At 51.4% G+C, this 118,184-nt stretch overlaps 1 protein-coding gene across 1 annotated transcript; it reads left to right on the top strand.

The window, feature by feature from the left end:
• The first annotated feature begins 9,432 nt into the window (after positions 1-9,432).
• PAPPA2 (pappalysin 2) lies at positions 9,433-103,391 on the top strand. The gene is made up of 22 exons (XM_072867218.1): positions 9,433-9,925; positions 15,028-16,090; positions 38,636-38,781; positions 45,736-46,029; positions 46,761-46,953; positions 48,465-48,586; positions 50,509-51,001; positions 51,548-51,676; positions 53,330-53,421; positions 53,667-53,860; positions 54,948-55,085; positions 58,433-58,568; positions 58,811-59,027; positions 69,388-69,559; positions 71,932-72,109; positions 74,355-74,568; positions 81,462-81,630; positions 82,350-82,482; positions 83,612-83,721; positions 86,457-86,528; positions 100,795-100,893; positions 102,882-103,391. The coding sequence occupies exons 1-22, from the start codon at positions 9,433-9,435 to the stop codon at positions 102,954-102,956; spliced, it is 4,932 nt and encodes a 1,643-aa protein (XP_072723319.1). The 3' UTR covers positions 102,957-103,391.
• The last annotated feature ends 14,793 nt before the right edge of the window (positions 103,392-118,184 follow it).

The raw sequence follows: 118,184 nt of genomic DNA, 5'->3' as shown, positions 1-118,184 counted from the left end.
GAACACCCCATACATCCATGGTCTCCCTACATACGCCCAGGTGAGTATGGCTTCATCAGAAACTCCCTCTGAGCCTCCACCCCCAGATAACTGCACTGGTGGGTCTGGTTCATGGTGCTGGGCTGCCATGGCTGCTCCCCCATGCCAAACCACAAAAGCCGGCAATAAAGCTCTATCTCAATTAGGCTTCGCTCACACCACCAGCTGCCAACTTGTCCTTGGCAGCCCAGCTCCAGAGATGCTTCTCGCCTTCCTCCAAGGGCTTAAGTAAGCAAGCCCTGAGAGACTCCGGGAGCCAACCAATGGTGTCTATCTCTTGATCCATCACTCCCACCAGCCCTTTAATTTCCCCCCAGCAATGGAGCAAGCCAGGACGATGCTTCGGCCATCCGCTCCCAGAGCAGCTGGGGTCCTGGATGCAATTCTGCTCCCCTACCAAAAGCTAATCCAACCCCTTCCCACCAGCTGCCCCCCTCCTTCTTTGTCTGCTCGTTGCCTTAATAACCCTCTGATCAATCTCAGAAGGAACCAGCAACGCGAGAATGGCAGATGGGGAACAGAGCATGAATATTAATTAGCAACAAATTCCAAACAGAGGACTTTAATTACATTAAGAGTGCAGGCTCGGAAGTAGTGACTTACTTCCTGCTGTAAATCTGTTGACAGGTCATTTGCCGCAGCGGTGTTGGTGCTCCTTAATGAATGAATATATACATTTCAAGTGCTGGTGTATGGGGGGGGAAATAGGGTATTGCTTCCAAAAATGCAAAAGCAAGCTGCTGCACCAGTGAGAGGGCTTCACTCTCACTGGTGCATTCGGCGGGGGGGATTCGGGGAAATAATTTTTAGTATACTTACCTGGTAATAATACGCCCGTTCTGGGAGCCCGGAGCTCTGCTCGTGGGGCTGGAAACCTCCCGTGCATGAGCCAGACCTGCCGCTTTGTTATATGTGGTCTGGTCACTGGGGGGAGACCAAGAACCGCAGCGCCTTCGCCGGGGATCGGGTGGGTGCCGGGGTCCCCGCCGTGCTGGCATGCTCGGGTGCGTGCAGTGTGCCTGGACCACTGCCCGCCTCGGGCGTGGGCACCCGAGGATCTCCCTGGCTGCAGCGTTTCACCAGCTCGCACAAGGCTCATGGTGGCCTCATGGTGGGGTGGGGACACGTCTCAGCCTCCAGGTTGCTGGTGGTGCTTTGGCAGCCTGGCAGGAGAAATCAATGCTGCAAGGGCAGAGGGTTAGCCGAAAATCCCATCTAACCAGGGCCCCATCTCAGCCCATGGGCGGCAGCAGGTGGAAAAGCACATTTTCCCGAGCACAGTTTAACCACCTTCCCCAGGAATGAGGCAGCCAACGCAGGGGACCTTCTGTACCAGTAAAAGGGTCTTTTTGTTTTAATCCCTCAAACTGGCATGGGACAGTGATGCTGCCGAATGACCCCTTGTGGGGACAACTCTATACTAGGGGATTTCACTGGATGTGTTTGTCCTGAGGTTTTCTGCACTGCTAACCAGCTTGAACTAAGAGGGGCACATTAGTGCCAGCATGCCGATATCCCAGGAAGATGAAGCTTTAGCTTTATCTTCCTTCATCCCAGCCACTTTAGTCTGTGGAGCTGCACGTTCCTCCGCAGTCCCCTGCAGTGATGCTGGAGAGCCATGCTCTGGGCTAGGGGCAGCACCCAGCCACTGACCCCTCTAGTGAGTCTGCTGGACAATGGGTGATGCTCAAGGGACTGCTGCATCCTCGGAGCTCCTCCAGCTTGGCCCGGTGCCCCTGGCCCTATGGTGGGGAGCAGTGTGGGATATGGCTTGTCTGTTTCCAGACTATCCAGGGCCTAGGTGAAGGCAAGGAGGGAAAAGACCACTCTGGGCAATGCTGGTGGAGCTGCAGCATTGGGCGCAGTGATGTTGGCTGCAGGAAGGAGATGACGCGGTGGTCTCCACTGGGCGGGCACATTGAGCTGCAAGGGACTCTCGAGCAGTGGGTGCAGGAGCTGGAGGCTTGCATGGGTAGGGCATGCCAGCAGACACCCTCTCATCTCCATGCTTAACCGGAATGACCTTGCCTGGTGGATCTGTACCCATACAAAGTGATCTTACTGATTTTGCTGGCTCACCCTGGACCAGGACTCCCACTCTTCTCCTGTGTTTCTTGCCAGCACAGCAAGGCTGGCAGAAGCTGGAAGTGCTGCTGGCCAGCTCTGACGGCAGCACAGGAGTGAGCTCAGAGATGGCTCTGAGTAACTCCTGGCCCACCAGGGATCACTCATGCATCTGCAGCTCTGAAAGAAGCCACAGAAATGGCTGAGGGGAAAACCTGACCTACGGATGAAGCTTAGAAGAGCTAATTAGGTCTGGCTGAGCTGAGATAAAGGCTATAAGAGGGACCTACAAAGATGCAATGGGTTTTAGCACCCAGGAAGGCACTGATTTGGATGGGGTGGTCCTTGTCAGCAAGGACCATGTCCTGACCAAGGCTTTCATGCCCATGCCTTGCCCTCCTCTGTTCAACAGCTGTGGTGAGCGTGAGCACTCTGGATTGAAATGATCTTGAGGTGGCACCAGGGTTGGCATCAGGTGGAAAATGCCACAAACATCTCAGGAGCAAAGGTGCCAAACATCCTCAGAAGAGGTCTCTGTGCTTTGAGGTGGGCCCGAGAGGTGGGCCATGACCATGGCACCATTGCACCACGAAGGCTCAGGAGCATGAAGCCAAAGATTCAAGGGCTTATGTGAGCTTCAGCTAACTGACACAGAAAGCACAATATGGCGGGGTACATCCCAGTGCCAGTCCTCCAGCAAAAGGAGGTACCTGCTCTGGTTGCAAAGGCTGGGGGAACAAATGCTCTTGGTGCCCCCAGCTCCCACTACTTGTGGAGTACTCACAGGTACGAGGATGCCACTGGCATGAGTGTCTGTACACCTGGGGATGCATACCTGGGGCTGCTGTCACCTCCAACAGCACAGGTGCAAAACCAAACTGGTCACAGAGTCAAACGGGCAATGTCCAGCAACCAAACTAAGAAGCAACTGGAAGCTTGCTGGAGAATGTGTGGTGCGAGACAGCACTTCCCAGAGTTCGTCTCTGGGTCTCCTTCCTGGCCCAGGGAAAACCAGGAGGTGTCTTTTGCCCAGCCTGGGATAACCGCTTGTTCCTCTTGCTTGAGAAGAACATGTGTATGCGCTCATGCTTTCTTCCACCTTTTCACCAGGGCTCCTACCTGCCCCGAGGTGGGACACAAACGAACCAGGTGGTGCAGGTCCACAGCACAGATGCGAGCTGGAGGCTGTGAGCTGCCTCAGCAGCTGGCACGTGGCTTCCTCCCCCTCGCTCCCCTGCCTGTGGCTCTCCTGGCAAGTCTATTTTTATTTGTCTCTTCTAAAGATGAGTGGGGAGGGAAGAGGTGTTTCCTTGTGGTGATGAACTTGTCCAAACCCCACATACTTAAAATCCTGCTAGCCAGCTTTTAAGAGCTGAGTCTGACTCTTTCATGCTTCTTTTTATTGCTCGCTGCCAAATTGCGAAGCAGGTTCTCCCCGCTGGCCCGGAAGCAGGATAGAAGATGTCACAATGACAGTGTGTTTTGGACCAGCAACAGGAGGCACCTCCAATTCACAGTGCTGACCAGTGCCAAAAATCCTGCTTTACCTTGAGGAAAGAGGCAGCAAAGTTAACAAATACAGCCCCTTTGCCTCCACCCCAGCCAATGTGCTCATTTGGTCCTGCTCCATTTCTTCTTGCAGGAGCTGTTCCCTGGCTCAGGTCAGAAGGAGAGATGTTAAAACGGGAGTTTGAGGAGCTACTGAGCTTTGCATCTGCAAAGCTGCCGTGCTGGGGTGGCACAAGCCCTTTTCCCCTCCCCTCATCCTTCAGATACCTGTGCCAGATTAAACGTTCGCTCTGTGTCTTATCATCTGGCTCTAGCAAAGGGCTTTTCTGCCTGGGCAACATGTGGAAAGTGTATATAAATGCAAGAGGCAGAGCGAAGGCTATCTGGAGATGGCGAGGCTTGTTTGTACAAGTAATTGCTCTGACACTCCTGCAAGGAAAGTCACGCTCAACCAGGGAAGAGATGCTATTGTGTGAGCGGGACATCCAAAGGGGACTAACAAGCAGATGTTGGCGTGGGCATAGGGATGGTGAAAACACAGCAAGGTCATATAATTATTCCACCTGGATTTACCACCAGAGCTGCCACAAGTATGGTGCTCTCCTGGAGCTCCTGCCAGCAGACCTTGGCTCTGCTGAGGTGGGATTTTGGAAGCCTGAGCTGGTCCCTGCTGTGTTTGTACCAATATGCTCCTCCCGCAGGTGCCTGCAGAGCTCACATCCTCCTCTGGGATCCTGCCTCTGCTGCTGGCACAGGAGCCATGCGGCATCGTGCCTCTCTTCTCTTTGGCAGATGCTCCCCACCCATCTGGGATACGGAAATGCACTTGAACAATCCTGACTTAATGGGGCTGAAGCTCCCCAACAACGGTGGCAGAATGGAAGGGAAAGGCTGATTCCCTCTCTCGCCCTGCTTCTTCATGTATGCTTTTCCTCTGTGGCTGCTGCAAGAGCTACATTATGTAAAGCCAGATAAGTCCCTGCCTTTTGTCAGCAGTTGGAATAATTTTCAATATCTGAGACACCCCATCTGGCAAAGGTCATGCTCTGTTCTCTGGATGGTCTTAATTTAGCACCTGCAAGTTCTTGGTGAAATGCAAAAATCCAGGGTGCAGAAAGACCTCTGGAGGCTACTGTGTAGGGAACGTCCTCCCTATGTAGAGATGTGAGCGTGCTGCTGAGCGTCTGCATCATGCTCACCTCCCAGCTGGAAGTAAATGGATTTACTGGAGGCTTGCAAGAGCCCTTCAGAGCACAGCTCTGCTGCAGCTGGGGGCTCCAGCATGAGGTCCAAGGCTGCTCTGAAATAGCTGCACCTGATGGAGATACACCAAACCAGCTTCTGTGCCTTAGTTAATGCACAGATGTGTGCCTGGCTAGTTGGCTTCCTTCATGGGCTCCTACCATCCCTGCTGCCGTGGGCTGCAGGCTGCATGGTTCAGAGCAAAGGTAGGGAGGCAAATGTGAGCATGATGGAGCAGACATATCCTTGGCTGGTTGTTCTTTGCTGTTATTTAAAGTTCATTCCTTGGCTCTGTTGCCAAAGGAGTCGAGGTTGTGTACATGGCTCATTGAATTCTTGAGGCGGGTATAGCTGAATTCAGCAGGGGGGCTTGGAGAAGCTGTAGTCACCAAACTCATGGGATTGAACAGCGCGGGGAAACCCTACAAGCCATCACGGGGTGGGGGGAGCCCAGCCTTCCTATCAGACCTTGGAGAATCCAGGCAAGAGATCCTGTGGGAGGGCTCCCCAGTTGCTTCTTGTCCCTTATGAGATGTGCCCAACTGCAGGGCACAAACACACAAGAGATGGGGCTCTGGAGGTTTCACTGCTGGATTTTCGATGTGCGACTGTGGACTCCTGCCAGCACTGGCACCAGCAGCGGCCGCACACCAGGGCTTATCTCGAGACCTACCAGAAGCAGGAAACTCGGTGAGTTCCCAAGCAAACCTCTGGTGCGGGAGGCCAGCGTTTCTGACCTCCGGGAGTCCTGTGCGTTTGAACAGGCTCCTAATCTGCTTGGGAAAACCAGGCGAACTCGGGAGGGAGAGGAGGGAGGGCTGGGGCTGTGCCCTGAGCAGGGTCGCTGTCGCTCACGGCTTTGATTGCTGAGGCTTGCTGTCTCAGGCTCACAGGATTTGGCTGCCTGGCCATGAACAAAAAAGCTGGATTCTCCTGGAGCCTTTATTCCCATGTTGAGATCACCAGTGGTTTCCTGAGAAGGAGTAGAGGGAGAGGAAGGCTTTTGTTGATGGCTTTTGACAGGCATGGGGAAAACCACAGCTCGGCCTCTGCTCCAGCTAAAATGCTGCTCTTCACCTTCCCCTGGTGCGGGCTGAGCCTGCACTGGGAACCCCACTCCTGTGTTGGGGTCACCCCACAGCCCCAGCTCAGCATCTTACTTTGATGGGGCTCCCCCCTTTCCCCTGCCTCCTTCCAGAGGCTCCTGGCCGGGGGCTTGATGTGGACCCCCTGCTCCTGCCCAGCGCCAGCAGCCTGCCTGATTCAGTCCCCCCCTGCAAATAACCCTGACTGCAGAGACCTGCAGCCCAGAGGGTCCAAAGAGCGGGGGTGTGCCAGGAAGGACAACGGCATGGGGCAGGGATGAGGAATATCCAGCCAAACTTGCCCTCTGTCACCACTTTGTCCTCTTCCTGCCTCCCATCCAGCATCCTTTCTCTTACTCCTGAGCATCAGCAGATTTGAACTGCAGCTGGACCCTGCCAGGGATGAGCATCTCCATCCAGATGCTGCGTGCAGGGATCCCTGGAAGATGCAGGGCCATTGCATTCCTCAGTCAAGGCAGCCTGGCTCTGAGCTGGGACCTCTAACAGTTGCCCACCCTGCGTCCCTGAGAGACAGAAAATATGCCGAGGGTGCATTTCCACCACTCTGCCATCTTCCAGAGAGATTGCAGACCTGCATTGCCCCACGGCACAGCAGAGCTGGAGGTAGGGCAGCAGCAGGTCCAGAGGGCTGGAGCATCTGCTCACACCTGCAAACTCCAGCAACCATCAATTGAAAGATGGGTGAAAAAAAAGGACAGCTTCGGCTCAAACATTGTCAATAGTTAATTACTGCACGTGGTAAAGACCAACATGCACAGCTCTTCTCCCTACCTCCTGCTCCCCAGACGCTGACCCAGCCCGGTGGGGTGCCCCCATGGTCCTGCCCTCCCCATCCGCCCCAGCTTCCTCCGGGCCCCACCTTGGCAGTGGCTGTGAGGGGAACCTGCCTGTGTGTGCATGGAGAGCGTGCTGGAGACAGCGCAGGGTAATGATTCATGCGCTCGGCTGCCTGCTCTGGTGGTTCCTTAAATCCGGCCAGGCTTGGGCTCGGGCAGGCAGGGCAGGGGGAGCCGGGGGCTTGGTGTGGCAGGGAGCATTCCTCTGGTCTCGCCCATCTCCCCCCCAAAAAGGGGGCTCCTTGGTGGGCTTTCACTCCTCCTTTGCAGCTCCTGCTCCACACCAGCCCAACAGACAGCAAAGCTATTTGCTCGCGGATGTCATTTTGTCAAGTGAGTGGCTTAGCCCAGGCCAGAGCCTATATATAGAGGCCTTGCTTGGGTGCATTTTTGGAGGGTTTTATTGCTCCGATGCTGGATTCATCCCAGCCAGGCTGTCCCCGAGGAGGCAGCGCTGCCGAACCTCTTGGATGTCAGCATACGCTGCTGAGGGTCTTGTGGTCTTGCTTCTTTGGAGTATCCGGTCTGATGACCGGGTAGGGCAGGGTGTTGTGTGGCAAGATGATTAATAACCGCTTAATAAGGTCACCACCATTCAAAATAAGCCGTCCCGTGGGATCCTCTCTTATCAGGCCCTGGTAGACAGGGCTATCAGGAGCTCAGTTCATTCCTGAATGAATACGCACTATAAGCAATGCTTGCTGGCGTTGGCCCCAGGACAACACTCTTGCTGGGCCACCTCACCAGTGCCAAGCACCAAGCTGGGTTATCGGCATTGTTAACGGATGGGCACCGGTGTGTTGGGTGCAGGCAGGAGAGCTGCAAACCTCTTTTCGCCTCCTCTCCATGAGCGATGGGCGCTTGTATTGTGCTTGGATGTTATTTGTGCCCCAAAGATACTTGGGAGCTGCATGAGCTCCTTTGCATGAGCCATCCCTGCTCTGCCTGGCCTTGTTTGCCCTCTGCATGTCCTCCCTTCCTCTCCAGGCACCTCCAGCCCAGCCTTGCCATGCCCTTACCTCTCCGCATGCTTACACCTACCTACCTCCTTCCCGGGGGGTCGGCAAAGCACTGTGCTCACCCCTCCTAACCCTCAAGTTTTTCCAGCACTACTTTTTTCTGTCTCCCCTCACTAAAGCACCAGTGCCCCCACCTCCTCCCATCACCCTCCCACCTTGAGAAGACAAAAACACCCAACCCTTACCCCACACAGCCAGCTCCTGCTGTTCGTTCTTAAATCCCTTTCCTCCTGCCTCGCTGGTTTGAAAGCCTGTACCCTGGAAGGGGCCTCACAGCTTTCGCTGGCAACCCTCCTTCAGACTGACCGCCACAGATAGTGTTTGGGAGTGAAAAAAAAATATACAATATAATAATAATGAAAAGAAAAAAAAAAAATCTCCATGCTGAAGTTTTCCTAGTCTCCCGTGCCGCGTGCTGGTGCGATGGCATTTTCTCACCCGTATGCTTTGAGCATCTCTCCCCTGGCAGCACTGATGCTGTACCCTCTGGCAAGGTGGTGTGTGAGATGTGTCTCCCACCGCTGCCCGCTCCCTTGGTGCACCGATGGGGGTTTTTTTGGCTTTTGGACGTGGCTCTTTCCCTCTCGCCCAGAAAAGGCGCCTCCAGCTCACCTTTCTGCACGTGTCAAACAGATGGGATTGTTGTTCGGGGAAGGAAAAAAAAAAAGGGAGAAAAAGCAGCAAAATCTCTGGCTGAGAGGGGATCCTGGGTCTCTCTGCACACGTTGAGCCTGAGACCACCTCTTCCCTCGCCAGGGGAAGGGCTGAGGGGGGGCGTCCCCTCCTTTCGCCTTCCTTTCCTCCCCCCTAGGTGATGGAGACAGAGGATGGAGGTGAGGTGGGCAGGCACATATTACACCCTGAGCTACAACAAGAAAAAACACGGGCACGTTTCAACTTAGGAAAAAAAACCCAAACCCACAATTAAAAAAAAGAAAGGAAAAGAAACGGAGTGCTGGACTGCCAAGCGGAGGAATAAGACAGGCAGTGAGCGGGGCTGCGGGGAAGGCTGCTGGGCCAAGCCAAGAGCAGCCCAGGACAGGGCAGGTGCGGCCGGTGCTGCCCCAAAGCCCGAGGGTGGGAAAGGGGATGCGGAGGGGGACCAACGCCCGGAGGGCGGTGGGTGCCCTCCGCATCCCCTCCCCGCCAGCATCCTGGGCAGCGCCCGGGAGGGCGGAGGGAAGGGAGGGCGATGCTCCGCTCGGGGTTTATTAGATTGGACCTAATCATCTTTAAATAAGGCAGCCCCCCCCTCCACACCCCTCCGTGAGGGGGGGAGCGGAGCGCCTCGGGGCTTTCTAGATAAGGGCGTCTAACGCATCCCCCGCTCCCGCAGGCAGAGCCGGGCAGCGCAGAGAGCCGCGCCGGGGCCGCCGTGCCCCGGGAACCCCGGCTGCAGGCAGAAGGGGGGTCCCCGCCGCGGTGCTCTCGCCCTCCTTCTCCTCCTCCTCTTCCTCCTCCTCCCGCAGGAGCAGAGGGGAGGAGAGCGGTGCCGGGGAAAAGTTGGGGGCAGCGGCTGCGGCGGGGGCCGGGGGAGGATGCCCCGGCGCTGCCGCCCGCCGCCCCCCTGAGCGCCCCCCTCCCCCGGGGCCGCCCCCCCCTTCGTCCCCAAGGAGGATGCTGCGCGGCGGGGCCCCCCTGGCCGCGCTGCTGCTGGCGGCGCTCAGCCTGGCCCGCGGGGACCCCCGGCCCCCCGACCCCCCGCCGGTCTCCGGTTGCGGGACGGAGGCGCCGAGCCGCCGTGCCGCCCCCCCGCATCACCCCTACGGGCTGTACCCGCAGGGTCCCGGCGCGCACGGGGTGCTCGGCGCTGCAGCCCCTCCGGGCTCCGGGCGGCCGCGGGGCCGGAGACCGCGGGGAGCCGGGGGAGGCGGAGAGGAGCCGGGGGGAGAGGCGGACGGCCAGGTCCGGAGGGAGAGGCTGCGGGGCCGGGAGCCGCAGGTGCCGAGCCCCCCCCGGCAGCGGCCGCTGCCCGCCCTGTACTTCTCCGGCGGCCGGGAGCAGCTGGCGGCGCGGCCGGAGGCGCTGCCCGACATCCCGCGGGAGGAGTTCACCCTGGAGGTGTGGGTGAAGGCGGAGGGCGGACAGAGCAACCCGGCCATCATCGCAGGTAAACCCCGTCCCGCCGGCGGGCAGGCAGGGAGGGGTGGGGACCCGACCCCCAAAATCCCCGTGAGGGGCTCGCCTGTCTTCTCCGCTGCGGCAGGTGACACCCCGCGCCCTCACCCGTGTCCTCAGCACCCCAGGCGTGAAATATTCCCCCTTCCCTTGAGACCAAACCCTAAAACATCCCCTCCCCTCTCTTTGCCCCCCCTCCCCGTTCTTCCAGCCCGGCCCCCCCGGCTCCTATCTAGTTTCTCCCACTCCTCCCGCCGGGAGCTGGAAGGTCCCTTTGCGGGACACGCTCCGCCCGACTCCCCCTAACCCCCCATTCCTCCTTCCCCGGGGCCGCGGTCACGCCGGGGGCTTTCCGGGGCTCCCTGTCTGGCTGAGCGGCCGCAGCTCCCCGCGCTCCCCGCCCGCCCTGGCCGGGCTCCCGGCGGGTCCCCGGGGCGGGCGGCCGCACGGTGGCAGCCGTGCCGCACGCACGGCCCCGGCCCCGGCCCCGGCATTCCCCCTCCGGGCTCCCGGCCCCGAGGGCTCTGCAGAGCGACTGCCGGGGCAGAGGGCAGCCCCAGATGTTTTTTTCTACCGGGAATTACCCCTTCGCCCCACCAAGCCAAAAAACAGGCAGGTGATGGAGAGCCTGGGGAGGCGGAGGGGACTGGCACACGGGCACAGAGCGGGACAGATGTAACCTCCTGCAGCGGTCCTTCATGCGGCCGTGCCAGGACGGGTGTTGTGGCAGGGTACAAGCACGGCACGGCAGCACAGTGATGCCGGGCAGGGCTGGGAACGGGTGGCAGCGCCAAAATGTACCACTCCCATGGGATGTCTGGGGTCCCTCTTGGGAGAGCGTGGGGGCTGCTGTGTTTCTATGCTGCCCCAGCTAAGCTGACTGATTGGGAAACCCTCCCTCTATCCTAACTCTCCCTCCACTTGTGATCGCTCCACTGCTGAACCCCCCTCTGCTTTGCTCACTGCCTGGCCCCTTTCATGAATTTATCTCCTCGGCTCATCAGGGCGATAGTCACATCTTTGCTGCAGAAGAGGTAGGAGGGACGGGCTAGAGACTGCGTGGCAGAGGAGAAAAGCAGCCATGTACAAGGAAACTACCTAACATTCACCTTGCTCTCCACCTTCCCACCAGGGTCCCTGCTGCCTCCCCGCCAGCATGCAGCAGCTTGGGATGCGTGGAGCACATTTCCCAGCCATCGCATCAGCAGTGCAGCTGTTTGCATCTGGAGGTCTGGCCTGCAGGTGTTGGGTTTTACTTTTCCCAGCTAGCCAGTGTTTTGGGTTTTTTGTTTTGTGGGTTCTTTTTTTTTCCTCTTTCCTTGCAGAGGGTGGGACGGTTGTTAGCACTGAAAGCGCCGCCCGTGAGTGCTGGAACTCACTCGGGTAATATCCCCCGGCCTCCGTGCTCCAGGGTTTGAGTCAGCCCCAGGCTGTCTGAGTCACTGTCGGCTTCCCACCCTCTCCCTGCAGCTGGGACCGCCGCGGGGCCCGGGTGCTGGTGGTGAAGGGGGACAGGCCAGCACCACTGGTGTTTCGTGAGAGCAGGTGATGCAGGCAGCTGCCAGTCCTTCGGCAGGTGCTGAGTCTGCTTCTGATGTGCTGCTCCTGCCCTGTCGGTAGAGAGGGGATGGAGCCCTGAGGTGGTCCAAAGCCGTGGAGGAGCTGGAGATGCTCCAGGTGTCCATGAGCGAGGGAAGGCAGGAGGAAAGCAGGGCAGAGCTGAGCATCTCCAAACGTCATTGCCTGGGAAATAAGGCCAGGCTGAGCAGCTCTGGGCAAAGCAAGCTGTCCTGTTGGCTGGTGTGACTGCTGCCTGGATTGAAGGCTCAGGAGTTGGGGCTTTGGTCCCATAGTTGTCACTTTTGCCTTAGAGCCCCCCTGAATGGGGTTGTTTGTCCCTCTTAGCCCCTCTTGCATGGGGGGATTTCTGCTGGGGTATAACCCCAGCACCCTGCCACGGCCACTGCCAGGGAAGGAGACTGGTCCCTCTTCCACGTCCTTCTCATTTTGGGCAGCAGATGAGAGTCCTTTGATGTGATGCCATTTCTTTTTCCACCTTTTTTTGTCTCCCTTCTATCCACGTCTGCTCTGCATCTGGTAAATCCCAAGGGTATTTCCCCTGGTACCAGGCTGACGTTTGTTTATACTCAGATCAGAGGTGATTTTGTTGGGTCAGAAGATCCCTCACCAGAGGCAGTCCCGAACTTCTGCTGTGTCTAAGCCCAGGTCTCCTCCTCGGGTCCCCGAGCTGCTCACTACTGCACGCCCCGAGGGGTGACCACTCTCTCAGGCCGGCTGCTCTCATGGCACAGCTGGATGCTCCTGGCCTGTTTCAGGAGCTTTAGCAGCTAATTTCCCCCTGGTACCTGAATCTCAAAGCATGACTGAACTATTCCTTGTGCTGCAAAGCTCCTGGCCTCAGCGGGAGAAGATGCTGGTTTGAGCGTGCTCCTTATAAAGGGACGCACTTAATCTCTTTTTCTCCATCAGAGACCTTTCCTGGCAGACACCTTTTTCTTCTTTTTTTTTGCACTGTTGCCAACAACTCTTGTTTTAAACCCCAGTTATCACCCTAAACACTGATGAACATCACAAACCAGGTTAGAGCTCCCCTTTCCCACCTGACGGATTAGAGGCAGAGTTGCACTTATGGGTGCCAAGGCGATCAGGTTGTACCTCCTCTGGAAACAGCTCTTTCCCTTTCTGATGGGTCACCCCAGGACAAAATACCAAGTTCTTTGGCAAATCCCAGTGTCTTCCAGGGTCCAGAAACTGGTCCCTGATGATTTCTTCTGGAAGCCCTCTGGAGATGTCAGGAGCTGGTGCTGGACAGCTCTGCTTCACTGTTCTGCAGTGGCTCCTGGCTGCAGGATGTGCTGCTCTGCCTGCATGGTCTGTGGCTGCACCAGAGATGGCATCCCTGGCCATGTCTAGGAAGCACCAGCTGCTGCCTGAGTGGGTTTCCAGCCCCTGTTGTAGACCTGACCTTGGCCTTACTTTCATCCCTTTGATGAAGTCTCCAGACCTGGTTTAGGCTCACTTACGGTTCTTTTGGCCAGTTTTGAACTTGTCAGGCACTTCCAGGCTTGGCTCCAGCGTGAGCTTGCGAGGATACTAGCTCACACTCACCCCAGAAGGCTGTACACCCCTGACGCTCTTTGCCCTGGTTGTGCCTTAGTGTTTAATCAAATTTGGGGTGCTCTAAATCGTTACAAGGTGAAATGCATGAGTTTTCCTAAGAGAGGAGGTACCAAGCCCTGTCTCCTCAACCCCAGTGAGGACCAAATACTAGAAGATGGCTTTGAATTGTGCAGGTCTAAGCACCTTTCAGCCAGCACCCAGCCCAAAAGTACTCTCCAGCTTTGCCTTCTCACACCTGCAAGGCTCCTTTGCCTGCCTCCTGCTTTTTGGCTTCTCCCCGTCTCAGCTTCCCCTGGTCTTGCTGCTTCCCTTTCACAATCCACCAGAAAACAAGAGTTGGCTAAAGCCCATCCGCCCACGGAGGCTTTGTGCGTGGCTGCCTTTGTAGTGAGTGGTGGCAGGGATCCGTGCCCAGAGCGGTTATGACCATGGGATAGCCAAGAGGCCACCACCCATCTCACCCTCGGTGAAACGGATGGATGTAGGGAGGGGTACATCTTCCTGGGGTGCAAGTGGGGCTTGACCGTGACCTTTGCCAGCTGTGCAGACGGTGTGTTTACGAGGGCTGGTGGGGGAGATGCGAGGTCATGGTAACCTGGCTTCAGTCACATCCCCTAGATGAAAGCCAGGAGGTCCCGCTCCTCTGCACCTCTGCCCCTCTCCGCTGGCCTCTTTGCAATCCTGGAGGTAGGTACAGTTTCCCCAGAGTGTCATGCTGAGCATCCCCAGGGACAAGTGAGGCAGCGGGATGGGGCAGGAGTGCCTTATTTTGGCCCATGGTGCCTTTACGCCACGGAGATGGGCAGGGAGTGCATGCGATGAGATTGACATGGTGAGGGGCAGGAGAACCCGTGCAGCAGGAAAAAGTGGGCTGGAGCATAAGAAATCCTGCAGCAGAAATATAAAAAGGGCCTCTGGGCATGGCAGCAGGTTCTGGCAGCATCGGGGCATGATTACCTCTGGAAGCCATTTGTTGGGGCTGTGAACAGGAGAGTGGGGGACTCCCAGAAGATGCCACTGGTAGGGCTCAAAGTGTACCTTCAAGTTTGCTCGCCCCAGCTGATGACCCATGTGAACGTCCCAGCTGTGGTGATTTAGGAGCCCAGAAGCACTTACTTCAAGCAGCGGGTCCATTTCCCCTTGCCAGTATTTAAGTGCCTTATGGCCATTGATTCCCAAGGGCATTCAGTGCCTGCAAGCCTCTGGTTCTTGACCATGGGCACTCAGCAGCCTGAGTTTCAGGGAAAGTCAGCAAAGCTCCAGGTCTTGCCCAGCCTGGTTTGCAACACGCTTGGGTGCACAGAGACAGGCTGAGCCCAAAGCTGTTCCTGCGGATGGATTTATGGTTGGGAGAGCTTTGAGGGCTGAGGTGTGCACCGCCTGGCTGGAGGTAGCGCATCCCTCCATCTCCCCCTCCAACCGACCCTCACCCGCCTGCACTGGATGCATGACTGGCAGGAAAACTGGAGCATAAAGACGAGCAGTAAATCTGCCTGGAAGCTGTTGGGGAAGCAGTCCCCAGAGGAGGCGGTTTTGCTTTGGGTTGCTGTGCTCTAATTCTTAAAAGCTTTGGTCCACAGATAAAAAGCTTAGCCTCTAATCCTGTCCTGCAGGAGTGCTCCTATGGAGAGCAGCTCAGAAACACCTCGCTCTTCAGCCTCTCCTCCTGTCCATGCTCTTCCTCCCCTCTCCATCCCACCTCTCTGGCTCTGCCATCCCTCCTGGCTACTCCACCTGCTCATCCAAATGATTTTGGATGGGACTGGGGTGTCCCCCCTGGTGCAGCACCCACTTCGTTTACCCATGGCAGCAGCAGCAGGAGCCTCCCCACAGCCCTGCCAAGAGCTGTCCTGCTGCCGAGGACCCAGCTCGTGCTTCGGGGAGGAGTGGCGATGCTCTCCAGTCCTCACCAGCTCTCCTCTCTCTCCATCCCCATCCCCATCCCTGCTGCAGGCGTCTTCGACAACTGCTCGCACACGGCCAGCAATAAGGGCTGGGCGCTGGGCATCCATGCCCTGCAGCTTGGCGGCAAGAAGGATGCCCGTTTCTTCTTCTCCCTCCGCACAGACCGGGCAGCCACTGCCACCGAGGTGACCGCCTACCACCGCTACCGCCCTGAGGCATGGACCCACCTGGCTGCCAGCTACGACGGGCAGTGGATGGCCCTCTATGTGGATGGGGCGCGGGTGGGCCGCACTGGTGGGCAGGGCGGGCCCCTACACAGCGCCTTCATGGCCTCCTGCCGCACGCTGCTGCTGGGGGGGGACGCCTGGGGGACCGCGCACTCTTTCCGGGGACACTTGGCCGGGCTGGCCCTGTGGCGGGGCGCCCTGTCCCAACCCCATCTCCAGCGTCCCTTCCTAGAGGGGGTGGCCAGAGGGGTGGCAGGGCTGGCTCTGGCTGCTGACTTCGCCACCCCAGAGGAGCACTGGGCACCTTTTCGGGAGGGCGCCTTCCCCCGGCAGCGGGTGCTGCCATTCCCACTGTCCCCCGTCCTGTGGCCGCTGGGCCCCCCTGCCTGCGGGCAGACTGCCTGTGATAACGTGGAGCTGGTGTCCCACTACAACCGGCACTGGCCGCTGCGGAGTGGGAAGGCGGTGCGGTACCGAGTGGTGAACCTGGCGGAGGATGGTGGCGGTCGGCCGATGGTTAGCCAGGAGCAGATTTGGCGACAACACCAGGCGCTGAGCGAAGCTTTCCGACCCTACAACATCTCCTGGCAGCTCAGCTTGCTGGAGGTACGCAACTCCTCGCTGCGCCGCCGTGCCATCCTCCTGGGCTGTGAGCCCAGCAAGGTGGGCAACGAGCGTTGCGACCCCGAGTGTGAGCATCCCCTGACTGGCTACGATGGTGGGGACTGCCGCCGGCCCGGCCGCTGCTTCTCCTGGAAGCGCCGCGACGGTGTCTGCCACATGGAGTGCAACAACATGTTGGATGACTTCGACGACGGTGACTGCTGTGACCCACGGGCCACCGACGTGGCCAGGACCTGCTTCGACCCCGACTCGCCCCAGCGGTAGGTGCGGGACTTATGGGGAGGATAGCATGTCGAGGGATGGGGTGCACCCTCTCCCTGACACCCGCTCTGTGCCTGGATGTTGCTTCTGACTGGCTGTTTTCCAGCATGGGAAGGTGGAGGGGTGTTTTCCTGTGGGGACGGGTGTGCTGTGCCATCGAGGGCAAGTAAATCCCACGGTGCGGGATGGCACCCACCTGTGATGCCCTGCCATTAAGTGCTTTTCCTCCCAAAATGAGTGGGGGGTGATGGGGAACTCCCCTCCGGGGGGATTCCCAGTGCAGAGCTGCTGGTCTCTGGTGACACACCAGCGGGACCGCAGGCACCCCAGGGTGGGCAGAGCGGTCCCGTGCAAAGGATGCGGCGTCCCCTGACCCCCCTGCACAGGATGCAGTGGGGGGATTGCTGCCCCTTCCCCACCTTCCCTGGAAGTGTCTAAAAGACTGATTTCTTAATTTGTATTCAAAATGCCTTTGCCTGAGTGCTGGGGTGGGAAGAAGGAGGCGATGCTGTTAGGTGTGAGGGGCAGGATTTGAAAAGGTGTGGGTTGGCACGTATAAGCCTCCCGCAATCTTGCCCTGGGGAGTGATGCCTGTGGGGAGATGCCCTTGGCTGGGCACGGGCAGGGGCTGATCAAATCCTGCACCTCAAAGCCAAATGGTGGCTGGGGAGCAAATCCCCCTCGTCAGGCAAAGGCACGGGGTGGCTGCTCAGTGCTGGAGGAGGATGCGTGCCTTTACTGCATGCTGCAGGTGCAAAATGCCTTGCAAACCCCACGTTGCTCTGTGGAGCATCAACGTGCAGCGTTAAGGGACCCCTGCTATCCCCGGGGCGCTTTGGAGGCAGCAGCTGGGATGGGATGGGATGGGATGGAGAGGGGGACCCCCCCCGCATGATGGGGGACCCCAGGGCAGTGGGGACAGTGTCCTCAACATGGTTGGTGGCTTGCGCACGCCTGCCCTCCTCCCTGGAGCCTCTGAAGTGCCGGCAGCCCCGCTGATAGCTTCCAGTGCTCAGGGCTCTGCCAAATGTGCTTTCTGGCTGGAGGCGAGGAAGGGAAAAAAAAAGTCATGGCTTTTCCTTTTTTTTTTTAAGCTGTTTCTTTCTCGGTGTCAGAGAAAATTGCTTATTCCCTGCCGCCAGCTCCTGGCGACAGGCAGAGGTGCCCACCAGAGCAGGAGCAGTGCAGTCCAGATGGCAGCATCTGGGGAGAAAAGCTGCAAGGAAGGGTTTTAGGGATATGTTGCACCTTTGATCTTCTTTCTCCTTCACTTTTTTTCCCTGGGCTGTGGGAGCAGGTAGGCTGTGGCCATAAATCCTTTTTTCCCAACCCTGCTTCTTCTCTCTACTGCTTCTCAGGTGGGACATGGAGGGAGGAGGGAAGCAGGCATCGCTGCTTGGGTTGTGCTGATGGGAGAGGAGCAGCGCTTCCCTTCCTACCTTCCTGAGCCTTTCTCACACTTCCTTCAGTCTTCTGAGAAAAGACAGGAGGAGGATGGGGAGCCTTTCTTCCAGTGCATCCCTCCAGCCGTGGAGCTGCATGCCTTGCCTCTGCCTGAGCACTCCCCAGAAGATGTCCAGACTCCTGGAAGTCTCTTTGGTGACAGTCCCCCTGTGCCTGCCTGTCCCCTTGTTTCCCACCCCTGTGAGCGAGCACGGGCAGTGCTTTCCTAAGCGTGGGGGAGAAAAGTGGCTGTCCTGCATGCACAACAGCTCTCCTGCCTGTGTGATGCCTCTCCTGCCCGCACGACGGCTCTCCGCTCATGGTGGCCATGAGCATCCAACGCCACTCAGCCTTTGCTTCAGCAGGGCAAAGGCTTGGTGCTTGCCCTCTGTGTGCAGTTAGAGAAATGTTTTCATCAAGAAGGGCTCCACCTTAAATTAAAGAAGGCCAAATTTTTGCTGGTATGAATCAGGGCTTCCATTTGTCAGGATTTTCCCCTGAAAGTTGAGAAAGAAACAAAACAAAACAAAACAAAACAAAAACCTTGCTTCTGTGGGAAAGGAATGGGAAAATGGGAACACTAGGGAAATAACAAATCTTTTGCAATTTTCTGTCCGCAGACCTCATTGGCCTGCACAGAAGACAAGATTGGTTATTTGTAGGCTAAGCTCTGAAAAACGAAATCCAGTGGCCCGGCATTTGGGAAATGTGGGGGCATGAGTTGAATCCTGCTGCTGCTGAGCTCTTCCGAGCTGCCTTTCGCCAGCTTCTTCAGAGATGCTGGTGGACACCCACCCTCCCTGGGCTCCTCCCTGCTGAGGGTACCCTGGCTCCTGGGGAAGAGTATGTATGTTTGTGGGAACACCATTGGGAAATTGGTAGCATGGGTTTGGGAAAAAACAAGGTGAGCTTGAGCTTGCTCAAGGGCATGGCCGGGTCAGTGTTTTTCCCCCAAAGTTGGTGAATGAATCCCAAGATACATGAGCAGGCGACCTTAGCCCAAGGGGTTTTGTTCAGGCAGAGCTCCCGCTGAGCGAGTACCTCTGGGTTTGCTTGTAAGGTATTGTACTCAAATGAACATTTATGAGGGGTGGGGCAGCTGAGGAACTTACAGAAGGATTTTTAGGGTGGAAGCCAAAACGGGAGAAATAACGTGAAATAAAATTTAACAAACTGCGGAAAGGTGGCACAATAGGAGCCAGGTGCTTCGATGTGAACAACAGCTCTCAGTCTGTAACTGGAGGAGAGCGAGCGAGTGAGTTGGCTGCTGCTCTGCCGAGACCCTTGTGCTTTTTTATACCTGCTGGAGAACCACCTGCCAGAGCCCAGGAGAGAGCTGTGGCTTTGGGAGAGCTTGGGGAGAGGGAAACCCTGCTGCAAGTGGTGCTCTCTAAATCTCCTTTCAGCTCAAGGTGGCAAGACAAAAATCTTGGGATCTTTTTTCATGGAGTAAACCAGCTCTGCTGTATTTCATTTCAAGGCTCTCACAAAGAGTGGTTTGGATGTGAATATTTCTTAGTATGGCCAAAAATAATCCAAATGAGAAAGTCAGAGTGAGACACTGAGCAATTTCTTACTAGCATTGTAGACAGATTCAGTCTATTTTGGTGGAGGGTCTCAATACCTTGTCTTGACTTGAATGACCTTAAGCACTCATGCAAAACCTTTTACCATCTTAGCACATCCCTCATTTAAAAGCTCCTTTCCTTGGGCTGCAGCTTTGAGAAAGGCAAATCAGAGGGAGAAGCCTTAGGAACAACAGTAGCTCTAGTGCTTCTTAGCTGGTGGACATGTCGGTATACTTCCAGGCCACGCTTGGTGCCAGCATATACCTTTGCCCATGCTTAGCAGGGGAGGGAAATGAGGTTTGGGAAGAAGAATTATAAAGCTCTGGTGGGGATGGACCCTGCTGTAGCTGAGGTAGGAGCTGCCCCCAGCTCTGGGGTAGGGGATGATGCTGAAATGGTGGCAGTGTTGCTGTGCACAACACCAGCCCATCAAGCCATCTTGCCGAGTCCTTCCTGCACCTCCTCTAGTAGTGCATGGCACAAGACAAGTCTCTCTGTGCTCTGAGCCAGCTCAGCCACCATCCTCCTGTAAAACCCAGGGTGGGACTATGTGCTTGTGTCTGGAGGGAGACTTGAGTGAGAGCTCAGATGAACAGCTGAGTGTAGACATCTCTGCAAGGCACCACAAGAGGACCCACAGGAAGCAAATCAGGGACTTCTTATTCACCCTGACCCACCACATGAAGAACAAAGGGACAGGCAATGGCAGGAAAGCTGTCTGCTGTTATCCTTCACCCAGTCTTGTCCTGATTTAAAGCATTTTCCAGGAGCTGCTGGCAGTGCAATGCCAGGGTCTGGAGTAAAATTTGCCTTGATTTGTTGCAGACACGCATCTTCTTGTAGTGCCTGAGTGCTGTTGTAATTGGTGATCTTGGAAGGAAAGCAGTAACAGCTCATTAACAGCAATTAACACTCAGCAAGGGTCCCCCTCGGGCAGTTAGTCAATGAGAGTCTGGTGTGTGACACAGTTAATGTGAAAAGAAAAACTGGAGGGGAATCTGGAGAGCAAAGTGGATAAGGGCAGAGCTGCTGGGCCTTTCATCTCACTACCCAAAGTAGCGGCAGAAGTAACTGAAGTGACAAAAGGAGGTGAAAAATGACAAGGTATTTCCAGCCTCTTGGTGGCCTCCACTGGGATGACCACAGCTGTGATATTAAAGTGTACCTGATTAACAGGGCACTGGATGGACTTTAATGCAAGATTAACTGGCCTCCTGTCCTAAGGGAAGGATGCTTAATTGGGTTAAGGCCACTTGGGAGCCTCCCCTGTTTAAGCAGTGTCTTCAAAAGCTGATCCAGATTAACCTCATTGAATGTCTCTCGTGGACAACGCCCGAGGATGAACGAATCACTCCGAGCTATTCTCTGGCACTTGAACAGCCCAGTGCCAGGAGATGTTCAGCTGAATATTGTTGGACTGATAGCATAAAAGGTGTAAAATTGAGAGCAGGTGAGGCAAGAATGGCATCTTGGGGCAACAGCTGACCTGCCTAGATCTTAATCCCAACCAGATGGTAAAACAACATTCAAATTAGCTGCTCACTTCCCCTCCACCTTCCCTTACTACAGGAAGCCTTAGCAGATCTTTTTCACAGTGAAAGAGGGTGGGTACATGCAATGTTATTTCAAAATTACAAGCCTTGAGAACAACCTGAGGTCACCAACACTGTTGCAGAGCATAGATTCAACTGGAGATGGTAGGTGTCTGCAGACACCTTTATTTGCTGCTTGTGGTGGTCGGTCACTTGAAGGATGATGGAGAGGGTGTGTTATCTGCAAACTATTGAACTCACTGCCTGTGAATTGCACAGTGGAAGAGACTCTGCTTGCCTGATGCTCCCATGAGGAAAGCATGGTTAGGAGGTAGCCCTGCTCAGGACCTGAGCTCTGGCTGCTTTTTAGCTCCCTCTGGCACCTCTTGGACTCCTACTGGCCCGTACCCAAATATTGGCCTGATGTTCCTAAAGGACCAAGACTCAAGTGCTGGACTCTAGGCTTGTAGGAGTGGTGGTGAGGAGATGGGTGCTTTGGGGACACCAAAGGTGGCAGTGATGTGTTCACTGGCTTCTGAGCTTGTTGCTTCTCCTCTCTAGCAGACCTGCTGGGACTAGGAAGGTGCAGTAATAAATAGGGCTTTTTGATGGAGCCTGATGGTTTCTTGGTGGATGCTTTAAAGTTTTGTGACAGTAGTTGGATTTGAGCTCATCAGAAAACTTATTCTTTCCTTGTAGGAAAGCTCACTCTCTCTGAGCTTTCCCATTGATTACTGATTTCAAAACTTGGCAGAGATAGAAGGGATTGTCCTTGGTAGAGCCCGTTATATCAGGTGGGCAGGATGTCTACCAAGCTGCTTACTCATGATGGGACTTAGAGGCTATATCCATGTGAACGTGCCTCTGGGTGACTCAGCTTGCCCAGAGCCCTAGCTTGGGGCTGAGGACCCCAAATTTGCTTTTGATCTTCTCAAAGTACATTGGAGAGTATTTGGCATGTTACTAGCCCTTAGTAAGTGTCTGGTGCGTTGTGCCAAAGGTGAGCCCAACAGTGGGATTTTGCTCCCAAGAGGGAGGACCCAGGGTGGTGAGATAATGCATGCACTGAGAGGTTGGTTGGTGTGACTTAGGCTCTGCAGTGTGTTTACATTTATGTCACTGGGGCACTGCACACCTCGGCCTCTGGCTGCTGCCTTTGCTGTCCCTGCAAGATATATTTTGTTTGCTTAGTCTTCTTATTTCTTCTTTCTGGTTCCTTGTTTGCTGTTAAGGCTGCTCCTTTCCTTCCGTGTGATGCACTTATCTGTCCTGGTGTCTTTTCTACCTCCCAAACTTTATTATAAATGAGGCTATGAGTTGGGCACACCAAAGGCCCGTTTGGCGCTTTTGTTCTCACGAAGATGTGAGAGAGGGAGATTATAACGTCTCCAGCATGGGCTGACAGATAAAAGGAAAGGGTAGCTGTGGGCTGTAACCTCAAATGATGAGAGGTCCACGAGAAGAAGGTTGGCAGTGGCAGAGGAGGTGGTCATGGGGGCTCCAGCATGGAGGCATACTCTCTAAGGCACATGTGGCAAGACCAGGGTCTGACTCAGTCCCTCCAACATGGCATCAGGCCAGTGGGACTGCAGGAGTGACTTCTTTCCAGGGGGGAGGTGGTACCAAGGTGCATCCATCCAGGGGACCATGCAAGGTCTTGGGGACACTGGTCAAGAGCAGAGGGCTCCATATCACAGTGGCTCCTGGTGGGACCAGAGCTCTGTTGTGTTACCTCAGGGAGCAGAGGAGTGGGGCTGGAAGAGGAGTACAAGGGTGTAGAGGTGTCCAGGTGCAAGGGCTGGTTCCCAGCCCCTGGCTTCAGTGCTAGCCAAAGCAGCTTGCTTTGTACAGCAAGATGCAGCATACTGCTGATGTGCCCAAATCTTCTTCCATGCATTTTGGGATGCTAGAAGTAGGAAATAAAATCTGCAGTAATGCACTCCTTTTCTTCCCAAGGTAGAAGGCTCAGGGGTTAATTTCCAATAAGCCTCTGCTGGAGGATGAGTCTCGCTCACTCCCACAAGCCTTCCTGGGAGCATGGGGCTGCCAGACGGCATGTTCCTCGAGGAACCTGCCAGGTCCCCCCAGGGGTGACTGCATCTCTGCAGGAGAGGGAGAACACGATCTGTGTGTGAGTGAGGGGAGAGGACCCCTGCCCAGCGGCTGTAAGGCAGCCTGGGTGCTTTCGGGGAAAACAGCTGTCCCAAATGTGAGCTATTGTTCTAGCAAACACCACTGTCCCAGGGGCTCACTTAAGGGGGGCCGATTGTATTGAGATGGCAATTGTGAAGGAACAGCGTGTGTCCGATGGCTGGGGGGGGTCACTCTTTGTCCCGATATTCAACCCTCCCCAGGACTCCTCCTCATCCGACTGTACCCTTGCCCACGGGCAGAGGACACCAGCCAAGACCCTGGCCAGGCTAGCGAGAGACTCCAGGAACTGAAACGGCAGGGCGGCAAGGAGCTCAGCAGCCATCGGGTGGGACACTGTCAGCTTGGCGTTGATGGGGTCTCTGAGATGATTTAATCCACATTTGCCTTGGCAGGCTGAGCCGCGGCCATTGGAGTTGTTAAGTGAACATACTGCTTTTAGTTTTCCTTGGCCCAGCCACCACTGTTATTTAGGAAATCAAATTGCTCCTTTGCAGAGGGTGATGGGGTGAGAGGGAATGGGTCCGGCAGAGCCCAAACCCACCGAGATGGTGTGAGGCAGAGGGCTTTGCTGGGAGGCTTTGCAGAGGGTGAGGATGCTGAGCCTTTGCGACTGTCTCCTGCCAAGGGCTGTGCTGGGGACCAGAGGCAGCCTCAGATTATTTTTTTGCTTGTGGTTAACATATGATCATTACATTACAAAACTTCCCCAATAAATTATCTCATGTCCTTTTTATATCCACGAAGAAGGCTTTTTAGAATGCTGGCTTGCGTGCGCCACGCTCCGGCTGGGACACCCAATCGCCTAGACCTAAAAATAAGTTGGAGGCTTGGGACTTGGTTTTTCCCTTAAAAAAAAAAATATATATATATAAAGCAGGGAGGAGATGTTTGGCTTGAATAGATTCTTCTTCCTCTTTTTCTCTGTCTCGATCCCTTTCCTGACCAATATCAAGGCTGCAAGTTTTTGCCCTTTGGTGAGAAGTTTAGGGTGAATGTAGCAAAGTTTTGGACCTTTTAGCAAGACTGGACACTACCATCATGGTGAAGAGTGCCTGAGGGGGTGGTTATTGACCACAGGGCTGTGTGGTTCCTCTTGCAGAGGAACTGGGAGCTGTTAGCTTAATGCCCCTGGGAGCATCATCCCTGCTCAGCAAATTTGTCCACTGTTGTCAGCCCTGTTAAAGGGTCCTTCTTCTGCCAGTGCCCGGGCGCTTTCAGTCTGAACAGATAAGGCAGGCCAGAGATTGGAAGGGTGGCACCTGGTTTTCTGCCACCCTTTCATTGACTTCTGCTGCAAGGCCATACTGCCCCACTGATGGATGGGCACGTGCATTGCAGCCTGCTGTGGGCTCATCTGAGCATTATCAAAAATCCGTCCCCAGCCTTGCAGTGTCTGTTTCCTTTTCTGCTGCCCTACTAGTCAGGGAGGCTGGATGAAGAAGAGAGACTGACATTTGCTTGTCACCTGGTGGTCACCAGAACAGTTTTTGGAGATGACCTCAAGCTAGGTCCCTCTGCCTCCCCCATCCATGCAGAAGCCAGTTTGTGGTCTGGCCCCTCTGCAACAGCCATGCCTTCTTTCAGGAGGGGACCGAGCTGCCTCCTGCTATGTGTTAGTCCATGTTTCTCTCCAGCCTTGACTGGTCCTAGCACAGAGCTCCACATGCACTCTGTCTCCTGAGACGTGGCACTGAAGATGGCGCTGGTGGTGATGTGCATCTGTCCCAGCTCTTTGGCTGAAGACAGGCTTTAGGCAGTAGTGTGACACATCCTTGCTAGCACATGTGCTGTAGGGTCATCTTCACCATGCTCATCCGGTCCACAGCTCTCCCTCTTTCCCACCAGCTCTGAGATCTCTCCTATGGAGAAGGGTGCTGTGGGAGATGGGTGGGAAAGGAGGAGGCACCTGGTGAAAAGCTGGACACTTGCTTTCCATTGAAGAGCAGTAGGATGTGGGTGCCTAACTCCTCTAAGCTCCTTTGAAAACCCTGTGCAGCAAAGATCATGTCTTCTAAGATGTTTGCAAACACCTGCCTGTGCTGTGGGCAAGGGTAATCCCAGCTCTTCCGCTGGGGAAACTGAGGCACAGAAGTCTTGGACACCTTGCCCCCAAGTTGTGCAGTAATGAGTTGCTGCCATTGATGCTGAGGCTCTGGCCTCCTGCCTCCTAGTCCCTGGATGGGGAAGAGAGGCATTTAACGAAAGGAGGTGAAACTGCTTGGTCCTGCCTAAATGCAAGGCAAAAAATGATGCGCTCATTTATGCAGTCCCCCTTTGTCTGGAGTGCTTTGCTGAGCCTCCTAGCCCTAAGACTCTGCTCAGCCACGTAAAGCCCACACAGTGCTGGGGGAGACCAGGAGCATTGCACTCACCTGTGTTATCCCCTCTGCCTTCTCTCAGCAGATCGTGGACTGTGCTATAAAAATTAGCAGTGAAATTCAGGCTCCTGGGGACATGGACTTGTTTGCAGAGACCTTAAGACCTCCCTAAACCTGGAATGTTGCTTCGTAATTTTGCTGCAGGCAAAAAGTAAGGGAAAGCTGATTTACAGATCTACTCTTGTGGGCTAGGTGGGACAGGGCTTATCTATGCAACCTTAAACAGGCAAAAAGTGCTGTAAGACTTGGTCCTGACCTGGGATGTGTTTTATCTTGCTTTGAAACAAACAATCCAGGCAGGAAGTAAACCATACCTGTCTTTGTTTAGCTTGGAGCCTGCTCTAGAATAACTTGCCACTGTTGAGTTCTGCCTCGCAAAACCGCAAGGGGCTGCAAACATATTTCTCAATTTCCCCCAGCGCTTCTCTCTCGCCCTCTCTCACACATGTTCTGTATAACACCAGCGTCTCGCCAGCCAGCATCAACATTGTCAAAAGAAGGCAAGCACTTACCCCATGCAGTGGATAACGAGCCTCTCCAAAGCGTCTCAGTGTGTGCTGGAGCTGGGATGCTGCCTGCGCTGGGCTTTGGAGCCCAGCCACCCAGGGCAATGTTGGGTTCCCCTCCTTTCCCAAGCTGCTGCTTTGCTGCCTTTCTCCCTGGCAGGGCTCCCTTCCTTCCCCTAAATGGTTCAAAACTGGATCTTTAACCCTGTTTCTTTTAAATTCTTCCCATTAACTCCCCCCAGCCACTGCTGTTTCCCTGTTTTCAGGGATGATGTCTCATGATGACAGCTCCCCTCTCCTTCTTACAGCCCCCATAGATGTGCAGTAGCTTCCTGACTTGCTAGGTACGCTGTTAGGTCTGTGTTCTTGCAGATGGCCAGGCACATGCTCTGGGGGAATGACAATGTATTTTCAGAGGCCACCATGATGGTCTGAGCCTCCTTCATGCCTGCCAAGAGTGAGGGGTCAGTGCTGGGCACAGGTGGAAAGCCCAACCCGGCAGGGTCCTATCACCTAGGCATGCACAAGCCTTGGGGTTTGCACCCAGAGTCTGCACTTGGCCAGCAGCATTTGCACGCTCATGGGGTTCAGGGCGTGGAGGTGAGTATTGCTGCAAGCAGGTGGGACACTGTGTTATGGACCTGCTTGGGGATGGCAGTGGGAGACACCTTACTGGGGTGGAAGCAGGTGGTGACCTGCAATATTTGTCTCATTTGCTTATTCTACTGATGAGGAGGAGAAGCAACCGGCTGTGGCTCTGAACTCTCTAATTCCTGCTTTGTTGGGTTTTTGAAGGGGAAGGTAAGAGGGAGCAGGAGGACAGATGTCCCTTTGAAATTTGGGAGTTTTCAGGTCCTTGGTTTTTGTCTGGCTTATTCTATGGCCGTGACACATACCCAGCCTTGCTCTCCTGCACATGCATGGCTTGGGATCTCCTCTTTGCAATGGCTGAACGTACAGGCTGGTTTCAAACAGATTAAAAACTTGGCCATCTGTGTTCCTGCAGGCTCAGGAAAAAGGCAGCCAGGAGAGGGGAGCTGCCCCTGTGATGGGCAAAGGTGGGGAGTAACTGCAGCTTGTGCTGAGCCTTTGTAGACCTTGGAGAGCTGGTGGGGGTGATAACCCTAAATACATGCCTTGGGGGTGGGGGGAGGGCTTCAGTCAGTGCTTGCACACACCATGAAATAAATATCAGGGTTTAGTCTGTTCGTTGCTTCCAGGATTACTTCTTAGTAATTAGTACATTCCTTTGGAGTTCACTCCTATTGATGATTTTGGTATGTGTTAACCACAGATAAACCAAGATTTCTGCCTGGGAATTTCAGTGTAAGATCGTCAACTGGGAGCCTGTAGGTTGCATTTAAACCCAGGAGTCTGAGGCACATGTGGCTTTTCAGCTCCCAAGGAGCTCTCCCTGGGAGCAACAGGAGTGCATGGTCCACAGAGGATGAGAGATGGTCCATGTATCCTCTGCTCCCACCACAAGAGCAGCTGGGAGCCCAGCTGCTTTGAAAGCCTGACTCTGCATCACTGCCTGGTCTAATGAAAGACATCCCTGTACCTTGATGGGTCTCAGATGGGTCGCATGGTTTAAGATGATCTCACCCGTGAGGAAATGGTAAGCCTCTCTGAGGAAGAGATGGCCGTGATTCACTCTGATAGAAATAGAAAGGCCAAACAAGCAAATGGAAACTCCCTGTTGACCAGGTCCTGCAATTTAAAAAGGTTTTTACTACCTATTCCAGTATGCATTTGAAAATCATATGCATTTACTCTTACATACTACAATCAGATGGTTTTTAAGTCATTAAGGCCCATTGGGTCAATAACCACCATTTTCAAAAATCTATTAAATACTCATTTCCGTGGAAATAGAGCTTCTACAATTGATCATGGCTACCGACTCCCATTAAAATAACCCCAAATGCTATCAACTCCCCCAAGATGTAGAGCACTAAAACGCAGATTGCCAGGACAAATTTATCCCAGGGGAAAGTTGATGGCCCATTATGCTTAAGCAACACAAGAATTGTCACAGAAGCCAGGAAGTTTATGGGACTTGCATGGATTTGTCCTCCCTGAGGGGGTAAAAAGGAAGGTTCATGGGGTGAATCAGTAGCGCTAACACAAGCTCAAAGCCAGCCTCCTCTGGGAGCTTTTTGGAAAATATCTGACACATTTTGTAATAACTTTCAAGGCTTTGGTTGTTTGGCAGAACCAAATGATGCTTTAAGGCTGAAGTGCTGTAAGAAATGCTGAATTTGTGAGTCTGTTCTTGGCGTTACAGGGTTTTCCACATTGAATTATACAGAGGTGTCACACTTCTGAGGTTGTATGAGGAAAGCTATTGGGAAGATGACCTTGCAAAGATGAGGTCCTTGTCTCTTTGTCCTCGGAAGGAAGCCCTTTGGGGCTGCTGGTGTTGTGGTGGACCCTAAAACAGGCTGCGGGTGTGTAAATGTGGTGGGAATGCAGGGAATCCCTACAGGTTGCCTCTGGGTGAGAAGTAGCTCAACAGATGGAAGCCTGTCAACCAGGGGCTTGACCATGAGGAGGAGAAGGGGTGGGAAGAGTGGGTGTTCCTACTGTGGTGTTGCTGGTGGGAGGTGAGAGCTGTGCCAGTCCTAAAATGTACTGCAGAGCAGAGAGACCCTGTGTGTCCCTGCTGAGCACTGGTGATGAAGAGTTATAGCTCTGGAAGGTCCACCTCAGGAGGTGACCCAAAGGGCTGGGACCCATCAGTGTGGCTGTTGTCTCCTCTGAGGGCAGCCTCCAGTTTTCAGGGGAGGCACTGAGGATGGGGGAACAGCAGCACAGGAGAAAGGGGTCCCAGCCCAGACTCCCCCACCTTGGCTCAGCAGAGAAGCACAGGAGGGAGCTTTGCAATCCAGCTGTCCTTTCCGATTAGGGCTTTGCCGCTTACTGTCTCTGCCAGGCAGCAACAACTCTCAGGATGCAGGATGGCTGCTGGTGTCAGCTGAAAGCTGCCATGCCCCCTTGGAAGAGAGGTCAGGTAGTCCCTGCCGAGCCGGAGGCCACACTTCCCTTGTTTGTCTCCCTTCATGCCTCCTTCAATCAGCTTCACCGCAGCCCTGGCTTTCTCTGCTGTGCATGCCTGATCCTGACCCAGTGTTCCTCTTCCTGCTGCCCTGTCACCTCTCCAAGCTCCTTCTTGCTGAGGGATGACATCTGTGCTATGGGGCCATGTCTAGATGCCTCCTCCATGAGGTCACTGCAGAAAGATGCCTCTTTCCATCCAGCAATGGGGTGATGTTGGATGGTATTTGGGCTGCGAATGGAGGAGGCAATGTGGGGAATTGGTCTCCTTCTTAAAGGAATTTAATTTGAGGCAGGCAAAAGGGAACACGTGGGTTCCTGTCCGTGGGGGAGAATGTAGACATCTATCCCTAGAACAAATGTGGGACTTTTTCCTGGGTTCAGAATGTAATGGCTTCTGTGTCAGGCACCAGGACCCTTTGACCCTTTGGGATTGTTGATGGCTGGTCCTGGTGCTTTCTACAGTACAGGACGGACTCCTCTGGGAGCTCAGGAGGGACTATAGGTCTATCAGGTAGCCACAACCATTGGATTTTTTTGGAAACTGAAATGCAAATTGGACAAAATGCTGGTGCCTGGGTCCAAATGAGTGGTTCTGAAAAACCTCACTTCCTCCTAAGATGTACTAGGGCTGGTGGTATCTCAGTTATAGTCAGGAAACCTACACAGGCACATGGAGGTGTGCTGGAATTCCCAGCAGAGCTATCCCAAGAGGCCCTCAGACAGGCCATGGTGCCCATCATGTGCGTGGCAGCTAGCAGCTGAGTGAGGTGGTAAGCCAGCCTTGGCCTGAGGGTGCAAACATCATGAAACCAGTGTTTTTCAATGATCCGAGCATCTGATGCACATGCGATTAATCTGTGCTGAAGGAAGAGCCACTGAACATCCCTGTCCCTTCAGAGGAGCAGTGGAGGGAACTCCCCACACTTGCAGCACTGGTCAGAAATCCCAGGGCTGGGGGCTGATGATGCAGATGCTTTAGCATCCTCCAAGAGAAGTCTCAAATTTGGTAAAGCCTCCAGAGAGAAGCCACAACAGGAAGGGTGGTTCAGAATATCTGCTAGGGCGTGTGCACCCATCAGCATGAGTGTCCTGAAGGTACTCACTATGCTGCAAGAGCACAGCTGGGGGTAAACATCTCCTGAAGTTTATTCCCATGTATTCAACACAAGTTAGTGAGGGACCATCCTCAGTTCAACCCCCAAAACATGAGTACCAGTGTGTCACATGCAACCAGCCTTAAAACTGGTACCTGCTTCCTCACCCTGCACATAAGCTGTCAACAGAGTTATAACAAGATCCAGAGAGGAAACCATCATGTGGCAGAAAAGCAAACAGTCTCTGAACAGGCTGGTGGGGAGGAATTTATGTGGGTTTCCTAAAATCAGGTGCCCCAGCATGGTGGCAGAGGCAAAGACGAGTCCTTGATGCCCAATTGTTTCTTCCCAAGAGAAAGGCCAGCAGGTGCAGCATGCCCTTGCCTGTGTTCACGCTGGCAGGGTCTGGGATCTGTCAGTGCAGGCAGCTGGTTAAAAATTTGGCATCCCTAGCAGTGTATTCAGAGTTTGTCCAGAGAGGGCATTGCATGTCCTTCACTGACCTTCAGGTGATCACATCTACATCAGTCTCTGCGTGTAAGGATTTCCATTATTTTTTTCAAAGATGGGGTAGGAGAGTGAAAGTAATAACATGGAGATCTTTATACCTGAAAGTCTGCTGAAATTTGCAGGTGGATTTAAGGTCTGTCAGAGAGAAGACAACCAGATCAGCCTGTCTTGTTGTGATCTTTGTTCACCCCCGTAAACATCACTGCATGTATCATATTAGTTGTTCTCCAGTCATATGTCCTGTGGTCAGTCCTTCTGGATTCAGGGTGGCATTTCCCCAGGCTCCTGCTACAAATGCATTACATCCACTGAATTTTTGTTTATCTATGAATGTTTCTGCACTTCCCCTGCTGTTTTTTGCCCCTTGTTCTGTATCCCTACATCCCGCCCCTTTCGGAGCTGGGACTCGCTGCCTCCTTCCCAGCGTTTCATCTTCCCTCCCACCCTGCCCAAATGGCACTTCAGCCCCCATCCAGCTGCTGCCAACTTTTTTTCCTCTGTCTTGAGCTCTGTTCCAGTACCATGCCCTTAATCTTGCTGTACCCTGCTGGAAGGGAAGTCTAATTCTGCCTCACAATCCTGAATAAAGGTGGAGACCATATGTTAAAATTGTCCAGGGATGCATCTCAATTATGCTGAGCTTCAGCTCCACCTTCCCTGCTTAGCAGATCTGTTCCTTCCTTCTGCTGCTCCTCTTATTTCTAAAAGGGCCTTTTATTTTTTGTTTTCACTGGTGTCAGCTTGATTTCATGGAATTCCCATTTCACCTCACTGTCCCAGCACCTCAGATGCAGTGGTGTCTGCTGGTCAGTCCTGTTTTCCCATTCTTAGTTCAAGACCTGCCTTTATCCCTCCATTTAAGTTAATCTGAATCAGCTCATTGTTAGTTCAGGCCAAGTTTTCTTTCTCTCATCAGCTCTTCCATAATTTCTACGCTACTTACCAAAACCAGGTCTAAAATAGCATTGCCTTTGGCTGGTGCAGTGATGATTTAGTGAATAACTTTTTAGCAAACACTTCCAGGAATAGCTAGGCTGTGCCATTGTTAGCAGCATTTATTCTTCAGCCTATCTCAGGGCAAAATGCCCTGCAGGGCTTTCTGGTCTAACACTGATGTTATTGTCTGTCTTGCCCAAATCTGACCTCAAGAAGTTGCGTACTACCATCTGATGTAACTGGGAGCTTGCCTGCTGCGTGCTAGTGATCTGCAGCCTTCTTGGTCCCTTTCCCCAGTAAATCTATATGGAAGGGTCACAGCCTCAAACCACAACTTGCTTTTTGATCCCGTCTGCAGCTTTGCCAGTGCAACTCTCTGACCCTGCAGCATCTGCTGCTGCTTCAGTCCCAAAGCCAAATCCACCTCCCACATGGAGATTGAGGGTTACCTCTGAATCCAACAGGAATTGCTCATGTGTAAGGGAAACCCCTGATCATGAAGGCCCTCATGTAGGAATGTTTTGCCCTGTCACCCTCTTTGATATCTTGATACTCAGCCACTTGTGCAAATTTTAAACTGTCTCTTAAGTGGTGCTGCCAGTGATGGCTGCTTCCTAGGCTGTTCTGCTCATGCTGTCAGTGCCTCAGAGGTGGGTTTTTCCAGGCATGCCCAAGAGGTGTGTGATACCCTTGTCCCTTGTGTACACAAATGCTCTTTGGCTGGAGTCCAGCACCCAGTAAAGCTGATGAGAGACTCCTGAGGACTACAGAGGGTATTATACCAGCAGTGTTGTGCCTTCTGTGATCCCAGGGGAATGTCTGGCTGCTCCTCAGCCTTCCCTTCACCTCCTGCTTGTGTTTCATATCTGCCTGTGTTACCAAAGCCTGTCCAGATGAGTGTCATTTGGATGTTGCTGCCTTGTCAAGTTGTCATGATGCTGGCAATGATGTTTGTGGCATACCAGCATAGTGGTGGACTGTAGTCAGAGCTCCTAGAACCATGGTCATGGTAATGCAAGTAGTCTTAACAAGTACAGAAAGACTTAAGCTTTTGCCTAAAAATACAGCATTCCCCCAGTTGCATTAACGCCAGAAATTTCAGGGCGGGTAAACCCAGAGTGTGAGGCAGCTGCAGTTACGAGAATCACCATCAGTCTAGTCTGGAGGCAGACCAAGAAACCCATCTTGGCTTGTGTGCTGTGCCAAGATGGTACCATGTCCTGTTTACATTGTGGTAGTGGGCTTTGTCTGCCTGTGGCAGGGCAGAAGGGAGGCAAGGCTGAGCATCAGCTGGGAATTCATGTGCTGGGAACAGGGATGACGTTTCACAAATTCTGGCAAGGAGGATTCACGTATGCAAGCAGAGACCCCCTAAAGAGTCACCATGGAGAGGAGTCCTTTGGCAGGGGTGAATCGGAAGATGTTCACTTTGGCTCACCATCTGGAGGAACATCTCTCTTCACTGGTGATATGGAGAGTTCAGAGAGTCTGCTCTCTGAAAATATTCATGCCACTTGATTCAGCACCTGTCTTCATGGATTGAGTTGTGGCTCTTGGGCTTTTGGCTGGTGCCTCAGAAGCAAGGTTGCTGTGTGTTGTGTTAACCCTTTGCAGCCTTGAGGGAATGTGTTGTAAGCACACCAAAAATGTTAGTGGCAGGCTCATTCCCGAGAAGTCTGAGGGATTCCTTGTTTGTCAAGCAGAGGTTTGGGGAAAAAGGGAGCCTCCATGCCTGGGGGGAGTAGGAAGAGGAATTTCCTTGCGGTGGCTGAAGGACATGAAAGCAGAGCCAGGAATCCCCTGTGACTTCATTAGGCTATATGGTTAGCTGGAGCTGGCTGGGTCTCAAGTATTTTCCAGCTGTCCATGGAGGGCACTTGGACAACTTCCACCCAACCCCACTCCCACATCCCCTCTGAAACGTCTACAGGGAAAAGACTCCTATTTTTGAATTGCAGTGGAATTCCTGTGGCATTACACACTGCATCCTTTGCAGTACCCAGAGAATTCAGTTTGATTTATGGTACTGCATGGGGTACATGCTGGCCTTACTTTTCATTTGGAAGTGCCATCTTTCACCTTTCAGTGGTAATGGCCACTTTCATGGCCCTAAGACTTCCTGTTATGATATGGCTGTCACTAGAAAGTGCCACTCTTGCTCCTCTTCTCCCACCTTAAACCACATCAGGCTTGTGTTACAGCTTGATTGTCCATTCTACTGCCCCATAGATTAGCAGATCCTCTCCTCTCTCCCACCTGTGTACCAGCAGTGGTCCTGTTGTTGCTGCCAGAAATTGCTGCCTGGAAAAGCAGCAATAGTTCTGTCTCTTCAGTGTATGTCAAGTCTTCTCCTTTGACCAAGCCAGCCCAGAGCTTGACTTACACCCACGAGTACAAAGATGCTGTCTGCCCCATGGGCTAGGACAAAATTGTCCAAAGAAAAGCATGAGAGAGGGATGTGAGGGTTCTCCAGAGAGGCCTGGGATCATGGGTGGAGCATGATTTTTCAACTGATCAGAAAGGAAGCTTTGGGTCTTTAGACCTTAGTGTGGTAAGGTCTAGTGCAGTAATAGTTTTCCATGCAAAGCTGTAGTCATTTGATGGCTTTCCCATTTGATGTGATGGGGTGACACAGAGAAGCTGGAGCAGGACTCCGAGAAGAGATGCATGATGATAGGACAGGAAGCAATGGACACAAGTTGGACCATGAGAAATTTGGATTAGACATTAGGATTTTTTTTTACCATGAGGGTAGTTAAATACTGGAATAGGTTGCCAAGAGAAATTGTGAAACCTCTGTCTTCAGAGCTGTTCAGGTCTCAGCTGGACATGGCCTCAAGCAACCTGATTTAATTAGACCTGTTTTGAACAAGGGAGCCAGACTAGATGACCTGGAGGTCCGTTCCTCTCCACCCACAGTTATGAGTTTCTGATTCCACTATTCTGTGGTGACACAGTCACTGAAGCTGCTGCGCTTCATCTTCCTTTCCTTTTTCAATAGCCCGAAATGTCACACAATGACAGCACATCATTAAGTCCCATACAGAGCCATGTGCTCCTGACCCAGCACCAGGACCACACAAGCAACAGTGTGGCTCCACTGTGCTGCTGTAGGGCAATACAAGGTCCAGGCTTCTTCCCCATCTTGCTTTCTGCCGACCATGAGTCCCACAAGTAAAACAGCATGCAGTGTGGTACCTAAGCCTGCCTTAGAGTCAGATTGTCAGCTAGTGTCATTCAGCAGAACTTTAAGTCAACAGTATCACAGGACAGCACCATCATGAGGGAGGCCCTCTTATCTGGACTCATTCCCTCCATCATTTCGGGTGGTGTTCATGCCCATGCTCATTTCTAATAATGGCAGTCCATACCCCTCCCGTCCCTAATCTCTCTACTGTTGCCTATGTTCTTCTTGCCAGCTCCACTCTCCCAGAGTTGCAAATACTCCCTAGGTCAAGGGGATATTACTGTGCAGCTAGCTGCTCACCAATGAGTTTTGGATGCTCTTGGAAAAACATTTGCTTTGAATCTGGAAAACCTGATGGCCCTTCTATGTCTCTCTTCTATCCTCTGCCCTGTTCTTTGGGGTTGTTTTTTTTTGCTGCTTAGCTGATAGCTGTGCCTTCCTGTGTCTTTCTGGCCTTCCTTGTGTTTGTGTGTTGGCTTGCAGTGCCCACCCTGCTGTAAATACCATCTAGTTTGGAATACTCCAGTCTTGTAGGCGTTGAGAAGCTATTTGGGGAGCAGTGGAGAGGGCTGTCACTTAGACTGTTTGTGGAGACCAAAGGCTGCTCTGCTTTCCCCCTGGGAAAATCACAGAAGCGCTGAAGAAGAGGGAGAGCATGACCTTGGCAGTAAGCAACAGGCGAAGACGCCAGTTACATGCTCCTTGTCTAAGCTAAGGATGCCAGTGGGAAATGTGGATTGAGGGGAATCAGAGTTGCCCATTCGAGAGTTGTTTTGGTCTTGGTTGTGTCTTTGGGGATGCCAGCAGGAGGATATTTGTGCTTTCCATGCTGTAGTGGGTGAAATCCACTTTCCTCTCCATCTATCTGAGCATCTCTCAGTGCTGGAATGGCTACCCCTACCCCTGATACAGCCGTGAACGATCCAAATCTCTCAATGGAGGAAATTACAGTTATTTATAATTAAGGGTTGACAAAAAATGTTGCTAGTGTCAAGGGAACGGCAGGCGACAGCCAGAAAAACATCATGTCTCCAGAAGAGGGGCGGCGGGAATATCCCTCTGAATAGGGCTGACGTCAGCTCTCGGAATTTGGATAGCCTGGAAGGGTTTGGGGCTATTTTTCCAAGATATCATAGGACAGGAATCAACGTTATTTTTAAGTCTGTGTCCCCCGAGCAGCTCTGGTGCATGAAGGAGACTTTCTCTCCCCCTTCCCCCTCCTTTATGCTCTATTTCTATGAAATTTTTGCTTCTCTTCCTTCCGAGTCATGCCACAAATATGTCCTTCAGGTTTATTTATTCTTCTCCCTATCTATTCTCCCGGCCTGCTCCTGTCTTGGTTGGGTTGAAGGGATGGCGTCAGCATGGCGCGTGTCTGGGATGCTCAGGCGAAACATCACAGAGAAGAGATCATGTTCTCCTAATTTGCCGTTTCCGGTTGGGAGAGTTTTCTCTCCGCAAGCTGATGTGGCTGGGGAAAGTGTTCTGGGAATGCTGCTTTGTGGTGTGAGATCTCGGGGCCTGGTGAAGACAAGCTGGTCATCTCATCTCACCATTAAATGCTGCCATATAGTCCAGCCAAGATTTTCTAAAGTGACTGAAGCTTCAGAGCTGCTTTGTCGCTGGGAAGGTGGGCGAGATGTCTCCAGCCCAGGATGGCCTATTGGGGCTGACTGGTAGGGGAGACATAGTCAGCAGATCCTAATTATCTGATGCCTCCCAAGTCTCTGCTATTTCAGATCCAGGGAAGTAGCCACCCTTGGGTTTACCGAGCTCTGCTCCACATGCCACCCTGCTCTAGTCTACTTCTGGAATCCTGTTCCTCTATTTTTTCACTTTTTTCTCCTTATCTTCCATTTGCTGTAGCAACCTCTCTCTTTCTGAACAAGTCTGTTGGTATAATAACTTGACTAGGGATCTTGCCATCTCAAACAGTGTATTTGCACATCTCTTGTCGGTTTCCCTCTCACTTCACATCTCTGATGAGAACATGTCTTTTTCCCCTTAGCCCATGCTCAGCTTTTTGTCCTTCCTTCCATAATTCAATGCAGTGAGGAATGCACTAATGGACACCACTTTTACAGAAGCTGCTCGTTCAAATATAGCTGGTGTGCCTTCATGGCTAGTCCAGTGTAAAGAAATGATCGTATTCCCTTCATAATCTCTCTGTGCAGCTCAAAGATGCCAATTGCTCCTGGAAGCATGGGAATAAGTGAAATGCTTTCCACCACCTTAATGTTGCTGTTGGCCTTATGCTGCAGGTTTAGTCATTCTTATGACATATTTCCACAATGGTGCATTTCCATCGTCATTCCACAATGATGTATTTGAAGCCTTTCCATGAGTGTTTTTCCCTGCTTAGAATCTCTTAAATTAATGGCTTCACAAACCGTGGGTGAGGGTCCTCAGGTCTGGAAGACTTAGGGACAAGTCTTAGACTTAGAGATAATGTTTTCCAGGGCTACCTGACCTAATGCTGTCTCAGCCCATGAGGTGTTAATGACATTGATGGTGGAAATGGTAGTACTTGATTTAAAAGAGTATCTGGCATTTACAGCACAGCCCGAGGCCCTACAATCCCACTGCTATTACTATTGGAATTATTATTGTTATTATTAAGTTAGATCCTTATCATTTTACACAGCTGAGGACATGAACTCCCTAAAGATCAACACTGGGACCGTTGGTGTACCGGTGAATGCAATATAGACCTCTGACCTGTGCAGAAACAATCATGCAGAGGGGAGAGTGAAACATAGATTTCCTGACTGCTGTTTTATCTTTTTTCTCCAAGTGCTGCGAGACACACCACGTTGTGAGGATCATTTTGTGGACACCCAGACCTACCCACAGGTGTTACTGCTCTGCTGCAATGCCTATTGCCTACCCACCTCTCCCAGCCCATTACCTTCCCATGCCCTTTAGAAATGGATGTCTTGGATATCCCCATTCCAGTATTTTTTTTGCTCCTGCAAGTAACTCCTCAAGTTACTCCCAGCTCTGGAGATAAGAGGAGAGACAGCCAACAGTGTTGCCAGGGAGCTTTCCCCACTAAACATGCCCTTTGATGCATCTGTCTTGAGAGACGTCCCTCTGTCCCCATTAAGCTTATTTTGGGAGCTCCTGTGCTTCCCTGCCCTGGCTCCTGCAGACATCCCAGACCTTGTCTCAGAGAGGATTCAGATCATGTGCAGAGAGACAGATTCATGGGAAGAGGGCCCTGCTGTTGGCTCAGTGCTGGGGGGACCCAGGCAGCACTCTTCTCCAAGGTCTGTTTTGAGCAGAGCTGGAAGAAAGATTTCTTGGAGCAAATTCTGAGATAGCTTTTGCTCATGCTCTTCCTTATACAATACACAGGGATGGGGGTGAGGTAGCATGTTTCTTGATGTGTTATGTGCCTGTGCTCTGCAATGACCCCTTGTTCTTACCACACACTACCACCTCTGGCATACTGGCTGTCCTGGGGAAAAGAATAGAGCGGAGGGCCATGGTCGTGAGCTTCTCCAGACAGATTAGAGAAGCTGGAGAAGAGAATTCTTGGCCCCAGCTGGCAAACCCTCTCTGCTCTCAAGAATAAGGTTTGATGTCCATTCCTGCCCTGACCTGTATCAGGGACGACCCCTGAAAACCCTTGTGGGAACTGGCTGGAGTTCTGGATTCCTTTCTCTCTCCTGACACCTTGAGGAAAACTCACTTTTTTCCCCCCCTCAAATTCCACTTTTCTGATGCCAAACCCCTTCTCTTTTCCTGAGCAGGACTGACATCTGCATTTCCTTTCTTCTCTCGTTGTTTCTCCTCCCATTTTGTCTCCTTTTATCCTATTCTCTGGGGTCTCTTCTGCCCCTGTTCTTGGAAAACTTTCTCTAAGAGTAGAACTCATCAACAAAGCTACTGTAATTAGCAAAACTTCTTCAGATTTGCATGACTGCCTTCCACCCAAATGCCTCACTAGCAGAACTTGCACCTTACAGAGCAGAATTAGTAGTGTCATGGGACATCCTGTTGAAACTTGCTGAATTTTGCCATGCTTTACCAAATGCTGTTGGTTTCAGAGAGTTGAGGATGGGGTCTCCAGGTCTGCTGCACCCTTTCCAGGTTATCTACGGATGGCTCCTGCTTTTCCTCTTTGCTCCGTGAAAGTCTATGCTAACTCTCTCCTCTCCCTTGTCCTTGCAGGGCGTACATGAGCGTGAAGGAGCTGAAGGAGGCACTGCAGCTGAACAGCACCCACTTCCTCAATGTTTACTTTGCCAGTTCGGTGCGGGAAGAGTTGGCTGGTGCTGCCACTTGGCCATGGGATAAAGAGGCCCTTAGTCACCTGGGTAAGTAAGCTACCCCACTCATGGGGTCTCAGGGTTGTTGGTTTTCCTCTCTCTTGGTTGACTTGGCAAAAAGAGGCAGCTATGATTTGGCTCAATATTGAAGAATTTTAATAAGATGCTCATAACAGGCTTTGGGTCTACCAATAGCTGCAGCTGTAAGGAAAGGAGCTGCCTGTTCCCCATATCCACGTGGTTAAGGTGGTGGGGTTACACCCTGACAAGGGACTCCCAGGTTGTTATGAGAAACTTTTAATAATGAAGGCAGTGAGACAGAGGGACAGAAAGCTTGGGGAGAGCTGCAGGTTCACCATCAGTGCAGGCTCTGGAGAGGGGTTTAGGCTTGCATTTGGCTTCTCTGGGACCTTCCAGGTCTATCTTCCAGGATTCTGGAAATGGTGAACTTCACTTTGCAGCACGTGATGACAAACAGATAAACCATGAGTGTCAGTGGTTTCAGAGCCGAGACTCCACATTTGAGCAACTCCAGAGATGACCAGGCAGTGACCAGTGGCCACTTTCTAATCCAGCTACAAATATGAGGATGACTATCAAATTAAACCATGTTTTTATAACTTGGCTTACTACCTGCTGGAGACAAGGTTCTCGTGGCTTCAGTGAATTCAGGGCAGACCCTTAAGGTCATCAGCCCTGGCAGTCTACAAAACAGTCAAAATGGCAACTGCTTCACTATAGAATGTAAATGTATTGTGTGTTTTCTCCCGTTTCTGCTGTCTCTTTTTCCTGCCTCACCCTCCACCTCTTCAATGTCAGAGTTTTCTGGCAAAGCCCTTTACACTTTGCAGTCAAAACATCTAAAGTGTTTCTCAATAAGTAACTGGAAATAATTACTCCTGACACCAGCACAGCAGACCTAGACCTTCTGCTTTTACAAGTGCATGATGTTCAACCCTTAAAAGTTTTACACTGCTGTTAAAGACCTGTTTTAAAGTTCTCTTTGCCAGTTTCCCTCCCTCAGTGAGTTTCGTGACTGTTTTTTCAATAGCCTATTGCTACAGTTGCTTGTTGAGGAGGGCAAATCTCTATGAAATTTATTCCTTCAGCTTCCAGAAATCACTTCCAAGGCTCAGCTTAACAATCATGTTACTACAGCAAGTGCTTCAGCCACACATGTTCTCTTCAGACCCCTCCCAATGGCTTGCAAGGAGTTGTATGGAGGGGTAATCAGGGTGACTGGTTTCATCAAAAGCTTGCATTTATCTGCGGTCTCAGAGTTTGTGGCCAGCGAGGGACACAAGAGGTGGCACCATCTGGAAATGTTGGATCAGGGTTTAACCGCAGAGGTTCAGGGGAAAGGGGTGTTGTCTTGGCTCTGGTGCCAGAGCTGTGAAGTATGAAGCTGGATCTGAACTTCTTTAAGGCTCTGGCACAAACTGAAGACTTTGGTTCAAGGCTGTCCTTGGTGTTACATTTAATGAGCTCAGGAGGATGGGTGGTGGACTCTGTTCTCTGTAAACAGTAGGCTCCACCACATCATCAAGTGTTTTGTACCACGCACAATATATATTATTTTCCAGCACAGAAGAAACTTAGGACTGCACAGGTCATGAATATATGGCTTTTGACATAACGTCTCACAAGAAGCTACTGGAGAATCTGAGTAGATGTGAAGGTAAAGCAGTGAAGGAAGCGCAAGGAAAACCTTGGGAGGAGCAAATAGTAGTTTGAGAAAAATTCCTGAGCTTTAAGGACCTAACAGTGACCAGGGGTGGAGACAGGTCTTTACACAAGAGATGGGTCTGTCTTCAAGAAGATAGACTCCTTCCTTGTCTGAATCTTGCTAATCTCCTGTCTATCCTGACCTTAAAATATTAAGGTCAGCACACGGGCCCTGCTCCCCCCATGCCACTGTCTGCTCCCATGGAGCAGAAATGTCACGCTGATTTTTCCCTGCACATGTACAGACCCTCTCATGTTTTGGTTCTCTTCCTGAATCAAATTGGTTCCTTGAGTTTGACTTGACTTCTCCAAGAAGATAACCTGCCTCTTGGCCCCAGAGGCTCTTGGTCAGATTTTGCTCTGTTTGTCTCTGAACTGGACTTCCTTAGGTGTTTTCAAGAGAAGTACCGTGAGACTTTTTCTCTCCAACTGCCTTCCCTTCTTCTATTTTAACACTTTCTCTCATCCCAAAGCTCACTAAACATACTGTTTCCAAACTGTCCTCTGTCAGTTCTTCTCTAGATGTTTTTTTAATCTGCCGTCTGGCCTTTGAACTCCTTAGAAATCATTCTTTCATGACCTTTGATTGTGTCTTTCAGGAGGGTCCTCCTCACCTTCCTGTTGGTGTCTTGCCCTTCTGGAAGTCTTCAGTGAACTTTGTTTTTCATCCCCATTTCTTCACCTATGCTTGTTTTGGGCTACCAGAAATTAAGTCACCATTCCTATGCTTGATGACTTACAGATCTATTGCTCTCCTCCAGATTATTTTCCTGAGCAAATGTGAATTTCAGGCAGCCTTCTTGAAGGTTTAGGGATGGTTTACCATTTTAGACCAGTAGTAATACCAGCCAACAGCAACTACATTCATTGAAGCATAAGAGATAATTACTGACTTGGAGAGGGTGAACTGGTCTTTGACACTTCTATAGGTAGTATTTCAGCTGCTGTGGAGCTCCTAGACAGAGACAACTTGCAGCCAGCTAACACCAGTGGTAGAAGATCTCAGGTCTGTTTGCACTGCTCTCTCTAACCATACTGTCTGTCTCAGTCTTTCCACAACAATCACAGTGAGTTCCTCTCAAATTCAGTGTTCTTGCTTGGAGTCTGGAATGAATTTTCTGAGAACATAGAAGTAAATCTTTTTAACTACAACACACGAGGAGTCGAAGAACCCGTCCTGTAAAAAACTTAGCTTTCCGCAGTGGAAAGCCTTGCCTCAAAAACCCTAGCAACGTAATAATGCAGACACTTTAAACTTCATGTGTAGCTGCATGTGAACTGTATTTGCATAAACATGGTCGAAAGGCAAGGGAATTGTGAATATCTGATGTTATATAAATACTTTCTGCAGTTATATAAGCTGAGGCCAGCTCATATATCTGGCTGAGGTCAGTGGATCCTGAAGGAGGGCCAGCCGTTCCATCAAAGGTACCTTAAGCAATGGCCATCTTCCTGTCTGACTAACGGTCATGTGCTTGTTCCATTAATTGCTGTGACTCAGTGTTTGGGGAAGACTGGCCCTGTGATACAGGTTCAGCTTTGTGGCTTGCAGTTTAAAGATCCCATGCTTGCTTGAGCATGTTGCTTGCTCTCTACAACAGCCCTGACCCAGGAACAGGTTGGCTTCTTGGGGGCTGACTTGAACCAGAGTCCTTCAACATTGCCATTGATCATGGTTAGAAGCAGGGCAATGTCCTGGGAGTGGGAGCTTCCAAGGGATGTGTGAGTGAAGAAGTGGGGTCCCCGCCAGCTAATCATTCACTGTACTGATGGACTGGGCACCTCTTGTTGCTTGAGCAGAGTTGAGGATTGACCTTGGGGATATTACCAGCTCTGCAGCTGTAGCTGGTAGGTCTGGTCTGAAGGGAGAGGATGTTGTGAGGCCATACCTGAAGCTTTCCAGCTGCCTAGTCTCAGCTGGGTGAATGAGTCCAAAGAAGACTCTGGTTCACCTGCCTTGGAGTGCTGGACCCTCTTGATGTCACAGGGACAGGACATTGAAGTTTTTAGCTTGGTTGTGTAAATGCTGACCTTGAGGGCCTCCTTGGGCTGGTTCTCAGGCATGAGAGGGAGAGTTCACTTAAAGCCCAATTTAGCCCATCTCCCAGGGCAGGAGGAAGCAGAGGTGAGAAGGAAAGCCTGATCTGCAGAGGAGGGAGAGGGAAGGCTGGTCTTGTTGGGATGTTAGGAACAATTCCACATCTTGCCTTCACAGGCAGGACCCTGCAGAGGGGAAATACAACTTCCTGGTCCAAAGCTGGGAGCTCTCCCAGCTCATCAGGGAGCTGTGGGGACAGGGAATGGAGGGACGGGGATGTTCTGGAAGGAAGGCAGAGTTCTCATGCTGTTTCTAATCCTTCCTTCTAATTAGCTGTAAAAAGAAGTACTAAAAATATGATTGTCCTTGTGGAGTGTGGGGGAGGGATGGGATAGGGGAAGCCAGCAGAGAGGAGGGGGAGGGACAGGGTATCCCAGCCTTGGCATCCCTCCCCTGTGACAGTTTTCTCTCTCCCTGTACTGGAATCCCATTTATTCCCCCACTTGGGAAATGTGTTTGGTTTCTGCTGGGAGGAGGGCTGCTTGGTCACAGGGCCTCCCATGCCCCTGGTGCTCAGACCCGTTCCTTGTGGTTAGTGCCGCAGGATGTGTGCAGGACTTTCACATCTCATTTATTTGTTTATGAACACTATTTTCTTTCTGCATGCGCATTCCTCCTTTCAGACCTTTGGGCAGGCAGCCCTCTGCCTTGCTCAGGCTTGGGTTTGGCTGCAGAGATGCCTTTTCTTTCTCTCTTCTCTTATGCCCTGCTTTGATTAAGATGAGAAGCAGCTTTTTTAATGTGTCCACTGGGTTCTCCATCAATGGGATGCCCTTTGCTATCTATAGCATTTGCCAGTTGAGAGGTGGATGGCTTGCAAAAACCTAATGATTGATAGGACACAACATGAAGGTCCCAAAAGGATTTTTCAACCTCTGTACCTTCTTGTAGCCCATCTCCAGTCAACTAAAGGGTCAAGAGCTAACTGATGGGATGCAAGGTCCTCTGCTCTGATGTTTTACAGCTGGGGAGAAAGGGAATGCAGCTACTTTGTGACCCATCCTTTGGCTCAAGCCAAGCTGCCCTGGGCATAAGATCCACACTGTGGGGAGGAAGAACAACAAACGTGAATTTTTAGCTAAGAAACGGTGCTACTTGACAGGTCAGTGGTGTCTTTCAGCCCTTCCATAAGCCACACATGCAGGATGCTCCATAGAAGATGCCATCCTTATTTCTTCACCCTCTTGCAACCCTGTTGGGTTCGAGAGCGTTGCTCAGGGCATCTCTGAGGGCCCCTTTCTAGCCCCCAACCCTGTGGTCAACCAGCATGGCTCCACCAGAGGAGTCACAGACCTGCTGGTGTCCCACCAGGGACACTGTGATCTGAAGAAAGCCCTCCCTTGGAAGGGATGCCCTGTACTTGAGGACATGAGGTAGTCCAGTAGTGCACAGAGCTGATCCAGGAGCGGATTTCAAGCAGTCTATGCTGTGGCTGGAGACAGGATCACATGGTGGCCCTCTGCCAATTTTAACTTTGCTGGCAGGGACAGCAATCAGCAGCAGAGATGCAGTAGCAGAGGCTCTGCTGTGAGGTAGCTGGCACAGTAAATCCTCCAGGGCCCTGCAAAGGAAGGAGCAAGCTGTGCTGGAGCCAGATATTCACTGCACTGCCATCCAAGGTGTCTGGGTTAAAAGTAGTTAGGTAAAAACGGCCTCCATGCCATGGAGGTATGGCCTGGAGTCAGCCTGGGCATATACCGGGGTCTGCTTTTTGGCCCTTCATCTTGCTGATTTTCTCCAGCCCTTGCTCCTCCACCATAAGACAGCATGGAAAAGTGGATGGAGCAAGGAAATGAGAAGAGGAAAGGGGAGGAAATGGCCAATGAAAAGCCTCAAAGAAGGGAGAAAAAAGCAGAGTTTCCGAAGAGATTTTCATTTGGGCAAAATAAAGAAATAAAAGGAGGCCAGAGAAGAGAGGTAAGTTTTGCTCTTGAGCATCCTCTGTGGACAGTTTCCCAGCAGATGTGGTACAGAATTGTTGGTACACGGTGTGCATCCCAGGTCAGGAGTTGGAGATGCTGGCAGTGAGCAAAGGGAAGGCTCTGCTCCCCCTCGCTTTCCTCAGCATCATTGTTCCTTGGTCTTCCCATCACAGGTGGGTGGGTAGGAGATGAAAAGCACCTTGTCCTGAAGCCAAGAGGCAGCCTAGGGCAGGATCAGCATGGGTCCCTATCTAGCTCTATGCTGTTGCTGTCAGTATGAGGTGGCAGCTCTGGGCAGTTTCTGGGTGACTTAGTCTGTACCCATGCTCCAGCATCTTTGACAGTTGAACCTGCACCAAACTGGCTTGGAGATGAACTGCCCCTTTGTGCCCCCTTGAGTCAAGGGGTTGGGGTGCCCCAGTGAAGAGGATTAGGACTGCGATGGGTGGGGGGTTCTCACCTGGTTCACTTGGTGCACCTTGCCTACACGCAAACCCCTCTGCAGGGGAGGAAGAGATCTTCAGAAGCTGTGTTTTGGAAAATCCCACTCTAAAATAAACAGTGAATTCGGGTCAGGTTTGTGGTAGAAGCTTAGTGGATTGCAACAGCACCTCATGAGGGTTTTAGTTTACTCACAAGGGTCTGGTTTGGAGGTTGAAGCAATAGATCATTGATGTTTTCTCAGTAGGGGCCAGAGGTAGTGCATTTGAATCTTCATATGGACTTGTCCTGCAGGTGGCTTCTAGTTGGCGCAGCCAAGTGCGTCAGGACTTTGCTAGGCACCTCGTTCTCACCTGTCGTGGGAGCTGGCATGCTTTAGCCACCTGTCTAGGCTACGGAAGGTCTTCTGTCCTCTGGTTCAAAAGATTATCCCTGTAAACTCACAGCATGTCTTGGTTTGGTGCCCTGGCTCCAAACCTCATTTGGAGTTGTAAGTGCAAACCAAAACAGACACTGAATTACAAACATGTGAAAAGACACAGAGGAAAATGGTAGCTGAAATGATTGAAGATGTTGGGGGGAGTGGTGTGATCAGAAGGGGAAGAAAAACCACCCACCCCATTCCGCTCCAAGGGGGCAAAGGAGCCCTCTTCCCATCCTACAAGAGGGTGAATATGTCCATCTTCAGGTCTCCATTTGGCACCTCATTTGTGACCTGGAAGCACAATGAGAGGAGTTTTACCTAGCACAGGTGAGTAATGGCGGCTGCCTGCTGTCTCTTTCTCTGGATGATGTTCTCTGTACTTGCAATTCTAGGTGGAGTTGTCCTTAACCCTGCTTATTACGGTATGCACGGCCACACGAACACCATGATCCACGAAGTGGGACATGTCCTGGGGCTGTACCATGTCTTTAAGGGAGTGAGTGAGCGGGAATCTTGTGACGATCCCTGCAGGGAGACAACTCCGTCTATGGAGACGGGAGACCTCTGTGCTGACACTGCCCCCACCCCAAAGAGTAAACTCTGTCGGGATCCAGACCCTACCAATGACACCTGCGGCCAGACACATTTCACAGGAACGCCCTTCAACAACTACATGAGTTACACAGGTAACGAGTAATCGTTGTTAGAAATCGTAAGGAGTCACCTTCCCTAGAAACTTGGGTTTCTCTCCCTTCTGCGTCCATCGATAGTCCCTTCCCTTGTTCCCTAACTGATGTGGTCCCTCCTGGTGCGTTGGGATGCAGCAGGCTGCAGCCTGTGCTTGCAGTAGCTTCTTAGCCCCTTTCTTGCTGCAGGCTGTTTTCATACCTCCCTCCCTCCCTGCCAGTCTGTCACTAGACATGCATCAAGGCCGTTCTTGTCTGCATGGTGGTGTGCCTTAGTTCTCCAGTGCTGAAGCAACTTTATTATTACTACTACTGCTACTACTACTATTATGATTTTGGACCTTTGAGTTGACCCCTTTTGGCTTGGTTTCCAAAGGCATACTGCGGAGGGCTGGTGTTCCTCCTGGTAGCCCAGGAAGACCAAAGCCTGAAGAGCAATTTTGTCACCCCCAGCTGACCCCATGAGGATGGTGGCACTGCCTAGGCGTTAGAGCTGGTGTGAGCTGGATGTTGAGCAAGTGCAGGAATGTGGAGCTACTGAGGCAGTGCCATCTTGTGGCTTTGGGGACACATGACATCAGAGAGTCCTGGCAGGAGAGCCACCACACGCTGGTGTCTCCCAGGTCTCCCTAGAGGTCCCCAAAACAGAGTCTGGAGATCAGGAACAGTGCACATTGCCGTGCCCTGCTGGCTGATCCCTGCCACCCTCAGCCTGGTCTTTATTCCCCCAGATGATGACTGCACCAACACCTTCACCCCCAACCAAGTGGCCCGGATGCATTGCTACCTGGACTTGGTGTACCAGCGCTGGGGCCAGAGCAAGAAGCCTGTGCCCATCCCGATCCCTCCCATGGTCACAGGGCAGACGCAGGACTCCCTCAGCATCTACTGGCTGCCTCCCATCAGCGGTGTCATCCATGAGAGGTAAGGGATCTGCTGTTGCGATGGTCTTGGGCTTGCACAGGAGCCTGCTAGAAGGGACAAGGGACCCTCTATGGTGCAGACTCCCCATACCTTTTCCCACTTGGTCGTCTCTAGCAGAGCCCTCAGACACAGGAACCGGGCTGCTGCGATCGCCCCGCTGGCACATGGGCTCTCCTGCAAGCCTTCTGCTGTCGGGGTGCTGGGAGGGGAAGCCAAAGAGCGTTGGGAGGCAACGCCAATTCTTAAACCCCAGAGTGCAATTACAGAATGAAAAATGAGCTTCATATAGCACTTATTGTATAAAATGGCCATTTACCAGGAGGAAATGCAGCCTTGTGGTTAAGGCAGGGAGCTCGAACCGCAAGAGCTGGCTTTCATTCCCAGCGCTGTCATGGACTCATGGTGTAACTAACTGGGGGTAAGTCAGGAAACTTTTCAAGCCAGAGAAACGGTGCTGAGGAACCAGAATTGTTTGGCTGGTGAGCAGTGCATGGCCCTGAGCCACCGGGTGGCTGTCTTCCTTCTCCCCAACACTGGGGAGTCACTAGGACCTGGATATGCCACCAATGCCTCTGTTCAGCAGCCCCTATTACTAAAACATTTTGGTTTCCACTAGGTTTTAGGTCTATGCTTTTATTATGGGACCGTAAGCATATGTTAAAGAGCTCTTGAAATTGTTTTAAAGCTAGTTCAAAAAGTCAGTTCAAACACTGACTCAAACACCCTGAGTCAGTGTTTACTGCCCTTTCAAAGAACTAATACTCTCCACGATGGGCCTTTGGTCCCAGGGATAACGAGAGTGTGTACCTGTTACCCTGAAGGCATGAGAGCCTCTCAGTGCTGGGTGGCCTTGAGTCATCCAAACAAACTGCTTTGGTGGGGAACAGAGTGGTTTGGGAGCAGGAAAACACAGGTCTAGGCGGCAGGAGCTGGGTCTTCAGATCCATCCCTGGCTCTTGCTCATAACTGGCTCAGAAGCTGGTCCACAGTGGGGGTTCTGCATCCCCTGTGATGAACTTGCCAAGGAAGGGGTTTGAGGCTGGTCTTTATCAGAGAAAAGTCTCTTTTTCTTTCCTGGACAGCACAGTGGTACCCTCTTTAATTGACATTATTGTGACTGTCTTGTATTGCAGTAGTGACAAAAGCCAAAAACCTGATTCTGGGGTTTAGTGGGGATAGACCCAAGTGCACCCACCCAACTGCAGAGGCATTGTCCCCGGAAGCATGAAGTCTGTTAGATCTGTTTCATGGTAGAGAACAGGCAATTTAATAGCTTATCTAAGACTATCCAGAGAGCCTGTAGAAGAAGAGGGACTACATCTGGCTTGTCCACGATCACTCTTATTCTGTCTTTGACAAAGCTTATTCCAAGCAGGATGATATGCCCAGGGACTTCCTGAGAGCTTAGCTTTGCTTTTCCAACTTCCCATCTGATCCTGCCTGGACAAATGTGGATGGAAAATTAACCAGTCATGATTAGACATGCCAATGCCTTTGTCTTCTGTCTGCAGGGAGCAGGACACGCTCTGCGATAACTGTGCGGAGGACGGCACCTTCCGTCAGTATGTGCACGAGGCCTCTTCCCCTCGGGTCTGTGATTCCTCTGGCTACTGGACCCCAGAAGAAGCAGAAGGTAAACACAGCCTCTCTTTCCCTGGCTGTGAATCTCTCGGACAGAAACAAGATCTTGTTGGGAAAAGGAAAATAAGCTTTTTTTTCTTTTAGAGAGTGAGATGTCTCCTCTCTGGGGAGGCTTTTTAGTGTAGGAAGGAATTCTAGGTGCCCGGGAGATACCTGGTAACTGCCAGCTGGCTTTGGACAAACAAACTGACACCCTGATATTAACCCCAACCATTGCCCATGAAGGTGTTAATGAGAGATACTGGTCAAAAGGGAGGGGCATTTCATTGAAATAAGTCTTACAACATAGATTTTGGGACCTCATCCAAAACCTCAGGGGCATTCACAGGCTTTGATGCAGCCTTGTCCAAAGGGAGCAAGAGGAGCTCCTTGCTCAGTCCCACTGAGTCTGTACCAAGTCCTGGGCAATCTGGGTTGGATGCAATCCCTCACTGGCAAGGTGAACAGCAGGGTGTTACAACTTCTCTTGTGCTGACATCCAGATGTTGGTTTAGAGACCCACCTTGTGGGCATGGTGGTGGCTTTCAGGGTCATGCAGCTGCCATAGGAGCTATTGGGCTTTTCATACTGCCTCAACTTCTCCAAGGGCAAGGCAGAGGAGGCAGGAGACCAGGTGAAATGATCCAGTGAGCTGTAAGTAGTGCACATGCTGCTGTTGAACCATGTGGAGCCAGAGGATCTGTTAGTTCTGTGCATCTGCACATCTGAGCCACTGAGGTCAACTGAAAATGTGCATGGGCGGTTGCGGAGAAAATGCAGTTTGGACATTATTACACCTTTGGGATGTAGCTCATGCTTTGAGAACCAGAGTGTCAGGATGTAGCTGAGATTCTGTGTCTGAAAACTCTTTAATTTAAGTGTCTCTTGCTAGCATTGCAAGTTCAGGGGGAGGGAAAAAAATAATGTAAAGAAATAATCAAATTTGTGCTTATTCAGTGATACCAAACAAATCAAAGCTTATCTCATTTATTGTCAGTGGTTCCTGTTTCCCCCACATGTCTGATTCACTGGCAAATTAAAACTGCTTCTGGAATTATTGGATGTTGTTTTCTCCTATGCATGACCTGCAGTTATCACAAGTGCATGTTTGCTCTGGTGAGAGAGACAGGTTTTATGGTTTTTAGAAGACTAATATTAAATGGATGCAGGCTTTGAAATGGTGGTGGGTCCTAAGAAATGCTTGCAGTGACTGATGAAGACAAGGGTATTTCTACTACAGGATGATGAATTCCAGTGATGCTTTCTGAGATTGAAAGCCCAATGCTACATTGCTCTTGCTGAGTGCTAACCCACCACCAGGGGAGGCAGGCTGGGGGTCTGAGGTCAGCCTGGGCCCGATCCTGGAGGTCCCGGTGGAAGAACAGCCTTCCAGAGCTGCTTCCCTGGCTTGCTTTGGACCTGGTCCCTTGCTGCCTATGACCTGTTCCAGCACTGTGGAAAGCTTTGGTCTCTGCTCTGCTTAGCCTATGCCCAAACCTATGGAGCCACAGGGACTCGGCATTCAGGTGCCCTTGGCAAGCCTTCTGTGCCCATGAGACTACAGAGCAAGCTTCATGTCCCCCAGCTGTGTTCAGGCTGTCTTTAGAGCTTGGCACTGTGACCAGCTCCAGCATGGATACTATTGTCCCTGGTTTAGAGGGCTGTGGGACACCAGACCTGCCAAGCCTTGTGCTTGTATGCATACCCAGGAGCTGGGAGACTAGTGGTGCTTATTGCTTTCTAGGATGTTAGGGCAGATGCCACCAGCTCTGGCACATGCCTGTAGTGGGTGCAAAACCGCATGGGTGTGCAGCTATAGCATAGAGATGCGTAAGCACCGACGGGGTACTGCAGGGAGGATCGCCCTTCTGGGACCCCTGCGAGGTCAGCTGTCCCCTGGTTCTCATCAGCCTCCTCCTCATCCCTCCTGCCCAGGGCCCCCAGATGTGGATCAGCCTTGTGAGCCCAGCCTGCAGGCCTGGAGTCCGGAGCTCCACCTGTACCACATGAACATGACTGTGCCGTGCCCACAGCCAGATGGCTGCATCCTGGAGCTGCGCTTCCTGCACCCCGTCTACCCTGATTCCCTCACCCTCTGGACCACATACCTCTCCACGGGCTCTCCCAAGGCGCTGTCTGACATTGAAGTCCTGACAGAGCAGGGGGAGTCCATCCATCTGGGCCCCCTGGACACCTTCTGTGATGTCCCCTTTACCGTGAAGCTCAACATGCCTAAAAAGGTGTCCGGAGTCAAAATCTACACCTTTGATGAGAGGATGGAGATAGACACAGCCCTGCTGACCTCCATGCCCCATAGCTCTCTCTGCTCTGCCTGCAAGCTGATCCAGTACCGAGTCCTCCGCGATCCCCCGTTTGCAAACGGATCCCCTGCCGCCCCGGTACAGGCGCACCGCCAGTTCGTCGACACGTGAGTGATGAGGCTGCTCTGTCACAGGCTGAGTGGGTGGCTGGGACAGTTTTGATGACCTCCTCAGGTCCTGCCTTTGAATCCCTGGATGATTTTGCTTGTGTTTTGGTTTTTTTTTTCCACTCCCTGGGAATTACCATGTTCAATGCCATGAGTGGATTCCCTATTCAGCACTGAGGAAGCTTGTTGCAGACCCACCAGGCTAGCACAACCCCTGCCCATGAGCCCAGGCTAACTAGAAGGAGCTTATTAAACCCGGAAACATTTTCCCCATTAACACAACAAGTAAAATGATTGTTTGAGTTAATTCCACTTCTCCCCAGCCTCAGACCCTAGGGAAATAAGCAGCAGGCCCCTCTGCACGACCTGGCAGAGACTCTCTTCCCACAGTCTCTGCCTCTGGTGGTTTAGAGTACGAAGACATATGTCAAACTGTGATACTGCATGGGCACACACACGTGATTTCTAGCTGTGGTGAGCAAATCTGTTGCAGATGTATGGGCTGTTCCCTCCTGCTCTTTCTTCAAGTCCTCTCTGTTCCTGCAGGGAAGTCATGCCTGGGCAGGTGTACCACTACCAGGTGCAGGCAGTCTCTGGGACAACCTCGGGAGAAGCCTCCCCACCGCTCATCCATGTCCATGGAGCACCCTACTGTGGGGATGGGAAGGTGACCACGTAAGTCACGAAACTCAAGCTCTCAGCTGAGGTTCTTTAAGCTGTCAGGTCATCCTGCCTCAAAGGGAAGCACCGTGTTGGTCCTCCACCCATGGGTAGTTGACTGAAGATGCCGCACTGAATCCCTCCAGCAGACTGGACTATAGAGCTTGTGTTTTGTAAAATGCTATGTGCATAGGAGATGGAGACAGTCTTTTTGAGAAGCAGGGTCTGGATGAGGGGTCCAGCCTGAACATCCTCTGTGTTTGACTGCAGTGCTTGGATTCTGGCCCATCTCAGCAAACTGTCATGGATTCTGACCCCAAAGGGATCTGCCTTTGGGACTGGCCAATATAACCTTTTGCACAGGGCACACAGTGGTGGCCCTGCAGGAGTAGATTCCACAGCAAGCGCAGTCCCACACTGCGTGGCATCTTTAGAGAGCTGTCTGGTCTCTGCTTAGAGACCCCAAATGATGAGGGATGCGCCACCTCTACACTGAGAGACTCCAATGGTTCACCTGCTCTGTCTGGGGATAATTATGCCAAATTTCCATATTTTAGCTTTTTCAGACTTCAACTTCCAGGTTACTTAGAATCACTTTCCTTTGAAAACAGATTGCTTACTTAACAGTGTGAGGAAAGTGGACAACTGAAGCAAGTGCAGGAGGGATTGTGGTATTGTACAAGACCCAGCAAGGCAAAGAGGCTTCAAGCAGGGCTAGCTGCTAAAGTGGTGTAATCTGCTATGGTTTTAGCATGAATTCATACTAGCTGAAGACTTGGTCCAGAGAGAGCAAATGACCACATTAGGCTCTGTTGTCAAAGTCAATCAAAAAGTGAGAGGAGCAGAAATGGGCAGAGAGCAGCTGAGATTTTTGGCAGGCTTTCCTGTTCCTGAGCTGTTGTGGGGAAGACCATGCAGGAAGCTTTGTCTGTGAAAGTTTTTTCCTTTGTACCATGTGTGGAAGAGTGAGCCAAAGGTGGGAAGTTGGGACACAGTGGATCTTTCGTGTTAGATGAGGGTGGAGGTGGGTGAGCATCACAACATGTATGTCTGAAGTTTTTTTGCTCCTTGTGTTTTGGGATATGTAACTCTGTGCACAAAAGAATGGGTACAAATCGAGGAATTTCTGCCAGCTTTTCCCATCAGGTCTACTTTCTGCAGTATGGGGACAGAACTTTTTCAAGGAAACTGCATGGGGGGTTTTCTTCATGAGATGCCATGCATGTCAGCTGAGGGCTGATTCTTGTCTCTTCTTGGGCTAACATCCTCCCTCTCCCTTCTCCTGCCTTCCCTTCTCCAACTCCCACTGAAACACCAGGCCCATCTCAGAACCTCCTGCTCTCTCCAATACTTGCTTTCTCCAGCAGCAAGTCTTCCTGATGCTTGGTTCTCTACTTCCTGCGTTGTACATAGCTTCATTTTCTCCCATAGTTCTTGCCTCAGATCTTATAAGAAAGTCACATTACAGTCATGCCTTCTCCCATACGCTGTGTTTTCAACCTCTTTTTATTGCCTGGCAAGATATGGTGTTTTCTCTCCTCTACCTTAGTCCACATGTGGTTCTGTGGAAATGGAACCAAGATACGGGGTCCTCACTCATGATTGGGCAGAAGCACAGGAGTGTCGAGTCAAGGGTGGTGTTAACATGTCTGGCTGTTGTCCTCTTAGGAGCCTGGAGGAGGAATGCGATGATGGGGGCTTGCTGGATGGAGATGGCTGTTCCAGGAACTGTAAAAAGGAAAAAGGCTTCAACTGTGTCGGTGAGTCCAAATGGATTGAGACATCCTTTTGAGGTGGGAGTCAAAACTGTACATTATTGACACTGCTCCTCAGAGCAGGGGGCGATGCACCTCATTGCAACAAAATGTGGATCTGCAGCTGGAGTGATCCATGGAGCATGTCAGGCCCTTGTGGTGGGAAATCCCAGGGCTAAACAGCCAGCATGCCTCAAGTGTATGTGCCTGGAGCCTGGTTTGTAAATGGGTCATCCCTTGTCTCCTTGCAGGGGAACCAAGCCTATGCTATGTGCACGAAGGGGACGGTGTGTGTGAACCGTTTGAGAAGACAAGCAGTGTCCTGGACTGTGGTCCCTACACGCCCGATGGATACATGGATCTGTGGGCAGCAAAAGCCTATGCCTCCCATCAGGACGCGAAGTCCTGCCCTGCTTCCTTGGTCACTGGAGAGCCTGTTGTGAAGGTGAGTGAAGGCATGGCCAAAAAACAAAAAGACTTTTCTAGCAAAGCCCATGCAGTAAAGCTGGGGAAGTCACTGCTGCAAGAGTGTACTGAGGCAAAAAAAAAAAATCTTCAGAGCAGTTTGCTAAACAGTGACCACCCCTGTCCCACCAGCCAAATGCACAATTTTGAGCATGTGAGTAGTCCCACTGTCAGTTTAAAAAAATCCCGTAAGTCTAATACCTTATAAGGTCAGGGCATGAAAGGATAAAATCAGGCATACATCAGCATCTGTGCTGCTCTCAAACTCTCTGATCTGAAGCCAAGGGAAAATCAATGGGAGGATTCCCATCTTTCATATGGGCTTTGGATTAGGTCCTGGAGGTCTAGGACAGGATTTTGCCTGATCAGTGTTAACATGGTGTGTGTATGTTCTTTCCTAGCAAGATGAAGGGCAAGAAATATGTAGAGAGGTCATATTTAGTCCTTTATACATGTCTTTCTATTGACCAGATATAAGGAACATTCTTATAGAATGTTCTTATAGAATGTTCTACAGTTCTTATTCTTATAGAATGTTCTACAGAGACCTACAGCATGATTAAATTGCCCAGATGTACATGTCTAATGAGATGCCTTGGGCTCAGGTATCTGCTCCTCTAAAATTACACATGTATCTCCCAGGTTTTATCTGCCAGGCCTATGGGGATGTCTGGGATACCATAGGGCATCGAATGGCACAGAAGACTGGTATTCAGGCAAATGAATCACACCTTTGGATCTCATCAGCCCAGCCAAAATCAGGAGGCTGTGGTCTTACCTACTATCTCACAGCTTGGCTCATTATTTCTTATTCAGCCCCACAGACACCATGGGGTGCTTAAACAGCACATTTACAGCATCTCAAAATGACAAAGGCCTCCTGTGCACATGTGTGGGCAGTGAGATGTCACTCCTGCTTAGGAACCTACATCCTAATTGTCTTCATGCTAGGAACCAGCTTGGGATCCTTCTCAATGTTTGTTGAGTCTTCCTTGAGGTTTTGTAGGTGCGGTTTCTTTCTCACTTTCCTTGCTTCTTTCTGGGTTGAAATAAATCTCTCCTTTCAGGTATGTAAATCCCACCTTCACGATGTGCCAAAGGACCTTTCCCTGGCTGCTTGGTTCCCCTGCACTCCCAGCCAAGACGATGCTCAGGATCCAGATGAGGAGAGGATGCCCTTGGGCGATGAGGGAGTTTGGCTCAAGGTAAGTGAGGATGTGTGGTCAGGCACAGAAGGATTTGCTCATCTTTGCCCAGCACTTCGGTGACAAAGACCCATCCTTTTCTGTCCTGTAGGAGCTACAGCAGTCTTAAAAACTGCTCAGATAGGACTTCATATCCTACTGAACTCTTCGCAAACCCCAAATGCCTGTTCACATTCCCACTGTGAACAGCAAACCCATCCTGGGGCAGATTGCCAGGAGAAGGGCTGTGTCTGAAACCAGAAGCCCACAGAAATGTGTTGAGGCTGAGAAACAACTTGCTTCTGACTATTCCCTGCAGTCAAGCTGTGCTGTTACACCCCCAAAGGGTGGACACAAGCTGTGTTTAAAGTCTTAATTGTCTTTGTTCCCCATGGCTGTGAAGAGCAACAGAGGGTAGCTGGATATACTTTGCCATCCGGAGGGGTCCTGAGCACTCCAGGTTGCTGCTGAGCACCCTGAGCCCACAGCAATCAGCTGAGGCATGCAGGTCTTCCTGCCCCCTGGTGACTCCAGACCAAAGGAGGCACTTCTGTGCCCAAGATGCTGGTCCTGCAGTCCAATGGGGGCTCGGGGGCTGCCTTTGGGAAGGCACCTGGAGGGTCAAACCTCTCTGTCCTGGCAGGCAGAGGAGCAGGACAGTGGAGAGCTGAGTGTTAGGCCAACATGATTTTTACAGCATCGATTTTCTGACCACAGACACAGTTTAGAGGTTTCATGGCTGTTGCCTGGTGTCACTGGAAAGCTGGGCTCTGATGTGCTGCTTCCTCTGCAGTTTGAGGGGCACCTTGTCCTGCTTTGCTCAAGGTTGTCTAGAGAGGACCTCTTCCCAAGACGCTCAGATGGCTTGGTGAATCATCAAACCTGAGTCAATAAACATGGCTATTGCCTCTGAGGTTCTCTGACTCTCCAAGGAACTTCCTTTAACTGTTTGGGGTTGGTTTGTTTTTTTTTTTTTCCTTCCTTGTCTGTGTGCTCACAACCTACTTTCCAGCTTCAATCTCTGGCCATGACAAATGTGCCTCCTTTCTTCCTTTGCTAGCAAGAAAGCAGCAATCTCCCCCTCTGCCCTACCTAGATGAAAGCTTGCTTTCCAGTTCTCACCAGGGGTTAAAGTGTGTTCCAGTTTTATTGGAGCTTGTGGTCAGTTGTCTTCCTCTATGGATGTTTATATTAAAGACTTTCATTACTGGTTCTCCGTGCTCTCTCTAGGAGTGCTATTATTTTCCTCCCATAAAATTATTTATGGACTAGTAATAAATATGCCCTTTTCCTTTTTTCTTTTTTTCCCTTTTTTTAATAGAGTTTGCCTGATTGGTAACATATTGGGTTAGGAAAGACAGCTTCTTGTTGACAATTTGCCTAGCACACCCGCCTGCCCGGACAGGAACAGTGCTGTTCATACACATGTGTACCCACATGTGCATGGTGTTTCGTGGCCATTTTAAAGCTGTTGCACCTGTCACCCGGGTTAGAGCCACACCACAAAACTCATCGGGTGGTAGGAATTGCTTCCTATGGTGTTTCTCGAGAGGTGGCACCAATGAGCAAGGGAAAGGTTGGGTCATGCTGTAAGCGGGCTGGGGCTGGAGGCAAGAGTGGGCCACCTAACAAAGCATCTACCGTGCACCTTGGATCTGTCTGCAGATGGGAATAGTTATGATTTGCAGATCTCCAGCCATGCTTTGTTCTTAGTTTCTAACACATCTGATGAGGAGAGAAATCAAAATCACTTGTAAGCAAGTCAGGATGTGTAATATGCAGGAAATTAAACAGAAGGGGGGAGAGGGAGGGAGAAAAATTTAAGAAGATAGCCTGCTGTGGCCAGGCATGTAATACATATTAAAAAAAAAAAAAAATTGGGATGTTAGTCAAGTCAGCTGCTGTTGGTCTAACTTGGGGCCAGTGTCCCTCACCTCCAAGTAGATGCACTGTAGGAAGGGAAAGACTAAACCCTCCAACTTAAGCTGTGTAGTCCAGGGAAAGCCTCACCTGACTTCTCCAACCATCTCTCCTCCTGTGAGGAGCTGTGCTTGGAGTGGGCAGCAGGTGGCTGGGTTAAAATCAGCTGGCTCCTTGGGGCTTCCCGGCTGCAGCTCCGTCCTGGGGGCCTCCTTGGAGCAGGCTCTGAGCACTGCTGGCTTTCCTTTGCCTTTCCTCCCTTCTTGCTTTTTCTCACCAGCTTCTGAGCTCAGGTGGGGAGACAGCAGGGATATACCAAACAAAAAAAAAAGGGAGGGCAGCTTCATCCTCCTGGTCCACTCCTTGCAGCGGGGCCAGCCCTGTGCAAGAGCAAGCCCTGGCCAAGGGATCGTGTAGGCAGCGTTGGGGACTTGCTCGAGGGGTGTTTGCCACCGAGCACCTCCCTGCAGGGTGGGAGCCCTGGGATAAAGCCCAAGGTTTTCTCCCACTCCTGTGTGTGAGCAATGCCTGGCATGGCACAAACCACCCTGAGGCTGGGCTCCATCGCGAGTCAGGTGGTTGTCCCCTCCGCTCCCACAGTCTGCTCCTTGGGCTGTGCCTGGCCAGCCGGGACTTGTCCTCCTCTGAAATATACCTTCACCTTGCATTTCTGGGCTCCCTCCATGCCAGCATTCAACAAAAACACTCCATAGGGTGGGTCTTGATCAAAACACATCTCAGCACTGGGTGGGGGGCACCAGGGTGGGGGAGAAAAACATTTCTATCCTCTTACTTCCAAAGAACATCTGCCCTGCCGTGATTGATGCCGTGAGTCTCCCGGCTGCCTCCTGTAGCCTTCAGGGCTGTAGACAAGTGGGGAGCTGCCGGCTCTCCCAGCCGGCAGGACTTCTTCCCACAAATCTTTCCACATGTTGGCTGACGGACAGTTTGCAGTCACTCTGGGTACTGGGGCTGTTCTTTGGTCTTTTTTTTTTTTTTAATGGAAATATTTTGGTGGCAGGGCTGGTAGCTGTGTTCTCTGGGTGCCTCACTTGCCTGACGGGCACTGTGCGGGGTGGGAGTCAGAGGCTGGGGAAGGGAGGGCAGAAAAGGGGTTATCCAGGTCTCGGTCAGGTGTTGCTCAATTTTAAGAGCAGCAAATGTGGAAGCTGGGAAGATGGCATAAATTTATGGCAAGGCAGGACTGATACACGTGGGGAAGATTAGTGAAAGGGAGAAGGGGAATTAGGAGGGAAAGGACTGTGTTCCTGCACCTTTCCTTTCCTCCTCTCTCTCTTCCCACCCATTTGCTGCCCTGCACATCTGCAGTCTCTGACCCCCTAACCCTGCTCCTGAGCTCCCTCTTTCTCTCCCTCTTGCATATGTGGGATCAGAAAGGCTGTATTTGGTATGCACGCTCTCAGGGTCTCTCTTGCCTTCCTGCCCAGGTGTGTTTTGAGAGACCTGCGGTGCCCACTTCCCTCCTGATCTTCCTGGCCTCTGACGGCACCATCCCAAGCAGCCAGCGCAAGCCAAGGGTGACCGTCCAGCTGAGCGACATAGATGGGCTGAACCACTCTTTGGGTGAGCATCCTATGGGCTGTGGCACCAGTCCGTGCTGTCCCAGCAGGGATACCAGGAGCCCCCACCATTGCTGCTATCTCTCGCTGAGTTGGGTGCTGGTGTCCCCTGTCCTCCTTTGCAGCGTCTTCCACTTCCCAAGCTGGTCTGTTGGGATATGTGAGGGAGTGGAAGAGGTAAATCAAAAGCAAAGAAAATATCCCTGGAGCTGAACTAGCAGCTTCTTTCTTTGCCACATCTTGCAGGGATGTACGACCTGTCTTGCCAGCACAACCCGCTTGTCATCAATGTGACCCGTGGCCAGGAGGTCCCATTCCACTGGGCTGCTTCGGTGCTGCTCAACTTCTCCTCCCCACTCGTGGGCATCGCAGCCGTGGCCTTACGGACATCAGTTCAGCCTGGCTCTGACCCCACCACCTGCCTCCTACAACACAAGGAGGGACATGGCCACCAGCCCTACAGGTATGGTCTCAGGGCACTTCCTAACGGGCACCCAGAGCACCTCTCTCCTCTGGGGCTTTGTGCTTCAGTTCTGGAATTTTTTTATCTACTCACTGAGTGTTTTGTGACTACTCTCAGGTGGCTTTTGAGGAGTTGTTGGAAAATCCAGTGCAATGAGACTTGATTTTCTTATCTCACTGTGGAGGGGAAAGCAGGAAAATAGATTTTGTGCATGGCCTGTGCATCTGCACAAAACTGCATTAAAGGACCGTTCCCTGGTGGGAAAACCAAGCTCCCTCTGCGAAGGAGTTATTGCTGAGGGTTGCTGCTGAAGCTGAAATGTAGGCTGCTTCTGCATGTGCTTTATAAGCTCAGTCTCCATCCATCCCAGTCTTCCCCACACTGCAGCAGGTGGGGATGTAGCTTCCCCGGTTGCAGCTCTCCATCTCCTCCTCCTCCCCACGCTGGCTCCCCATCCATCCCAGGCTCCTCACCAAGTCTCACACTGCCCTCATCATAACGCAGCAATAACAACAGTAGCAAGAGCACTTTAATTTATTGATGTCTGGTGCTCACAGGCATCTGCCTGTCTTCGTAAAGCGGCAAACGAGAGGTGGTGTTTGCAGAACGGGCGCTGCTCTCTGAGAGGGGTCATGCTGGCAAAGGGACGGGGAAGGACCATTGTCCAAGATAGACTAAATAAACAAGGCAGAAAGAGTGTGCCGAGCAGAGGCATGGGTCCACGGAGGAATGAAAGGATGGTGCTCAGCTCTGTCCTAAAGGGTTAGTGGGGCTGACGACAGCTAGACCTGCCAACTCTGTCTTTGCTTTTGGATCCTAGGCTCCCTGAAGCTACAAGTGTGCCGATCCAGGGCTCTGGTTCAGCCAGTTACTCAAACCACACCACTAAGAATACTGATTTTGAGTCCAAGCTTTCCTGGAGCTGTGGGGGTTTTAAGAGCAAAGGGCTTTGGTTAGGATCTGCTACTGTCATTTTTCTTCTGTTGATGGCCCTGGATGGATGAACATCCCTGATAATGAATAGGTCTGCGTGTGTTCGTCTAAAAGCTTGTGGGATAGTGGTACAATTGATTTATGTAGAGTTCTGGAAGCCATGAATATCCTGCAGTTGCTTTTTACTTTTTTTTTTTTTTAAGTGCATGTGTGACTTATACGGAAACATAAATCTTAGTGAGTCAGAATATAAATATTATTCTCAGCCTTACATTAAAGGATCAGTGTCCACCTGAAATGCAGTCCGTTTTCTCCTGGTAGCCGTTACAGCTATGTACACACATGCTTCTAAGACCCCAGCCTGCTGATGTGGTTTTTCAATTACATTTTCTCATCCTTTAAAATAATTTTGCACTCTCATTGCTTGAGAGCTTCCCCCTCCCCCTCAGAAGTGACTGCAAGGAGTAATAGACTGACAGGACACAGCTGAGCCTATGGATGGGGAGAAGCTTGTATAGGGACAAATAGAGAGGTAAGTATATGTTTTTCTCTTAAAAGTGTCATTATAGCTGAAGCACAAGCCAGTTCCCATATCGCCAAGGTGCACAGAACTGCGTGCTGTCCCCTTCGCGTGGACACAGCAGGACCCAGCAGGATCCTTGCGTCTTCTCTTCCTCCTCTAACTGTTGTCCTGTGGGTCCCCCCTGGCCTTGGCTTAGCTGCGGTATGCTGAATTGCAGGTTACACATGTGCCCTTAGCAAACACTCAGAGTAAATCAGATCCCCAGAGTTTTTGGAGTAGGAAATGCTATTTATAGTATTGCTTTTCTGGATGAAAGGCTTGAATATTTAGAGGGGGTTAGGCTTACAGTCTCCAGTAGTCTCACTAATAGTAAAGGATCTGCCTCTGTTAAGTCAGAAAACATCCAAACATCCCCCCTTATTATATTTTTAAAATCTATTTGATCTCCAAAATGGCAGTATTTTTATTTTTAATGGCTAATAATCCATTTCATACAAGGCAGGTGGAGTCTGGGGAAAAAATCCCTTATAAAAATCCAGGAATATAAAATCTTAAGAGGTTTAGAGACATTCAACTGCAAAAGATCACAAAAGATCTGTATTATTCCTGTAAAGAATTGAATTGACCGTTTGCACACACCCGTGCACAGTACGTGCACGTGTGTGCTTTCCTAAAATAACCCAAGAAAGGGACAGTAGCAAATGCAACATAGAAATTAGGTTTCCCAACTTCAGTTTAGAAATGCTCATTGCCAAAATAATTAATATATGATGGCTTGGTATTTCTGTAGCATCTTCCATCTTGAAGGATCTCAAAGTGCTTTGCAGGCTGGGGAAAATGAAGAGATCATGTTTTTGCTGATGAAATGCAGCCATCTCCAGGTCAGGATGCAGCAGGCATTTGACGCTAGAAGAGTACATCCTTGTTTTGAAAAAAGGGTTGCCTTCTGCTTTCAGACCCACTTGAGGCACTGAAGGGCCTTGGAGGAGCACTTGCAGACCAAAGCAGCATGGTGTCCCTTCCTCCCTCGCACCTTGCTACCAGCACCAGGAACCCCTCTCTACTGTCTCTGCCAGCAGCTCAGGGCTCTTCTTTGCTTTCTGTACCCAATCACGACCTTATGAAGTCAAGCAGAAATCAGACTTTTGGCGAGTTTCCACCCAGGAAACTCAAACTCTCCAGCTTTCATCCTTTTCTTTGTATTTTAAAACTGAGCCACAGTCCCTCCTGTTTTCCTTGGTACAGGCTATATACTGAACCAGGGGAACATTGTTCATTTCCTCCATTATGTTTATTTTTAGCTTGGTTTTATTTTTAGTGTGTTTTGTGTGTTTTGGTTTATGTTAGCATGTGCTGGGAAATGCTTTGGTGAGTTAACAGGAAAGGTGCTACAAAATGCAATCTGCATTGTGGTTTTATTTCCTGAGTGAGTGCCCTCCTCTGCTCCCCCAACAGTGGGTTTAATGCATCAAGGGGAGTCTGGTTTGGATTCCTTTTATATGAAAAGTAGGTGTCAGGGAGAGAAAATCAGATGGAGGAGGGGGTTGTTTACATATTTTCAATTGCTAAACTTTATTCAGCAAAGAGAAGAGGGCCATTTCCCAAGCAGGTTTTATTTGGTTTGTTTTTCTTTCTTCCAGGTGTGACATTTATGCAGGGTCAATTTATGAACTGCATCTGTGCTGATGTGAAAATTTGTGGGGACCCTGGGTAGAGATGCTGGTGTTTCCTTTCCTTCCCTCTGGCCTAGGGTGCCCCATGGTTGGGGACCATGGACAAATTGGATGGATGCTTATGTTGGGATCCCAAGGTCACCCCCCATGGGCTGAGACATGCTCAGGTCAAGATGTACCTCCATCCCCACTCTGTTCTCCCAGCTAGTGCCTCCTCAGGCTCTTCTTGCATGCACAGCGCAGCCAGCATTGAGTTGTCTGCCATGAGGACAGCACGTATTGCCTGGACATCTGTTCCCTACCTCTCCCAGGCAAATGCAGCCTCCTGGGTGCAGCATGAGGCCCATCAGAGCAGGTTATGTCTACACTACACCATGCACATCTTCTCTCCTTGGCCTGGAGGAAAAAACCTCTCAAGAACCAAGCCCAGGATCCTGACCACCACCTTTGCTGGGGCATGGGCTCACCTCCAGCCTTTGGCTCTGCCCTTGAGACCTCTCAAGGTGCCTCTCCTCTGGCAGCAAAGCCTGTTGACTAGGACATTTCTCTTGTGAGTCCCTGACAGGCTGATGGGCAGGGGTGGCCAAGGCTCTACTGTAGGACTTGATCATGCACTTCAACCCGTGGCTTCACTGTCCAGCTGAAAGGTGGCAAGGGGAACACTTGGAGGTGCAAGGACCATTTTCATGGTCTGCCCCATTCCATTTGCTCTCTGCAGCCTAGTCAGCTTCTTCGGTTTAATGCTTTATATAGGCTTTTTTTAGGACGCTCAAGGCATCTTCGGCCTTTCCCTGAGACTAGTCAGTCTCACCTAGAAAAAATATCACCCAACACCAATTTGATTTTGAGTTGAACACAGCAGATGAACAGCTTAGAAACACAGTGCTTGGTGTTATCTCATGGAAAGGGCCACCCAGTCTTGCTCCAAGCATGGCCAACCCCTGATACATCAAGGGAAGGTGAATTACAACACAGCATTTGTGTGGTGCAAGGCACGTTTCCTTCCTGACCCTAGCACAGCTCCCAGTGAAACCCTGAAGCTTGATCTCGATTCCTTTATTCTCTTACCAGTATGGACATTATATGTCCTTCCCATGTCCAGTGAAGAAGGGAACAAGTGCTGGGAGACCCCGAGGTTTGCCTGCAGAGAACTTGGTGCACCGCTGCAGCCGGCCTGCCCCCGTTCTGCCCTGCCTTCCCTAATGTCTCATACAGGTATTAGCATTTTTCACAGAAACTGGATTAAAAGTGTCCTTCAGCAGGCTCTCTTATCTCATGTTACAGGCTGCAGGAGGTCATGAGTCCACCATCTCCCCTGATGAGCTATTCTTATATCCAGTAACCCTCTCTGCTGAGAAGTTGCCTCTGATTTCAAGATGAAAGTTGTTGCTTTTGCTCCATCCTTGTCAGAAAGGTCTAAATGCCTCCTGCCAGCAGACTTATTTCTGTGTGTATGTGTCTGTACAGAGTGATCAGATCCTCTCGCTATCTCCTCTCTGTCATGATAAATATTTTTTCCTTCTTAAATCCCATAAGTCTTGCAGTCTAGCTGTGGCTTTTGCTTGCAGCTCCCTTTTGAAATTCCTCCGCTATTTCTTGGTGGTGGATGTGGATCAGAAGTGAATTCCTCTGGACAAGAGAGGAAGTGGCAAAAATAAGGTGCAGCATGTTGCTGTGGGGATTGGATGTGGATAAAGATGGTCTTTGGGATAGCTGAATATGCATCCTTGAGGAATATTGGCAGATAAATCCTACTTGTGTGCTGCTCTCACGATGGGCAGATGGGCCATCTGCCTTCAGGAAGGAGGCAGGCCAACTCCTCTCAGGAGTGATGAAGGTATGGTCCGTCCTGCCTCAGGTTGGCAAGCTGACTAGACCAAAGTCAACATCCTCTTCAGCCTCACTTTCTGTGCTTCTATAAATCTATTTTGGTGTAGCAAGTAACAAAAAACCATGGAAAGGAACTGTCTGGAAATATATTAAGGTTGGTGTGCTCTTGCTTCTTTTTCTGCCTTTTCCACTGTGGCTACGGAGGGACCAATAGGTCATTTGACATCTTACTGGTGCCTTTTCTCTATCTGTGAGGTGGATGACTCACAGGGATGTTATTTTTTTGCCAAGTTTCTTTGGGAGTCACGTACAGAAGCAAATATCTTTTCTTGAGGTGGCAACCTCAATGAAGATCGTAATCAAGAAGCATCACCACCGTTGGGTCTATACATGTAGCCTGCTCCCGCAAGGGTGGTTGCCATCAGATTTACTGGAAAAGTGAGACCTTTCCCCTTCACAAGAAACATGCCTGAAGGGAGAAATTCCCAAGTATTTCCAAAACAGCTTTTCTCATTTCCTAGCTATTTTCTTTTGCTAGACCGCATTGGGGTAAACATCTTTTATCTCACTGATGTTCAGTGCTACAATCCAGACTCCACCAGAGTACATGCAGTGACTACTTTTAACTTCAGGAGATTTGGCTGGAGCCTTTACCTGTCCATCAACATCCCCTATAACTCCTTCTCCCCCAAAAATTTGCACTATGAGATGAACTACTTATAATAATTTTCCTCTGTTAGAGTTGGAGCTTGATGATAAGGGCTGTTTTAGCAGCAATCTTTGGCTTGAAAGCTTGGGTAGATACTACAGCAATTTATGGATGATTTATTATACTTTAGGCAGCTGCACTGTATTTGGCTTGGCTTAGCTTGACTTGGGTAAATCCATCAGTATTTTCTGGGTTCCATGAAATAATTGCTGTAAAATGGGAAATTTCAGCTTTTCAGAATTTGGGTTTTGTCACAACAAAACAAAGTCACCCTACCAGCATTGTCACTACTGGCTCAATGTGCTCCGTTGCTGGCAGTTGCCTCCTGCTTTTATTATAGAAAGATGAAGGCTCCCAAAGGAAAAGTTTTGCTCTGGTTTATAGAATTGGTCCCATTTCAGCACAAAGCTCTTATCGTTCCAGAGCACTTAGGGCCATCGCTAGGCAGAATTTCACAAATTTCCAGATCTGAAGCTTTCTTTTGATGTATGAGTTATGGGAGTCGGTGAGCCCAGAAAATCATGCAGGCTGGTGCTGATGTGGAATAAGTTTGGAGAAAAACCTTGGTATTTTGTGAAAATGCTGTTGACCAATCATTAGTTTGAGCTTCAAAAGATGCTGGGATAAAAATGGAATTTTTTTTTGATGTTTCATGCAGAAAAAAAAATATTGGCTTATCCCACATCTTATACAGCCTGAATCAGAAATGGCCAAATGTCAGGAGTTTGCAGCTGCGATACAGGAATTTCATTTATCATCAAAAGGAGAAAGAGCTCCTTCATGCTGAGATCAGAACTGGGCTAACTACACCATTTCCTTGTCCAGCCTTCGTTAGGATGTTCCAGCGGCTGGGAGCAATGATTTATTCCATCACGTTACCCAAACCTTGGTAAGGCATGTGGATTTTTCTTTTGTCCTGCACTTGTACGGCATCAGGCTCAAGGGTGTCCAGGCCCAGAGTATTGCAGTGGTAGTCATGATGATGCTGATAATGATAAACCAACTGATCAAGGCAAAGTTTGTAGGTAGAGATGATATATATATATATATATATATATATATTTTTAAGCTTACCGACACATTTGAGAAAATCAGACAGCTTTCAGTGACACGAGCCCCTCTTCAGGCCTGGAACAGCAGCACCAGACTTCAAAGATACGTGTAGGATGGGAACAGCTTCTCAGAACTTGAGTCAATAGGTCTCAGATCATCTCCAAAATAAAACCTAATGGGTATTTGTGGGATAGGGGTGTTAGTCACAGAGAAAATGGCGATAAGTTAGTCATCTTCTGGGGCAAAGAGAAAGCTAATTATTTCTAAAATATATCTGCACATATAGAATGTGTGCATGAGTGTATATGTGTGGTGTATATAAAAAGAAAGATTTCAATATTATGACCTGTAAATTATCAATCCCTTATGTATAACTAATCTATATAACGTTCTCCATATAGAATAATACAGTAAGAAACTTGATGATCTCTTGATCTACTTTATACCAGCATTGCTGGTTACGCTTCTGAACTGGTGGAAAACCAACATGTGTCCAGAAGTGCTGAGAAGGATCGGTGCTTCATTACTTGCTATTAAATAACAGCATTGTCCCGACTGCCGAGGCTGCCCCAGACAATGTGCCATCGCTCCACCAGCACCAGCAGAGCTGCTCCAGCCAAACACTTGGCCCAGCTGGATGTGTCTGGAGGTGCCACCGCCCTCTCCAAACCAGCGCTGCAATGAGCACACGCTCCGTAACTCAACGCAACTTCATGGGCAGATGAAGTTAGGTGTCTTGGGGTCCCGCTGTGGCCACCCAGCTGCCTTGTAGCCTACAGCCGCTTAGTGAACCCACCACTCATCTCCCAGCCCTGCTTCCCAACGTGTGGGCTGTGACTTGGCTGGATAATCCCCATGTGCCCAGAGGGGCCTGGGGGTAAGGACTTTCTTGCTGCGGTGTGTTGACGTAGCACCAAGCACCATGGTAGGAGGGATGTTGTGCACCAGCTGCAGCTCCCCACACGTCCATGAATGGTGAGGAAGGGGAGGGGAGGCAAGAGTGAGGCTGGAAGGAGGAGGAGCTCATCCCCTTTCACACATGTGTGTGCAGAGTCACGCATGCGAGGAAGTTTAGGACAGCGGCTCCATCATGGGGAGGTGGAGTCAGGGATGGGAACATGTGTGTGTGCGTGCACCGGAGGCACAGGCAGGGAGCAAAGCAACTGCCTGGAGAAGGTGACTGCGGGAGGGGAGGGGAGAGGGTTACAATTGGTACCAGATGCCCTCAGAAGCTAATGACCTGACAAATGCTGTGCTCATAAAACAAATTCTTTAAAAAGGAAGCAAATGGAAATATAAGCTAGTGAAAGAATTTGCAGCAGCTGCCCTGAAACCATTTCTCACTTCATAAACAGGTCTGCATTGAAAAAACAGCCCCTTTCTTCTTGTTCTCCTTTGTGGATCCCTCCTGTGCCCACCGGCTCTTTCAGGGCTGTGGCCTGCAGGTTTCCACCATGTCTTTGGCTCGGTGAACTTATCCAGAGTCAACAGCACATTGCGTTCCCTTAATGTCCGTGTCAGCACCTTTTTGTTAGTTTGGGTGTTTGGTTTTGGTTTGGGTGTTTTGATTTCGGTGTTTTTGGTTTGGGTGGTTTTGGTTAGGGTGTTTTTGGTTTTGTTTGTGGAATTTCTAGCTGTGCATCCTTGGCTGGAGAGGCTGAGCAAACGCAAGAGGCAAAGGCTGCCTCTGCCTCCTGTGGGTGAAACGCAGTGCGCAAAAACTGTCAGCAGCCCAGCGCAGAGCAGAGGGGAGGCATTCGGGTACACCTCCCTCCCTTCTCTCCCCAGTTATCACCTGAAGCTGCAGCACCTCTGCCGCTGCTTCAGGACTGCTGTTATCGTTTTTTTGCGCTGGTACCACTTGGTAAAATATATAGCCTGACTGCCAGATAACCAGGGCATTTTCTTGTGGAAGCTGTTGTGTCAAACCTGTGTCTTGGCCCCATTCCATCCCAGGTAATTAATCTAGTGGCTGCATTTCACTGATGGAGACCATAGCCCCCTGGCTGGCACTGTGGGACTATTTGTGATGTTTAATTAATCAGTACCAAATGGCTGGTCCTTGGTGGGAAGCTGCTGCAGCGAGGAGGGGGCTGTTTATTTCCCAGGGATGGGCGACACATTGCAAGCTTTACCGGGACCTTTTGTAACTTGAGGTGGTGCAGAGGGGAGGGTAATTCTTCCTTTTAGCTGCATCTCACCTTGGTGGCCATAGCTGAGTCTCTAGAGCTGGACAGGTGTGTGTTGAGATGATCTTAATCCCAAAGACCTGAAGTCAACATGCACAGGCTTGAAATGCTTCATGAGCCTGTGAGAAGAGCAGAGGTGCTGAAGACCATCAAAGCAGAGTGGGAAGGTGACCAGAGTGGGGTGGAGGAGACAGCTGCAGGATGTTCAGCTTCTCTCTTCCACCACATGCTGTGTGGACAAGAAGCTCAGGCAACTCTGCTGCCAGGTCTGGGGGGTACTGTGTGTAGTTTGAAGAACATGTCATGGATGGTTCCCTAGTATCTGCAGAGGTTCCTTCTCCAGCTAAACCTTTCCTTGCAGTTGGAGAATCCTCTGTGAATTCTCTGATGTCTAATACAGGGTTTGACATACCTGTCACCCTTCTATCAGCACAGGCTTTAAAAAGGCCTCTTTATGTTTTTTTTTCTTGACCATCTGTTGCTGCAAATCTTGTCTTATTCTGCACTAAGACTGACTGAAATTGAGGTGCGGATTCAAAAGTTACCAGGAAGGAGAAACGCCCAATGTTACTGTCAGCTTTGTTGCCTTTGAAAGTGCACATCTCTTGCTGTCCACTGTCTGTCTCCACACACTAGTGTCTGAGACACATGTGTGAGCAGAGTATGTATGAGAGGACACATGTGAGTGGCTGCAATCACATGTGAGTCTAATGGTGTACTCTCTATGGCAAGCACAGTTTCAGGAGGTCTCTTGCCACAAGTTCTCTGGTGTCCAGTATGATTTGAGCACATTGGAGATGAGAAATTGTTGTGTGGTAGAGACCGCCTTGCTGCCGGAGGAGCTGCAGTGTGCTCAGGAAGGTGCTACAATGACTGTTGTTTATTCCTTGTGCATTCAGGAGTGCTGCTTGAGAGGACCATCTGATATAAACTTTCCCACTTTGGCCATAGGAGTTGTGGCCATGCTAGATATGTCACCTCCCTGCACTCTCCGCATGATCTCCTTCCTCTTGCTCCCTTGGTCCACCTACACTGAGCACCAGCAGCCCCTTTGGTGCCAGGCTGTGTGCAGGCTCTGTGCAATGCAGCCTGTGCACCCTGGGGCAGAGGAGCTGGAGTAGCCCCACCAGACAGCACGGATTTTGGAAGGAGCGTTGTTGGGCCATGCCTCCTTTCATCAGCTTGGAAGGACATGATGGTCTGTGGGAAGGTATGCACTGGGGTTGGGCTGAGGTCCAGCCAAGGCAGAGCTGGGAAGAAGTACCCTCCTGGCATCATCATCAGGAGACTTCAAGCCTGGAAGAAGCTGGGACTGAGGGATAGGTTTGCGTCTCTGTAGGCATCTGTGACCTGCTGAGCATCCTATGCAGGTGCCACCCAGAGAGAGCCCCTCCTTGCTGCAGAAGCCCTGGGACCCACTTGCTGATCCCTTCCCTCTTCTCCTCCCTAGCTGTGTCCACGGTGTCTGTGCAGGATTGGGAACCTGCATGCGGCTGCTGCTTCCTCATGCTGCCACCCTCAACTGCACCTCTGACGGCCCGAGGTACATGGTGTGCACCGTCGCCTGTGAAAAAGGCTTTGTCCTCCGCTCCAGCAATGGGAAGAGCCTGGGCTCCATGCAGGTGAGTGGACGTCAGGGTGGGGGTGACCTCATGGCCTGTTGGACTGAGTGCTAGTTAAGAAAGGTTTAACCACCCTGAGCTGGTTGGAGTGACCCTAGGACACCTTGTTCCTCCAGCCCTGACCTCCTCACTGCTCTTCCAACAAACCTTAGCCCAGTGGAGGCTCTGGTGCTGGACCTCCATGCCAGTGGCTAGTGGTCCTGCTCTGGGGACCTCTCTCCTTCCTTCACTGCAGTCATCCTAGCTGCCTGCAGACCACGGTTCTGCCTGCAGACCACAGCCCACACAGGGTGAAAAGCCACTGCAGGGGATGTCCCAAGCCAGAGTGATGCACTCCCGCAGAGGGAGAGGTAGACATTTCTGTTCTCCAGATGGGCATTTCTGGGAGGGTTAAACATCCCTGGGACATTTTCTCTCTTGAAGCTGGTTAGTGGCTCAGGAAAAAATGAAGTCATTGCAGAGCGACTATATTTAGAGGCAGCTGACAGCGCCGAGAGCTTTTCTTCCTTTGTGTTGCATTGCAATAATGCTGCCCACGCCAGCAGGGCAGCACAGAGGTGACCATGAAAGAGTTTGTCCTGCTTTCCAGAGGGCTGGGGGATGCCTCATAAAAGGCACAAGTCAGCATGGCTCTTATCCATCGACTGAGGAGACCTGAAACTGATGTGTCCTTGGGAGATGAGCTGCCTTGGGTCTGGGCAGTCACCTTGGCAGTGTCACGGGCACAATGCATCCCGTCCTTAGGCTGTTCCTGGAGGGGGGAACAGGAGTCTTTGGGGCTGAGCTGGTCACCGTGCCAGCCTGAGCAAGAGCGTGAACTTCCACGGACTGGAGACAGATGGAGGTGAGTCAGGCCATGTCAGCAGGATTGACCTCTTATCCCCTTGGAGTGTTGCAAGTGCTCATGATGCCTGGCAGGCAGGTTTCCCGTGCTGCAGCCATTGGCGTTTGCTGAAGGAGAGATGGGCGCTGGAAAGGGCAATGGGGCAGCTGGGGATGCACTGCTCGGCCCCTCATCACTGGGGAGGTTATTAATTGCATGGCTGCATGGGCCAAGGCAGGCCCAGGGAAAACAAAACGTTCCTGTTCTCCTCTGAAATGAAACTGCACAAAATAAATCTGCCTCGGTGGTAGTTTTCATGCATTTGGCAGCAAGATGGAAAAATTCTGGACAGAGCTTTACCATGTGGCTGTCACAACAGATGGCAGGTTGCAGGTGCCCTGCCCTGAGCCCCCCCAAGTGATGTTACTGGTTTGGCTGTGTGACCCTATACATCTTGAGGCATTTTGGGAAAATGCACACAGCTCTCTCCTGAGCATCCTTTCCACCTGGTTCAGCTACCCCATGATCCTGCTGTGCACCCAAGAGTTACCAGACTCAAATTTAGTGATGTCCTTCAGAGCCACCATGTCCAGGTTCAATCAAAATGTGTTGGCTGGGAGGACAGGTCACACATTTGACTGTACAAGCAGCACGGTTGTACTCAGCCAGTGAAGGGACATCAGGAACAGTTGAAAGACACCTCTTGGGTCTGCAGCCCCTGCCTGAAGATTGCTGGGCTGGGGTTAGCGGTCTGGGAATGGAAATCATAGAACAGTTTGGGTTGGAAGGGACCTTTAAAAGATCTAGTCCAACTCCCCTGCCATGGCTAAGGACATCTTTCTCTAGACCAGATTGCTCAGGGCACACTGTCATCCACCACTCTGTTTTGATGAAGTCTGTGGCACATGTTGATCATGTTTAGTGGTGGGAGCACTGAGGGTTAGGTTCTCATGCGGTCCCACAGCTGTGTAAGAGGGGCTGTGTCATTAGGATTTGTAAATGAGGTTATATGAACCTCTGATTTCAGTGGGGTCTGTGGGCTGAGGCATGAGAGAATTGGTGCATTTAGGGAAAAACAATCAACAGGAGAGCTGCCTGTCAACAGCTGAAGTAAGACTTGATCTTGTAGGGGAGAAAATTGCAGCACAAAGAGCTGGGAATAACTTGTAGCTCAGGAAGTTGTAGTGTATCTTGAAGTTATTTTCCTTTTTCCCTTAATGTGCTCTGGCACCACTCAGTGTGCATGCTGCTAGCGTTTTCTGGAGGTGAGCATTTACAGACCAAGCATTAGAAGGTCTCTTGTGCAGGTGGCTTGTGTGTTACCCCAAGGGCCATTCACTGCTTTCACACCCCAAACACCACCCTGTGAACAGGTAGGGGCTTTGTGACTCAGTGTCCAGAGTGGGGAGAAAGGGCACATTGGGGGAGGAAAAATGGGGGGAAGCTCTCCTTGTCCTGAAACCTGGGTCAGCCCCTTCTGCTGTGGTGGCAAACCAGTAAGATTAAAGTTCAGTCACAGGGGTCTGATGGAGCCTTGCTTTCTCCACAGCAGGAGGTGGTGCTGACATGCAGCTCGGGGCGGTGGGACAGATCTGTGACTTGTGACCCTGTCGACTGCAGTATGCCTGACCAGTCCCACGTGTACTATGCCGAGTTCTCCTGCCCCAAGGGGACCACCTACCTGCAGAGATGCTCCTTCTCCTGCATCCACCCAGCCAAGCTTCAAGGTACAGTCTGGAGTGCTGAGGGATTTCTCTCTCCCTGTTTGGTGCCACCTTTTCATGCCTGTCCCAAGCTGTTCAAACAGAGCATTGCAACTTTGAATTTCCCAGTTATCCTGGCTTCTCCCAGCCAGGTGGGCTCTTGAGAGACCTCCCAAAATGGTGGGCATTCATCCTCCTTGAGTGGGGACACCATAGTGTGGGGATAATTCCCTCTGACCCCCATCCCCTGGCTGGAAGCCCTTATCCATCCACCTCAGGGTGTAGGGATGTCTTCTCCTGATAGCTGGTGAGGTCTGGCAGCCCCCAGCATTACGGGGACGAGGGAGGCAAGAAGTATGCAGGCAGCCAGCGCAGACAGAGAGAGAGGACTTCAGAGAGCCAAAAGTGGCTCGGTGCCTGGTGACTGTGGGAAAGTGTGTGGTTCAGGAGTCCTGGGGCTGTATAAAGCTGTAGAGACTGATGCCCTCAGCTGCAGAGCAGTCTGGGAGATGCTCGCCACCCAGACACACAGCAGTCCCCCAGACACGCCATGGCCTGGCTTTCATTCTGCCGACTCCATCAATAGCCGCAGGAATGTTTTTAAGCCAAGTCTGAGAAAGAGAACTACTGTTCCTGTCTATACAAGGCTGAGTTGGATGGGATTTCGGGGGTAATTGCCTTGACAGCTTCAAGCATTGGGACTTTATGTGAGTTTCCACCAGCACCTTTGCTCTGAACAATCACATACAACAAATCATTTTAATGGGTGCCCTATTTTATGGACATATTTATAGCTGAAACGTATGAAAATAATTTACTTTTTTTTTTAAAGTTAAATCTAAGGAGCAAAAACTGCAGGGAATTAAGGTCTCATTTCATGATAGGGGGGATGCTGGCAGATCCCCAGCGTGAGCTGATCAAACGGTAGCATGCAAATGATGACTCGACAGCCCAAATTCTGCATGAACTGATGCCCGTTGCCTTAGGTGGGTCAGCTGAGGGCAGGGCTTTAATCTGATCTTTCACTCACAGCTGCCTCTTGCTCCTGCTGAAGTCAATGGGAGGTTTGCCATGGGCTCCCTTCATGGGAAGGTGTCCCCTTGATGGAGCACCCTGGGTGACTTCCAGTGGCTGACATGACAGCTGGTGGTACTCAGTCAAGGCTGCCGAGCCACGCGGGTAAACTCACAGAGGTCCAGCTGGCTCAGCTGAGCTGTCAATGCAGGGACGTGCCTGATGCTTGCTCTCACCGAAGGCTCGCATCCTTACGGGCAGGCTCTCAAGGCTAATAAATGCTAAGAATAGGCAAGGAAAGGATGACATGGCTGCACAGTGCTCGGAGGTGCGGAGTGACCCTAGGCAGTGCCGGCCCGCTGGGAATGCAGGCGCTGTGCGGAGGCATGGTCTTGTCCCTCGTCCAGAATCACTAGTAGGCAGAGCAGTGATCACATAAAAAGAAAGCAATGCTCGAAGGGAGCATGGAGCAGTCTGGCCACATCAGGAACCTGCTGATCCAAACCCCTCAGCAGGAAGAGTCCCATTCACTCCAGTCCAGCTTTCTTTTTCTTGCTCAGCAGTTCCCAGTGAACCATCCATCATCCACGGGTAATGTAGTCCTGGACACTTACCGCAGGCACCCAGAGCTGTGCGGTTTCGGCCACCTGTTAGCTGGGTCTACCAAACCCCCTTTTTTCTAGAGGGACAACAGAGAGCTGGGCTGTAATACTCAACCCAAGCCTTTAGTAAAGGGTGGTTTGAATTCCCAGTCACACCAGTTAAGGCTCCCACATCTATCCTGCTGGCACTTTCCAACTTGTGGTGCACATGTAGCACAGGGTATGACAGCTTGTAAGGGAAGGTGAGGACAAGCTGCAAAAAGCACCTGGGGAGAATGGAGATGGGCTGAGCTAAATATGTCAGATAGCTGTCATACACAAAAGCCCCCAGCCCACTGAAGGCTCTCCTGAGGTATCACCAGAGAGGAGAAGTTTAAGGGAAAGTTTTGGGGAGATTTGCAGAACCAACATCCTTTCTCCATTCCCTAGAAGTTGTCCCTTCCCCACTTTTGTCTGCATTCAAGGAATTTGATTTCTGTCCCAGCATGACCAGCCATAAAATGGAGTCCATGGTCTTCATATTTGTTGCCTCCCTTGGCATCAGTATCCGCTCTAACAAGAGGACTTTTGTTCGTTGCTTTGAGCTTCCCTCAACAGGACTCCGTCCCTGGGTCAGCTGTAACCCCAACACGCTGTTTCTCTTTTGGGGTCAGGAACAAACCAGTGGCTGACCTGCCTGGACGATGGTCTCTGGTCGCTCCCCGAAGCCTACTGCAAGCTGGAGTGTGATGTGCCTCCCATGGTGGCCAACGCCAAGCTCCTGGTCCCACGGTGCCTGCAGGGAAACCACGACGTGGGCTCAGTCTGTCGCTACAAGTGCAAGCCTGGATACCACGTGGCTGAGAATGCAGTGGGCAAGCCTAAGAAGTAAGTCTGTGGTGGATCTGCTATCACCGTTTCCTCCATCCTCCCAGCGTGAGCAAGGAGGAGAGGTGATGGTACTCTGGCAGTCTTGAAAAGCTGATTTGATAGGTACAAGGCAGAGCAGCTTGCTCTGGTCATGCTGATTTCTTGAGACACAAGAGGCATTCCCCTGGTTTAGGTAAAAGCAGGTAGGAACAAGATGCGAGCTGCTGTTGCATGCATGTGTACATTAAGTGCCTTAACCTAAATAAAGCATGCGAATTTTCTCATGCACCTCAACGTACTTGTCAGTTGCTGAAAATTAAGCATGTATAGAAGTGTTTGTGGACTCTCAGGTAATTAGATGTAATGAAATGCTGGAAGATTCTTGGAGCTGCTGTCTTTCCTAAAAGTGATAAAACATAGATCAAGGCATTGGGGGTTGTAAGAATGAATCCTTTTGTCAGGATTAACATTTTACCCCCTGCTAAATTTAATCTCAAGCACTGTCATTTCAACTGGAGAAGATTTTTCCTGATGCTTTGGGGAAAAATTCCTGGTGATTCACTAGCCCTGCGCTCAGCCAGTATCGTGACACTGGGGGGTAAAGCAGCATTTTGTCTGCGACGCCTCCAGCTGAAGTCCCCATTGGGTATGGTCACTAAAGATTCCCTGGCACTGGCCAGGTCCTCCCCAGAGTCTTGATGCTAGCCCAAATCAGGTAATTATGTGCTAATTGTTTAATGCCCCCTTCCAGTTTTAATTGGATGCAGACTTCATCTCTGCTTTGCTCTGGGGTAGGGTGGTTGTGCACTGGGAAGCAGTTGCCAAATTTCTTGCCTCGTAATGAAGGAAGTGGTTTCTGTAAACAGCTTTTTGCAGTGTTAGGAGCATTTCTTGGGCCAAGGCGAGCTAAGCAAATTACGATTATGGCTACAATCACATGGACTGCTTTGCAAACTGTGGAGCAGCTTGCGTGCCTGTGGCATTTCAGGCACTGGACGTGCAATCAGATCAACACAGCTTGGAAAGTTAGGCCATCTCAGTCATGCTGCAGCAACTGCTGGTAAGAAAGATGCCCTCTGGAAGTTCCTGAGGCTCCTCTGATGTATGGGTCTGAACAGGCTGTGAGACAAGTCAAGGAAAATCATGCGAAGTGGTTTACATTTTCATAGCAATGCATGTTGACATAGCATTTTCACATTTGCTATTATCATTACTACTAATTCATCTAACATCTTTGATCATAGAGTACGATCCTGTTATGGTAAGCAAAAAAACATTAGCAGAAGCAGAAACTTCATTGTTTTCTAATCACGCAGATTAACTGCGATGTGAGTGGCCTGATTCAAAGCAAAAGCCTTTCCTTGGAAGTGTAAATGCCGGTGTACTGTCTCATCTGGAGCTCTGTGTATACTCAGCATGAGTACAAACCCCTTGGCACGTGTAGTGAGTAGCAGCTACTAGCCAGTAAACGGGCCGGTCAGTTGCTGGATTGCTGGAAATCCTTCTGGTGTTTCAGCCCTGGCAGGCAGAGGATGGGAGCTGCCAGAGTGAGAGGTTGCTTGCTTTGTTCAGGCGAGTTTTGGAGAAAGCAAGTTGTTGGAGAAGGAGATGGAGAGCTCTGGAAGGGGCCAGGACTGGTGGGGTGCAGGTTGCTGATGTGCTGGTGAGGGAGCAGGGTCTCAGCTGATGACTCGGACATCAGGTTTTGGGGTCTTCTGAAGTCTTTCTGGGTTCTTTCTGGGTTCAGCAAACTGAGTTCTTGATCTGTTGTCTCCCTGTTGTCCATCAACCCAGCAAGCACCAGCCTTGCTGAAGGATTTAGTGTCATAGAGCTGTTGATGGGCATAAGACAGCAAGACTCTTTATGTGTACTAGATATTGGACAAAAGTCAGTCAGTCCACAGCTGGCACTGAAGACTCCCCATGCCACCTAAATAGCCCAACCTTGGAAATATAGTCAGGCTCTCTTTGAATTATTCTTCTAGCTCTAGTGAATTGTGCCTTTTTAGAGGGGAACGATGAAAGGAGTGTAACCCCCAGCTGGCCTCACCAACAGCTATGGGGCTCGGACTGTTCTCCAGGGAAGGCGTAGAGGCATCTTTGGATGTCTGTGGGTTCCCAAGAAATCAACCCACTCTGTTACTATGTGAAAGACATGCTCATCTTCTCACAGCACTGTTATAAGAAGCTTGGTCATTTCCTTCAAGGGCTGCTTGTAGGCACCTTCATTCAGGGATGGCTCTAGATCCCCCAGGGACTAATGTGAGCAAGCTCTAATGTGAGCAAGCAGGAACCCAACCCAGCCAGGGCTCAGCATCACCTCCTGACTAGCTGCTTTTTTGATCAGCTTTCTGCAGTGCATTCCTCTCTCATGGACCTTGTAAAACACCATGGCTGCTACAGCTGGACTGGGGACCCAACCCCTGGGGCTTTGCTCCTCACGTGGTAGGGCTACGGTACCCACCTTATGCAGGCCTGAGCCGTGGCTGGGATCCAGCTGTCTGTCCAAGACAAGATGCTCTTGGACACAGATGCTTGTATGATTCCCTCACTTCTGTTTCCTTAGTTGAATTTTACTGCAGGGGCAGTAATGTTGCTTAGAAGGCTCCTGCAATCTTAGTTGAAATTAATTTCCCATAGCATAAGTGGAAGAGAAAGGAGATAAAGAAATCTGTTGTCTTGGAGAAGATGCTTTTATCTATTAACCTGAGTGAGGAAAGGCCTTTCAGAAGTCACTGCTTGTCAACAAGGGATCCTCAAGGAAATCTTGATTGCATAATCAAGATCCTGCCAGAGATTTGCTGCCTTTCTGCTGGCAGGATCATCTGACTGACAATGCTGACATGAAGGGTAAATCTTCTTTGACTCTTCCTAAAGGAAATCTGTTTTCAGCCTGGAGAGCCACATAACTTGTCAGCTGGAAACCAGGCTGTTATTTCACATCTAACACCAAAATAACAGTAACAAGGGGAACTTAGCATGTGCATTCATGCTTTGTAATGGGATGTCTCTGTTTTTGGGCAGCATCTGTCCAATGGCAGCACCAACTCATTGACCTGGATCGCACAGAGCAATGAACTGCCCAGGAGCAATGTTTGGCATCATCCAGGGCTGCAGCATTGAAAAGAACTGGGCTGAAAGTCAGAGGTCAGATATTTCAGGGGAAAATGGGCATCACCCCTGCAGTGGTCCCTGCTGTTGCTTCCACCACAAAGTGCCACGTGAAGCAACAGGAATATCTAGGACATCCTTTAGAGGAGCACTCTAATGCTGGGGGGATGGTCTCAGTTTGGGGACCAAAAAGGTCAGACCCTGCAGAACAGTTGTTTCACTTGCCCAATGCAGGATGATTCCTTGGAGAGAAGAGATTTTGGGATCTCAAAGCTACTTTTTTTGAGGGATTGATGAGCCCCTTCTGCTAGTTTGAGGGAATGAAGCAAAGAACTGGGCACCCAGGTCTTTTCAGGCAGCTTTGAAAGTCTCAGCCTGCATTTTGACCATAGTTCAAGGGAGCCATGAGACAGCCCAGCTCCCTGATGAGCTTCCATGGAGATGTCGGCCCCTACACCTCCTGTCCCCATTCAAAGCCTATGGAGACCATAAAAATGGGAGAGGGAGGTGGGAGAATGTGGAGGAGAAAATGGACTGGAAGGAGTTAGCAGACTGGGGGCTGGAAACATATCAGAAAGATTGCAGCAGGCAAAGCAGGACAGCCTAGGCCTGGCAGCATCGGAGTTTAGGGGGGCACCGGGCCACTGTACATTTGTGGTGGGTGCAAAGGTGTGGGGTGCTCGCTGCTTCTGCCCATGTCTGGCCCCTTCCAGGTAAAAGGCAAACACCTGCACAGCTGAGGGAACCAAGCAGCCAGGTAAAGAAAACACAGGCTGTCAATTGGACTCCTGTGTCACTTCCACCTCTAAGGTCTCTGATGAAGATTTACAGCCCAGGCTCTTTGGAGCACAGCAGCAGAGGTCCTACAAAGCTCATGTCGCTTTATTTCAATTTACCAGCAACTCTCCCTATTCCTTTTGAAGCTGTCAGTCTCCTGCCATGGGAGATGAGGCTTTAGGCTCATTTATCACTGTTACTGTACAGCAGACCCCGTTCCCCCAAGCTGGCCACCCCAGTATGCAGCTGGATCCCAGCCAGGCTCCTGCGTGCTCAGCTCCCAGAGCTGGGCAAGCGCTCATGCCTTCACATCAGACGCAGCCCTCACTGGCCTCAGCTGTCTCCCCTGCCTCCTCTACCCATTAGGCATCCGCTTGCCTGGTTGGAGGGGGAAGCTTTGACTCTGATTTTCCTGGCTTCCTTGTTAATCCTCAAGAAATGCCGCTAACCCAGATCAGAAGAAGTCGGGGGGGTCTGGAAATTTCAAGCTGCTATGAGGTTGTGGTTTTTTTATATATCTTTTTTTTTTTTAAAAAAAAAAAAAAAAAAAGCCTCTCCCTTCCCTTCTCTGTGTCTTAATATAAACTGCTCACTTCATACGTGCGGCAGTGGTCCACATGCCACCTTCTACCCTGGGGTCAGCCCAGGCTAGCCCTGTTTGAAGTTTCCCAGCACAGATGCTGGTGGTGGGGTGAGGGATGCAAGGTGGTTTCTCCCCCCAGGTCTAGGGGGGGTGCAGGTCTGGGGAGAGGTGGGAGAGGCCACGCACAGTGCCAGCCCCCGCTGGGGTCACTCTAGCACCACATCAAGACAAGAAGCCCTGGTGAAGATGATGGGGCTCTGAACCACAGTGTGCACCTGTGCAAACTGCAACTCCTGCAGTGTGTCCTTCCCATACTCGGCCCCTCTCCCCAGGTCTTCCCAAGGCTCCTAGGCAAAAGGCCTCTGCTGTGATCTGGGGGAGCAACAGGGAGGTGCAGTGGCTGCATCAGTTATACCCTGGTATAACGGGTATAACTCCCCCTGGCCAGCGGGGGAGTGAGAAGGAGCATGTGGCTGGGATTCTCCTGGTTTGTAAAGGAGTTTTCTCGGTGCCTGAGGCATTACAGTGAGGCTTTGCACCACCACCACTCCTATTGCCATAATGACATCAGCTTAACCCTCAGCGATTTACCCCTTGCAAGTCAAAGAGCTGGGTCACACCCTGTGTGCCAGGCAATTCAAGAAGGGGAAAATGCTGCTTGAGGATCTGGACATCCAACACAGATCAGTACCTCTTGGCATGCACCTTCGCTTGCCTTTAAAGGTGGGCAAAACAAAGCTTTCAAACAGACATGGGAGGAGGCAGGGTCTGATGGGGCATCTTTGAAAGGCAGTGACCATCATGCCAGTGGAAAGGGTGAGCAACTAAGAAAGTTAAACTGAGGGGGGCTGAAACCACAGCTGCCCACAATGGGATCCAGAGTTGCTCTTCCTCACCAAATAGTATGTAGTTGCAGTTCCCTTCAGTCAATTCAAGGCTACTGCTCTTGGGGTGACTTTGCAGCACCACTTGCTGCTTGGGTGCTCACACTGTGGCCACCCACGTTCCCAGCGTGGTCTGGTGGGAAGATTTGTGCAGAACTCTGTGCCCAGAGGACCTGCCACATCTCACCCCTTTCCCTGCCTGCCTCCACATTACCTGCTGGAGCCTGAATTCACCACAGCAGGAATCCACTGTCTCCCTTAGTCTTTAGGAAAAGCAGATCCCTGATTTCTGAAGGGAGAGGGGGAATCCCTAAGAGCTGCAAATATTTAAAAGAATGAGAATGTTTCAAAAAGCTCTCAAATTTCCCATCCAGGAGTTCCCAGCAGAAATGTGTATGGGGATGGCCACCAGCTCCTGCCCCACATCTGGCAGTGGGGTGCAGATGGGGTCCCCCCGTTTCTCTGGGCTGCATGACCCTGCAACATGTGTTGGGGGGCAGCTGGGTGGCCCCATGCAATGTCTGCTGCCGCTCAGAACAAGGGGCAATTTAGTGCCTCCCCCCAGGGGTTTCTCTAACCCAGTTAAACCCCCCTCCGCGTACCTGCGACACGCTATAAACTCCATAACAGGGTGCCTGGAGCCCTGCCGGCTGGCACCGGGTGGTGGGAGAGGGCAGGGGCAAGCAGCTGGAGCAGGCTGTCTAGTAAAGAAGGACAGGAGGTGGTGGGGGGAAGTCCCATTAAGGACAGAGCAATCAGCATGGGCTCAGGTAAAGCCCATCAGTGCTGTCAAAACCTGTGTGTAAAAGTCTGGGGTCGCAGTGACATGTCCTCTTCTGGGAGAGCAGTCCCTAGCCAGCCCGATGCCTTGTGGGGTTTCGATGCCTCTATGTAAAAGATGTGGTGTCCCTATCGCTGCCAAGGACGGGAGACTGAAAAGCGGGTGGGCTCTGCTCCTGGACTTTTTCTTCCTTTCTTTTTCATTGTTTTTTTGGCAAGTAGTTTGCGCCTGGGCTGTTTTAGCAGCGCAGGATGGTATTGGTCTGCTGCGGTATGACAGCCCCTTGGCGAGAGGGGGATTGACAGATCTGGCTGGAGTACAAAGAGGAGCCTCAGGAGTAGCTGGGTGCAGGCCAGCAGGATTTACTGGTGGAGGCTCACTCCATCCAGCAAAGTATGTAGCTACTGGCGGTAGGACAAAGCAGCCCAGGACCCGCAGGGGTTGCAGGGCAGAGAGGAATGGTTTAGGGGCACTACTAGAGGTGGGGAGCAATGGGGTGGTGAGTGCAAGGAAAAAGCATCCAGTGCTCCTAAATCAGCATGATCCCTTCAGCAAGGGGAAGAAAAGGTCCTGGTTGAGCGTGGGCTGTCCCTTCAGGAGGACCTGCCCATGGTGAGGGGTGGGATGGCATGGGAAAGCCCCATGTGGGGGGGGCTTGGTTGTGCTCCAGGAGACATGTCTCTAGGCTGCTCCTGCTTCTGTGGGACGCTTGGAGCAGCCAAGGTGGGATTTCTTTGGGGAGCTGCAGCCCAGTCTGGTATCTGTGTTTCCTCAGGAAGTTCCTGAAGGTCCAGTGCCTGGAGAGCGGGCAGTGGGAAGAGGGGCACTGCATCCCCGTGGTGTGCGAGTCACCCCCTCCCGTCTTTGAGGGCATGTACAACTGCACCCAGGGCTTCGAACTGGACAGCCAGTGCATCCTCAACTGCGAGCCGCAGGGACAACAGGTGAGTGACCTGGGGGCAGGGAGGCAGAGATCAGCCAAGCATTGTGCTTCAGAGCACCTGAAAACAGTAGGGCTCCCTGTGCCCTGCTGTGCAGAGGGGCCCCCCAGCAGCTTGGCCATCCCTAGGGCTAAATGCCTTTGTACCACCAAGCAGCAGTCGCCCTGCAAACCCAAAGCTTTTCTTGCTGGATACCAGCCGTGGCACAGGGTGCACCACTGCCTGAGAATGCTCTTCTGCTCCCTGGTGACCCTTCCAAAAAGCAGTGGTCCTAAGCAAGCCTGCTTGTATTGAGTGAAAAGGGTCAGAAAGCAAAAGTAGAGGGTTTCCAGTGGATTTTGGGAGCTACTGCAAATGCATTTGCCTGGGATGATGGGCAACTTTGCTGCAGCAGGCTTGCTAACCAAGGGGCTTGCTTGAGGGTGGAGGCTGCTCCTTGCTAGGCTCTTCCATCCAGGTTTTGCATCCAACCTGCTGGAAAGGTCTTGTCAAAAGAAGTGGGGTTGATTCCCTCCGGTGGGATCCAGCAGCAGCTGGAAAACAATTTGCTTTCTGGTCAGTAGTGCAAAGCACACATAGTCTGGACCGGATGGCTGCAACCCAGCTGCCCTGGAGAACTTCCCTCGACTTCACTGGCAGGAGGGGGGTCCTTGCAGTGGCCAGGCAGGGTGGCCCCTGCCGCTGCCGGTAGTAACACCGGCTGCTCTCCCTCTGCTTTGCAGGTTCCTATTGTCTGCACCAAGGAGGGCTTGTGGACAGAGGAGTTCAAACTGTGCGAGAGCTTACGGGGCACCTGCCCACCACCTCCGGAGCTGAATTTCGTGGAGTACAAGTGTGAGCAGGGGCACGGCATAGGTGAGGGCAGATGAAAGCTACACAGAAAACCAAACCTTATGTTGACTCAGCCCTCCCAGAGAGCTTAAGGTCACGATGACTCTTCTTGTACCAATCCCCACTAAATCTATGAAAAAAATCCTGTTTTCTCTTCCATCCTCTTTCTAAACACAGAGCCATGGGTGGCTTTAGCCTTGTGCATGGCCTGGTTGTACTCATGGGCAAGACTCAAAACTAAAGCTGGCTCCAGTGTAAGCATCTGTCTTTTCAGAAGGATCAGGGACTTGTCTCTAGAGCAAACCCAGCTCTTTACAGTAATTTTCCTAATCTGTAGCCCTCCATCCTCCCTGAGGTCTCTCTACTTGTTACTACTGCTAACGTTTGCAGGGTTAATGTGGCAGGTCCTAGATAAAAGCTGCAGTGACAATCACGCGTAACACGGCACTTTGACCAGATGAGGGACCACATCATCCATTTCTTTCTCCAGGACTTGGTCACTTTGTGCTTTCAGGAAAAGCTGCAATGCTCAGTCACAGTCATTGCACCTCATCTGGCATCCTGCTGGACAGGATGCTTGAGCAAAGCCTGTATCACTCTGAAGCAAACACATCAGTCATCTAGGTCTGATCAAAACAGGCTGAGGCGAGTCTAAGGGCAGGGCCTGCTAAGGTTAAGCTTTGGACAGACATGATGTGAGGCTGGGGTTAGGGTTGGGACCCACCTGATTTTCCAAGGTGGTTTTTGCAGCTTTTTTTCTTCCTGGGTCATAGGAAGGCAGTGGGAATTCAGCATGGTAGAAAAAACATGAAAGATGCTTCCTAACATGTCAACAAACATCCCATAGCATTCAGGTCAGACTTATTTTCATGCTGGATCCCATGTCCTGCCATCAGGGCTTGAATCTATCTCTCAGGGCATGTTCAATTTTCCTCTCATCTGGGAGAAGGGAATTGGCCACAACTCCTATAGGCTCTTGCATAATTCAGGATTTGGGGAAGGAATTGCCATCCCAGGTTGGGAGGAAAAGGGTCTCCACTATGTCTGCCTCTGTCCTCAGTGAGGAGCCTACACGTTTGGGTCTGGTGTCCTCCCATAAAACATCATTGCCTGGTTCCTGATGAAGTCCTCAAGGTGCTGTCTCCTCCCACAGGTGCTGTGTGCATACCTTCCTGTATCATACCTCCCAGTGACCCTGTTATACTGCCCAAAAACATAACTGCTGAGACTATGGATCACCGTCTGCAGCCCACCAGAGTCCAGGTAAATGGAGAGGTGGATTCTTCTAGCAGGGGGTTTGCTGGCAGCATAGAGGGGAGCCTCCCTCGTCTCTATCTGGTGTTTTTTAACCAAAATCTCTTTGCCTTGGGTGAAGAAAGATAAGACTTGGAAAGATAAGCAGCATAAGAGAGCTCAGGGCTGGCTGGCCCTCTCCAACGCTGCTCTGGAAGTACCAACGCTGCTCCCCGTAACCAGGTTCCAGTGCCAAGGTCCTCCTCGCTCCCACCACTTTTTCCTCCTCTTCCCTCCCCTGCGGACACTACTGTACAGCCTCCTGCTCTCCTGTACCAAAGTTCAGCATAAGTTATCAGCTCACAAGCCAGCTTTCAAGGATTTGCAGGATACCACAATGAATGAAGCTAAATGCAGGAATCCCACTGATTTTTCAGGATGTGCTGCATGCCTAAACCTGCTAAGCTGCTGTTATTGTCAGCCAGTGGTGGGAGAGCTAAAGCTGCCCCTGGCACGGCATGAGCCTGGGTCCCTGATTACCTGGCAGCAGAGATGCAACCCCAGGCAGGTATGTCCCTGCCAGGGAGGAGGCAGGGCACTGTCAGCTGAAAGGTGTCTCTGGCTGCCAGGACCCACTGGCTGGCCTGTTACCTCTGCTGCTGGAACAGGGAGCCTTTCTCTCCCCATCTCTTATTCATTTTGTAGGCAAAACAGCTCAAATAGCTCAAATAGTTTGGATCCTCACAGCATGACTTTCCCAAAAAGTAGCTCTGCTGGGGTAATATTTCTTAAAATAAAAACGAGATGCATAAGGAAGGAGGTGGAACAAAGAAAAGCAAACAATATTCCCAGGAGCCAGTGCTCCCATCCAAACACTTTCCCCTCCTCCTGGGAACCCACAGGAGGCCCAGCATTGTGCCTGTGGATACTACTGTACGTCGCCTTGAATCAGACCCATGACGGATTGCTGGCGGGGTTGAGGACGCCCGGGGCGTGTGGGATGGTTAAGCACAAGCCTTGGAAGGAGTCCTCGCCTTTGAGGGATTGAATGGCTTGGCCCGTCGAGGCAGTGGCATTCGGCTTCCCTTTCACCACTGCTGCAGGCTCTCGTGCAAGGGAGGCATTTTGCAGAGAGGAGGAGGGAGGGGAGGTGTTATTTTAAGAAGCAGTGCTCCCCCTTGCCAGGAGCTCTCTCCCTGGACCGTCTTGTTTTCCTCTTTGCCCCAGCTCCCGCCTCTGCTCCCCGCTTTGCTCCTCTGAGCCTCTAACAGCTTGCCATTCCTGGGAGCTGCCGTGCTCCCAAGGTGATGGAGAGGATGGGGCAAACAACACAGGGAGCTGCAGAGGCCACTTGGGGAGGGCGTGGCCCTGTTTTGCTTTCAGCTCTGATTCATTGCATCCCGCAGCCGAGCAGGTTTGTCCCTCTGCCCTTATTTCCCAGCCTGGAGTATGAGTATCCTAATATGAGTATGCTAAGATGCCATTAAAGCACAACAACCACATATGAAACACCCCAGTAGGGTTAGGATTCAAACATTGTCTGGACTGAGCAGGAATTGTCTAGATCAGCCAGCATCCCCAGCCTCTGACCCATCTGACGGCAGCTGCCTCCGGGTCTGCCTTCCCTGCACTGGCTGAGGATGGCCAGGACCTCATCCTGTCCCAGCCTCATCACGGTCTTGACCGAACACGCAGCAGGAGGACCTGCAGCAGGTCTGCGTGGGCAGGTCTGCATGGGCAGAGCTGCCCCATCCCCAGCTGCTGTGCCACCCAGGAATGCTGGAGCCGGTCTGCCTGCTGCTGTACATTTCAAATGGGAGGCTAGGAGAAAACATATGTGCCCCTCTGTGTGACTCCCACGCTGTGAAGGGCATCCTAGGACACTTTCACAGGCCAGCCGTCATTTTATGGGGCCTCAGATTTCAAAGTCTGCCTGAGCTTTACAAGGAGGAAATTGCATGTGTGGTGGGGCTTTTCTTCCCCCTGTATAATCATGAGTGCTCCCCACAAACCCCCGCTGAACGAGCAGGACAACACGTTCCAACATGATGAAACTGAGCCCTTCATATCTCGCTCTTGTGTCCACTTGGCTGCAACAGCTGAGTTTGTGCCTTGTAAATACCAGCAATAATCTCAGCCCTGTGAGTGAACGTGAGTCTGGTGTATCTGCTTCTGGCCAGGTCCGGGGAGGTGAGTCCTCCCAGGACCTGGTTCTTGGAGCCTGAGCAGGGGTCAATGAGCAAATTGATGCAGACACCGAGTGATGACCGGCTGAGCCCCCCGTCCCATACGAGTGAGAAGCTGGTGAATCCAACATCACGCAGGAAGGTGATAGCAGACTCAGCCTGTAGTGGCCCCCAGTGGCTTCCCCCTAGCAGCAGCTTGTGGCCAAGTCAGCCACCGTGAGGTGGCACTGCTAGCCAAACCCACTTCTCTGGTGGTCCCTGCCATCTCCCTTTGTCCTCTCTCAGTTTTGTATCTATGTACATCTACATAGACATATATGTGTGTCTATCTAGCCTCTGCCTTGAACAATGTACCCTGGTTTGTGGGTGAACCAGGTGCAGCTGCCTTGGGTTTGATGGGCTTCAAAGGGTTTCCTGCTGGGCAGAGGTGCAGGGAGGGTCCTGGGGGTGCCACTGCTGTTCAGCACCGCGACGAGCAATGCAGTGTTGTGGGAGACCCTCTACCTCCAGAGAGCATTGGTGGCTGTTGCCCTCCCTCTGCCGCCTCACCTAACAGCTCATTTCTCCTTCCCTCCTCAGCATATTGTGTGCACGGGCAGGCTGCGGTGGTATCCAGACCCCTCCGTCATTCACTGCATCCAGTCGTGTGAGGTAAGCCCCCCCTGCCTCCAGCATGAGCTGCCTGCTCCTTGCAGGAGAGCTCCTGGCAATGAAGACTCGCTCCAGCACAAAGCCGGATGGCTTTGACTTCATGTTTGCTCCGAGCTGGGCCAGGGCTTGCTGGCTCAGCAGAGACACCAGAGCAAGCATCCTTAGGTATGGTCCCCCGCAGCCGGGTGATACTGGGGAACGAGAGCTGCAGAAAAACCCATTTCCTTCCTTGCCTGATTCTTCTCGGCCAGCCTGGGAAGAATGTTCTAGCAAAAGGATTTCACTGGCAAGGGGTATCCCCAAACAGCCTGTGCTGACTCCAAGCCTGAATATTTCCTCTAACCAGAACCGCAGTTCTAGAGTAACGTGGATCCAGAAAAGCCCTGTGTGACTCACATGTCCAACCAAAACAACTAGGATTTCCAGCCTTGTACATGCAAAACAAACCGCTCCTGAAGAATCTGCAGACAAAGAATTCCTTGCAGAAATGGGTTAGCTGCTCATTTCACTTTGAATAATGACCAGGCAGGAGAAAATCGTAGGCAGCCTGGAGTCAGTTTGCAAAGGAAATTAAAAATAGGCAGTCTTTGTCAAGCACTAGTTGTTATTATGATTGAGGATAAAAGGAAAAAGAGGGGGTATTTTGGAATGTTGTATGCTGAAAATTTGGGATTTTTACCAAAAAGGAAAATGTAAATGAAGTTTGCACACCAAAAATAGCTTTGGGTTTTGCTGATTTTTTTTTATGTGCTCATTTGAATGCAAATGATCGCTTTTGCTCACCGATTCTGCCTAGCTCAGCTCTTTGTCAACTGAAGTGTGGGAGAAAGGGCGATGTTGCAGGGGGCATGTCCCCAGGAAGGAAACATTATGGTCAACAGAAGATGCAGCAGGTATTTCCCAAACTTGATGGCTGTGTTGTGCATCTCTACTGCAAGGCATGGGCTGCAAGCATAGGGGAATGAGGTGCTGTGTGCTAGAGAGATGATTGAGTACCAGAGTTTAGTGATGGATCCTCCGGCGTTTTGGGAGCTCCAGGTCTTTCTAAACCATAGCTTTTAGCTCAGCTCTGGGGCAATGTATTTGAAGTAGGATGGGCTTATGTGGAAGAGCAGTCCAGATGGTTGTGGTGATTCTATCCGTGGTTCTCCTGTTAGCAAGGGAGAACTGCTCCTTGTGCTCTCTGGGAGTTGGTCTTTCCAAAAAAGAAACATATGGGGCGTGAGGTGCTCCTTCTTCCCTTCCTGTGCAGCTCAGGTGAGAGAAAGCTGACCCTGGCGTGAGGATGCTCCCTTAGGCTCAGATACACCAGACCGACTTTCCTCGTCTGTGGTTCCTCACCTCACCTTGGGTCTGTGTCTTCAGCAAGGGGTCCCATAGGGGATGATGAAAAATGCCAGCTTATTTGTGTGTGTGTGTGCATGTGTGTGTGAGAGAGAGAGATAGGAACCAACTACCTGAAGTCCCGGCATCTCACAGTAACAGTCACTGTCTTGGCCACCCAAACATGCTTATGGCCAACGTGACCTCTTTCTGTTCCTGGATGCTTGTCATCCCCTTTTACTCTTAGAAAGCAACCCTAGACAGCAGTCTTAGCATACAGGAGGTTAAGCAAGCCAAAATCTTGCAGTGTCCTACCAGAAGATCGAGAGTCCATGCTCTTCATCACCCTTGTAGTCTTTTTAATGCCTTTTCTGCTTTCAATTAATCTTTTATCAGGAATGACCAAGCAGTACATACTCTTCCAGCTGAGGTCTCACCAAAGCCTCTCAACAAAGCTTCCTTGTGCTGGAAATGTCTCTTTTGATAGGACCCAGGACTATATCTGTTATTTCTGTGGCTGCATCTGTCTGGCAGCTCAGAGATATCCTGAGGTCAGCAAGTACACCCAGATCTTTCTCTACTTCCTTTGTTTCCAACTGATGAGCTCCAAGCTAACAGCAGATGTTTTACCATCAGTACAAGAACTTGCCCTTTAATTTTATACAAGTGAATGTCATCCTGTTTCTCTCTCTAGTCCTTTGGGTTATCTAACTATTTGTCAGATATCCTGATCCTCCTCTGTGAAACAATGCCTTCTTCCTCGTTAGCAATTTCGTCAGCACAGGTCTATTTTTAAGGTCACAGTCACTCACTGTAATACTAATGAAGATTCATCCTCAGATAGTTTCTTTCACCCTGATGCTCTCCTTTTTGATACAGCTCAGCCACCTCCTCCCTGTTCTCCTCCTCTTCACTTCTCACGTACATGTCTTTGATTATTCTTTTCATTGGGTTTTCTTTTACGATGCTGCAGGCTGTTAAGGTTGGACTGATAAGCCAAGTCTTCCTAGATAACATTTTTTCACATGAGTTTTATAGTAGTCATTGTCTTTCCATAAAGAATAAGTCTTACCAAAAGTGTCTCATTCAAAGTATTGCTCTGGGAGCTGCTGCTCGGCACTGGGAAGAAGGGAGGTGTTACCAGTCCCCTCGTTTGACCACAGAAAATGCCCTGAATGTTGTTTCCACCTCATCCGCGCTGGCTTGCACCCTCATTCCTATTCCTCTCCTGCCTCCATCCTTGTGACCAAAGGCACTGCAGTTCTCAGGCCATTTCACTTGGGACCCAATCTCTTGCAGCACGTGGAGACAGCGAGAGTTGGGTAGAGATGGAATATAACCTGTAATCTGTCCTTGCCCTATGGTGCCTCCTGACCACACCTCCTTTTCTTGTTCTCCACTTCATTTACTTGCATGAGAAATGTTCTGCCCCTGCTGGGTCTGACATGGTTCAGCTTGACTTGCCATGTCCGTGGGACACCTTAGTCCCAGGTTCCTCCTCATTTCACAGTAATCCCTCACTGGAGGTACCTCCTTTAGGAGCCCAGCCTCTGCTCTCCACTAGGCAGTGAAATGCTGTTCCAGTGGACTGTCCAGGTCACCTCAGGTCTGAGTCACCCCTCGGAGATACCATCGTCTCTCCATTGACTGCCGAGTGCGTGTTGGATGAGGAAGCTTTCTCATCTGGACACCTCAGTGAGGGGAACAACCCTATGTAAGAGAAATCCAGGCCACCTGGCTGCTCATACCGTCTCTCCCTGGTGGAGTCACTTTGGGCTGCGGCATGGCAGCATTAGCCAAGCCTCAACCTCCCCAGCCTCAGCTGGAGCCCTGCCTCACATTGGAAAGTTCAGGTCACTGCGCAATGGTGTTAGAGGAATTCTCACTCATCTTTATCGTACACTGGCAGCGGATCAGCCTGCCTGCTCATCCCTCTTGCTCCTCTCCCCACCTCCCTTCTCTTTCCATTAATCTGGTCGTCCATCTGCCTCCCGGTCTCTCGCTGCGCCTTGCCAAGTTCCCCATCCCCGGAGCATGGAGGCACGTAGTTCAGCGGGTGAAGGAGGGAGGGAGGGATGCAAACCCTTCCAGGAGCCCGTCAGGAATACGAGTTAGCACCGAGAGTGCTTCGCCTCTCAAGGGCCAGTGGAACATCTCATACCCTGCCATCAGTAGAAAAACAGATGGCAGCACTGCGGCGGGGGGGGGGGAGGAGGGGGCTTGGGGCTGGGTGGAGAGGGGAGTGGAGGAGGAGAGAAACCCCTCCTCCCCACCGTGGTTTGGGAGGAGGTGGTCATGGTCCTGGTGGTGCGCTCGGCTGCTGGGAGGGAAGTGTTTGCAGCATCTCCCAAGGGGGGCAGGTTCTCCCAAGCCATCCCAAGGTGACCAGCTCTCAGCTATCCTCTGCCTGTGCCCAAGAGCAAGTGAGGCTGTTGACTTCAGAGGAGGAGACAGCATGCACAATGATCCAGGCTGCTCCCTTGGACTATTCCTGCCATGGTCCAAAACAGTCCGTGCATGAGTGTGGCCAACATTGCCTGCTATAGACCATCTCCTAGTCCATGCAGCTCACCAGCTCTGCACTCCTCTATCTCCCAACGTTGTGCAATGTGCTGACCTTGCCCCCACCTCCAGCTCTGTTTCATCATTGCATGCAAAGGGCTAATTGCAAGGGATTTAAGGCAGCATGCTTTGGACAGACCACCAGTAGGCAGAGCTTCATACTGGTATGGTAGGAGTTGGACAAGATCTACAACAGCTATGGTCTGCCTTGTAGGGTAGCAATTCCTTCCTGATGTGACTTGGTGCCTTCTCTGGTTGACGCTGACTTTGCTGTGCTTTGCTCTGAGCAGCCCTGACTGCATGCTGGGGGAACATGCAGAGACTTTGGCTTGAGGTCTCTGATTCACACCCTGGCTGAAGACAGGCCATACCAGAAAGCTGTCGTGAGCATAAGCTGCTGGGAATTCTTCAGGTCTTTCCCACATGAGGACAAGGTCTTGCTGCCCTTCCGTGTGCTGCTGGTCATGTTATCACGATCATAAAACACTAATCCATTCCCTGTTTTGTGGTTTTCCTGAGGCATTACAATGTAAATGATGAGATAGGGATTGAATTGTGTTTGCAGTTGCAAGTTGTTCTCCAGTCTCTTGATCCAACAGGTAGTGAAGGACCCCAATGGATCCTTGGGTCTTCCCACCAGCATGCACAAAACCCTTGCTTGGCACATCTGTGGCTTGTGTCCAGCATTTTTCAGCCAGAGTTAACCCCTTTGAAGGCATATGCAATAAGGACAGCACGAAGTCTCATCTAAAATCAGGGTCCCACTGTGCTTTAATGTGATGGGAGACAGGGTGCGACTTGCTCCCTGGGCGAAGTGCTGCAGCCAGGGTCCAGCTGTAGGCAGCTGCCTCTGCTCCTCACTATCGATGGGGCTGGTGCCCTTTGATTGCCCCTCCTCCCGGATGCAGGAGCTCTGATTTTGTACCATGGCAAAGCTCAGTGCAGGAAACCAGGCAGAAACATGATGCTGGTGGGATGCTCCACTCTGGGAAAGAGATCCTCTTCTGTTCTCCTGGGGCTTAAGGCAATGAGGACTACAGGCATACCAGCTTCTCCAAGGAGACTCTCTAGAGCAATAGGTATCTCACCATGGCCAGAATGTAGTTACCCTCTTGTCATGCTCACATCATCATTATCTCATCTCCTGTCCCCATGGAGGCGTTTCATGACACCTTTATCCAGTCTGCACTCTTCTTCTGTCTGCCATCTGGCTTTGAAAATGTGGAGAGGATCCTACTGGATGTGACTGCTGTTCTTGTAAGCAGGCAAGAGGCAGACCATGTGACTGCTATTCCTTCAGGAGTCTCACCAAAGCCTATGAGCCCATGTGATGCAGGTGACCAAACAGGACTCGATGACTTGCCCTAGATTCTGGTACATTAAAATTTTGGATAGTACACGATGTGTTGGCCTCCACATCTCAAGAGGACACAGCAGAATTGGAAAAAGCAATCAAAATGATTAAGGGAATGCCACAGCTTCCCTTCAAGGAGACCCTAAAACAGCTGGGACTCTTCAGTTTGGAGAGCAGAAGACTGCTGGAGTTTTGCCAAGTCAGAGGTGCTGGATAAGATGAATGCAGAACTGGGAAGCACTCACTAAGACTGGCAAGCGGGTTGTTTCAAACAGGTGAAGAAAAGTACTTTGGACACAGTGAGCACTGAACTCTGAAACTGGGTGCCATGTGAGGCTGCAGGGGTGAGTAGTAGCTTTAAGTTCAAAAAGGGATTAAACAAATTAGTGGACATCAGGTCCACAAACAGATACTGAAAGGACCAGGCAGGGCTATACTGTCCGCCCATGCCTAAGGCAGCAAGTGTCAATAGTGGGGGAGTACAAGGAACATGAACTGCAGGTAGTGGTCACTTCTGGATCAGACCTGGCCCATGACCTGTGAGGACAAAGCCCTTCATGCTGGGGAGGTGGAAGATAAGATGAGGAGCTCTCTACATACCTGCAGGGTATATTTTCATGGTGCTCTTGGCATGAGCAGCACAGGCTGCTTAGTATGGGATACAGCCTTTCAGTGGATGAGCCCAAAGAAATTTATTCCTCTTCCAAAAATCCCAGTTGAGGCATACTTTTCCTAAACTATGAAAAGAACTCTGTCCCCTGCACACACGTGGATCTCTGTCCCCTGCACACACATGGAGTGTGATTGTAGAAACCTAATTTTCTTAAGAGACAAAGCAAACAGAGGGAAACAAAATGATCACACACCAGCATGGTGCAGGGACAGGCTTACAGAGCCCCAAAAGATGGGAGCCTTTTGGCACGGGTAGGACCACAGCATCCAGGCACCACACCAGTGGTGGTGGAGACCCAAAGAGGTGGAAGCAGCCTCTGCTCCCCCAACCCATGGCTGTGCAGGCTGGCCTGCACTTAGGATACCCCAACCTATGGCTACTTCTCTGCCCTCTCCAGCTCAGGTGCCATCCCTCCATCCCTGTCCACGTCCCACTTTCCCCTCTCCCAGCGGTCACAGTCGTGGAGCCGGTGACACAGACAGAGGGAGTGGAAAGACACTGAAAGCACCCGCTGAAATAAAAATCAATGAGTCGCTTCTGATAATAAACAAACATCCCCAAGCATAACCCAGCCAACTGCTCTTCCAACACGAATATTCATTCCCCTCCAGCCCCTTCATCTGTCGTATATTGTTTTTCTTTCTGTTTAAGATCTGTAACAAGAACTTGGCAGAAACCAGATACAAGTGGGTCAGGAGGCCCTCGTGGTTTTCAGGGCTTGTTTTCCATAACCCGTTCTATCCTGCAACATACTTTGCACAAACGGCTTGGCAGGAGATCTAATCCATGGCAGCAGGCAAGCTGCTGAGGGCAGGATCGCAGGCTGGTGCTCGTGGCATGGGAAGTCCTGGCTTCTCTCGTGTGCGCAGCAGCCACCCTGGGAATGGTCATTGCTGGGGACCCATCTCTGGGAGCCACCGTGCTTGCCAGGAGTGCTATCGACACCTGGCATCTTCCTGTGCTCCCCTTGGCTTGTTCTTTCCTGCTTCTGGTTTTCTTCTCCTGTTAGCACTGAGATCAGGGTGTAAAAAGGATGAAGCTAAGGACCCTGCCGTGAATAGATCATGGACAGAGATGTTTTTATGGAAGCAAAGACTTGTTCTGATGTGGTGTTTATCTACACCAGCTTTCCATTCCTTTCTTTACTCTTGTCCCCGAGGACTGTGCAAAGCCCTTTCCAGATCACTGTCTGCTGAGACATGGGGTCCCTGAGGAACAAGATGCAGAGCAGGACAGGGGAGAAGAAAAACACCCCCATTCAGTACCCCAAAGTGCCACATGCTCAATTCTGCAGCAGCAGTGTGTCCAAACCGAATCCTGGCCTGGGACACAGAAGCACTTTCAGACACCATGAAGGCAAAGACCTGCTCTCCCAGTATGGCCATCTACAGCAGCATTCAGGCATCTACAGCAGCAATCTAACCTCTGTGCTCTTCATCCCCCTTCAGACACTGATCCTGTCCAAACTCAATCCAGACTGATGCAAACGAGGCCCAGATGTTTGCAGGAAACCCATGTCCAAAGGACACCCTTTGTCCCGAAGAACACCTAGAGCTGCATACCAAGATGGCTGGAAGCTTGGCTGTTGCTTGCCTTGGGCATGGCAGTACAGGTGATGGCACATAGGCTGAAAGCAGACAGCAGGATGCTGCCTTCCAGCCTGTCACCCCTTCCTTGAAACATTCCTTAGAGTGTGTGGCATACTTTCTCAAGCAACAAGCCTCTGTTTTCTTACTGAGGCCTGGGGAGAAGGATGTTGGAGCTGGAGCTGAAGACCTGAGATGTGATGAAAGCAGTCTGCACGCTGAGCTGACAAGTGAGTGGCTCAGGGACACCAGCAAGCTTGGAAACAACTGATATTTCTCCATTTTGCTTTCTAGCCATGTCTGAGGTGATGGGGCAGGTCCATGATGTCTCCTAGCAAGCCATCCTGCAGGCATGTGGCTCCAGGGGACAGCTGCCATGGTTCAAAAGGAGCACAGGAACAGCTCAGGGGACACAAGCTAGGAGATGTTAAAATGGTGGATGACGTGCTGGGTTTGTAGCAATTTATTCCTCTTTTCTTCAGGCCATTTGGTCCCAGGTGCCTCTTGCCAAATTTTTAGGGCTCTCTTCATCTGAGCGGTGCTCACCCTGCCTCCCTCGCTGCAATAGGCCAGGTAGTGCTTGCTTGCTGCTCAGAATGGCTCAGGGCAGCGAGGCATCCCAAAAAGCTTTTTGAGCAGAAGCCAGCCCTGTTCCCTTTCTGTCCCTCTCTGTGTTTTTTAGAGCTGATTTCCTCCTTGCGTGCTGGAGAGCCTCAGGAAGGAGAGAGGGAAAGTGAATGTGCCTGGGGTGTTCGGGGGGGAGGAAAAAAAAAATAAAATAAAAGAGACACTGCAACAGAGAAAGGGCCAAGAAAAATATTTAATCCAAACAATGAACATTGTCGTTTCCTCCCACAGTCTGCATTCCCAGTCAACTTCCCTGGGCAAGCAGGGGGAGCCAAGAATGGCCGGGCTCCCTGCCTCGCCAGCATGAGTGTGTGTGTATGCAAGGAAAGGGATGTGTCCTGAGGACACTGTGCTATAGCATCGCTTTAACTAGCTCCTGCTGCATCTGTGGCTGAAGGGACTGACACCAGCCCATTTTCTGTAGGGAAACAGTGGTTTGGAGTGATGTTGGAGGGATGCGGACAGGGATGGGAGGGGGAATTTCCAGGGACCCAAGCTGGGGTGGTGAATGCATAGGGGCTTTAAGTGAACCAGACTTTTAACAAGGCTTTGGGTACTCTTCAAGTCCTCCCAGGGACCTCCCAGAGACCTCCCAGAGCTTTCTGAAACATCTTGGCTAGTGGCTGAGGTGGGAAGGAAGGAAGGAAGGAAAGGCATCTGGCGGGTAGAAGCTGCCTTCTGCCTATCCCTGGCCAAGGGCTGCTGCAGCTTCTTCATGCTTTCCTTTCCCCACGCACCCCTGCCTGTTCCGCCCTGCCACATGCAGTGGCTTTTGCCTGGGATGTGGCTTCTCTTGCACGTCTTAGACCCCTGAAGTTGCAGCAGTCTCCAGCCCTGGGGCAGTTCAATGTATGTGTCCCACGGTTCTGTGAGCCCTGGTTTGGGCTGACATCCCTCTCCTGCCAAATGGGCAGCAGTTTCCAGCTGTGCTAGGTGAGGCCCTGGCCCTGGCTACTGCTGCTTTCTTGTTTCTGGTGCTGAGGACATGCTGATGCCTTTGGGGGCTTGCTCTTGAAGACCCTGCAAGGTGGTGGCTCCTGGAAGACCATGGGCACAGTGAGGGGAGACATTTCTCCAGCAGAGGTTTATCATGGAGTCCTGTCCCTGTCTCCCTGCCACACTGTCTCCCTCCTGTCTCCTGTCTCCGACTGATCTTTCCATCACTGATGACTCATGCATCGCAAGAGCAGAGTTAACAGCAGTGAAGCTGATGCATGAGGCGTGGGTCTGACAGCATGGCAGCTTTTCCAAGGCCTGTCTCCCCTGCTGAAATGATGGTTCCCCTGTTCCTCTGGGGCTGCTTTGAGAGCGACAGCTGAGAAGGATGAAGGCACCTGGAATTCCTTGGCTGCAGGGTCGCACATGGTCATCTCAGTGTGCAAAGGGTCCGAGGCTGATGCCCAAAATACTGATGCCCAAAGGAAAGGATGAAAGGACAGCAAAATCCGTGCTGACTTAGAAGCAGCATGAAAGCAAACTATGCACCCTCCTTGGATGGGATCAGCACAGTTGCAAAGCCCAGGACCCTGCACAGCCTCCCGAAGGCTGGGGGGAAAAGATTTGCTTATTAAGGCTGGACTTTATCCCCTGAAACTGGGATCTGGGCTTTCTCTAGCTATGGGCAGACTGAAGTCGCAAGCACTTTCCATCCTAGCAGCAGCGCAGGAGAGCCTTTCAGCTCTTCAGTTACACAACTGGCCAGGTGCACGCTGAATTTTTTTTCTTTTTTCCACCTTCCTCTGAAGCATCTGGAATGGGTCATTGCCAAAAGCAAGGTACCAGGCCTTCAGGTCTGTTCAACCAGAGCAAAACCTGCATTCCTGGGAAATAATGTTCATCAAGTGCCCATGACGCAGCAGCAAAATATGTACAGTACTGATGGCATCTGTGATTTATTCTTTGTGCTCCATCTTTCCCTCACTCTGTCACACCCTTTCACGCTCTTTCACAGTGAATCAACCTACATATAAGGTGGATTCGAAGAAAAGTGTCTGGACCCTGCCCGCCTCCCCAGTGGCACTGGGGGCTCCCTGCCAAGCAGGACACCAGCTTCGGGGAGGGAGCCAGCCAGCTTGGCCCTGGCCCTGGGGACTCTGCAGGGACCATGGAAAAAGGCCACGCACAGATGCTGCTACCTGCATGGCATCTTCTGGCAGCCTCCAGAGAAACAGCACTGCCGACCCCTCTGAGATGCTTCTGCCCAGGATGTGGCGGGATCTAACCAGTCCTTTCTCACATCCTTTATTTGCCTGTAATATTTTTCCCTCTTTTTTTTTTTTTTTTTAACTTAATTTTTTCTTTTTTCATTAGTGCCTATTCCCGGCTCTGAGACCATGTGGTTTTTTTAGCCTATTTAAATTGCCAAGCACTTGATCCGCGGTTACTATTTTTATGCCGGCAGCGCAGGGCTCTGGCCTGGTGGTGCCAGATGCTGCACCTCCACGTGCTAACACATGCCCCACTGAAGCTCCTGTCTGAATAAACAAGGAAGACGGATGGCATGAGCAGGGAGATTCACTGACACAGCCTGGCTCGCTAGCTGCCTTGGTGGCATGCTGCCTAGCCGAGTAGCTCCCTATCACTTAACGCGGCACAGAGCGGTGGCAGCAATTACCTCATTAATTTTTTCCCAGTTTATCTCAGCCATTCGAACCAGCCCTTTTTCCCCCCGTGCTGGATGATGCATATTCTGGTGAATGAAATGCAGCTGGCCATTTCCCCAAATCACATCCATTGCCTTCGCATGGCACAGTTGGCCATTGGTGTGGGGTTTTTTTCCTGCTAGCATCTTAAAACATCGTTGGGTGTTTCTGCGAGTCACCAACATGGGCAAACCTCCCTCCTCCCACCACTGGCATTGCCTTCTGCAGAGCCAAACAGCTCAAGCACAGGCTGAACAGAGTCTGTACGGGTTTTCCTTTCTCACGTCACCTGCTCTTAGTATTGCATTGCCTGTGTCCGCCCTTGTTGTGACTCTTGCAAGACCAAAATGAGACCGATACAAGTACGAGGGTGCCTGTGCCCTCAAGGGTGACCCACCAGCACCTTACTTTGCTCTTTCTGCTTGCAAAGATGAAACCAGCTGAAAATGCTTGGCAAAGCAAAGCAACAGGATTCACTGTGTTCTCCACGCGCTGGGCGAGGAGTAGGGACAGCGGTCCCCGAACCCTGCACCTGGCTCTCTTGAGCCTTGAGTCCAATTAGTCATTTTTTATTTTCCCCTCATATGTTTTTCCAATGTAATTTGGAACATGAGTCGTTAAGTTTCCCCAACAAGTGTTGCCATAGGAGCCTGTATTTGTTTAGGGTGGGGTACGGGCTCCAGCGGGTTGAGAGGAGGGGGCAATTAGCCCTGATAGGTGTAGAGAGAAACTGAGAGCTTCTCCTTCCCCATCTTGTCCTTGTCTCTGTCTCTGTCCTCCCCCTGCCTTGCACACAAGATCTGGAAACGATTTCAGACCTGTGCAGCCGGGATGGGCAACCCCCCCCATAATTGTATGGAAACTACCGAAGCGGCGAGTGTTGTTTTGCCAGTGAGTCATGACATATGGAGCAAAGCTCAAGGAAAAACTCCACCGCGTGGAAGGCTGCAAAAGCAAATCACACCCAGAAGAGCTCTTCCCTGCCAGCGGCCCTCGCCAGTCCCTGCCTGCATCCCTGCACCGGCCAGCCCCAGCATCCCTGCCCTGGCCCTCCCAGTGCTCAAAGCTGCTTCGTGGCTCGGAGATCTTCTTTGATCACTATCATTTAAGACCCACTGATGCTTTTCAATGGAAGAGAAGTGTTAACCCTTGGCCTTGGTGAAGTTGTACCCTGGTCTCCTCTGGACATGGTTTGTGACAGCAATGATGGGAACCAAATCCTTTCTTGTTTTTGAGTGAGCTGCCTAACCTGACTGTGCCTCAATTTCACAGCTGTAGGAAGGTGTGCTCTTTCTTCTTTTGTGAGATCTTCCAGGCAAATGCAATCTCTCTGTGGCTGCCTGGATTTGGCCTGGGGACTGTGGTACTGGTAGCACAGACAGACTCAGTGGTTTGCCATAATCCCTGCTGCTACTTTCTTAAGTGACATTAGCCTGCATTGAGCCCATTTCTGTTCCTTGTGAGTCATGATGACGAAAAGCCACATTGGTTCCCTGGTTTTGGCATGGCTTTTTTGTGTGAATTATTGGCATTATCACCAGTCCCGCATGTTGGCTTTGGCACAGTGGATGCAGGGCTGTCGCAGTGTGGTGACATTTTTCAGCTGGCTGTCATTCGCTTTAACGGTGCTACAGGTGAGTATCCATCAAAGGCTGGGTCCAGGTATTTTCTGAAGTATATTTCCCCCGGGTTGTCGTTTGGGGCCACCAGATCCAGTGAAACAGGTCGTCTGCTTCCATGAGCAAAGGGGTGGCCAGGTTTCCACCAAGAGCCCTTTCTGATGACAGCAGTCCTCCTGGAGGTTGGCCAGGGTTGCTGGGCCAGTAGCTACCATCACAGAGCCTACTGTGATGATTAATGATTATTAGTGATTACTAATCTGTTGGTTATGAATGGCCTCTCCGTTCTGTTAGCACATTCGGTTGTTGCTTGGCACTGCTGATGTGTATCTGTGATAAATAAACCTCGGCTGCAGATTGTTCCTGACTAGTTCATTGCAAGTGCTTCACATGCACATCGTTTGGTTGCACCAGTCACACAGCATTGTTTCGGAGCTCTAGTTGGCTGCTTCTCAGCCCCAGTTGCTTGTTTCTCTTCTCTGATCAGATGACTCATGTAACTGAACAACAATAAAATGGATTTCTGAATGGCTGCTTGTGCCATTTAACATTTCTGGACAGAAAGCTATTCTGCTGCAATAGCTTTCTGTTTCCACGTTAGAGCTGAAAGTAAAGAAGGCTTGTTAATGATGGAGCATTTATCTGAGCTGCACCAAGGCAATCTGGGCTCTGCAAATCCCCAGCTGTCCAGGCAGACCTGACGGTGCACCAGAGGGCACTGGGCTGTGCCATGCAAAGAGGAACCACCATTATTTTGGCAACACAAAATCCCCCACCACGCAACCGTACGATTTCCTTACAGAGGGTGTGATTTGGGCCATGAAGAAGAGAAATGAGGAGGAAGATGGCCAAGACTGAAGCTGGAAGGTGGCCACATTGCCAATATTTCTGGTCATCAGTAGGCTGGTGCCCTCTCTGCTCAATCCAGAGTTGGATTTTGCCTGCAGGGAGCTAGTGCTTAATGAAGATCCCTTCTGTTTGTCCCAGCTGGCCACCAGATAAGTAGCATTGTAGTCCAACCTGGCCAGCTTTGGTGGAGCCATGTACTGTGGACAGGGCTAGAGCCTCCAGTGGAGAGTCTAGAGGAATGTGGGGACATGTTCCCTGGGGTAAGAGCCAGAGCAAGAGCATTCTGGAAAAGGCATAGTCCTTGCAACCAGTGCTTGCCAGTGCTTGGCTTGGCTTGAGTGCAAGTACTTTTGGAAGACTCCTGACTTTGCTGAACCTTTCTCATAGTCCAAGGAGGATAAAACACCTGCCTTCCTAAGACTGATCCTCTAGCAGGATGCTCTATTGATCCTCATAACAGCCTCTCTGTACTTAGCTGCCCAAGCCAGGCCACCAAGCTCAACTTCAGAGTCAAGCTCTTTGGGATGAGGGGTGTTGGAGAGAAGAGTTGGGTCAGCTTCTTACAGAGCCCTGCCCCAGCTGTGAACATGCAGAGAGCTGGATTACAGTGGAGACACATGAGAGTGGTGTGAGAAGGTGGATGAGCAGATGAGGTGGTGAACTCAGTCCTAGTTGGGTGGCAATGGACTCTATGGAGAAGCACTGAGTGAGATGGGAATGAGGACTTGTGGCATTCAGGTTGGGGCCCTCCCTAGCGATGTGAATTTGCTTTCTTGCTTCCTGACACCGTTCCCTGATCTTTGAGCTACAGCTGCTGCCCTTCGAGCACCCACTACTCCATACACACCAGCTGGGATACCAGTCTTTTGGTGCCCTTTGGCTTTGAAGAAGGGGTTGTGTATGGTGGAACTGGGCCTTGGCCCTTACCAGAGGTGCACAGGGGCCTTGCTGAGGACCTGGGATCTCTGCTTTTGGGGGCAACCTTATGCTTTTGAATAACCCTTTCAGCAAAGACTAATTTCTCTCTCTAGCCCTTCCAAGCAGACGGCTGGTGCGATACCATCAACAACCGGGCATACTGCCAGTATGACGGGGGTGACTGCTGCTCCTCCACACTGTCCTCCAGGAAGGTAAGTGAGCCTCTTCTGTGGTGCTGGCCAGGATTTATGATTAAGTGGTGACTGCTAGCCATGCTCTTTGGCTTTGCTGACTGTAGAACTGAGCCTGCAATGCAATTCTCCCACGAACGGAGAACAAATCCATGATTTTAATCCAAAGCCAGCTGAAGATGATAGACATCATCCCACTGATTAACAGTGGGGTTTGGACTCGGGCCAGCGGGACTGAAAGCTCAGCCCAGCTCCCACTGAGGTTCATGGGATTCCCTCTCGTTTTGGGAAACAAGTCCCAAAGAAATGACTTCCATAGGACATAGTGCTAGCCATGGTGACTCAGAAGTCACCTTGTCGTATAACTGAGCAATCTCAGAGGATTTTTGGTATGGTCCATTGGCATCTGCTATGGGCTGTCTTTCCCTCCTAATTCTCCTGGGGAGGCAAGGAGGGAGGAATAGCATAGAGGGAGCAACTTGGTGTTGGGGTTGCACAGACCCTTCTTTGTCTCCCATCACAACCTCCCCTCCCAACTAACTTGCTATCCAGCACTCACAGCCCATCCTTCCTAAGCATATCCAACAGCAAAACAAATCATAGGGCATGAGATAATTTCTCACTGCAAAAATATGTGAATTTGGATCTTCTCATCTTTGTTGTGGAGCTTGAATCATTTTTCCTTTCATCACACATACACACAGAGAAAAGGAAAAATAAAATCCTGGGAAGATCCAGTTGAGATAGGAGAGAAAAGGCTTTACACCCAAGTGATGAGTGAAACCTCCACAGCGATATCATGACATCTTGGAGCAAGGCATGGCTCTCAGGAGGTCTGAGACATCTGGATCTCTGGCCAAAATAAAGGATGGGTTTGCAGTGGAAGGTGCGTGGATTCAGTCCCATGGCTCTCAGGAGACCCAGCCCCAGCTCGCATCCCCCACAGGTCCCAGATCTCCCACAGCACAAGCCTCTAGCATATCTCTGTTAAGGCAGATGCAGGAATATGGGGTTTAAACACCAAAAAACCACTCCAGCCTCTCACTGGCCTAGGCTGTGAAAAATCAGATGTGCTTCCACAGTAAGAAAAACTCCTGGCTCTGAGCCTGGTGTGTATAAAACCTCTGGAGGAAACTGTTTTCTCAGCTCCCATGGCCCATGACTGGGCAACTGTCAACCAGGAGCCAGATGCTCTGCTGGTGCCCTCCCATCTTGCTCTGCTGCCACTAGCTAAGGTGACATAAGCATGCTCGGCCACATATAGTTGTTGTAGAGAAAGCAATGTGCAATGAGCCTCTCTACCTGCATGGGATGTCTCAAAGCAGCACAGCTTGTGGGTGGCTCTAGACGGACCCACTGCCTGCCCCACTGAAGGCCATTCCTGCTCACACAGCTTCCAGCCTGCCTGGGTTATCTTAATCCACTATGCACAAGAACTGTATGCTCCTACGCGGGCTCCATAGTATGGAGGCCAGCCTTTGCAGCTAGGAGCTTGGTTGAGTTCCTCCAAGAGGTACAGAAGATGAGGCTATGCTACCTTCATGCTTTGCTGACCCTGGAAGAGCCAGGAGTAGCTTGAAGGACAGGTCTCTGAGCTCAGACATGGACAAGGAGGGCTTTCTGACAGGGGCCAAAGTAAAACTGAAATCTAGAGGTGCCTCACCACTGCCAGCCCTAGTCCAAATGTCTCACACCCACCAGGGGAGACTTCTCCCCAGGGTTTGACATTTGGGGCACAAGACTCAAGCTGACCCTTGGTTGCAAAATTTGAAACACAAGTTAACTAAAAGGAAACGCTAAGAATAAAACTCAGCTAGGGACAGCTTGTATCAGAGCCCATTTCTCAGTGGGCATGAAGCCTGGCAGTCTCCACAATGCCAACAACATCAGCGCACAGCCCAAAGTGTCTGTCTCTCCGTACCATGGTGGAGAGGGCTTGCAGGAGCATAGGGGTGCCAGGAGCCAGGGATCTCAAAGCAGAGACTTACATCTCCCTTCGGTCCCCCCAGGTGATCCCATTTGCTGCTGACTGTGACCAGGACGAATGCACGTGCCGTGACCCGGCGGCTGAGGAGAACCAGTAGCGGCACCACGAAGGGCTTCTCTCGGTCAGGCGAGCGTCGGAGGAGCGAAGGGGCAGCAACGGGGGCCGCTGGGGAACAGCAGGGTGCGAGGGGGCAGGAGGCTTAAGGAAGAGCCGGGCAGGGGGATGGCGACTGTGCATGGAGGGGACGGGTTGAGGCCACCGAGCAGCCAGTGGGCTGCCGCACAGGAGGGCAGGCCCATGGTGGTCCCCTCCCCATCGCTGCTCCCTCCAAAACCCAGCTGGGACACGAGGGCCCGGTGCACGCTCAAGGGGCTCAGCCAGGGGTCCGGTGCCGCCTCGGCCACATGCTGGGCTGGGCTCCACACCGAGAGTCCAGGCGCTGCCAAAGATGTTTGTCCGGGTCCGATGTCTGGGTGTCTGTCTTTCTTCTGGATTTTGTCACTATTCACCCACCCTCTGCTGTACAGGCTTCTTTTAGCAAGGTCGAGGTAGTTGTGATCTCTCTGCAAATATTTAAACTTAATTATATATATATACATATATATAATATATATAAATATATATTATATTTTCTTTGCTCTTGATGAAGCTGAGAAAGGATATCCTTTGTCACACACCCATGCTGCTGTGAAGTACAAACCATTGGGAAAAGTGCAGGTCGGGGCAGGAGGAGCAGGGAATTTCCCCTTCCTTGCTGAGAGGCAGCTGGAAGGAGGACAGAGAGAGAAGCCAGCACCCAGGCCACACCAGGAGAGAACTCCCCAGGAAGGTGGCGTGGAGGCTGCGACCTCAAGGTGCTCTTGGCATCTTGCAGGCATCAAGTTTTGCCCTTGGGATTTGCCGGTGCTTTGCCTTGCTCTGCTTAGGGTCCTGGGTCAGGATTTTGAGGTTGAGAAGAAACGCTGCTGTGCCCTTGCATCACCCCGACAAGCATGGCAGATTCAGTGAGCATTGCTGCCCCGAAGGGCACTGCAGACGCCTGTCACCTGTTATTTCAGAGCCCTCTGGGAAGGGTTACGTGTCCATGGGGATCGCTGCGTGGTCAGTAGGAGCAAAGACACACAACAGTCCCTCTCTGCCTCGCTTCCCTGGCCACTGCGCACCCAACTAGACAAGGGATGTAGTGGGCAACCCAGAGTAGCTGTGTGATGCTCTGAATGAAGAATGATGAGGTGGTCCTTCTTTTCTTTCCCCACATGTCCTTTCCAAACATGAGCTTCAACAGTGTTGTCAGCAGTTCTCGGAGGAGACCAGACCCTGTAATGCAAGGAGAGACAGGGCCTGAACAACCTGTCAGGAGACTTTGAGCATCACCTTTTCCCACTGAGATTTTCCTTATGACTATCTCTGTGGCCAAGCCCATCACAGTCAACATACAGTTGCTGACTTTCACAAGTCTCTTGCTCCTGTAGGCACTAAGTGAAAATCTTCAAATTCACTTCTAGCCCCAAAGAAGCCCAGCTAGAAACTTTGCCCCCCATAGTTGATTGCCAGAAGCTCAGCTTGGCAGCCTGGACCCAGCCCCATAGAGGCAGCGGGTAGGGAAGGTGCCTGGCTCCAGCTGGGGTTATTGCTGATGGGTTTGTGCTGCAAAGAGGCAGAGAAAAGGGATAGAAAGAGGAGAGCAGAGAAGGCACCGCAGAGCAGGAGCACGGACACCCCGGTGCGCCCCGGTGCAGCCCCGGGCTGGGACCAAGAAACCCAAGGCTGCCCGGCTGCGTCCTCCCGGCATGGCCTGTGCCGGCGGAGCCAGGCCCCAAGCCAGGGTTTCTCCAGCACAAGAGCGATGGAGAGAGGGTGACACAGTGTGGACAGACCGGGGATTTTCAAGGCATCCTTTGGCTTTCGCTAGCTCTCCCCTGCTTTTTGTCAGACACCACCTAAAGTTACGTTTGGCAGAGGACAAGAGTAGGAGCAGAGGTGCCTGGACATCCCACCAGCGTCCAGGCAGGAGATGCCTTGTCCTTCTCCAAGCCCTTTCCTGATCCCAGGTGTGCCCATCGCCCCATGGCAGGTCACGTCCTGCCTGCCCTGGCCTAGGCAGGCATGTGGGGGCAGGGGATGACGATGGCCCCATCTCCTCTTGCAGCAGGGAGACACTGACATTTCTGTTCCCATCATGCACAGGTGACAACACCCGCGGTTTTTCACCCAAATGCACTGTCAGTTTGGCAGAGAGCTGCAATTTTTTGACAGCGATCCATTTTTCAATCAAACTCCCCCCCAAAAAAACCCAAGGAAATTTAAAAAAAAAACCCTTTGAGACTCTTCTGGCCCCAATGCCCCCTAGAAGGTGCAACTCAGGCAGCCCGTCCTGCTCCACCAGCGCAGGGAAGGGGAAATTCAGGGGTCTCAGCACAGCAGGAGCAGGGGACATGGCATCCCCCTGCCCGTGGGGACGGTGGGAATGTGGGATGAGAGTGACATGCAGAGGGAGATGGGAGAATTTCAAGTCCTGGCATCTTGTGATGCCAAACCCTTCCCTGGCTGGTGTCAGCGTTACCTAGATGCCTATGTGTTTAGATGCCAATTTTTTTACCCTTTTGGTGTGAAAATCCTGGTCTCAGCAATGGCTCGTCCCTGCTCACCAGTGGGTGCAGGGAAGGGGCCATGCCCCATGGACAGGGGAACCGGGGGGCCAGAGGTGCTGGCTTGGCTGATAGAGATTTGTACTTCTCATGAACGGATAGCTTCTACGTACCGAAATATCGTTCTTCTATAGCGACACTGAGCGGTTTTTGTCCCCTTTAGGGTTTTATTCACAACGGAGGCTGCTGCTATTTTTATTTTTTTGTACTTGATAATTATTTTTTATAAAAATCTATGAAAAATAAATAATCTTCTCATCCTCCACCTCTTTTGCCTCCTTGCTTCAGCCAAGGTGGGGGCCAGGCTGGGGAAGGGAGGTGGTATGGCTGCTCCCAGCACCCTTGGTCCGACATACCCTCCTCTTCCCCAAACTATGGGTTGTCCCAGCCGCCTCCCAGCAGTCTCCCAGCCCAGTGGGAGACCTCCTTTGGGTTTTGAGTTAAGGACACACACACCTCCAATGCTCTCCCTGTTCAAGGCTGCCACCCAGGCAGCTTTTGCTGTGCCACCAGCTGCGAGAACACTTTCGCAGATGGTCTTCTGCTGCCTATGCGACAAATGGGTCCATTGCTGATCACTTTTTGTAATTAACCCACCTTAAATGTAGGGAAAATGTGCATGTGTGTGTGTGCGTTCACGCACCACCTCCCTGGGGACAGGGAGCAGAGGGTGGCTCATGCCAGACCCAGAGAGACATGCCAAGTGGCATCCTGGCAAGACGGTTAAAACCAAAGACAATCAAAAAAGTTACTTAAAGATTTTGGGAATTATTTTTTTTTTAAGCAACCAGATAAGCTTTGTACATATGGACTGGGAAACACCAAAAAGCCCTGCACAAGCTGGGTGGCAGCCCACAGCGCCCAGGCACCCAGCTCCAGCCTCCCCATCGGATGGTGGTGAGCCCAAGGACCCATCTCCGCTTCAGTGCACCACCAGCATGAAGCATGACAGGGACCGGGGCAAGCTCATGCCATAGTACTAGCTGAATCCCCTCCCATGCACAGCCCCAAATCCAACAAACATCCCATGTCACCAAGGCAGGGGACATTCTGAGGGCCCTCGTGGATTAGGACTTCACTTCAAAGATGCCCACAGCTGCTCTACTCTGCCCTGTTGGCCAAATCAGTGTTTCTGGTGCTCTGGAAAATGGGATTTGCAGCATTCAGTGAAGCGGCCTGTCCCATGGAGCCTGCTGCAGCCACAGCCCTGCATGTCACTGGCCATACCTGGGCAACGCCTCCGGACCAGGGGCACCTGGAGCATCTGGGCCAGGTTTGAAAGTTCCACCACCCCCCATGCTGGAAGGCTATCATGCCAGCGGCACAAGGATGGACAGCATGAGGCTTCTCCCCCTAGGAGTCTTTCCCTGTTGCAATTCCCAATTCCAGTGGCCCCAAGCCAGCCAGGTTTTCCACAGTGCCGGGTACGGAGCCACCGAGCCACGATGGTCCACAGTGGCCACAGCTGGTGGGCACACCTGCAACAGGACTAGCCTGCCCTGTGGATGCTTTCTCGGGCCCGCAGGGTGGTTTACTGAGAGGAAATACTGCTTTTCATACACTTTGGGGAAAGAGGATTACAGGGTTTTTCTCCTTCACCCTGCTGCCTTTTCCACTCTTCAGGTTTTTTTGGTGTATACTTTATGGGTATTTTTTCCCCCCTTTTTTAAGACAGTTTCAACTGAGCAAATAAAATGTCCCTCAAAAAAGTCAGGCTGGTTTCCAAGAGCAGAACAAGCAAGTACAAATGGCAGCTAACAAAATCCAGGCTGCATTTCCAATGGACCTGTTCTGGGAACATTTCAAGCCTCTCCCCCCATCAGACAGGGGCAAGATGGTCCCTCAAGGAGCCCCTTTGCTGTTTTGCAGTTCAGCGCAGGGTTTGAAAAGGCCAAAGCTGTGCTAGGAGCTATTTCTCTTTCCTTTGCCGCGCACCTCGCTTGCAAGTGGTGGAGAAGGTGATTCACAGCTGAGCAAGCAGAAAGACTGGAAAGGACTGAAAAACACAAGCGTTTGCAGTAGTTCAGGGGCTGGGGGGGCTGCTGGACCCCAGGGGGCAATGCCAAGGCTACAAAAAGCAATGAAATCCCAAATTTCCTCCTGCGGGGCTGACCTGAGCATGTTGAGGGCCCCAGAGAGGAGTGATGGGCTGAGAAAATGTCAGGAAAAGCCCCTAACACAGGATGCCTGGTGCTGCCTTGGTGGCTGGGTGAGAAGGGAGCACCTGGGGACAAGGAGCTGCCCCCGTCAGCCCCAGTGCAGCTGGGTGCATTGCACAGCCCTCCCTCCTCACCACAGCTGGGGTGTCCTTGGCAATCCGAGCCATGTGTACCCAGCCCTGATTGAAACAAGCTGAGGTGCTTTGGTTTTGTGTTGCTGCTGGAAGCAAGCAAGGCCCCAGCAAGCCCTCGGTCCTTCTGGCTGCCTGCACTGGAGTAGCTGGGGATGTACAGGGGCAGGCAGGCAGGGCTGCGGGCACGGCTACCTCCAGTGCTGGCCCTTGCACCTTGTCCGGGGGGTTGGGGATGCACCATGGCCGGGGGATGCACCATGGCCGGGGGATGGAGATGCCCAAAAGCCGAAGGGGGTGTACTCCTGCTGGGGACAGTCAACTCATCCTGAGTCTCCCTCCTGGTTATCTTTGATTTCCATTGTCGTGTCTTTAAATCCCACTCCCTCACGTCTTTAAACCCTGCTCCCTCTTCTTGCAGCCATCTCTGATGGCCACATGCCTCCCTTTGCTCCACACCGGCCTCTCCTTCACTTCTGGTCTTTGCACGGACTCTCTCATCACTCCCTGGAGGAGGAACAGCATCTCCTGGTGACATCAGATATCCTCTCTGGGGCAAAAGTCCCCAGTCATGCACTTCCACTGGGGCTAGATTTGCTCCCACAGAGGACAGCACATTAAGAGGCTCCACAGCCCCAAGCAACCAGGACCCACAGTTGTAGGTCTTACATTTAAATCAAAAAGGGCAGCTACCTATGGCAATAGCGAACTAACGAGTTTTTTTCCCATCCCAGCCCCTCCTTCCTGCCAAACACCCAGACTTAAGGCAAGAGACGCCAACCCCTGTGTCCCCAAGACAAAGGGGACATGCGATTGAGCAGTGTGGTGGCTCCTTCAGCAACACAAACTGGATCTGAAAAGTTCTGTCAGTCGTTACAATGGAGGAGATCATACAGTCAGTCATTAAGAAACGGGGCAGCCACCAGGACCAGGGGGAACACAGTGCCTTGTGTGAGGGCCCCAGTGGTGCCACGTCATTCATGCATGCGCTGAAATGCAGAAATCCCTGCTGGCACCTGCTTTCTGAGAATGAATAGGGGCTGCTGGCCAACGGCAACCCTTCCAACACGCACACACATTACCAAACCCTTCCTAAAAAGCTGCCATTTTGTGTCAGCTGGTGATGCATCCTTTACAGTCCACTTCCTTTTTGGGGTGGCTTTCTCCAAACCCCCATTACTTGCAAGCCAGATGACCCCCGAGGAGATTTTGCTCTGGAGAAGGTGTGATGAGCCAGCTGCACTGAAACCTTCCTACACAGCAGCTCAGGCTTGCGACTGCGCATCTTGCTGCCACGCGGCCCCTCTCCTCCTCCTCCTTCTCTTCCTCCTTCTCCTCCTCAAGTCTCATTCCACAGCCACGGGTTATTGTGCAATGAGCCGGTGGCAGCCACAGCACTTAACTGCATGGAAAATAGCAGAAGGAAAGTATTGGGTGTATTTTTAGCTTATTTTCCTGCAATTTAGCAGTGGGAAGAGAAAAAAACATAAAAATTAAGTTGTTCCATGAGACGTAATGAAGTCTGGTTTCCTATGGATTCGTGCACTATAGCCCCTAAATCCGCCCTCTCCTGTGTCCTCCCAGGCATCCTGTCTGCCCGCGCGCAGTAATCCCCAGCCCTCCCCGGGTCTCCCACCCATCTGGCAGGGCGGGTGGCAATACACACGGGGCTTGGCCAAGGGGCCAGCCACTACAAGTGCTGATGGCCTGAGCACTAGACACAACACTGCACTGTAAGTGACTTTTAAGGCATCCTTTGCATCTCTCACCTCTGCTCAGGCACTGATTTTTGCATTGTTCATAGGACATTAATGTTCTTGATGCTGCTAGTCCTCTGTCAAAAGTCTGCCAGATGGACCAGTAAGTTCTCGGGGGGTGGTTGACCACCAGACAGCACCATCCCATCCACCTTATACTCTAAAAAGACAGGCTAAAAGGAGCTTTTTTTTCACTCTGCTCTCAAATTCCCAGCATCCACGGAGGTTTGCAAAGCAAGGACTGAGAGCCCCTCATGGAGGGTATGTAAACGCAGTCTTCCCCGCAAAACCCAAAGGTGCCTGTCCGCGCTTTCCCGTGCCCAGCAGAGCAGGTAGGCGAAGCGAGGTGCAGGACATGGATCCAGCTCTGTGTACTGAGTGGTTTGGGACTTGGCTAACCCAGTGGGCAGAGAGGCTAATGCTAAACTTGTGTGAAGACGCACCCAAGTTCAAAGGCTGGGAGTGTTTCATCCGCTACCAAAAGATGACATCAACTGGACCAAAACTATAAACAAACACTCCAGTTTGCCAGAGCCACAGATTACTAACAGCTCCGTTTAATAGTCAGTTAAATTCTCATCTGGAGTTTTACATAGTGTTACAATGATTTTTTTTGTTGTTGCTGTTGTTTAAAACCTTTTTTTTCTTTTTTAAAGTAATCCGGAAGGGTTTTGTGTTTCTTGCCACATGGCTATCTCACCCTAAAGCACCCTACTTTCAGTCTACAGTAGTAAAACGTCACATTAGAGTTTTAATAGAACATCAAGGAACATGAATTGTAGCCATCTTTGTAAAGAAAAGGACCAAACCATCTTTATATGTTAAATAACTCCACAACAAGTAAAAGGTAGTAATGCTATTAGAGGGGTACGGGTGCAGCAAAGAAAAGTTAACGACCCAGAGGTTCATCTCAGGTGAATGATCGCTCATTAATTCAGAAATAAAACAAGAAGAGAGGACGGGGGGGTGAGGGAGATTGCAGAAATGGATGGAAAACGGTGTCTTCTCCAGTTTTCATGTGGTTGGCAGCATGGGAAGAACCAGGAGTCCAAGAGAGAAAATACTGTGCAGACCCAACAGTAGGACCCCACGGCAGACATGGACGGTGTCAGCTCTGCAGGGAAGGGCACACCTTGGGGCTTGCCCATGGCTGGTTTGGGTGAGCAAGCCCCATACAGCACATCTCACCAAGGCCAGGTCTGCAGCCATGGTGCACCCCCCTGCTCCAGTCTGGGCCACGATGGCAGGCTGCTGGCATTTGTCTGAGATGGGCTCATGTGTTAGTTGAGGGATTTTGGCAAGAAAATCCAAGTTTGGGCAAAATTCTGACTTGCAAAGCCAGAGCGAGGAAACCAAGAAGGAAGCCTTCACAAAGCCAGGGCCATCGTGAAAATGGCCCCGCAGACGTGCCATGCCAGCAGGACCTGCCAGTACAGTGGGTACAGTGACGCTGCACAGTCAACCAAGGGGAGCACAGCCCCACCAGCAGACTGGGCAGTCCGTCACAGGATGGGGATGCCAAGTCCTGTCCAACTGTGCAAGCGTGCTCCAAAGGACCTTGGACAGGTGGCTTTCCCCTTGCCCTCTGGGGTGGTCCATCTCCCAGCCCACGGGGAAGCTGGGGCCGAGGGAGCAGAGTCCTGCCCAGCTGGCTGATGATGCTGCGAGGTTTTGGTTGACTATGCAAGGGCTTTGAAATGTGAGCGCAGAAGCAGAACAGAAATATCTGCAGAGCCCCAGTGCAAATCTTGGGGCCAGACGAAAAAGTAACCTAGGCAGGTGTGAACGCAAGGGGTGTCCAGGGTTTTCCTGGCAGCGTCGCAGCAAGTGGCTGACAGACTGCATCACTCCCGTCCCTGCTGCTGCACCTAGTAAGTAATAAAAGAGAGGAGTCTGCTACCCAAAGGAAAACAGTCTGCATTTCATATAAAGGCCACGTAAGCGGTATTACTTGGCGAGCAACCAACGTGTGTCTGGGCCAGAGCAGCCTTCATTCAAGCATCCCTCCGAGGCGTTGAGTGGAGGTGCCCTTTGCCCATCCCTGGACGGCTGCCCGTCTGGAAGTTAAAAGTTATCTCAGCATCCGCTGGGAGAAGCAAGGGGATAAACCAAAGTGTCTTGGCCAAGACTGCCAGAGGCTGAAAGGAAAAGGAGCAATGGCTCAGTACAGATCACCTGCCCACGTATACCTGCACACAGAGACAGTGCCAGCCTTGCTCTGAGCCCCAAGCCCTTGGCAGCATCAGGCACATCATAATATAAGGAGAAACATGTGAGAAAAAGCCAAAAGGGTCCAGTACACTTCCTTCTTGCAAAGAGCAGGCGTTTGCCTGATGACACCTGCTAGACACATTCATTACAGAAATGACATGGGGACGCCCAGGTAACGCTGACTGCTGGTGGCAGCTCCCAGCAGCTCCCCGATCCAAGGCAGCTGCCCCTGGAGGAGAGGTCTGCCTGCAAGAAGGGAAGAGCAAAGTAGTGTGTGGTCCTGCAGGAAGATATTGAACTGCTGTTGAGCAAATACTGTATTGCAGCGCTGTCAGCTGTGACCGGCTGCGGACCACAGCTGCCTCCCTCTCAGCACCACACAAATATTCAAGCCATGTCCTTGGCAGGTAGGAGGAGGAATGAGGCAGAAAATCATAAGAGACAGGCTGAAGATTGTTCCTGCCAAGACTGAAAAAATGAAAAGGAAATTTCTCTCTGAAGAGGCATTGTAAAAATCCCACTGTAGGGCTCCTGGCTTGTCCAGATCAAAGGTGCACAGCTGGCAAGTCCAGAGATGCCTCCTCTGCAAACCAGGCTGGAAGCTGAAGCTAAAAAGAAGCCTTTTGCTGCCTCCAACACCATCAGTGGTAACAGGGTTTTGGAGAACAATTTGCTCTGAACCAAGCCCAATGTCCCAGGACAACCCCAGTTCTCTGGTTTAAAAAAAAAAGCCACTGGTGACAGCTGCAGATGGGAGCCTGAACACGGGCAAGCAAAACCCCCAGAAGCCTGCCCACCACACTGTGTCACCAAGCCCTCTCTGGGACCAGGACCTCCAGGACCATCCTGCACCGCCACGTCGGGGTATGCTACACCGTGCTCCCCTCGCTATGCAGAGGCTGGGCTACTCCACACCTGCAGGGAGGCTGGTGCAAAGGCAGCCTCATCCGTGCTGTCTGGATGCTGCTCTCTTGGCTGGGGCTCTCCTGAGCAGTAGTTTGACATTGCTTCAAAGTCTTTATTATGGTGGGTAAAAGAAAAAAAATAGAAGGGCTTTTTAAGTTGACTTCCTAGGAATGTGGTCTCACAAGAAGAAAGCTCATGATGTTCAGCTGACCACTGGCCCTGAGGCCAAGCTGCCTTTGCTCTGGAGGACTCTGCAACTTGGAGACGTGGGCTTTCCCATGGAAGGCTTCCGTGACGGAAGAACCTGAGGAGATGGGCTCACCAATGCCCCTCTCTCCTCACCCCAGCTGGTGACACTACGGCAGCCCTGTCCTGCAATGGCACCATCACTCAGCCAGGTCTCATCCAGACCTCATGCTTTACAATTGCAAAAAAACCCCAAAATCCCAACCCTCTTGGCCATCCAGTGGCTGTTTTGCTCAGCCATAACCATTAGCATCTCAACCTGACCTGCATGCCCTGCCTCCATTTTGCCAACCCTGCATCACCTGCTCTCCTGTCTTGGCTGTGTCAGTGTGTTTCTCCCATGACTGGTGTCCCCCACCCTTGGGGATGGTCCCCACAACCAGGGCAGGGATAGGGCAGGAGGGGACTGTGCCCTCCCAACCTGCCCTCTCCAGTGATGCTGAGGAACCTCTTGGCAAAATGAATAAAACAAAACCAAGAAAACTGGGTCCCACAAGACTTCTAACTAGGAAGGCTTTTGGCCAAGTTGAAGAAGAAACTAATACTGAGTCAGTTCTGCACAGAGCAGCCCGGTTTCGCTCCCCAGTCCAAAGTTTTGCTTCCAGAAACATCAGCGACACCCTCCCCCTCCATGAGTCCATGTATAAAACCCTCACAAACACCGGTGGGGAAGGCCAGTATGAGAGTGCATGCCCACAACCCTCAGTAGTCCTTGTCACCATAGTCATTGTAAAGGACACTCAGCGTCTGCTCCTCGCATGTCTTCTTGAGGTCCCGGCTGAGCTCCGACCAGTCGAGCCCATAGGGCTTGATCTCGCTGTAGCGGCAAGCAAGGTACTTGAGGGACGAGCGCTGGAGGCTGATCTTGGGCTCTTGCAGGAGGCCGTTGCACCAGCTGCTGAGGTCCCCCAGCTGCGAGAGGATGAGGCCGGCCTTCCTGCAGCGAGGGTGGGCAAGGGGAGATGCCAGAAGGGACAGATAGTGAGAGGGTGGTGGGGTGATGGAGACACCATGGGGGGATGGCAGGAAGGGCAGGAGGAGTGTATGAGGAGAGAAAAGCAAAGATGTTTAAGGACACTGTGGGAGCTCCTGGAGGGAGAAGACATAATGCAAGAGTCGGGCAGCGTGGAGAGAAGCTGAGCAGAGCCCGACACTGCCAGGACGAGGAGAGTCGGCAGGGCTGGGGGGACACACCAGCCCCGTGGCATCACTGCAAGCCTAAATGCATGAGAGAACAGCCCCTACCCGGGTCAGTGATGCCCATGCCACCATGGTGGTCCTGGACCTGCTGCACTGCTCTTGGGACTCACCTTACACTTCTCTGCCCTGTCCCCCGTTCTTCTTCCACCCCATATCATCCCCACAACAAGGCCAGGTTTGCTGAGGGTTTAGTGAGGGGACAGTCACAGGTGTAGCTGTGAAACCCCCAACACCCCTTGGGATGGACATCATCAATGATTCAAATGGCATCACCGGTCACTGCTGCAGCTACTGGACCCCAAATATAACAGGATGGGAAAGTGGGAGCCAATAGCACTGCAGGCAGTGGGAAGAAATGCTAAAAGGTGTCAGGCATGACATGTGTGGCCAGCCCAGGGCAGTGTCACCACGTGTGTCCTCTCCATGAAGTGCATGTATTGCATGTTTGGGAACTGTGCTGTTCACTTATGGCTTGGTGTAGGACACCTCCAGTGACATGGCAGTAAGGGGCAGGGAAAAGGCAGGCATGCCGGGAGCATCGCTCCCTTGTCATCACATGGCTGAGGGGGATGTGATGGAGAAGAAATGCACAGCATTGGGAGCCAGCATGCCGGGACACCACTGAGCATGAAGGAGATTTAGGAAAAAAACCACTCAAAATATCATGCCTGGCTTGTGGAGGTCTTTATGGAAGGCTGAAGGTGAGATAAAAATTATGATCCTCATAAGATGCAGTATCACAAGATACAAGCACAACGAATGACACTCCTGGTATATGACTTGTAATGTTTAGTAACAGTTTAGGAAATGTGTCCCACAGGACAGCGTGCAAACTAGAAGGACTATACTGAGGCATACAACATAGGTTTGATCCAAAAAGTTCTGAGAGACCAGGGGATGTGGCAGAGCTCCCCAGTCCTTTGCACGTGTATTTTGCATTTGCAATTTTCCAATTGCAGAGAGCAAAACAAGGAAATGCAGGTCATGGCAGCAGTGCTTCGTAAAGAGCCACAACCCGGCCAAGGAAGCCAGGAAAGAAGGTTGGGTGACAGAGAGAGAGGAGGTCCAGGAGGAATCCATCTTCAGCAGAAGACAGACACGCAGCACTCCCAGGGCAACATAGCCTCAGTGTGGGCTTGTTCTGGTAGTAAGAAAGTGCTAAATTACCAACCCCTCATGTTGGATGAAATATTGGAAGAGGGCAGAGGATCCTGGCCTAAATTGTGTTCTCTTCTTTTCAAGTTTTCCCTCTTAAAATTGTGCTTCTAATGCTTTTATCAAGAAAAACAGTTTGTTAGATAAAACACATTATGTTCATTTAAAACTTGTCTAGCACTTTGGGTGATCTCCAGGGAATCTGGCAAATGTGGAGGTAATAGATTCAAATGAAGTGTCTTGAAGGTGAGTATCACATGTGCCTGGAAACCCAGGCAAAAGTTTAAGTGTCTCAAGAAATGGGATAAGTTTCCTAGCCAGCTTCAAGGTCAGTTGGTGGGTTAGTATAGAGAGGGAAGAGAAGGTACAGCCCCTTGGTAGCTTTAACTCAGCATCCGTTCAGCAGAGAACAGGCAGGGGAGGCACAAATTGTGATGCTAGGGAAAAAAAACCTCTTTGTCACATTCTTACTTGGATAAGCAGGGCTTGTGTGTGGAGCACATGGCTGTGTTGTGGCTGGTCTGACAGCTCAAGGGTATGTGTACCAGCCATGGAGGAACATCCACAGCCCCTCCACACCTTCCTCCAGGCCAGGTACACCATGGGAGAGCTGTTTGGAGAGGAATTATTTTACTCCAGGCCCAGCCAGAGCCAATCTTGGCTTTCCTGGAGAGGAAACCCTCAAGAGGTCCATCACGGAGGTGGCTGCAGATCCAAGTGGCCAATCTTGAGCCACCGAGAGGTTGTCCAGCTCTGCAGCCTTGTGACACCTGCAGCCTTGGGGCTCACATCCAGAGCACAGCAGAGAGGCGAAGGTGCTTAGCATGGTACTGACTCTGGAGATAGCTACCCAAGCTGGCCAGGTCTTCCAGCCTTGAGAAGATAGCCGACTTCTTACTTGTCTTGGTCCCTGCATCTAGACACCTAGGCAAGGTGCCGCAACTGCCTCTCTTCCTCCAGCGTCACGGGTACCCTAACAGGAACATTGAATATTATCCCACAGATTTTGGCTCAAAGCCCATAGACACCACCAGACTTCACCAGGCTTTGCATCAAATCCTACTTTCACTTATTACTTGCTAGAAAGTGACTTGCCTTTCCCTCCATTTCTTCTCTTTATGCAAAGTCCAGGGCTCTCTGCAGCCCTTCTCGGACTGGGAGAGCGCGACTTGCTTTTGTAACCCCAGACAAGTTATCTGCACACACCCTTGTTTCCTTCGGACCAGCAGCTAGTGTCACCAAGAAGGGAGGCAAGCGCATCACAAGCGAGCGGAGCCAGAAGGTGGTATGGCCGCGTGGAGGAGGAGGGACATGGTAGAGTCAGTCGCGTGGCTCCTCATCCAGGACTTAAAAGGAGCATCAGCAACAGTCAAACAAACACTCTGTCTGATGGCTAAATAATGTCATCTGCAAGTGATTTGTCCTGTCACCACCAGTCTGGATGCTTCGCCCTCACAGACGATCAAACAGGAGGTCTGCTTTCCAAGATTTGTCATCACCAGAATCCACTGCAGCTGCCTAAACGTCTCTTTCCAAGTAGCATGAGCTGCAAACACTTCATCAGCAACTTGCGTCATCCCATCCTAAGTACTCCAGCATTTCCAGAGGGTGGAATTAACCCTCTGGCTTGTAGATTCAGGCAGCAAACAGTAACATTTGGGCAATTCAGTGTCATTTCTGGCTGCTCCATACCAATGCACCTTTGCCTCATGGGGCTCAAGGAGGCAGCTTCCACCCCATGTTCTGGCTGGTCCTTGGTCTCCTCACTGAGGCAGCGAGCAGTGACGGCAATGCTCAGCCTCAGCGATGGCAGCAGCTGCGTGACAACCCTAGTCTGTCACGTAAGGAATTTTATATACTGCTCATGCAAACCATCACAACAGATGTCAGATGGTCTGTGCAAACCGGGGCTGGATTTCACATCTGGAAATGGAGACAGAGTGGCATCACCGCAGCTGGGCTTGAAGCAAAGGTGAGACATAAGTCCAAGCCTGCTGATCCCACTCAGTGTCATGGGAATGAAGCAACCCCAGTCAGAGGAGCTGGTGGGAACCTCAGCCTTAACAAGACTCCACGCACTGGGATGTTGCTACTGAGCTTTGAGGCTGTACCTCAAAGAGCTTGCATTTCTTAGAACGTAAATGGGAAAAGGGGAAAGAGGAGACACCCTAGCCTTGCCCCAGGGAGTGGAGGATCTCTTAGGAGTTTCCTGCCAAAGCTGAGCTAGGAGACATGCCTAAGACACTAAGTGCAAGACAACCACCAGCTATTTGCTCAGTCTTTCTGACCACCTAGCAGAGGTTTGGAGGACAGAGAAGGTATGTGGAGGATCTCAATCCTCTCTAGAAATCCATAAGTGATCACCTGGAGAAGCAGGGATGGAAGACAGCTAGTGGTGAGACCAGCAAGAGGAGGCGTGGGACAGGGGGTAAGGTGGAGGCCATGCATTTCATAGATAGGAGCTGTTGCTGACGTAAATTTGAAGTAATCCTGATTTCCAGATGGGCTCAAGGCTCCAGTTCTTTGGAAGCCAGATGCTATGAAACACCACTGCAGCCCACACAATCTCCCAGCCCAGCTTGCTAAACTGACTGGAAACATCCATGTTACTGGGAACCCACACAGACAAAAGCAGACGTCGAAGGACATGGGGAGAAAGGAACATCTGGTTGCCTCCGCAAGCCTGGGGCATGAGGCACCCCGTCCCCAGGCATCTGGAGGGGCTGCAGTGACCTGGAGGAGCCCAGGGAGAAGACATGGTGCTCTCTCAGGCATGAAGGGACTGTTTCAGCCAGGAAGAGCTCAGGGCAACCTCCTCCAAAACCTGCTGTGGCCGCTCAGCACTGCTTGGGCACCGAAAACACTCGTGTCCCTGAGATCACCCCACACAACCACAGACATGGATCAAAAGG

This window comes from Ciconia boyciana, chromosome 7 (genome assembly GCF_034638445.1).
Source record: "Ciconia boyciana chromosome 7, ASM3463844v1, whole genome shotgun sequence".
Classification (NCBI taxonomy): domain Eukaryota; kingdom Metazoa; phylum Chordata; class Aves; order Ciconiiformes; family Ciconiidae; genus Ciconia; species Ciconia boyciana.
Note: the sequence above shows the minus strand (reverse complement) of the source record. Positions and strands in the feature narration are given on the sequence as shown.

Excerpts from the sequence above, each read along its gene's own strand:
- PAPPA2 (XM_072867218.1), top strand. The coding sequence starts at position 9,433 with ATGCTGCGCGGCGGGGCCCCCCTGGCCGCGCTGCTGCTGGCGGCGCTC. Across the intron at positions 72,110-74,354 it reads CCACCCAGCCAAGCTTCAAG|GAACAAACCAGTGGCTGACC; the intron begins GTACAGTCTGGA and ends TTTTGGGGTCAG. Across the intron at positions 83,722-86,456 it reads TGCAGCCCACCAGAGTCCAG|CATATTGTGTGCACGGGCAG; the intron begins GTAAATGGAGAG and ends TTCCCTCCTCAG.